Raw genomic sequence first — 121207 nt, 5'->3', positions numbered from 1 at the left:
TAGGAATACATATATAATTCATATATATATATATCGATAGGAACGCAACACTTCTAGATTCCCAGGTGGATTTGAAATAAAATGTTTGCATAAGAACGGTAGTAGTGCTCTTGCACTTGCACATCCTGCTCTGTCCAGTCTTGGACCTCCTGGGGGGAGTCCTGCAATTGAGAGGCAGGATCACAGCTGGTCAGCTCCGTTTCTGTGGCGAGCTGCTCACAGTGTCTGCCCAGTGTCTGCGCTGTCTTGCTCCACGAGACCCACTGCGGGCCAGTGTCCTGACCGGCATGAAACACTCCTCAGAACAGCTGTTGGGGCTCCTGGAGGCCGGAGGGGAGGAAGGAATGAGGTAGACTCACTGCAGGTGACAGGGTCTGTCCCCCGACGATCTGCAGTCTAATCCCAGCAGAGTGAGACATGGCCACCCGACGACTGCTCCTGAGCCTGACAGCCGGTCTCCCTGCCTGCGCTCCCAGAGCAACATCCCATCATCCCCCGCTGACAAACACCGACTCTCCCTCTCGCCAGGGCCGGACTGTGGTGCTCGTCGGCCCTCGGCACTTTCACTCCGAAATGTGCCAGGAGAGGGGTCAACGCCAGTTGAATGACGTCGATTGACATGATGCACTTTAAACTATTGTGAGGACCGGGGGATTCGCACAGAATGGAGCTCACACACCCCTGATGTGCCAACAACAACTCGTTTATTTACCTCCGCCTGTTGGACTTGATAGACAGAGATTAAAACTCCTTGAAGGGGTTACACACACACGCACACTCACTCACTGACACACACACTGACACACACACACGCGCGGTAAGAATTAAGGAGGGGTACTTCAGTTTTCAGTGGGTTACAAGGACAAAGCAGCAAACACTGACAGCTATTTACGATGGCTCCTCATAACCTCTCTACGCTCTTCTCATGCTAAACCAGGCGATTGATGGGGCGAGTCGAGAGACCATCACTTCCACACTTCTAGTTTCTAGAACAGCTGCTCGAGAGCGTGTGATTGTTGATGTGGACCAAGCATGTTGTTTCAGCTCGTCAGTCAGGAGTGTTTCCCTCCTTCGTAGGCCCTAAAAATGTCCTAGGCCCTAGCAGCTGTGCCAGCACGGCCCCATGGGAGATCCGGCACAGCCATTCACCATCTTCATCTTTCCTCCACCCTCCTCCTGCTGGTGGGGTTGCTCACTGGCCAGACATGTTCACACTGTGTGTTACTGAGTGTTAGTGTGTGTTACTGCGAAATTGGTGTGTTAACATGGAAATGGGGGAAAAAAAGTAAGGTTTCATGAACGGTGGGGCGACTGTGTATTATCCACAGCCTAGAGCTGGAGATGTCATGCCTGGCACATCATTCCGAATGAACAGTCTGTGGAAGGACTTGGGGTTACAGGGTGTGCGTATCTTTGTGTCCTTCCTAACTAATTCAGTTTTACAAGAGCTGTTCAGCTTCAAAGACATGGAAATGGATTCCTGGATCCAGCTCCTAGAATGCACAATTCTGACACTCATTTCCATCTTTTTAACAAAGTGCAAAATATCAGACACTGGTTTCTACAAACCTTCCAGACAAAAACATTTCCATAAGCCTTTCTGTCGATAAGAAAAAAAGATATGATCTAATTAAGATGTTGGACCTGTTTAAAAACGCACATTGCATTCCTTCTCCTAAAGCCGTTTGGTTGGACGCGAGGTGTGAAGTAGAATTCTGGATACGGACTGGAGTCTCCCAGACTCATGCTGTCTTCCGACTGACACCGCTAAAGAAACGCGATTAATGTAAGAAGACCCTGGCGCTGCCTCGGAGCGCACGTTCATTCCGGGGTTATCAAGCTCTAAAAGGTGGCACCCCGTGATATCAGGCAGCCCATGCGCCTTTTTAGGGTGCCGAGGCCTAGCGCGCCACTGGCAGCCTATGTGGAAGTGTGACCCGACTTTTTGCTAACACTGTCGCTTTAAGAGCCAGCGGCCACGCCCCTTTCTTGCGCAGTCCCCCGCACCACGTGACCGGGCCGTGCGCCGATTGGTGGGCCCGGCTCCCCCGCACGTGACCCCGCGGCCTCTCATTGGCGGCCAGCTCGCTTTCTTAGTTTTGGCTCTCGCGGGGCTGCTGGAGGAAGATGGCGGCCGAGCTAGTGGAAGCGATGGCAAGTCGAGAGCTGCTTTCTCCCGGGCGGCTGGGCAAGGGGCCGGGGGGCGGCCGGGGCAGCCGAGCGGGGGCTTCGGGCGAGGCTGGGGAGGGCGGGGAGCCCAGCGCGGCGAGGCTGGGGGTGGCAGGGAGATTCACGCCAGGGGGCAGAGCCGTTGTGAAGAGGGGTCGCTGGCATATGGGATAATGAATGATAGATCCATAAATAAAAACATCCGCCAGCGGGGAATCGGAGCGGCTCGGGTTTAATCATTCACTCCCCTCCTGCAAGCTCGGCACCTCGCACCCGGCGTGTGCCTGCAGCTGAAGGGACCCTGCGCGGCGTGAGAGGGGCTTCCGTCTTCACGGGTTGACAGCGACGAGGTGTGTTTTTCCCGGCGAGAGAGAGGCGGACCTGTCCGCTGCCCCCAGGGGGAAGGGAGCTGCAGGGCCGGTGTTCGGGCTCGGCACCTGGCCGGCGCCAGCGTGAGGCGGGGGCGCCGCGGTGACCCCGATGAGCGCACCCTTGTCGGCGTCTGTGGCTGGAGACGCCGAGCAGCGCAGAAGTCCCGACCCGTCGTTGCCGTCACCCGTGCCTGATCCCCAGCCGGCGGAGATGCAAAGCAGCCCCCCTGCGCTGGTGCTCCCCGGCTGAGCAGAGCCAGCAGCGCCCCGGTGTGCAGACGGGCAACAGCCGACGCAGACGGAAGCCCCGCTTCAAAGCTGATCATAACTGTTGTTGCAGTCTGATTTTCGCCGGATGGATTTAGAGAGAACTCCGTGCTGTTTGATTGAGAGAAGTCGTCAGCCCTGTTCGCCTTTAGTCCTCTCGGGCTCCGCTGGCGTGACGTCTTGCGCCCGTGGGTTTCTGTCCGAGCCCCCGGCGGGTGTGTCGGCTGCTCTGTAAGGGTCCGGCCGCGTCTGCGGGCTGCACGCAGGCGGAGCAAAGACGAGTCCGGCTGGCTCGCCCTGGGGTGAAGGGCTTGTGTTGAGAGGCAGCCGGGCGCTGGGAGGGCTTGCCCGGTGTCGCCAGTTTCCACAGCGGTGCCTCTGGTCTCCTGCTTGGGGAGAGGAGTCGATGCTGCGTGCGGATCTTTTGTTTTATATAGCGCCTTTCAAAGCTGCTTCTTAAAGTGCTTTCCAGTAAAGAACAAGGGTTCTGAGTGCGGCCCGCGGTGCGAAGGGCAGACAGATCCAGTTCGGGCAAAGCGCTTCTGAAGAGGAAGGGGTGGAGTCCGGATGTGAAGGCTCTCGGGGAGAGGGGACCCCAATCGCCTGGGAGACAGCCCTCTGGGGCTCTGGGGTGCAGCAGGAGGAGGTCGCCCAGCGCATGTCGACGAGTCTGGGGGGACGGGGAGGGGGTCCAGGGTCCGGAGAGGAGGTGCTCAGCGTCTCTTGTCTTCCTCTCCGCCCCGCAGAACATGGTGAAGAGTTTCCGGGTGTCGGACCTGCAGACGCTGCTGTCCTCCATGGGCCGCAGCAAGAGCGGGCTGAAGCAGGACCTGGTGGGCCGGGCCCTGCGGCTGGTGCAGAGCGAGTGCAGCCCGGAGCTGCTCAAGACCATCCGCCAGCTGTACGAGTCGCGCTTCCCCAAGGCGCCCGGCTGGCTGCCGCAGCGGCCTCGGCCCCCCGAGCTGCTGCAGGCGCCCTACCCGGCCCGCAGCCCCCCGCACCCGGCCCCGGCCCCCCCGCAGGGCGCGGACTACCTCAACGGCCTCGCCGCCACCGCCACCGCCGCCACCCCCCCCACCGACGTCAAGCTGGTGCCCCTGCCCTTCTACAAGACTGTGGACGTGCTGCTGCACCCCACCGAGCTCGGTGAGTCCCCCCCGACCCGTCCGGGAGAGCTGCTGGCCGTGCCCTTTCTCCTGTGTGGTCTCCCCTCTCCCTCCTGTGTTTCCTGCTGTTTGCTTTGTAGTTCGGTTTCTCTTATTCTGCGATTTCCGACCTTCAGTGACCCCTGTGAACAGAAGCTCACTGGAGACAAGATTCTCGGTCTTTTCAGCAGCACCTGGGATGGAGCAGGACTGTCCAACAGGTCCCGGGTTCCGGCTTCCCTGCAAACTGCAGGTTTTTATTGGAGCCAAGGTCTTGATGGCTGAAGATGCTCGTTTGTGGCTTAATTGGACCAATTGAACAGCTTCAACCTGCAGGTGCTGCTGCTTTAAAGAGACCTGGAAAACCTACAGACACTGCCCAGGTCCAGGGGGAGGCCGCTGGGATACAGTCTTTTTTGGCAGAGCTTTCCCGAGTCTGGTCTGTAACTGTCTCTCTGTCTCCCTAGTGCCCCAGAACAGCGAGAAACTCCAGGACAGCCCGTGCACCTTTGAGCTGTCCCAGAGCCAGGTGGAGCAGATCAGGAATTCTCGGTGAGCTCTCTCTCTCTCTGCTCCCAAACCTGCAGGAGCTCAATACCCACCTCTTCTTCATCTGGTTACTATCCGGAGATTTACAGGCTCGTGCTTTAATACCTACATGTCCTACATGCCAAAAAAAAGAGAGAACCGTGTTGAGTGATCGCTCTGTCTCCTGTTCCAGGGAGCTGCGCCTTGGGGTGAAGTCTGTCCAGGTGGTGCTCAGGTGAGTGTGCTCTCTCTGGGGAATCTCGCCTGTCTCCCTCTCTGTCGCAGGAAGATGAGGCTCAATACGGGATCACTGTTCCTGGGAAACACTTGAGTGCAATGCTCAAGGCTCACACCGCTGCTGTGCTTTGAGATATTGAATGTTCACAGAGGTTAAATATCTGTACTGGTTGTACGTTGGTAGCTTTTTGGAAGTGCAGGTCGTGTATCCTCTGATGTGGGGGGAAAACTGGAGCCTGACCCCAGCGTGGTGCCACAGCAGAAAAGCTAGACTGCAGTCTTCAAAGGGGGCACCCAGCCGGATCTTCACATTATCGACCGGGCTCTGATAGAATTCCTCGGGCTGGGCAGCCCCAGTCTCTCCCTCATCCCATCCCTCGCTCCCGTAGCAGAGCGGTCGGCTCAGGGGTTGCTGGAGGGAGGAGGCCGCTGTCCAGTGTTTAATCGCCCCTGGAGCTGCAGGATGTAGCAGTGACCGGTTACGGAGCAGGTGCTCGAGCAGATCAGGGCTCGGGTACTGAACAGCACACGCCAGTCAGTCTCGGTGCCTGACAGTTATCCTGAGGGGAAATAAGGCACAGTGTGGAAAAAGGAAAGTACTGCAGTTGTATTTCCTGAATAGCTACATGGAATACTGTAGTGTAGGAACTGCCTCCAGTGTTAGACATGTTTAAGGGCACCGATCAATGTTGTATGATAAGATAAGATCACGTTATTGGCCCTATACAATTTCTTGCATTAGGAATTTGTCTTTTCACATACCCCAGCTTGCTCTCCATGAGACACACAGACAGGGAGAGAAGCTGGGGGTCAGAGCGCAGGGTCAGCCATTTATACGGCGCCCCTGGAGCAGCTGGGGTGAAGGGCCTTGCTCAGGGGCCCAACGGAGTAGGATTCCTCTGCCGGCCGCGGGATACGAACTACAGACAGAAATCCAGATGCCGGCCCCTTTCTCCTGTAGGTCAGGGGTGTGAATGCCCACAGGGTTAGGCAGCGCAGGCTGGTTCGTGTGAGCAGTTGTGATGTTCGCTGATCAGTGACTCACCGGATCAGCTGCGATTTACTGAACTTTTCCAGGTCGGAAGGATCTCGGCAGCCAAGTTAGTTTCTCATGACACGGGCGCTATAGGGATGTTGTCATCGCTGTAACCCTTCGCAAGTCTTTACTCTTCTGCCGCGCGTCCCTTCCTGGTTTCTGCCGAGTCACTCCAGCTGTGTGCTCCTCTGCAGGATCTGCTACACGGACACCAGCTGCCCACAGGAGGACCAGTATCCCCCCAACATCGCTGTCAAAGTGAACCAGGGCTACTGCCACGTCCCGGTACGCCTCCGCTGGCATGACCCCCTTATCCCTGCTCCTTCCCCTGGCGCCCGGTGGGGTCGAAGGGCAGGGCGGCTGGGGCTCGGCTAGCGTTCCCCCTCGGTGAGCCGAGCCCAGCTGTGGCGGGACCTCCGCGCGGCTCTTTCGACTGTGGGGCCCCGGGGTGAGGGTTGGGAGGGGGGTGGGGGGCAGAGTTAGTGTGCTGACGCTCGGTGGTGGTGGGGGTGGGGCTGGCACTCGGGGGGGGGGGCCGCCACCACCACGCTGACCTCTGCCCTTGTCTGCGGCCGCCAGGGCTACTACCCCTCCAACAAGCCGGGCGTGGAGCCGCGCCGCCCCTGCCGCCCCATCAACATCACGCCCTGGCTGCACCTGTCCACCGCCACCAACCGGGTCACCGTCACCTGGGGCAACTTCGGCAAGGTGAGCCCCCGCCCCCGCCCGCCGCCCCGCCCCGCCCCGCGCGACACCGGCGCCGCGGCCAGCCTGACCCGCTTGTCTCTGTCCGCAGCGGTACTGCGTGGCGCTCTACCTGGTCCAGGTGTTCACGTCGGCGGAGCTCTTCAGCAAGTTGAAGCGCTTCTCGGTGGAGAGTGCGGAACGCTGCAGAGAACTCAGTAGGATCACGGCCGGTGCCTTCTGTGACCTCCAGCTCCTCCTCGCCTTCCCCTCCCCCCCGCTTGTCTAACCCCTGGCCAGAGTGTAGCCCTTCCCCCCTCGTTCTGTTAGTCTGTGCTGCGGGTTCCCTCCGAGCCTGAATTCACATCCCCGATAAAAGGATTTTTTTTCCCCTCTCTCTGAAGCTTCTGTGTCTTTGCTTCTAGTCCAGGACAAGTTGCGGTTCGACCCCGACAGCGAGATCGCGACCACGGGCCTGAGGGTGTCGCTCATCTGTCCGGTGAGTCCGGGGGGCCGCCGGGGCCGGCGTGTCCTCCTGGCGCCTTGACCGCTCCGCTGAGCCCGCTGGACGCCGTGTGTAGAGTCTGCGCGCAGTCTGGGCAGCCGTCCAGCTGCAGAGGGGAGCTGCTGCTCCTCCGGGGGGCCCTGTCTGGGGAGGGTGGGCCGGGCCGTCCCAAGAGCTGCGCTCACCCCCCCCCCCCGCCCCCTCTCGCCCCGCTGCAGCTGGTGAAGATGCGCCTGGGCGTGCCGTGCCGCGTGCTGACCTGCGCCCACCTGCAGTGCTTCGACGCCGTGTTCTTCCTGCAGATGAACGAGAAGAAGCCCACCTGGACCTGCCCCGTGTGCGACAAGCCCGCGCCCTTCGAGCTGCTGATCATCGACGGGTGGGTCCTGCCCGTCCTCTCTCGCCGCGCGGCTTTCGGGCCGCTGCCGGCGATCTAACCCTGACACCCCCCCCCACCCCCACCAGGCTGCTGTCGGAGATCCTGAAGGAGACCGAGGACGTGGAAGAGATTGAGTACCTGGCCGACGGCTCCTGGCGCCCCATCCGGGCGGAGAAGGAGAAGGAGAGGGACAGAGAGAGGGAGCGCAGCAACACGCCAGAGTGCCCCCTGCTGGACATGTGTAAGAACAGAGGGAGGAGGGGGGGAGGGGTTACTAAGCTGAGGAAGGGAAGGGAAAATGTAGAAGGGAAAATGAGAGTATCCCAGCAAGAACAGGGCACCAGTCCCTCACAGGGCAGACATGCGCTCTTTTCCTAGAAGCCCGTTAACCCAGCAGCTAAGAACACGGGGAGAACATGCAAACTCCACCCAGACAGCACCCCAGGTCAGGCACTGAACTCGGGGCCCCAACGCGCCGCTGTGCCACCCCAGAGAGGAGCAGGCTCCGTTAACCCCAGCCTGCCTCTTGCCTCCCCCCGCAGGCTCCCCGGAGGCGAACGGCCACTCCCCGGCCCACAGCAGCACCAGCCTGAGCGGCAAGACAGCAGTGGCCGGAGCTCCGGCCGTGGTGGACCTGACGCTGGACTCCTCCTCGGAGGAGGAGGAGGGAGGTGGGGCGGGGGACAGCGAGGACACAGAGGACAGTCAGGACAGCCCTCCCCCCAAGAGGGGGCGCTACGGCTACGACAAGGACCTGGTCACTGCTTACTGACCGTCGCTGGACGGGAGAGCGCTTGGGGGCGAACTGGGGAGGGAGCGATGGAGCAAATAATTTCCCTCCCCTCCCCCCACAAACACTCTCTCTCCACTGCGGACATGTCCTGGAGGCCAGTCCAACGCCTGGCTTCTTCTGCGCACTACTGTGCAACGGGGCACCCCCAGACCCCCCCCACCTTGCTCCCGGTTCCTGTGTTTCTCCCTGCAGCTCAGAGAGGCACCAGGTTCCCTCCCTCCATCCCCGGAATTCGCCCCTCTTCCTCGGCTCGCAGCTGTGACTCTTCCTCTCTGGGGCTCGGACCGCTCTCTCTCGCGGGAGAGGAGGGGTGCCCGGGGGGGGGGGCGCGTCGTCGTGCTCCTGTAGTAGTTTAATAAAACTCATAGCTTAAAGACGTGCAAAAAAAAAAAAATGATAAGTCTGATTTCAGAGACTTCATCTGAAAGTGGGGTTGTGGGGGTGAGGTAGGGTGCAGGACGCTGACCTGGGACTCGCCGTTGGGATGCGGGATGGATCCCGGCTTTTTCCTCTGCAGCAGAGCTCCGCTGCGGTGCCGCGACCCGGAGGTCCGGTTTCGTTTCGTCTCTCCCCCCGAGAAGATGATCACCTACCTCAGTCTCAGCAAGAGAAATGCAGCAAGCAGCACTTGGGCCTGAACCCTCCAGGGAGCGGAGGACGCGAAGCCAGGAGGGGATTCTCCCTGGATTTTTTGTTGTGGAAACGAACCCCTCACCACGGGACAGAGGGCTGGATGGACAGCAGCTGACTTTTATTTAATTTTAAAACTTGATTTTTTTTTTTTCGTGGAGGGTGGTGAGGGGGGGGGGGCGGGTGGTTTTGGACTTTCTTACCCCTCGTGGGATTCCTCGCGCGGAGTGGAGTTCTTGTCCTAGTGGCGGCGGCAGTGATATTCCGGCAGAGATCCGGGGAAGATGATGTGGAATTGTGCGGCTCTGTTGGCAGTGGGGGTGGAGGGGGGCGGGACCTGAGTGGGGGGTGGGACCTGGAGTGAGGTGGTGGGTGGAGAGAGGGGTGGGGCTTGAGGCAGGAGGCGGTCCGGACAGGGGGTGGGTGGAGTCTGATGCCGGGGAGGGGCGGAGCATGTCTTGAGTTTGCTGCTCAGTGGCAGCCGGTTTCAGGCGTTGGACCGGGAGGCGCTGCCCAGCCTGGGGGGGCACCCGGGTCCGCGGTAGGCCGCCGTGGTTCGCGATCGCGCGGCTGTGTTTCTCTCTGCGCCGCAGAGCCTCACAGTCACGCGAAGCAGTCGGCTCCCTGGGGGAAGATCCGAGCGCGCAGTGGGGGTTGGAGAGATCGCTCTGTTGAATGGGGGTGGTTTAAAAAGTGTGGTGAGAGGAGACCTGCCCCGGTACCACACCTGCTGTAGTGTGTGTGTGTGGGGGGGGGGTGGGGGGCGCGTGGGGGTATTCTGAGATTGAAGTGATGCGGGGTACCCTGCCGTGTGTTGGGGGGAGAGGGGGCACTTGAAGTTCCTGCTTGGTGTTTTTTGGGGGGCTGGCGCAGTGGGACGTTGTCCCTGGCTCTCCATGTTTGCGTCCGGCCCGTTCCAGGCGTGCAGCGTGGGTTCGAGAGGGTGAGGCTCCTCGATTTGATCAGACAGAATCCGGATTCAGCTGCTCTTCTAACGGGAGTTTGTCCTCGGGCACGTCGATAGTGCGGCGTCGCGCTGGAGATGCTTCCAGCGGGCCGGGCCCGGTCTCCTGCTCTCGCCTGTCGCGGCCGTGTGTCTTGTCCCGAGGCGAGATGGGCACGGAGCTGGGCCCGGCCCGGTTCGCGGTCCGGTTTCCCGGCCTGGTGGGGTCGCCAGCCCTCCGCTCTGCTGTGTGTCTCCCCCCCTGCCCCCCACTGCTCCAGGTTTTACTGTCGTCTTTTAAAACTAATCATGCGGTTGATGTGTGCTAGTCTGTCTTGTGCGTAGAGCGAACCCGGACCCCCGTTCCCACAGAAACCGGACCCCCCAGAAGCGATCCTCTGCAGCCGCCCCGCCGTCCCCCCCCCGGCCAGGGGGTCCGGCCGCGTAATCGATCCGAGGGCCCTTCACCCCCTGGTGTCCCGCGGGAACGTTTGGACTTCCCCCAGAGTGCTTTCGGGGCTGGGGCCCGTTCCGGAGCTGCAGGAGCCCCCAGAGGGACGCGTCTCCGAGCGCTGGCCACGCCGAGCGATCCCTACCGGAGCGCCGCGAGGACGGATCTCCAGCTCCGGCCCCGGTCCGGTCCGGTCCGAGCTCTTCTCTTCTCCCGGGTCGCGCTGGGCTCAAGTGGGCGGCGAGCGGCCCAGTCTGCTTGTGTTCCTGCGTCTTGGTGGTGGGGGGATGTTGTCCTCTAGGAAATGGACACCCCCCCCGGCCCCCAGGCTCTCTCGCTCCCCCCTGCGACAGGGCCGGCAGTCCCAGCTCTGTACTGTACCAACACGCTGTCTGTAAGAAATGCTGTAACAAAAGAACGAGAACTTGTGTCCGACTGGCTTGGGGGGAATTCAAAACCACGCAAGTGTTTCCCCAGGTTCCCAGTGTTGAAAGCTAATAAAAGGTGAATTCAGCACCGCTGCAAAATCCAGTAATTCCCACTTTCCCAGTCTTTTCCCCACCGCGCTGGGATGAGCGAGCGAGGGAGGTGGGGGGGTGGGACGGACAGGCCGGCGGGGGCTCGCAGTCCCAGGTGTACATGTTCAATGTTTAAGTGTCTTTTTATATGTTCATATTAAAAAAAAGCCAACAAAAAAATTAATAAATAATATTTTATCAAGCTGTGATTTGTGCCGCTAGCTTTCCGCCTCTCTGCTGCCTTGTGTCCGACCGGCGGGGGGGCTGATGCCTTTTTTTTTTTCTTCAGAAAGTTTTTTTGGGTTTGTTCTAAAAATGTGAATATCGGCCCCCAGAGAAGAGGAAACGTCCTGACCTCATTGCCCAGGTGATCTGTGGAGGGGGCTGGTGGCAGTGCATTGAAAATGGGCGACAGGAGCCACTTCTTTACACAAAGCGTTGTGGGTGTAGGGAACAGGGTACCCAGCTTTTACGTTGAAGCTGATATCCTGGCTGCCGGCAGGACACGGCTCGATGAGATCTTGGATCAAATTGCTCCAAATGGCTCAGCTGGGCTGAAGGGCCTCCCTCCTCTGAGCCAGAACCTTATTCACGATCAGAACCCTGTCTGTAAGATAGACAAGCTCAGGGGCTCTACCCTGTTCATGAGTTCTGTTAAAATGGGTTTTAATGCAAGTTCATCATTAACAAAGTGCTTGAGTCACTTCAGCACTTGTGTGGAAAGACGAGGAGAGGGCAGCGTGGTCCTGATATTTTGGGGGTCTTATTGCAAGGGGGATTTAGGGTTTCCTGTCGCCGGCCTAGACTGTAAAGCAACCCCAGGCTTTTCCTGCTGCGGTCTGCAGCCCTGGAGTCTGTGAACCAAGGAGAATCTGAAGCATGAATCTTTCATCAGCTTCGCTTCAGTTCTCCAGCATGTTAAACCACTGCAGGTGCTGTTTCTGAGCTGTCCTGCAAGGTGGTGCAGTAACCTCAAGCCTCACTCTGTGTGTCCTGGGGCATGAGAGAAGTGGTAAGTGTTGCGGCTTTAAGATTTTACTGCTCCTTCGACAATATTGCTACTGTAGAGAATCCAATATGAATTTCTTTATTTTTCCGGTGTTAAACCCTAAACTGACTTGGGGGAAAAGTAGCAGTGGATGTGCCTGCAGTATTAAGGATGGCCACTGGAGGGCAGTCTTGGGCGTTTCGCTCCGCTCTGTGCTTCTCCGCTGCTGAAAGCAGGATTGGCCACCTCTGCACAGCGGACGGGAGTTGTCTGCAGGAGGAATGCAGCCCCAGTTGGGGAATTTGTTTTTTTTCTGGGGGGGGGTACACGTTTTGGGGTTGTCATTCCTGATGTTTTTTTCCAATTACTTGAGGTGAATTGGGGTCAGTCTTGCGGGGTGTGATGCTGCGGGGGTGTCCAGGGGTTCAAGAGCCTGCTGGCCGGGTCTCCTGGCTGAGGCCCTGCTGTCTGTAGAAACAGGACCAGAGATCTGAAAGACAGAAGTGCTGCTCGTCAAGGCGCTGGGAGGACAGGTCATTAGCTCGGAGCTCGGAAGACATGAACGAGTTTTTAACCCTCGCAGTCCTCTAAAGGCTTTCCTGACGAGAGTAGGCGGCGGCGTGTTCATCGTTAGAAGGACCACATCCGTCAGCTTCCCGGCTCGTCCCGCACCCTCAGGGCAGTGCCTACGCATCGCTTGTCCTGCTCCCCTTCGGCTTCCAGTGAGCTGCTGCTGGACCTCAAGCACAGGGTCTGGTCGTGCTAATAGGGGCGGTGGGGATGCTCTGTGCCTGTGGCTGGAAGGTTGCCGGTTCGAATCCTGCGGCCGGCAGAGGAATCCTACTCCGTTGGGCCCTTGAGCAAGGCCCTTGACCCCAGCTGCTCCAGGGGCGCCGTATAAATGGCTGACCCTGCGCTCTGACCCCCAGCTTCTCTCCCTGTCTGTGTGTCTCATGGAGAGCAAGCTGGGGTCTGTGAAAAGACAAATTCCTGATATAAGAAATTGTCAATGGCCAATCCAGTGACCTGGTCTTCTTAATATGTGAGGCGGAGCTGGGTGTCAGAACAGAGAGACATGTGCAAGAGCCTCGCGTGCCTCCAGCTTCGCGGCAGGGAGGAAGAGCGCCGATCCGCGCCGGGAGGCGAGAGGGAGCCGTGGCCGATACTCCAGGCCTCGCCCTTCCTCGCAGACCCCCGGAACCCAGAGACACATTCGCCTTCGGAAAATCAATACCCCGAGCCGCTTATCCCCCCCCTCGGCCCCAGCAAAAAGTGGTTTAGTGGGATTAGAGCCGGACTGAGCCCCAGCGAAGCAGCTCCGGGTGTCCCAGCAGCAGGCTTGTAAACACCTTCGTCTGCTGAGCCGCACGCGTAATCCCCACTAATTACTGCCGGGGGGGGGGCAGTAATCCCCTCCCTTCCACTGCACAGGGGTAGGAACGGCGCGGCCGGCTGTATTTAAGGTGGGGGTCCCAGCACCCTGCATGCCAGAGGAGTGGGCAGAGGGCACGCCAGGCCGGCCTCCGCCAGCAGCAGGGGGACACCAGCCCGTCCAGCTCCCGCAGAACCAGCGGGGCACTGGGAGTCTCGGTCACAAGGAAGACGCACCCCTGGGGGTCGGGGGGGCCCCGCGGACGGCTGCACCGGAGGGGCTCGAGGCTCAGGATTCTCCTGCTCCGGTCCAGCCCGTCCAAAAGCCGGGCTTTGGCCGGATGCGACTGCCGGAGCTCGGGGCGGGATTCTGCTTTCTGGAGGGGGGGCAGCTCTGCTGGGAACGGGGGGACGGGGGTCCCTCTCGCAGTCTGACGCGGAGGGCGAGCGCTGTGACTGAGGGCCAGCGGGGGGGCCGGATGGCCAGCGGCGGCGGCGGGCGAGACCCTCCGGGGCTGAGCTTCAGCATCGAGAACCTGCTGTTCGACAAGGGCGCCGGGAGGGCAGAGCCCCTCTCGGACGGGGACGCCCCCAGACCGCAGAGCAGGGGGGCCCCCGGGGGAGAGGCGGGCGAGGGTGAAGAGGAAGGGGGCGCAGAGCGGGGAGGAAGCAGCTCGGACGGCCCCCAGGACAAACCCGGCCAGTCCTACATTGCTCTCATCTCCACGGCCATCCTGGCCTCCCGGGACAAGAAGCTGCTGCTCTGCGATATCTACCAGTGGATCATGGACAACTACCCCTACTTCAAGAGCAAGGTACCCCCCCGGGCGGGCCAGTGCTGCAGGTGCACGTACTGGACGCCTTTTAATCCCTTTTAAAGTTCATCTGATAGGCTCTCTTCCCGCTAGGTGTGCTGTAGGATCTGCAGCGCTTTGTTTGCAGCTCAGTTGTGTTTTTTTTGTCTGATTGAATAATTAGATGAATGCTGCAAGCCAGGGTTCGGGGGTACGCTGAAACAGCCCGCATACAGCTCCCCGGGAGAGCGACTCCGGCAGCTCTGAGCTCTCACCTGCCCGCTGTCTGCTACAGCAGCCCAAGGGCCACCTGAGCTCTGCTACATGGCTGGTCTGATGATTTCATTCAGGGCAGAAGTGTTTGTCTTCTTCATGAGTGGCAGTGAAACACAAACCAGAGGTCACAAGGGGAAACGACATGGAAGTGGCTTTAAGTCTGAGAACTTTTTTACTCCAAAAGGTGTGGGAGTGTGGAGCAAGCTGCCTGGCCAGGTGGTCGAAACTGTGGCCCTGGCTTCTTTCAGGTAGAGGCTGGAGGAGCTGCTGGGATCCAGTAAGCTGGTGACGTCCCAGCGGGCTGGATGGGTGTTTTTCAGGTGTAGGTCTTCTATCCCGACTGCAAGCTGTTTTCTAGGTGACTGGCTCTGAACTGAGGCCAGTGGCTTGAGTAATGTACCATAACACTCAACATCCAGATGTCCTGTGTCTCACTAAGAAAGGAATTAGGTTGATGGTCTCATGGACACACTTGGGATGGAACAGGAATTCCTCACACTTCTATAGCGCTTTTCTGGACACTCCACTCAGAGCGCTTTACAGGTAATGGGGTCTCCCCTCCACACCCACCAGTGTGCAGCCCCACCTGGATGATGCGCCAGTCTGCTCCCCACACACCAGCTCTCAGTGGCTGGATCCCAAAAGCACCAGGTCAGAGGGGTCCAGTCTTGGTCCTGGAGGTCCAGCAGTGCTGCAGGGAGGTGGTGGCCCTGTGACGCTCTGAAGTCTGGACTGCGAGAGTGCCTGCAGGTCCTGACATCCTGCTCTGGCGAACACTGATTGCATCATGCTTAGCTCAGCCTGTACGGTATCGTTATACTACGTGCGAGATGTGAAGTACAGCCCCAGACTGCTTCGAACCTGGTGTCATATCAGTATAATACTATGGCTGTGGAGGTAGTGCTTTTGTTAAAAAGAATGGAAAAGTCTCCAACTGCCACTTAGTTTTATCATTAAGTGTCACAGCCTGTGGCAGTGGTGTGTAACTGCAGTGCTCTGACTTGTGAGCTTCACTGCAGGGCTGGTGCTGGTGCTGGTTCTGTCTCAGGCGGATTAAACTGGATCCACAGGTCCGATTGCAGCGCTGTGACAGTGAGCTGATGCTGAGACGCAAAAGAAACATGTTTTAAGGATGCTTCAGTGACAGTGGCTGTGAGATCATCTATTGTATCAAGACGTTTCTGTTGGTGTTGGTCTTGCCGAGACCCAGATGTCATCGCCGGGGGCAGTAGCCGTGGGCTGGGGGCTTTCAGTCCTGCCCCAGTGCTCCCCAGTGCTGGAGCAAGCCTGCTCTCAGCCTTTCCCCTAGCGTGTGATGCGTTTCGATGTCTGCACTGGGACGTGACAGGCTCCCAGTCCCTGCAGTGGAGAGAGGGCTCACCCTGAAGCAGAGCTCAAACATGTAACTCTCAGAGCTGTGTGAGTGCGTGGGTGTGCATGTGAGTGCATGTATGTTATATGTGTGAGTGTTGGATGAAGTGTTTGGTTGTGTGTGTGTGTAGGATTGTGTGTGTTTTGTTGTGTGTGTGTAGGATTGTGTGTGTATATGGTTGTGTGTATGAGTGTAGGATTGTGTGTGTTTGGTTTGTGTGTGTGTGTAGGATTGTTTGTGTTTTGTTGTGTGTGAGTGTAAGATTGTATGTGTTTGGTTGTGTGTAGGACAGAGGGTGTTTGGTTGTGTGTATGGGTGTAGGATTGTATGTGTTTTGTTGTGTGAGTGTAGGATTGAACTTGAACTTGAACTTGAACTTTATTGCCATATGTAACCGGTACTGGTACAATGTAATTCTTACTTACAGAAAGTCTCTCGATTGTAAAACAAGTGTAAAAAACAAAACAAAGTGCAAACAGTGCATCAAGACAATATACAAACAAACAGTAGACAATGTGCAAGTAAACATGTAGACAGTTTGAATGTAAACAATACAGACGTGTAAACAATGACTGGAGATGTGCAATAGATAAGAAATCATAAAGAGGTAGATGGTGATGGTGTAGGTGTGGTCCGAGGGGGATGGCTAAATGTGTTCGCCAGTCTCACTGCTTGTGGATAGAAGCTATTGAAGAATCTAGTGGTACTGTAAGTGTCCGTATGCTCTTATGTGAGCATGTCTTGTGAGAGTGTGTCTTGTGTGAGTGTGTGGCTGTATGTGTGAGTGTAGGATTGTGTGAGTGTGTGGCTGTATGTGTGAGTGTAGGATTGTGTGAGTGTGTGGCTGTGTGTGTGTGGGTGTTGGACTGTGAGTGTGTGGCTGTGTGTGTGGGTGTTGGACTGTGAGTGTGTGGCTGTGTGTGTGGGTGTAGGACTGTGAGTGTGTGGCTGTGTGTGTGAGTGTTGGACTGTGAGAGTGTGGCTGTGTGTGTGGGTGTTGGACTGTGAGTGTGTGGCTGTGTGTGTGTGGGTGTAGGATTGTGAGAGTGTGGCTGTGTGTGTGGGTGTTGGACTGTGAGAGTGTGGCTGTGTGTGTGAGTGTAGGATTGTGAGAGTGTGGCTGTGTGTGTGTGGGTGTTGGACTGTGAGTGTGTGGGTGTAGGATTGTGAGAGTGTGGCTGTGTGTGTGGGTGTTGGACTGTGAGAGTGTGGCTGTGTGTGTGGGTGTTGGACTGTGAGTGTGTGGCTGTGTGTGTGAGTGTAGGATTGTGAGAGTGTGGCTGTGTGTGTGTGGGTGTTGGACTGTGAGTGTGTGGGTGTAGGATTGTGAGAGTGTGGCTGTGTGTGTGGGTGTTGGACTGTGAGTGTGTGGCTGTGTGTGTGGGTGTAGGACTGTGAGTGTGTGGCTGTGTGTGTGAGTGTAGGACTGTGAGAGTGTGGCTGTGTGTGTGAGTGTTGGACTGTGAGTGTGTGGCTGTGTGTGTGAGTGTTGGACTGTGAGAGTTTGGCTGTGTGTGTGGGTGTTGGACTGTGAGTGTGTGGCTGTGTGTGTGAGTGTTGGACTGTGAGAGTGTGGCTGTGTGTGTGAGTGTTGGACTGTGAGTGTGTGGCTGTGTGTGTGAGTGTAGGATTGTGAGTGTGTGGCTGTGTGTGTGGGTGTAGGATTGTGAGTGTGTGGCTGTGTGTGTGGGTGTAGGATTGTGAGTGTGTGGCTGTGTGTGTGAGTGTAGGATTGTGAGTGTGTGGCTGTGTGTGTGTGGGTGTTGGACTGTGAGTGTGTGGCTGTGTGTGTGAGTGTAGGATTGTGAGAGTGTGGCTGTGTGTGTGAGTGTAGGATTGTGAGAGTGTGGCTGTGTGTGTGAGTGTAGGATTGTGAGTGTGTGGCTGTGTGTGTGTGGGTGTTGGACTGTGAGAGTGTGGCTGTGTGTGTGAGTGTAGGATTGTGAGAGTGTGGCTGTGTGTGTGAGTGTAGGATTGTGAGTGTGTGGCTGTGTGTGTGTGGGTGTTGGACTGTGAGAGTGTGGCTGTGTGTGTGGGTGTTGGACTGTGAGTGTGTGGCTGTGTGTGTGAGTGTAGGATTGTGAGAGTGTGGCTGTGTGTGTGGGTGTTGGACTGTGAGTGTGTGGCTGTGTGTGTGGGTGTAGGATTGTGAGTGTGTGGCTGTGTGTGTGGGTGTAGGATTGTGAGTGTGTGGCTGTGTGTGTTTGGGTGTTGGACTGTGAGAGTGTGGCTGTGTGTGTGAGTGTAGGATTGTGAGTGTGTGGCTGTGTGTGTGAGTGTAGGATTGTGAGAGTGTGGCTGTGTGTGTGGGTGTTGGACTGTGAGAGTGTGGCTGTGTGTGTGAGTGTTGGACTGTGAGTGTGTGGCTGTGTGTGTGGGTGTAGGATTGTGAGTGTGTGGCTGTGTGTGTGTGGGTGTTGGACTGTGAGTGTGTGGCTGTGTGTGTGAGTGTAGGATTGTGAGTGTGTGGCTGTGTGTGTGAGTGTAGGATTGTGAGTGTGTGGCTGTGTGTGTGAGTGTAGGATTGTGAGTGTGTGGCTGTGTGTGTGAGTGTTGGACTGTGAGTGTGTGGCTGTGTGTGTGTGGGTGTTGGACTGTGAGTGTGTGGCTGTGTGTGTGGGTGTAGGATTGTGAGTGTGTGGCTGTGTGTGTGTGGGTGTTGGACTGTGAGAGTGTGGCTGTGTGTGTGGGTGTAGGATTGTGAGTGTGTGGCTGTGTGTGTGTGGGTGTTGGACTGTGAGTGTGTGGCTGTGTGTGTGAGTGTAGGATTGTGAGTGTGTGGCTGTGTGTGTGAGTGTAGGATTGTGAGTGTGTGGCTGTGTGTGTGAGTGTTGGACTGTGAGTGTGTGGCTGTGTGTGTGGGTGTTGCACTGTGAGTGTGTGGCTGTGTGTGTGGGTGTAGGATTGTGAGTGTGTGGCTGTGTGTGTGTGGGTGTTGGACTGTGAGAGTGTGGCTGTGTGTGTGAGTGTAGGACTGTGAGAGTGTGGCTGTGTGTGTGGGTGTAGGATTGTGAGTGTGTGGCTGTGTGTGTGTGGGTGTTGGACTGTGAGTGTGTGGCTGTGTGTGTGGGTGTAGGATTGTGAGTGTGTGGCTGTGTGTGTGTGGGTGTTGGACTGTGAGAGTGTGGCTGTGTGTGTGAGTGTAGGACTGTGAGAGTGTGGCTGTGTGTGTGAGTGTAGGATTGTGAGTGTGTGGCTGTGTGTGTGTGGGTGTTGGACTGTGAGAGTGTGGCTGTGTGTGTGAGTGTAGGATTGTGAGAGTGTGGCTGTGTGTGTGGGTGTTGGACTGTGAGTGTGTGGCTGTGTGTGTGAGTGTTGGACTGTGAGTGTGTGGCTGTGTGTGTGGGTGTAGGATTGTGAGTGTGTGGCTGTGTGTGTGTGGGTGTTGGACTGTGAGTGTGTGGCTGTGTGTGTGGGTGTAGGATTGTGAGTGTGTGGCTGTGTGTGTGAGTGTAGGATTGTGAGAGTGTGGCTGTGTGTGTGAGTGTAGGATTGTGAGAGTGTGGCTGTGTGTGTGAGTGTAGGATTGTGAGAGTGTGGCTGTGTGTGTGAGTGTAGGATTGTGAGTGTGTGGCTGTGTGTGTGTGGGTGTTGGACTGTGAGAGTGTGGCTGTGTGTGTGAGTGTAGGATTGTGAGAGTGTGGCTGTGTGTGTGAGTGTAGGATTGTGAGTGTGTGGCTGTGTGTGTGTGGGTGTTGGACTGTGAGAGTGTGGCTGTGTGTGTGAGTGTAGGATTGTGAGAGTGTGGCTGTGTGTGTGAGTGTAGGATTGTGAGTGTGTGGCTGTGTGTGTGAGTGTAGGATTGTGAGAGTGTGGCTGTGTGTGTGAGTGTAGGATTGTGAGTGTGTGGCTGTGTGTGTGAGTGTTGGACTGTGAGAGTGTGGCTGTGTGTGTGGGTGTAGGATTGTGAGTGTGTGGCTGTGTGTGTGTGGGTGTAGGATTGTGAGTGTGTGGCTGTGTGTGTGGGTGTTGGACTGTGAGTGTGTGGCTGTGTGTGTGGGTGTTGGACTGTGAGTGTGTGGCTGTGTGTGTGGGTGTAGGATTGTGAGTGTGTGGCTGTGTGTGTGAGTGTAGGATTGTGAGTGTGTGGCTGTGTGTGTGAGTGTAGGATTGTGAGAGTGTGGCTGTGTGTGTGAGTGTAGGATTGTGAGAGTGTGGCTGTGTGTGTGAGTGTAGGATTGTGAGAGTGTGGCTGTGTGTGTGAGTGTAGGATTGTGAGTGTGTGGCTGTATGTGTGAGTGTAGGATTGTGAGTGTGTGGCTGTGTGTGTGAGTGTTGGACTGTGAGTGTGTGGCTGTGTGTGTGTGAGTGTTGGACTGTGAGTGTGTGGCTGTGTGTGTGGGTGTAGGATTGTGAGTGTGTGGCTGTGTGTGTGGGTGTAGGACTGTGAGTGTGTGGCTGTGTGTGTGGGTGTAGGATTGTGAGTGTGTGGCTGTGTGTGTGTGGGTGTTGGACTGTGAGTGTGTGGCTGTGTGTGTGAGTGTAGGATTGTGAGAGTGTGGCTGTGTGTGTGGGTGTTGGACTGTGAGTGTGTGGCTGTGTGTGTGAGTGTAGGATTGTGAGTGTGTGGCTGTGTGTGTGTGGGTGTTGGACTGTGAGTGTGTGGCTGTGTGTGTGGGTGTAGGATTGTGAGTGTGTGGCTGTGTGTGTGTGGGTGTTGGACTGTGAGTGTGTGGCTGTGTGTGTGGGTGTAGGATTGTGAGTGTGTGGCTGTGTGTGTGTGGGTGTTGGACTGTGAGTGTGTGGCTGTGTGTGTGAGTGTAGGATTGTGAGAGTGTGGCTGTGTGTGTGAGTGTAGGATTGTGAGTGTGTGGCTGTGTGTGTGTGTGGGTGTAGGATTGTGAGTGTGTGGCTGTGTGTGTGTGTGAGTGTAGGATTGTGAGTGTGTGGCTGTGTGTGTGTGTGGGTGTAGGATTGTGAGTGTGTGGCTGTGTGTGTGAGTGTAGGATTGTGAGTGTGTGGCTGTGTGTGTGTGTGAGTGTAGGATTGTGAGTGTGTGGCTGTGTGTGTGTGTGGGTGTAGGATTGTGAGTGTGTGGCTGTGTGTGTGAGTGTAGGATTGTGAGTGTGTGGCTGTGTGTGTGGGTGTTGGACTGTGAGTGTGTGGCTGTGTGTGTGAGTGTAGGATTGTGAGTGTGTGGCTGTGTGTGTGAGTGTAGGATTGTGAGTGTGTGGCTGTGTGTGTGGGTGTTGGACTGTGAGTGTGTGGCTGTGTGTGTGAGTGTAGGATTGTGAGAGTGTGGCTGTGTGTGTGAGTGTAGGATTGTGAGTGTGTGGCTGTGTGTGTGAGTGTAGGATTGTGAGTGTGTGGCTGTGTGTGTGGGTGTTGGACTGTGAGTGTGTGGCTGTGTGTGTGGGTGTTGGACTGTGAGTGTGTGGCTGTGTGTGTGAGTGTAGGATTGTGAGTGTGTGGCTGTGTGTGTGAGTGTAGGATTGTGAGTGTGTGGCTGTGTGTGTGAGTGTAGGATTGTGAGTGTGTGGCTGTGTGTGTGAGTGTAGGATTGTGAGTGTGTGGCTGTGTGTGTGAGTGTAGGATTGTGAGAGTGTGGCTGTGTGTGTGAGTGTAGGATTGTGAGAGTGTGGCTGTGTGTGTGGGTGTAGGATTGTGAGTGTGTGGCTGTGTGTGTGAGTGTAGGATTGTGAGTGTGTGGCTGTGTGTGTGTGTGAGTGTAGGATTGTGAGTGTGTGGCTGTGTGTGTGTGTGGGTGTAGGATTGTGAGTGTGTGGCTGTGTGTGTGGGTGTTGGACTGTGAGTGTGTGGCTGTGTGTGTGGGTGTAGGATTGTGAGTGTGTGGCTGTGTGTGTGAGTGTAGGATTGTGAGTGTGTGGCTGTGTGTGTGAGTGTAGGATTGTGAGTGTGTGGCTGTGTGTGTGTGTGAGTGTAGGATTGTGAGTGTGTGGCTGTGTGTGTGTGTGGGTGTAGGATTGTGAGTGTGTGGCTGTGTGTGTGAGTGTAGGATTGTGAGTGTGTGGCTGTGTGTGTGAGTGTAGGATTGTGAGTGTGTGGCTGTGTGTGTGAGTGTAGGATTGTGAGTGTGTGGCTGTGTGTATTCCAGCTTGTCTGCTGTGTGGAATCCTGGGTGATTCTCCAGTCCTGGGTCCCGAATCTGCGTTCTTTCCTGTGAGGCTGGGACAGTGCAGCAGTGCAGAGCCAGGGATGCTGGGACAGACTGGGAGCGGGGCTGATGCGATTGTGGGATGTGGAGCAGGCCGGTAATCCTGTTGACAGGACGCACACTTGTCCTGGGCGCCCTGAGCTCCTTGCTGAGCACAGAAACTCCGGCTTTAACTGTGGTAACAAGTGCTTGAGCTGAGCGGATTACAGTGCTGTCCCGCCCAGAGCTGCTCCTGGCTCCGATGCTGTAGCCTGAGTCTGTAAGATCGGAGAAGGTGAGACCGTTTTCTCGGGCTCCTCCAAGGCTCGCTGGCAGACATGGCCAGTGGGTGTGGGTGTGGGTTTGGGAGATTGGGGGCCGAGTCTGACCTCTGTGTCCCTCTGTGCCCCACTGTGCCCCTCTGTATCCCATGTGCCCCTCTGTGCCCCTCTGTATCCCATGTGCCCCACTGTGCCCCTCTGTATCCCATGTGCCCCTCTCTGCCCCTCCCGCCCTGGTCTTGCAGGATAAGAACTGGCGGAACAGCGTGCGGCACAACCTGTCCCTGAACGAGTGCTTCGTCAAGGCGGGGCGGAGCGACAGCGGGAAGGGGCACTACTGGGCCATCCACCCCGCCAACTACCAGGACTTCTCCAAGGGCGACTACCACCGGCGCCGCGCCCGGCGACGCATCCGCAGGGTGGCGGGGCAACTGGCCTGCCCCCTCCTGCCCCCTGCCTACCTCCCGCACCGGCCAGGGGCGACCCCCTGCTGGTGCTGCCCGCCCCCCTACCTCCCCTGCCTCCCGGCCAGAGTGTACTGGAGCTGGGCGGCCCTGCCTGCACGCCGGGCCCTGCCCCTGCCCCTGCCCCTGCCCCTGCCCCTGTCCCTGCCCATACAAGTGCCCTCACTCATGTAGAACCAGTCGGCACTGTGCCCCAGTGTACCCACTACAGCCCCCAGTGCAGAGACACTGACACTTGTGGAACAGACACCTCACAGGCCACTCCAGTGTCAGTGGGCTGTGGAACAGACACTGTACAGTACCTCACAGGCCACTCCAGTGTCAGTGGGCTGTGGAACAGACACTGTACAGTACCTCACAGGCCACTCCAGTGTCAGTGGGCTGTGGAACAGACACTGTACAGTACCTCACAGGCCACTCCAGTGTCAGTGGGCTGTGGAACAGACACCTCACAGGCCACTCCAGTGACAGTGGGCTGTGGAACAGACACATCACAGGCCACTCCAGTGACAGTGGGCTGTGGAACAGACACTGTACAGTACCTCACAGGCCACTCCAGTGTCAGTGGGCTGTGGAACAGACACCTCACAGGCCACTCCAGTGTCAGTGGACTGTGGAACAGACACCTCACAGGCCACTCCAGTGACAGTGGGCTGTGGAACAGACACATCACAGGCCACTCCAGTGTCAGTGGGCTGTGGAACAGACACTGTACAGTACCTCACAGGCCACTCCAGTGTCAGTGGGCTGTGGAACAGACACATCACAGGCCACTCCAGTGTCAGTGGGCTGTATAAGACACTGGCTGTCAGTGTAGTGCTTTTTCCTTTATTTCCAAAGCTACATGACAATACTCTCAAGAAAAAAAATCTGTAAATACTGTCTAAGCTTGTGAAGACCTTTTTGAATCAAATAAAATTTACACTTTTGTATACAAAAAATATGTCTCGTGTTTATTATGACACAGGGCGGTGTGGTGGCTTTGTGGCTGGAAGGTTGCCGGTTCGAATCCTGTGGCCGGCAGAGGAATCCTACTCCGTTGGGCCCCTGAGCAAGGCCCTTAACCCCAGCTGCTCCAGGGGTGCTGTATAAATGGCTGACCCTGTGCTCTGACCCCCAGCTTCTCTCCCTGTCTGTGTGTCTCATGGAGAGCAGGCTGGGGTATGTGAAAAGATACATTCCTAATACAAGAAATTGTATAGGGCTACTAAGGTGATCGATAAACTGGATTAATAAAATTAAAGCCAAACTGATCACAGGCGGTCATTCGAATTGTGCAAATATGTTTTCGACTTGTAATAATTTTTTGCTAAGCTTTATCCATCTTGTATTCAGTATATATGGCGATACTGGGTACTGTTTTACTTTTGAAATGTTGTGCACTTTGACCAGCAGTTGACAATGACAGTAGAAGTGTTGAATCAACAGGAATCGCAAACCAAAAGGACTCAGGTGGAAACTACTTGAAAGTGCATTTAAAACAGAATAGGAGGCACTTCTTTACACAAAGGGTGGGAGGAGTCTGCAACAAGACGTTCAGCCAGGCTGTGGCAGCTGATACCCTGGCTTCTCTCACAACCTGGCAGGACATGGTTCTCAGCTCAATTAGCCACTAAAAGCCAGGAGAGCTAAACAAGACAACAGGGAGCCTGTCCGTTAATAATCATCAGACCCTCTAACTCTCCCGGGATGTAGTTCCTTGGAAAGCTGTGGAAATGGGTGCGGGATGTGGCGCCTCGGAGCTGTGGAAAGTGAACCTGTCCGCACAGCTCTGGCCTATTTAGCGCCTAATCAGGCTGTGCTGCTGGGAGCCCAATCCTGGCGCTAAGGAGGCTGAGCGGGTTGTCCAAAGCTGGCTTTGAGGATAAGACCCCCAGATAAGCCAGAAAATCTTCAAGCAGTTTCGAAAAATAGGCAGCTTATCACACAGCATAATCAGCTAACTGCTGCAGCGCTGACACCCGCTGGGAGAGGGAGGGCCAGCGGGCGGGGGGCAAGAGCGAGAGGGGTGGGACAGTTTCTGGAGGAGGGACAGCACACACCTGTTCAGGCTCCAGTAGCCTGGGACACTGATGCAGGACACTGGGTTGCTGGAGCGCTGGGCTGCTGGGATTGCTGGGACCCTGGGTTGCTAATATGATGGTTCACTGAATCGTTGAGGCACTGGGACATTGAATCCCTGGGGAGCTGTGTCACTGAATCACTAGATCCTTCACAGATTGAATCACTGGGGAGCTGTGTCACTGAATCACTAGGTCCTTCACAGATTGAATCGCTGGGGTTCTGGGCTGCAGGGGCACTGAGCCGTTGAATCACAGGGTTGGTGGGTTGCAATATCACTGAGGTGCTGAGACACTAGTTCACAGAGACACGGTCAGTGAGACATTAAATCGCTGGGGTGATGGGCTGCTGGGGTACTGGGACGCTAAGACACTAGTTCACTGAGACACTGGGCCACTGGGCTGCATCACTGGGACCGGCTTGGCAGAGAGGGATCCCAGTGGCTCCTTCAGGGTAACCTGCGAGTTAACCAAAGTAAAAGCACTGGTCAGCGTTGTGCTGGCTGGACAGGGCCGGACTGGGCCGGACCTTTCCAACGGCAGGACCTCAGCATGCCCCTCCACCTGCGGTCCGCTGCACAGCAGGGGAGGGAGAAGAGCGAGGAAGAACAGGGGGAAGAGAAGAACGGAAAGGAAGAGAAAAAAGCCAAATCTGCCCCTCGCACAGACTCAGCACCGCAGGCAGAGAGGCCAGAGCTGCAGAAAGGAAGAGATGCTCTGCACACAGAGGACATCACGAACTGCAGGGGCCAGTGACTCTTAGATATCTCCTGTCCCTAAGACGTGGGAACACCTGCAAGTTATTGATCAATTGACCGACTGATTTCCTCGATAAAGAGAACTCTGGCTCTCACAGGCTGGGTTTTGGTCTCCGACGATCTCTCATTTAACACCTGTTCTTGAACTGGTCCTCAGTCGAGCACCACCTGCTTATCTGCCCGCTGGAGGTTCGGGATGAATCGATTCTGCAAGTCCGATATCCTGTTAACTTGCTCCTTTTTCTTTTGCCTTCAGTTCTGCGGCTCCTGCCTCTCTGCGCTCCGACGATCTCCTTTCCAGCACCACTCCAGCAACTCGACGAGCGTTGGCAGGTTCTTCTCGACAATGTGTGCTTTTCCTTGAATTTTATTTGGATATCGGTGGCTTGATCTGTAGTGTACCCTTTGTATACCGATTTATGTTATTGTTAACCTGCATGTTGACTGCTGCTATTGTATGTGCTGCGACTCCTGATTCTCTGCGCTCCGACGATCTCCAGCAATTTATTCTTGACAATGTGTGCTTTTTGTTACATTTGATTTGACCCGGAGACGGGTCCAGTCCCTGAAGGAGGGCTTGTTCCCTTCCTGGGGTGGCCACCCGCGCCGCCTCTGACACAAGACCCCCCCCGCCTCCCCCCAGCCCATTAGCTAAACCTCCCTACGGTTAAGAACTCATTTGGCACTCTTAATTTGTTTAATTCGTTTGGCAGCACACAAGGCAAATCCTCTGCCAGCAGCTCTTTAATTCCGCTGCATATGTCTGAAGGGAGGGGAGGGGGTCCACAATGTTGAGCACAGCTCTGGGGCCTTGGGCCCGGTTCTGGACCTGGGGTGCTGTCTGTGTGGAGTCTGCATGTTCTCCCCAGTCCCCCGGGGTGCCCTGGGTGGCTGAGGAGCGAGTATCTGTGCGTGTCTGCCCGGCGATGGACTGGCGTACCCCAGCTTGGCACCCGTTGCCTGCTGGGATAGGCTCCTGTTCCCCCGCGACCCCGAATTGACAGAAAGGGGCTGGATGTCCCGGGCCTGTCCCCCCTGCTGACGCCCTGAGGCCAGGGGCTCCAGGTGGGGGGTCTCAGCGGCTGTGCTGATCTGTGAGGTGTGTGCTGAGGGGGGGGGGGGGAGATCTCCCAGGGTTTGTGTTTAATCTCCCTCCTCTAATCGGCTCTCAGGGGGGCCGGGATTACAACCAAGGATTCTCGTCTGATTACCGATCAGAGAGTGAGGTAAGACTCCCAGCCCTCAGATTAGCTCCTTCCTAATTCCCCCACTGCCCTCCGTCCCCAGCCCCGGGATTATTAGCCCCTAAGGCAGCCGGTCCCCACATTCTCTACCCCCCCCGTCCCCGCCCCCGCCGCCACCCCTGGGAGACGAGAACACCTGCCGCGACGCCGCCCCTAGAGGCCGCCCGGAGTATGACCAGCTCGGTCTCCGTTACCCCCTATGGGCCCGAGACAGACAGCAACTCCTTCCCGGCAAGCACCGCAGGACTGACTCAGGGGATGGCTGGAGAGCTGCACCCGCGCAAGCACAACCGCCCAGCACAGTGCGGCAGCGCGATCCTTAAACTACCATTTAACGAAAGGAAAATCTGCCATCCCAGCAGGCGCGTTTGTCCCCGAACCCCGAGGCGTGAGCCAGTGCTGTGGGTGAGAGAGCACAGAGCTGCAGCGCTTTGCTCAGGAACAATAGAGCCCGTCTCTGCTTTAAGGACCCATAATTGCTGATCGATCGGATGCATTGTGCGCGGCGCTTTCCTACACATTACACTTAACAGTAATTTGCCCTCCCAGTACATCGCTCCTCTCCCTCCTTCTTTGCACGCTGTTCCTTTCTTCCTCTGTCTGGGGTCTGTGCAGCGAGCCCCGCGCTTCTGTCCCTCCAGCGGTGATGCGCATGGTGCTGGGAGCGCGCGCGCGCGAGCGGGAACAACCTCCCCCCCCCCGGGTCGCGCGCGGACCTGTTGATTGGCAGCTGCACTCGGGCAGATGGTGGAACGAGGCATCGACCGCGAGCTCCCGGGAGAGCACGTGCATGGTCTCTCTCTCTCTCTTTTTTTTTTGCGGGGGAATAAAGGAGCGAGGAGCCGGAGGAACAGCCAGCCCTGCCGGACCGAGAGCCGCCAGCAGGGGGAGGTAGAGCTCTACTGAACCGACACGACGGCCCACTGAGAGAGGAGGGCGCCAGGGGGCGCTGTCTCCCGCCGCCTGTGAAGAGGCGAGACCCGCGATCCTGATGAAGCGTAATAACGATTTCATTTTCACACTCGTGCCAGATGATTGCAGACATCACATCCAGGAAAGGACCCTCTCTATCGCTGAGCTGCAGCAACAGGGGGGTCTTTACACAGCAGGGCAGGGGAAGGAGAGAGAGAGAGACTGATTGTACCCATCGGTCATGCTAATAAAGCACCTTGAATTGAACTGAACTGAATTGAAACTGCTGCACCTGTTGAAATTTGGGGAACGTAGAGTCAGACCGTGCAAATCCCACAGCAGAGCTCAGCCAGGACTCCGGTGCGAGCACCACTACTCTTCAGAACAGTGCCGTGGTCTTTAAGGACCCTTCCAAAGGGAACTCTTCTGGGGTCCTGCAGGGGGCGCTCCTAACCATTCGGTCTTCAGTCTTGAGGGCATCCAGGGAGGACCAGGAGAGTAAAGGTAGGGTCCAGCCTGCTGCCTCCCAGGACAGAAGAGTTGTCATGGCAACAGCTCTCTGGCCAGGGCAGCTCTGACTCCTCCTGGGTCTCTGGCTCGTGACCCATGACCTGTGGGCCATGGCCAGGGTCACAGGGGTCAGCTGTGGCTGGAGGGCTGAGTGACCATTCTGCTGATTGGGTCCCTGCTGTCCTCACTACCCCCTGAGCCACCAGAAATCACAGCTCCACAGAAACCTGGACAGAGGGGAAGACAAAAACACAGCTCTGTAGTCCACAGCACAGCTCTGTAGTCCACAGCACAGCTCTCTAGACCACAGCACATCTCTCTAGACCACAACACAGCTCTCTAGTCCACAGCACATATCTCTAGACCACAGCACAACTCTCTAGTCCACAGCACATATCTCTAGACCACAGCACATCTCTCTAGACCACAGCACATCTCTCTAGACCACAGCACAGCTCTCTAGACCACAGCACAGCTCTCTAGTCCACAGCACATCTCTCTAGACCACAACACAGCTCTCTAGACCACAGCACAGCTCTCTAGACCACAGCACAGCTCTCTAGTCCACAGCACAGCTCTCTAGACCACAGCACATATCTCTAGACCACAGCACATCTCTCTAGACCACAGCACAACTCTCTAGTCCACAGCACATCTCTCTAGACCACAGCACATATCTCTAGATCACAGCACAGCTCTCTAGACCACAACACAGCTCTCTAGACCACAGCACAGCTCTCTAGACCACAGCACAGCTCTCTAGTCCACAGCACATCTCTCTAGACCACAGCACAACTCTCTAGTCCACAGCACATCTCTGTAGACCACAGCATAGCTCTGTAGTCCACAGCACAGCTCTCTAGACAACAGCATAGCTCTGTAGTCCACAGCACAGCTCTCTAGACAACAGCATAGCTCTGTAGTCCACAGCACAACTCTGTAGACCACAGCATAGCTCTGTAGTCCACAGCACAGCTCTCTAGACAACAGCATAGCTCTGTAGTCCACAGCACAGCTCTCTAGACCACAGCACAGCTCTCTAGACCACAGCACAACTCTCTAGTCCACAGCACAACTCTCTAGACCACAGCACATCTCTCTAGACCACAGCACAGCTCTCTAGACCACAGCACAGCTCTCTAGACCACAGCATAGCTCTGTAGTCCACAGCACAGCTCTCTAGACCACATCACATCTCTCTAGTCCACAGCACATCTCTGTAGACCACTGCATAGCTCTGTAGTCCACAGCACAGCTCTCTAGACCACAGCATAGCTCTGTAGTCCACAGCACAGCTCTCTAGACCACATCACATCTCTCTAGTCCACAGCACATCTCTGTAGTCCACAGCACAGCTCTCTAGACAACAGCATAGCTCTGTAGTCCACAGCACATCTCTCTAGTCCACAGCACAGCTCTCTAGACCACAGCACATCTCTCTAGTCCACAGCACAGCTCTCTAGACCACAGCACAACTCTCTAGTCCACAGCACATCTCTCTAGACCACAGCACAGCTCTCTAGTCCACAGCACATCTCTCTAGACCACAACACAACTCTCTAGTCCACAGCACAGCTCTCTAGACCACAGCACAGCTCTCTAGACCACAGCATTTACTCCTTATCTATACTCTTATTTCATTAACCAATTCTCAATCCAAATTATCAGATGAGAATTACTCTGTTATGTGTAACTTTATCAAAAGCCTTCTCAAAATCTAAGATACCTGATCATATTCCCAGTGTATCTATTTTTGCTGGTGCTGGCTTAAAAGAACTCTATCAAGTTGTTCAGGCAATTTTTATCTACCTTTTCCAAATCCATGTTGTAAATATCTGTACAGCCCTGTGAAGTACAACAGCACAGTTCTGTAGAGTACAGTACAACTCTGTAAAGCACAACAGCACAGTGAAGTACAGTACTCCACTGAAGAGTACAGCAATACAGATCTGTAGACTTCAGCACAGTAGCAGTAGAGTACAACAGCACAGCTCTACAGAGTACAGTACAAGTAATAGGTTTATTCCATGCTGAAAAAGAAGAAAGAAAACACAACGTTTCAGCCGTGGAGCCTTCCTCAGAGTACAGTACAGCTTTGTAGAATTCAGTACTGATCTGTAGAGCACAGCAACAGTAAAACATCATCAACAGATCTTCCACAAAGTAGATGACTATATCAGGTTGAACTGGACACCGAAGTGTGACACAGCACAATACCGTGCCGAGGGGTAGCCGTGCACTGTAGTCCAGTAATGTAGTGCAGAGAAACAGGCCGCTCTGCAGAGGACTGACCACAGCTCAGGGTGTAGTGCAGAGAAACAGGCAGAGTCTCCGAGATGAACTATGCAGCTACTTGACCAGCAGGCCCATCGGCCAGGCCTGCAGGAGCCTTCGGGACTCTGCTGCCCCTCGGGGAGTCCGGACCTGCTGGGGCAGGGGGTCTCCCTGGAAAGGCGGAGGTGGAGGCCTGCCGCAGTGTCCCGGGAAGATGGCGCGAGTGTGAGGGAGAACGAGGAGGAAACCAGGGAAGGGTTCAGGCGGAGGGGAAGGTAGATGCATTGTGGGAACCCCCCCCCCATGCTGCCCCTCCCCCTTACTCCGCGGGAGTAATTATGGAAGCGCGGGTGCTAACAGTCATGTGATGCATGCCTGCTGTTCACGAATAATTTATCCCCTTGGGCTGATAGCTCGTCAATATTAATTTATTAATTTAAACGCGAGCGCTAATAAAGATAGCCGTCCACGCTGGGTTAGAGCCCCGCGCGGGGGGTGGAGCGAGGGAGGAGAAAGGAGGAAGAGAGGAACGACAGCAGAGAGAGGAGAGGAGGGCAGGGAGGCAGTAGGGGAGATGGAGAGGCTGAGTATCGGTGGGTTTAACTGTGAGGCTTCTGCTGGCTCGCGTGACGATCAAGCAAAACAGAAACAGCGCCAAGACAGCTGCCGAGACTCCTCTGTCTCTCTGTGCTCCAGCTGTCATGACCAGCCACTGCTCCAGGAGCTCCCACGTCAGGCCCTGCAGGGGGCATGGGCCCAGACCGTGCTGGGGGGCCTGCTGTGTTTGTGCTTGCTCCGTATTGAGCCTGGTGTTGTTCCGAAGAGGGGTTGATTCATTTTCCTGCCGCTGCTGGTTGAGGAGGGGTTGGCAAGCTTGGAAGAGACAGGAAGACGCTCCTCCTGTTCTCCGGTCAGTTAGGAGTCTTAGGCGCAAATGGCAACGATTTGCAAAGAGACGAGAAAGAAAGACAGAACTTGCTAATTGAATGACTGGGCTTTGCTCTTGCTTCATTCGGCTTCATCTGGTGCTCTCAGGAGAGCTGTATGTCGGGTTTCAGTAACTCATGCATTGTGTTCATCGATGGGCGTTTCTAGAAACAAAAACACCAACGAATAAAATAAACAAATGGCACTGATCCCCTTGACCTTTCCCTGCTGCTTATTTCCAACGGTAATAAAACTGTAATAAAATATTTCTGGTGGCAGCCAGCAGGCACTCAGAATCCCCAACCTCTGGCCATTACATAACAGCCTGAAAACTGAAAGGTGTTTTTATGACAACAGCTCCCCTGAAAACTTTCACCTCTGACCTCTGGCCCTGACCCCTGACCCTCTTACACCAGCAAGTGACGGGACCTTCTGCCCCCCTTCCTACTCCCCCCGCCCTCCCTCCGGGGAGCGAAGAGTTAATTCCATTCACTGCTCACCTCCTGGTCACTCATCCCTCTCCCCCCTCTTCCTCCTCACTTTCTGTCCCTCTCCTCCCCTCTGCTCCGGCTCTGTGCGGAAGCGCTCAGTACCCTCTCTCCTCTCGGGCTTAATCACATTAGGAGAGGCGGTGCCGGCCGTGTGCTGGGGTCAGGAGGTCAGCGGCCTTTGCTGATCCCCCCACCCCCACCCCCCACCTCTCGATCGCTCAGCGCAAAGAACTGACCGCTCCGCGCTGACCAGAAACCCAACACCCAGCTCTCACAGCGCGCAGCAGGGAGGGACACCGAGGAGAGGGCGTCTGAGCGTGCCTGAGTGTCTGAGTGAGAGAGCCCTTGAGTGACTGAGGAGCTGAGAGCCTCTTTACTGCTGCCCTCTACGGCCCGGCCACACTCGAAGGTGGCGAGTGGGCTGGGGGTCGAGAGGGGAGGTCAGGACTGAGCACTACTTCAAGGGCCTTTATGGAGGAGAGAGGCCAGCACTCCTCTGTCCTTCTGCCCTGTCTCACATCTGGAGACAGACACAACGCTGAGCAGTGGGAGTGACCCACGCAGCACTTAGCCCATATTCTAGAAACAAAAGACTACTCTATTTCCTTTGTTGGGGAAGGGACATCTATTACTTTATCAAGACCCAACCCAACACAAATTATTTCAATTGTACTGGATTCCACAAGGGCTAGAAGAGTCTAGATTCCTGTGAATGAGCTGTGTCAGTGTACTGGACTCCACAGGGACCAGAAGAGTCTAGAGCCCTGTGACTGGGCCGTGTCGATGTCCTGGACTCCACAGGGACTAGAAGAGTCCAGAGCCCTGTGACTGGGCTGTGTCAGTGTACTGGACTCCACAGGGACTGGAAGAGTCTAGAGCCCTGTGACTGGACCGTGTCAGTGTGCTGGACTCCACAGGGGCCAGTAGAGTCCAGAGCCCTGTGACTGGGCCGTGTCAGTGTGCTGGACTCCACAGGGACTAGAAGAGTCTAGAGCCCTGTGACTGGGCCGTTTCAGTGTGCTGGACTCCACAGGGACTAGAAGAGTCTAGAGTCCTCTGAGTGGACTTTGCCATCTCACCTCACAAGGACTAGCATCAAGGAACAGCTGTAACTCTCTCATTGCTGGTGTTTCTCTGTGCCAGGGTCAGGAGCAGGAGCAGGGGCACCTCCTCCCTCTCTCACACTCAGACTAGTTAGCTTGGTCAGCAGCAGCGATGACCCCTAATTTGTCACTGACTTGACCCCTGACCCGGCCCCTCCCACACCCGTGCTCGCCATTCTCTGCTCTCCAGCCAGCCACAGGACCACCCTGCCCAGCCTAGAAGTGTCCACTGCCCAGTCCCTGTCTCTGACCCACCCTCCCTCTGCGTGCTGGGCACAGGTCTCCGCCTTCTGCTTGACCCCTGCCAACGGGTCAGGCCAGGGCCAACACTGACACAGACTCCAGTGCTGACTCAGCAGGGAAGCCCCTAAGACACGTTTGGAGCTCTCTCGGAACTCTCCGTTGGTTGAGGGTTACAGACGCTGCACACAGGAAGGACAAGGAACATAACCAATGTTTTAGAAAACAACACAGGTACATTGGCGAAACAGCAACCCAAGAGCCACAGCTTGTTTGCGAAGAGACGCTGGCAGACCCGGGGCGGGAATCAGCACGGTCCAGCGCGCTGCCGCTTCCTGATCCCTTTTATTGGTGCCGCTGCCGTCGGAACGGCGCAATCGGCTCCACTGTAAACAGAGGGAAAGGGCTTAATGAAGAATTTTTGAGCGGGGATGCACAGAGGTCCGGAAACATTAGGGACTTCCAACCGGGTGTCGTAAACATTGATTGAGACAGGGAGCGGGGAGAGAGGCGAGAGAGAGGATGCTGGGATTAGGAAAAGTGCGTTGGCGGTGGCGGGGGGGTGGCGTTATATTATCTTAGGGCTCGGGGGATGTTTATACACATGGCACTTTATCTGTGGCTGCTCTGGGGGAGCCCGGCGATGGGCCCCGGTAGACGTGGGTAACGATTTTTAATGCGTTAATGGCCTCCGTGTGTGACGACAGAGGGCCGCCCGCCTCCCCTTGACATCCTGCGCCACCCTGGGGTGGGGGTGGGTGGGATCGATGGCTGCTGCTCTCCAGCCAGCGTGGCACATTAACGCCAGCGGCGCCCACAGCCGCCCCCCCCCCACCACCCCTCCCCGGCGCTGACAACGCCATCGCTGGCCCACGCCGGCCTGCTCGCGCGCGCGCACGCTCACGCATGCAGGGAGGCCTGCACGGAAGGGGGATTCCTGTCCTGCCCGCTCCGGGCTTCCCGGATGGTGCAGCCGAAGCCGTATTCCCACCCGGCTGTGCGCACAGCGCGGTCCCGGACACGCGAGAAGCAGAAGAGAGGAGGGACAGAAAGAGAAAGGGAGAGGAAGAGAGAAAGAGGGAGAGGAGGGGAGGGCTCTGTTAACCCGGCATTCCTCATCCTGCCCGTCTGAATCCCTGTCGTCTGCCTCTCTCACAAACACGAGGCCCGAATTGTGTTAAGAATTTGCTTACGTTGGTGTTCTTAGTGATTCCTAAAGAGGTGCCAAAGTTCAGGTGATTGGAAGGTTTCGAGGTCAAACGAAACCTCCGGGTTTCGTACCTGAGGCCAATGAAAACAGATCGAATCAGCCAGTTGTAGGTTCGGCGCACCATGAAGGAAGAGCAGGAGACTCTGGCCTCCCAGGAAGCAGTGGTGGGAACTCCCGCCACCAGCTGATGGGTCCGAGGGAATGTAGGGAAACAGGCAAGGCTCCCGGTGCACAGCGGTTTGATCCGTCCCTGGTTTTCATGATCACTGTGCTGGCAACATCCCCCAACTGCACCCAAGAGACCTGTCTGCAGTCAGGAGATCCCCTGCGACTGGCGTCCCTCAGCACAGAAACAGAGGAGTGCTGGGTATGGCCTGGGCCTGTGTGCTATCTGCAGGGCCTGACATAAACAGCTTGCTTTGCAGGGGGCTGATGTCTGCGCTGTAGTGAAACGGGGCGACTGCTGCGCGGGGGAGAGGGGATGTGACGGCGCCGAGCCAGGTGTTACCGTGAGGCTGTGGTGGCCTCAGCGTCTCCGACTGCCCACTCTCCTCCTCCTGCTCATCGCCGACAGGCCCCAGCAGGCAGCAGTGTTTATCATCTTCGGAATAAAGGATTTTTAAAAGTCACCCCACACCCAGCGCTGCCCCCCCGCCCCCCCCTCCTCACACACTCTCCCTCCCTCTCTCAATCCCCTCGACGCTCCCCAGCTTGGATCAATAGCCTATCGATCAGCTCTCCCTATCACTGGCCAACCAGACTAATCACCCCTTGGCCGGGCTGCTCTCTCTCACGGGCTCGCCGAGAGACAGACTGACAGACGTCAGGCTCCGCCGGGCGGCCGTGTGGGGGCGGTTCAGGACCGGTCAGACGGGCCGCGCTGGAGCGGTGTCACGCACACACACACGCGCGCGCGCCGGAACACAGGAATGGGAAAACACTGGGTGGGCAGGTGAAATAAGAGCCTGGAATGGTTTTCTCTTTCCTTTCCTTTGCTCCGTACAATATCTGCAATCTCTGCCCTCCCCTCTCCGTTCCTCCCTCTCTCCTTCTACCGTTCACAGACACTGCTACAGGCAAAATCAATAGCGCCGAGGAAGAGAGCGGCATATTTTTAGCTTCTTATTGTGAAGTGCGCGCTGGCCATGTATCGGGGTGTGGGAGCGAGAGGGGTAGAGAGAAACGGGGGAGGAGGGCGAGGAAGAGGAGGGCAGCAGGAGGAGCGGAGCAGGAGGGAGGAGGAGGAGGAGGAGGGGGAGGAAGGAGAGAAGGATGGGGTCAGGAACAAGACAGGGAGCAAGGGGGTAAGTGGGCGAGCTGTGACACATCAACACTGACAGAACTGCACCAGGGTTACGGGGTGGGGTGATTCAGGGTGTCTCCCTCTCTGTTCCACTGGCCACAGCACACAGCTGGACAGCAGCAGTGCCAACGGGTCAGCAAGGCCCCCGAGCGACCCTCCCCTGTCCCTGAAAAGGCCCTTCCTCTGTCACGCCCCACACTCTCCCTCGCAAACGGCATTACACTCCCAAACTGCTGTTTCACGATCTCATTCCTAATTGAACCCATCACATTCCCACAGGCACCAGATTCCACAAAGTCTCGCTCCCGGACCAATTATCCAACCACATCCCTCTCCCTGCACTATTTAAAGTTCCCTCCCGCACCGACCTACGTTCACTATTGAGGAGCCTCCTGTAGTATTCTCTTGTGTGTGTTTCTAACCTTTTTTGACTGAGCTCCCGGTTCCTAATCTTTGCTCCTGCTTTTTTGACCACACTCTTTGGATTTAGTTTTTTGGATTGTCTTTCTTGGATTTCCCTGGTTACCGGACTCATTGCTTCTCCACTGTACTGTAAAAATTCGCTGTTCTTCGGATGAAACGTAAAACCGAGGTCCTGACTCTCTGTGGTCATTAAAAATCCCAGGGTGTTCTTTGAAAAGAGTAGGGGTGTTACCCTGGTGTCCTGGCCTAATTTCCCCCTGGTCTTTACCCATCATGGCCTCCTAATAACCCCCTCTCTGAACTGGCTTCATCACTCTGCTCTCCTCCCCACTGAGAGCTGGTGTGTGGGAAGCGGACTGGCGCATCATCCAGGTGGGTGTGGAGGGGATCCGCATTGCCTGTGAAGATCTCTGAGTGGAGTGTCCAGAAAAGCGCCATATACTGCAGGTGCAAGGATTTAGAATGACCAGTGTGTCCTGGGAGATTGGCAGGAAACCGGAGTACCATGGGAATGTGCTCACTGAGACCGAGAGAGGTTGGCAGGCTGTTGTCCTGAATGGTGGCGGTGAAGTCAATGTGGGGGACAGTGCAGGAGCTTATTCGCCCCAGGGGAATATTTAGGACGGGAAAACATGAGAATTAAGGAATGCAGCTCTCCTGTGGCCTTTTGAAACTGACGCCTTAAGAAGCAGGAAGTGGCTTGACGAGACTTTTAGGTCGTTAACCTGCCAGCAACCAAACGAGTGGGTTGGCCCAAACCGCCTCCTCTCATTTGTAATCTCTTGTGTGTTTCTTTCAGAACAGACGACCCAGGTCCTGTAAAGCCGTTTCTCCGGCCTGGACATTCTCGCTGCTAACCGAAAGGGAGCAATTAGCCTGCAAGTGCCTTGTTTGGGAAGACCATCCTTTAAATATCCTGCGGGTTCTGTGGGGCCAGGCGCGAGCTCTACACTCCAGAGTGTATTCTGTACTGTGCTGTCTGCTGCTCAGCAATAACTCTCTGGCCAATGGGATTCTGATTGACTCCTGATCCCTGTGACCTGGCACGCCTCCACACGGCCGTCAATCTCCCTCTGATCCGCCTTCCCATTGGCCATCGCCTGCCTGTCGGTCCCTTGATCTGGTCTGTGATTGGGCAGCAGAGCCTGGGGGGGTGGCCCCAGATTGATTTATTGGGAGGGCATTAGAGGATCAATTAATCCCCATTGTGTGTGCCAGCACAGATAGTGCAGTGAGTCTGATAAGCAATGGCTTGTTCCTGCATGGCTGTGATAAGGTGCTCCAAACATTTCTCACATCCCAGGATGAGAGAGGAGTGAAGCACTAGTTCTCTCTCCCAGGATAAGTTAGCATCGAATAGAAAATACAGAGTTTCAGAAGACTATCAGACGAGTCTGTTATTAAAAGATGCTTTTACGATGAAGAGCAGAACAGGAGATTTTTAGCTAGGAAAAAGTGGTGAGATAGTGTACGAGGGAAAAAGACTTACTGTTCTCCTGTTAGAGAAGGAGGAAGATGCAGTCAAGAAGACTTCTGTTTTTTTTTAACAAAACAATTCAGAAACAAGGGACTCTGGGATAGTGGAGGACAGAGTGGGGGTGGGGGGTGGGAGTACAGTCATGTTGCCATAGAGACGAGAATCATATTTTCTCCCTTTCATAAGAAATCATTGCGGGTCTCTCTCCGCTTGGCCATGCGCCAGAGAGGAACTGCTCCTCTCCGCTGGGTGAGGGATACCGAGAGAGAGGAGGATGGGGGGGGTGTTGATTGGCAGACAGTGCACCGATACAGGCGTGTTCACACTGCTAGTCCTGGGGTTTTGGGGGAGAGAGAGAATCAGAGAGTGGGGGTGGTAGACAGAGAGAGAGTGCTAATTCCTACTTTTCAGTTTAAATAAAGATCTGGGCTGGATAAAAGCCATTAAGAGAGAAATAAGGCTGTGGACAGTATGTAGGACAAGAGCCGACTGCAGGGAGGTGAGTGGGCGATCAATACGCGATCAATGAGCTCGACACCAGGCTGAGCACACAGACACGGTGAGGGGGATGGGGGGCAGCCGCGGCACAATTATAAACTATTTAGCAGCGCTGGAGACTGGGAGCGAAGGAGAGAGAGAGGGCGGATAGAGACGGAGGGAAACGGGCTGAGCCGGACACACAGGCCTCCAGACACAGCCCTGCGCTGCTCGGCCCGGGAGAGACCGTCTCGTCCCACCGACAGGCCAGGGGAGAGATTCCCATCACTCTTCCAAGTGGAAGCAGCACATCCACCCTGTAACGCTATCACCCCAGGCCCAGCGAGAGGAGCAGTCTTCTTATTTCACTCTCTGTCTCTGCCCTACGTCCCTGCCTCACTCTCTGGGTCACTATCACCCTTCCTCTCTCTCTCAGTCCCACTATCACCCTTCCTCTGCATCACCCTCACTCTCCCTCCTTCTCACACTCTCTCTTCGTCTTCTCTCTCTCTCACTCTGGGGGTCCCTCTCCCTCTCTCTTTCTCTCTCACTTCCACCCTCTCTCTCGGGGTCACTCTCTCTCTCTCTCTCTCACTTCCGAATTGATCCACTCAGCTTTCCCAATCCATCTCTCTCCGTGTCGCCTAGCAACCAGCACTCTGTTGGGTAAGGAGGCCAGCAAAGTTTTGGGGAGGGGGTTTGAGTGTGGCAATGGCGGGGGGGGCAGGGGGTAGCCATGTGTGCGCTCGAGCCTCTGCGCCTGTGCCAGTGTGAACAGGCAGCTCGGGATGCTCGATTCGTCCAGCACAACAGGGAGGCGATCCAGTCGGGAAAGGCACTATATGAATATTTCTCCCATGAAGATTCTTTGTTGTGCAACTTCCCTGCTTTGGAGCAGAATGCAGTCCGAAGCCTTTCAGAATAAAACTGATATCACAAGTGATTTGTGTGCTGTGTAGCAGTGTCTTCTTGAGTCCTGCGTTGCAGGGTACTGTACTGAAATGTATGTTGCATGTAGTGTATTGACCTCTAATGTACTACACGTGTATGTATTTTGTGAACTATGATCTAACACATTCTAACAGCCTGAGAGTTCGCTTGTTTTCATTCCTTGCCGGATCACACTGTGAAAAGCTTCAGGATTCTAGAATCACAGCAGGAATAAAAAGTCTAATATAGATGAAAACCAGCTACCGGTTTCAGCTACCTGACCCATCCCACTCACAGGGCTCTAGACTCTTCTAGTCCCTTGGGAGTCCAGGACACTGACACGGTCCAGTCACATGGCTCTAGACTCTTCTAGTCCCTGTGGAGTCCAGTACATTGACACAGCCCTGTCACAGGGCTCTGGGCTCTTCTGGTCCCTGTGGAGTCCAGTACACTGACACGGCCCAGTCACAGGGCTCTGGACTCTTCTGGTCCCTGTGGAGTCCAGGACACTGACACACGGCCCAGTCACAGGGCTCTGGACTCTTCTGGTCCCTGTGGAGTCCAGGACACTGACACGGCCCAGTTACTGTAGTTGATTGTCACTTATTTACACTTTGCCAGCTGTAGATAGAGAATATATGATGCTGACAAATAAAAAAGAGTGCCGTGCCCTCTTCAAATGCTTTAATGCTTGAGAACAGGTATAAACAGGAAATATTGACATTTGACCTCAAACAGAAAGTGCTGTCCACAGGGCAGGAGAAGAGGAGTGCTGAATGTGTTGGCGCTGGGGGAGATTCGGGAAGAGAGAACAGAGAGATATGGAGTCCGAGCAGGAGGGAGGGAAGGAAAGAAACAGAGAGAGGAAGAGGCGAGAGATCGGCTCTTGTTCGATGAGCCCGAGTGTGACAGCGTGTCGCTGGCTCTTGAGAAACCCTCCCTGCCTTACCCAGCACAAAGTGCCCAGGGCCCCAGTGAGCCTCACAGACAGCCAGGGCTGGGGGACACCAGACCAGGGAGCAAGGGGTGCTGACCAGCCTGGCCTGGGCTCCTGAAGGATTGGTCACTCGGGTGCCCCTGCGCTGTGGTGCTGGGACCCTGACAGCCGGGCCACTGCGGTGACCTGCTGGCCAGCGCTGCCCCAGGCTCGGGGGGCAGGAGCTGCTGCTCTGTCCTCAGCTGGAGCGCACTGTCCACTCTGATGGAGGGATGTGAAGGCAGGATGAATGATCACCAATTAAAGGGAGAAATCAAGGTGGGGGTTTAAGGTGCTTCTTCACCGTGGAGAGGCCCTTGAGGCGCCAGGAGGCCGGCGCCAGCCGCCCCGCCACCCGCCGCTGTCCCCCGTGCAGGCGAGGCGGCTCCGGCGGGCGGGGGGGAGCGTGCGGGTGCGAGATAAATGAGACAACGATTCTCAATACCAGCCCTGGCATTGATCCCCCCTCCTCCTCCTTCTTTCTTCCCTGTTCTCCTCTCGCCCTCCTTCCTTCCTTTTTTTTGATGCAACAGCAGGAAGGACAGTGGTGCTCCTTCGGCGCGAGAGTCCGGGGAGCAGAGAGAGGGGAGCAGAGAGAGGGGAGCAGAGAGAGGGGAGCAGAGAGAGGGGAGCAGAGAGAGGGGTCGAGAGAGGGGGAGCAGAGAGAGGGGAGCAGAGAGAGGGGAGCAGAGAGAGGGGAGCAGAGAGAGGGGGAGCAGAGAGAGGGGAGCAGAGGGAGGGGAGCAGAGAGAGGGGTCGAGAGAGGGGAGCAGAGAGAGGGGGAGCAGAGAGAGGGGAGCAGAGAGAGGGGAGCAGAGAGAGGGGAGCAGAGAGAGGGGTCGAGGGAGGGGGAACAGAGAGAGGGGAGCAGAGAGAGGGGAGCAGAGAGAGGGGGAGCAGAGAGAGGGGAGCAGAGAGAGGGGTCGAGGGAGGGGGAACAGAGAGAGGGGTCGAGGGAGGGGAGCAGAGAGAGGGGAGCAGAGAGAGGGGTCGAGGGAGGGGAGCAGAGAGAGGGGAGCAGAGAGAGGGGAGCAGAGAGAGGGGAGCAGAGAGAGGGGTCGAGGGAGGGGAGCAGAGAGAGGGGAGCAGAGAGAGGGGAGCAGAGAGAGGGGTCGAGGGAGGGGGAACAGAGAGAGGGGAGCAGAGAGAGGGGTCGAGGGAGGGGAGCAGAGAGAGGGGTCGAGGGAGGGGAGCAGAGAGAGGGGTCGAGGGAGGGGGAGCAGAGAGAGGGGAGCAGAGAGAGGGGAGCAGAGAGAGGGGGAGCAGAGAGAGGGGAGCAGAGAGAGGGGAGCAGAGAGAGGGGTCGAGGGAGGGGGAGCAGAGAGAGGGGAGCAGAGAGAGGGGAGCAGAGAGAGGGGTCGAGAGAGGGGGAGCAGAGAGAGGGGAGCAGAGAGAGGGGGAGCAGAGAGAGGGGAGCAGAGAGAGGGGAGCAGAGAGAGGGGAGCAGAGAGAGGGGTCGAGGGAGGGGGAGCAGAGAGAGGGGAGCAGAGAGAGGGGAGCAGAGGGAGGGGAGCAGAGAGAGGGGTCGAGGGAGGGGGAGCAGAGAGAGGGGAGCAGAGAGAGGGGAGCAGAGAGAGGGGTCGAGGGAGGGGGAGCAGAGAGAGGGGAGCAGCGTGCAGCCCGCAGATGAAAGAGACCCCCTCCCAGGAAAGCTCCGTTCTCCCGCCGCGCCTCTCCTTCGCCTTTCATCCGCCTTAAGAAGCGCCTCCGCTTTGATAAAGTGTTTGTTGCTCCGCTGTTTTGACCCAGAACCCACCGCTAACAGTTTCCCACGACGTCAAGGTTCGCGGCTCTGTCTGTGTTGCCCAGGGAAGACCTGGAGCTTTAATATTCCTCGGCCTGTTCCAGCCGAAGTTCCGGTCTGCTCGTCTCCGCGCTGCCCTGAATCTCGGCTCCGCTCGGAACACGTGCGCTCGAGCTGGAAACAGGTGCGAGCTGCCGCACCGCGCGAGGACGGGAGGTGTTGCGTGACGATCCACGCGGCGCTCGGCTCGACCAATCAGAGCGCGCCCCCAGGTCCGGGCATTTTCGGAGGGTGGGGGGGGGGGGTGGTATCGATTGCCCGGAAGTTGTGCAACAAGAAAACAACATTTCAAAGTTCTGCAGTGCCGGAGAGTCTTGAGCCGAGGGATCGATCCGCAGAAATTGCTTATCGCACGTTTCCACCCCCTCTTCTTCTTCTTCCGCTAAAGATCCCGTTTATAAACAAAACACAAAACAATTTCTAAAATAAATAAAAATCCATATGGAAATGCAGCGAGTGGGGATCAGTTATAATCACGTAAAAAGCTAATTACTGTAAAAGCCCCGGGGAACAGAAAAATACGATTTCCAAGCTGCGGACGAGCAAGATTACATCTGTGGATCAAATCCACAGAATCAAGTCTTTTCTGTGCGCTTCGCTGCCACTTACATCTGAAATGAAGTTCCGCTGAGCTCGGTTTCGGCACTTCTGTACTGTGCAGCTGGTTCTCCTGCGTCTACCGCCTGGCTCTGTCCACAGTTTCCCCGTCTTTTTAACTGGCAGAATGACAGACCTCAGTCGACAGAATAACAGAATAACGTTCCCCCTGCTACTGTTGGCGACGGGATTATTAATAAATAATGACACCAGGCTCACTTGTGACAATATTGTTGTCTACTTTTTAATAACAAGACCAAGCCAGAAACGACAGGCTGTTTTTTTTTGTTTTGCTGTATCATTTTATAGTTTGTTTTGTTAGGGTGTGTAATACTGTCAGAAAAGAGGCACAGGGGTTGTTGTAGTTTTCGTGCTGTCCTAGTCCAGAGGATCAAGTCGGTATGTCATTTAACAGGCTATAATGGCGTCAAACTCAGTCTCCCGGTTGGGGTGACGCGCTGCTAATCTGCGGGTAACTGCGGATTTTGTGGGTGACCCTCCCCGCCTGGGCTCCCCACGCTGCCCCGGCGCCGGAAGGGTGGGCCTGCAGGGTCGCCAGACGCCAAAGACCGCCGACCCCCGCCTTCCCGGCCCGGTCCAGCCCGCACCCCGGACCGGCAGAAGCGAAGAGGCTCGATCATCAGGCCTGCCTGGCTCCGCACAGAGCGTGGGTCCCGACAGAACGGGACGGTGCCACACCTGCAGCGACCCAACGCCATAGGCTTTAATAATGTGCGTTTAATTTATTTTCCTTTGTAGGGTTATAGCACGCTGAAATGACCCCCATATTGTCTTTAAATAATGCTTTCCAACACGTCCAGTGAGAAACAGCGAGGTCAGGGAGGCGCTTTGTAACCGGAAACAATCCGGTTGTCAACTCTGGACTGAGATCTGCAGCACACAGCGCTACAGAACCGGGCCCGACACACAAAGAACAACCCGACAGGACAACTCGCCTGTCTGTATAAACCGCATTAGCCCCTGAAGCCCGACAAGACAGTGTTTCACAGGTGACTAGAAACACGATTCAGTACGCTCAGGAACTCCGACAACCGCGCACGAACCGGCGCTCCCGGAACTCCTGAAACTAACTGTACGACCGGTAGCTTTACATTATTATTATTATTATTATTATTATTATTATTATTATTATTATTATTATTATTATTATTGTTGTTGTTGTTGTTGTTGTTGTTGTTGTTGTTGTTGTTGATGATGATATTGTTAAATGACAAAAAATGTGGTTCTTTTAAAATTAAAACACTTGAATATTTTATTGCAATTAATACATCATTTAATTGCAGCAACAACAACAATGATAATAATAATGCTATTCTCTGTGTCTCTCTACGGCAGCCCGGGCTCCGGCGACAGTTTTGTGTCTCTTCCCCGAAACCATCGCACTGTTGCTCTCGGGGGGTGACGGGGCTCGTGGCGGCCCCCCGCCGAGGCGCGAGACGCGGTCTCGAGGCCGGTTCTCCTCGGCCTGTGCGGCCGCTCTCGCGCGTCTCTGGAAGCCGGAGAAACTCCCTCTTCATCGCTCATTTAAACCCTGTTCACTTGAAGCAGGACCCACTTTACATCAAATTAATAATAGCAGGTGACAATTTTTCAATGGCAAGTTGTTTAGCTGTAGCCTATACATTTAATAGCAATCGCCCAACGTTTTGCTCATAAAAAATAGTTTCATGACGGAAAGCGTTTGTTTCACAGACATTTAATACCGAAATATTCTAAATAAATTCGAGAGGATTCAAATAATTTCAGACTTTCATTCTGTCATTATTTTACGGGGTTTGTATTATGAAGCGAAACGCATCGATTCCCAGTTTGTCGCTCGGCACAGTTCTAAGAAAGATTAGTGCAACTGGTCCGGACGCACTGACCAATTCGACTGGTGCAGATTCTCGGTAGATGAGCTCGGCTGTGCAGATTTTGATATCGCGTGCGAGTGTGTAACAGTGACTTACAAACGAGTGAAAACAGTTCTACTCAAATCTGAGAAATGGATGGGCACAGAACCTGTTTAAAATTACGGCTCACTTCTCCTCTGCGGTGGAGAAAAGGGGGTTACAGTATAAATTATTTACCTATTTAATTAATAACGATGCAGATTTGCAGTAGCTCGCAGTATAGAATATCAATACGTCTTATTGACGCCATGGATATATTTCTGTCTTTTAAGACCAAGTTTGTTAAAAAAAAATTGCGACGCCCGGATTTCTGATTCTTTGCTTCTCGAATTATATTTTCATATTTTCCGACACTTCATCTCTACAAGCGTATTACATATTCGATATTATATTTACCCGAATACCATTGCTAATCAACTATGTGCTATAGCGATTTTTAAAAAAGCAAAGAGCTTTAACACAGTCACAATGATAATTACACAAACTAAAATTAAAATAAAAGGCAGATACAAATTATTTAAACACCTTAAAAACCCTTATGAAAGTTTTTTTAGGCAAGAGATTATATTTTCTGCGATTCCTAAGCTTGTGTTTATCCGCTTCTTACAAGCTTTATTAGATAATAGTCTTTATACTGCAGCATTACAATACATTACGTGGAAAACGATTTCATGTTTTTGACATTGTTTTCAGACTCCTCGGAGAAGCGAACGAATACTTTGATAATGTCGACCTACAGAAAGGCTAAAGGCGCCGTTAAACTAGTTACCCCTTTTGCCTAATCTCGTGAAACAAAAAACACACAAATTAAAAATCAATAAAATATAGATAAAACTCTGTTTATCACTCAATAGAAATTTAAGATTTTAGTTGTATCCAAGAATCCCTTTTATTAACAAACGTACACAAAGACGAGACTTCCGAACTGGTAGTATTATATCCAATCCAGTTAATTTGATCATATTATATCAATTTATTTTGCATGAACAGTTGTGTGAAAGTTAACAGTCCTCTTTCGTAACAAGTCGAAAACGTTGTACATATTTGACCGGCGCTCTTGCTCTGTCGCCACTGCTTTGAAATGGTTGTACTGCTGATAATCCTAAAATCTGCAGCCTCATAAACACATTTTATATAGATACAATGGAATAAAAATAAACTGCGTCTTTAGCTGATATTAATATATCAATGAACAGTCTCATCCACGGCGCTTTGAACTTTTAAACGACTAATAATGCTAAGTTAAAGCGAAGGTTTCATCCAGATAAATAGTCAAATTCATGTGATGATTTTAATTTTTTTTTAAATCAGAGCGTTTTCTACTGCGCTGACAACAAATGTTATACAGCCAGGGGCCCTGGGTATTTCGTGAAGCATGAACCCGTGCAAATATGAATAACACACAAAGTGCTGTTCAAAAGTAATATTGTAAAATGAAGAAATTAAATAGCAGTAATTAAACCCGAGCAGACAGAATGATAGCCGGTAACTAACTGCGTTTCGCTGTGATCGTGCACGCGGCCATTCACTTAATCAATCGATCAGCTTGCGGATAAATCGATCGCCGAAAAGCTGCATAGATCACAGCGGTTCCCCATTGCACAGCACGTCCAAAACTAACAGTCCGGAAATTATTTACACACACGCCGAGATAAAATACCGGCCAGTGCGCGGATATCAGACGGAAATCCTTCGAACTTCGTTTGTCCGAGGGCGTCTGGCGCGACCGGCCGTCCCGACACGGACAGCGCAAGCCGAGACCACATTCACGGAAGAACTGCTGCGCGTTGAGTTTAACATGAAGACGCGACACCCTTGTTTCGACGCCGAGCAGCGTTTTGACTTCGGAATTCGTATTTATCAACGTGAAGGCTAAAGAAAAGGTTAAACGTGTCTCACGTCGAGGCCGCCTACAGCACAACCACCCGAGGACGAAGGAACGGAGCGAGAGACGAGGACAGAAGCTGTCTCACCGCGGAGACATGATCTCACCTTACCTGTTACGTAAAGGGCGAGATTTCAATGTGTTTGTCTACTGTCATCGAAAAATAAAGTCAAATTAACTTAATTGCAGTTGTGTCACAACGGCCTCGCGCGCAGGTGAGCTCCCCCACCTTCCCGCCAAATGGGCCGTTTCAGTCCAGGCCGCGCGGAACGTGCCGCTACCCCCCTCCCGTAATAATAATAATAATAATAATAATAATAATAATAATAATAATAATAATAATAAAGACCTCGGGGCCGGGGGACTGTGGAGACAGAAGGATGTTTTAAAATGTAGGAGCCTGAGTTCTCTGTTTCAGCGGCCCCACTGACAGGAAGAGCGCCCGTCTCTCTCTCCCTCCCTCTTTCCTGATCTTTTTTGCCGGCCAGAAAAGCGGCTTGTTTAAGCGGTATCTTCAAGGCAGGCGGATGCGTGCGCCGAGGCGTCCGAGTGGCTCCGACTTCGTTTTCATCTCAGGGAACCCAGAGAAAAACGGGGCGCTGTGACGTCACGGGCCCAGTGCGCGCCCCCGGTCGCCGAGTGCGCCCGAGCTCCATCAGCGCCGAGCGTGCCCGGGCGCACCGCTCGCGCCTCCTGGCTAATGATATTTCATCGATTCCCCGCGAATCACTGAGGTGGCACAGAGAGGAAACACGCGCAGCTCCCGCAATTACATCGAACTAATTGCAGGCTTTTAATTTTAAAGGAAAAACAGCGGTTACACCCCAGCACCCATTAATACTTACCCCCCGGATATGACCGAGATCATGTGCGAGGAAGAACAGAACGAATTCGAGACATAATTACTGATAGTCTTGTGTGTGTGTGTGCGTGCGTGTTGTTTACATTTTTTTTCAAGGTGTTGCTTCTGAAAGAAAAGAATAAATTAAATCTCGCCTCAGAGAAAAAATGGAAAGGAACAGAAGCAGCAGGCTCTACTCATCGCGCCGCCCGGTGATTGATTGCAGGCTATCAGGCCCTGAAATTCTGACGTTTATTGAAATGGAAGACACGCAAGAATAAATCGTGCGTGACGACACGGAGTTTGGTTAATGTCCCCCTCCACGGGAAGCCCTGGCCGGCTCACGGCGGCAGCGGCACTCTGCCGCGGACACGGACACGGACACGGAGTCCAGGCCTTTAACACGCCCGGAACGCGCCAGGACCTCTGAACACGGGCGCGCAGGTCACGGGGCCTGACGGCGGGTAGGAGCAGAACAGCGCTTCGCGCCCGCTTGTTTAGCTGACCGCGGGGTCACCCAGTCGCTGGGGGGGCGCAGCCCGCATCTTCTGGGGGTACCGAGAAGACACACGGGGAGCCCTGGCCCCGGCTGCTCTTCCGGCGGCCGCAGTTCTGCCAGCGATGTGATGCCATGTGATGTCCCCTCGGCCCCTGCCTATCGATAAAAAAATATTTTATACGTCTCTCGCTTATTGTGGATCGGGAAATATCCGATTTAAATACAAGTACCAATACATAAAACACTAATCATCGAACTAAAACACGCGACACCACAGCTTTCCGAAGCCTGTCGAACCGCAGGATTCTTGCGGCTTGAACTTGTCCAGGCGGTTAGAACGACTGGCTTGTCCCCAGTGGACATCCCGGCTCCAGGAGATACACCACCTGCACCTGTATACGACCTCGTTTCTGCTCACTCGGAAACACAACACAATAAAACATCCTAAAACACAAAAAAGTGTGATACCACACAGCCGGACACGAGTGTTTGGGAATCTCCTACTAATACTTTTGAGGCGGACAATAGGTGCTGTGTCCAGATATTTTCTCCAGCTATTCCCTGTGCAGCAGGTGCACGAGGAAGGGCAGAACGCCGTTTGCTAGACCGGAAATTGGAGGCGAACGGAGCGCGTGGCCTACACTTTACCGGAAGAGAACGATTGCTCGATTGCAGGATTTGTGTGGAATTGGATACAATGAGAGAATTAGAAACTGAATAACAACGATTTAATATCTGATCTGAGTTTTTTTTTTTGGGGGGGGGTTTAAAACCCTGTACGTAAGGGACACGCAAACGCCTCATCGCTGACGAGGAGCAACTATAATTTATGGGACGGCTCCTTAAAATCCGGGGCGACGAAATTAATAATTCATGCATCACAATGTCTGCTTATAGCACAGGATAGTAAATATCTCACGACTTCACTGTTCTTAAAAAGTGTCGTGCTTCAAATATTTTGTTACCCATTTCTATGGTATTATTAATAAACCATTAGTGGTATGAATTTTAAAAGTGTTATCTATAACTGTTTCTAAATCAAAGTTAAGTTATTTTTTAAAAAAAGCTTGATTTCTAAAACAGATCGAACCAAGATGCTGCGATTTCTTTTTCATAATTTAGCCAATGCCTTTCTCCTACATGTAGGTGGTCTTGCAAAAAAAAAAAAGCTTGGCTTAGCGGACTTCAAAGATTTTGCTGAAGAAATTCAATAATGCAAACACGCAGTACACCCGGCCTGGCGGAACTGGCGCTCCTTGACCCTCCTCGCGCCGCTCGCTCGTTCTGCTGAATCTTGCATGAGCTCGCGAGCCACGGGCGCCCGCGCCGCGGCAAGTTTCAGGCACGAGGACACGGGCTGATGTCCGAGTCAGTAAAACCGACGCGCCGGACAAGAGGACAACTGAACCGCTTCTGGATGCCGGAGACACACACACACACAAAGACACAAAGCCAGGGGGTAGACAATGAGAGGCCCTTGCGGAGAAATCGATCGGCAAAGAAAAATCGGAGAAGAGGCTTGAAGAGGGAGAGGAAAGGGGAATTGGGATCCTAGGAGGAAGGGAAGGCGAGTCAGCGCCGGCGTCAGTTAGCAGGCTGCGAGCTGTTAATAGTGGGAGACAGCGGCTCTTCTCACGCACGCCGCCCTGCTGACACCGTGCTTGGTCACCAAACACCAACAAATTAAAATAGATTTTCATTCACCTTTTATGAGAGAGGCCGAAGTGAACATAACGGACCTGTCGTCACACGCGGAGCGTCCAGGCCGATTCGAGCCTGGAGACCCTGAAAGTACGGAGCGCTGTGGAGAGAAGATGGATCGCCAGGGCATATACTGTACACGCGCGAAGCAGCAGAACCCCCACACTGTGGTGTGGTACAGTTTATACAGGATAGTACCAAGAACAGTGACGTCACTGTCATAGAAACACAGCGGCCCGCACCTGTTGAGCGCGCGAGCTCGTCCTCCCGCAGCCACAGGCCGGGTCTCGCGCCTCGGCGTCCGCGCGGTCTGACCGCACACATGTAACGACCAAAGGCGAGGCGGTCAGCCCCCCCCCCCCCAGCTGATAGCGCTTGAGCAACCTGCAGACGTCGGAAACTGTATTAACCCTACTTTTAAGGGGGAAAATGCAAAGACTAAGCGGAGAAAAACACCCGGATGAAAACGTGCTTTTCTGTTTTATTCGGCAGTGCGAGAGCTGGACGGTCCGCTTCCCAGCCTGTCCCTCTGTCTGCCCCCCCCGCGAAACTTCACCAAGTCAGCTGGCGATCTGGGAAGGGGTGAAAACCGCACGAACTGGCGGAGAGGGGCTGAAAGTTAACATCCATCACTCCGGCGTCCGAGAAGCCGAGAGCGAGGCCGACCCGGCCCCGCCTGCTGAAGGGGTCGCTCCTGGCTCGTGAAATTCATTTCCTATAGCCGCGCCCGGCGGATCGATAGCGGGGCATTAACCCGGATTGACCGCGCTGCTGTCGCCCGCACACCCCGCTGAGCGCCGCTCATACCTCTCTTCTTTTCCCTCTTTAAAAAACAAAAAAAAACTATTGGGATAAGACTGCATATTTTGTTTTAAAAGCTCGAAAACAAGAAATGTTCTTAAGTTAGAAAAAATGTAATTAAAATGGATATCTCCGTGAGGTTTCTCCAAAGTTGTCGATGTACATTCGAAACATGTAGACAGTGTCTGAAGACAAAACTGAGCAGATCCCGAAAGATTCAACATCCTTATGAATATATTAAAAAAACAACACTAGATAAAGCGATGATCTGAGGAGTGTGTGTATGTAAGGGCTCTGTGCAGGACACTCTGAGGCGTGTGTGTGTGTGAGAGAGGTCTGTGCAGGACACTCTGAGGCGTGTGTGTGTAAAGGCTCTGTGCAGGACTCTGAGGAGTATGTGTGTGAGAGATCTGTGCAGGACACTCTGAGGAGTATGTGTGTGAGAGATCTGTGCAGGACACTCTCAGGAGTGTGTGTGTGTAAGGGCTCTGTGCAGGACACTCTCAGGAGTGTGTGTGTGTAAGGGCTCTGTGCAGGACACTCTGAGAAGTGTGTGTGTAAGAGCTCTGTGCAGGACACTCTGAGGTGAGGAGTGTGTGTGTGTGAGAGAGGTCTGTGCAGGACACCCTGAGGAGTGTGTATGTGTGTACGGGCTCTGTGCAGGACACTGAGGAGTGTGTGTGTGTAAAGGCTCTGTGCAGGACACTGAGGAGTGTGTGTGTGTGTAAAGGCTCTGTGCAGGACACTGAGGAGTGTGTGTGTGTGTAAGGGCTCTGTGCAGGACACTCTGAGAAGTGTGTGTGTAAGGGCTCTGTGCAGGACACTGAGGAGTGTGTGTGTGTAAGGGCTCTGTGCAGGACACTCTGAGAAGTGTGTGTGTAAGGGCTCTGTGCAGGACACTCTGAGGAGTGTGTGTGTAAGGGGTCATGCTGAGTCTCCCTACAGACACAGAAAGCTCAGCAGCACGGAAGGATGACAACATGTTCCGACAACATGCTATCATCTTATGGGGATTATTCAGATGTGTAAAACTTACCTTGGCCCGGCAAAACTCACGCCAGTGGGCTGGGTGTTGATAAACCGATTAGCCTCCGGCTCAGGTTGTCTTCCAGTCTGAAGTCACTGTGCAAACGGCCCAGAAGACGGCTTCCCTTCGCCGAGCCCACTCACCTCACCCACGAATCAGGAAATCCCGGACCGTTCCATTCTCATCTTTTACTCTGAAGCCAAACTGATTACGCGGAAAAAGGAATTAAAAACGGAAAAAGTGGAACAAACGCACAATAAACCTTCGGGATCACACTGTGTTTTCAATTATTCGATTACGAAAGGAATTATAAGATGCAAGGATTTGTTCAGTACTATATTACATTAATTCCACGAAAACAGCCAGGGTGTAATTGCATCACGATTTATTTCATTAAAAATACTATTGTGATCAGACTTCGTACTACTGAAAGAGTTCGAGGACAGGAAATGTTCCAAAATTCGAAAGAAATGTAATTAAAATCAATATTTTCGTACCTTTTCTCTTTCGCTTTCGTTGCACATTCGAAACCTGAAGACAGTATTATAAGAAACTCTATAGGTCCCCGATTACCTTGTGGAAAATATGAATAAAACTAGAGGAACCGGTAACAGGACCCAGAACGGTCTGTCAAGCGTCAAGTATGAGCGAGCGCGCGGACGAGCGCCAGCAGCGACGTCACAGACTGGACTCTCGGAGCACCGCAGGATTTAGACACCAGAGAAACGAAATCTTGGTCCATAAACGACACCGGAACCATTTCTGGAGCCTGGATTGTCCAAACGCAAGGATGGGTGTGATTCCTTTATTTGGGGGTAGGGGGATCAGATTGGTCGACCCTCCTGAATTAAGAATATCTGCTCTGTGTTACTGTTGCGTCGTTATTGCCACTGTTTCTATAAAACATCGGGAAACTTTACCGGCCGCTGTCATATAGTTACCTGCGGGGGCAAGGGCGCTCACGCCTGGCGGTTTGCCTTTCCTTTGGACAGTCAAGCGTGCCAATAACGATAATCAATCGTTTCTGTTTTCGATAAGAACTCAGTCCAGCTACCTCGGCTGTCAGCCGTCACCCTGGACGTTTTTTTTTTTGTTTTGTTATTCCAAAATTAAAAAATAAAGATATAGGACTAGGACGATAATTCTTCGGAAGTGTGGAACGTAGCTAGGTGGGATTGGAATGGGTGAGAAATTCGATAGACAGATGTAGCAATGTCTGTCGTTTAAACAGTTAAATAAAATCAAGTTCACCCGGGCCGCAATATGTTCTGTAATTATCGACACCCGAGTTTCTGGAGAGGAGAGCGTTCGGGAGAACAAGGGTAGCGGCTAAACCCTGCAATTTGTGAGGGCCGCCTCCTCGCGCAGGTCTCGGCGTTAAAGTCATTTTGAAACGCTGTATTTCTGCACGCGCGCCACAACATCCGCCACCTTGCTCGCACGCCAGCGCATGCGCCGCGGGCCCAGTCAGGTGTGCTCGTTAAGACCCGCTGCCCCCTGACGTCACCCAGGTCAAGAAAGTTAATTCGTCAGTGTCAATCGATGCATCGATCGGGCGATCAATCGATAACCGTGGGGTTAAATGTGCAAGAGCCTCAAAACGGCAACCATTTGCGCTCTCTAAACCCGCTGTGGGCAGGTTCTGAAGTGGGCACGTCTGAAGCGCCTGGATGGGTCAGACGAAGCATGAATTTGTTATTACAATATGTGTACGCGTGGTAATAAATTTTGAACGGAATTCTTCTCTCTAACAGGGTGGTTGGTGTGTGTGTGTCAGGAATAGGACCCCAGACATCCCGGCGGGTGCCCGTGAGCTCTCCCGAGTGGTGATGTGGATCGCTGGACTCGGACGGGTCCGGCTGAACCAGGAGAGGAGAGAGAGGAGTCGGGTCGGCGAACAGCGGGGAACTGGGCCATGAGCTGCAGGCACGCAGATAACCGGTCCGCCGCGCTAGGCCGCGAGTCCAGGCAGAGCGCAGCCACTGCAGATACAGTGGCAATTATTCGAACAGCCGGATAGTTGAAATAGGTGTGGCAGTAACTGTTTCACCTGCCATTGTAAACCGAATCAAATCTATAGGTAAACATAACAAAATATAAATATAAAAATCCTATAAGTCAGGCCAGTGGAGCAGCAGCAGAGCTCGTACGCGATGCATGAGCAAAGCTGCAGTGCCTCCTGTACTCTCGCAATACTGGAAACACAAACACTGGGATTTCAAAAGCGGGCGGCTGTGTGTCCCGCCGCTGTAAGACTGAAATAGCTAGAGAACAAACCTTCCCTGATCTGAGCGACGCTTTTATCCATGCTACTGGGGGTCCCCATCTGAGAGCCCCAACAGGCAGCAACCCACTCGTGATTTAAGAGCACGAATTTCCAGCTCGCCGGCTAAAGCCCCTGATCACTCTTGATCGCTCCTGATCACTCCTGATCACTCCTGATCACTCCTCCACACAGCTGCGCGCCCCAGAATCGAAGGGTGACCGTGTGGCTCTGTGTTCACCTGCGCAACCTGAGACGGGTCAAGATGCTACAATTATTCTTTAAGTTAAAAGACTTTCATGGGTGGCCTCCGCGTTATGCTCGGGAAATGAAAATCGTTTCTTAACGCGTGGACCCACGCGCTCACCGCGGCCGCCTTCTGCACCGAAACCCACATCCACGGAGGAACGGGGAGCGAGGGGAGGTTACCGTAGCAAACGGATGGGGGTATTCGTTCATTATTTTAAGAGTAACCCTAACCCTAACCGGAAATCAAATCCAAATATATTGTAATATAAATGAATACGTGGATTTTCTATTACGATGAGAACAGAACGTCTACAGCCTTTCCCAGCCTAAGCGCTGATACACGTGGATCAAGATCTTGATCTTGTGGATCAAGAGGGCGGGTTGTTTGACTAACGGCCGCTGTTGATGCATTTGAAAATGTGAAATATGATCGTTCGGTCCGGCCATTTGAGATGGGGTCGTATCGGCTGATCTAAACCTGCGACATAGGCGTCAAACTGGGGTCGGTGAAAATCCGACCAGCCCCCATCAGGAGAGACGGCACGTGTGATCGACACTGTGAAGTCAGGTGCGCGGATTTAAGCTGGCGAGGGAATTGGAGCCCCTTAGAAAAGATTAGAAAGCTGTAACTTTCAGTCTCCCTCGCTCTTCCCTTACCGAAAGCAAACACAGCCCAGCCTTCCCGCTGGCAGGTAGCAAAACAGGCGTCTGCTCTCGCCGTGGCTGCGCGCTGAACGCCGTCTTCCGTTTCAAAGCTCGCGCGCCGCGCAGGCCGTCCGGCCGCACTGGCGATAAGGGCATTGATGAGCCGAGCTCGCGGTGACGTCAGAGGTCTGAGAGGCGCAGCCTGACTGGCCCCCCCCCCTCCACCCTGGTTCAGCAGAACACAGGGCACGCACACACACTCATAACACACATACAGACACGGAGCCAAGCTTCGGCACATCACAGAGCAGCGCCATCCTACAGCGCAGAGCGCCCGCGCACACACACCGAGAGCCACACGGGGAGACGCGGCTCCGGCGCACACACACCGAGCACACTGCGCGCTGCGAGCACGGGAGAGCCGGCTGTCTTCGCGGCGGACTGAAGCCACCCCGTCAAAATCATGCTGGATTGACTGCAGAGGGGCTGCGAGAATCAATGGCTGAGCTTTGAAATCGTTTGAAATTTATCTGTCGGAGGAGAGGGGGAGAGAGAGAGAGAGGAGAGAGAGAGGAGGAGAGAGAGGGAGGGAGGTGGAAAAAAAAAAGATTCTTTCAGCTATGGAACTTACAATGGAAAACATTGGGAACCTGCACGGCGTGTCTCACTCTCAGACAGGCGACTTGATGAGCGCTCCGCACGGGCGGCAGTCTTCGGCGGCGCACCGGAACCTGGTGTCGCACGGCCGGCCGGCGATGGTGTCCAGCATGGCCTCCATCCTGGAGGGGGCCGGGGACTACCGGACGGACCACGCGCTGTCCGGCCCCCTGCACCCGGCCATGACGATGTCGTGCGACTCCCCCTCCGGCATGAGCCTGAGCAGCACCTACACCACCCTGACCCCGCTGCAGCACCTGCCCCCGATCTCCACGGTCTCGGACAAGTTCCACCCGCACGCGCACCCGCACCACCACCCCGCCCACCAGCGCCTGGCCGCCGGCAACGTGAGCGGCAGCTTCACCCTCATGCGCGACGACCGCAGCCTGGCCTCCATGGGCAACCTGTACGGCCACTACCCGAAGGACATGTCCGGCATGGGCCAGCCGCTGTCCCCCCTGTCCAACGGCCTGGGCTCCCTGCACGGCTCGCAGCAGAGCCTGCCCGCCTACCCGGGCGCGCACCTGCCCAGCGAGAAGATGCTGTCGCCGGGCGGCTTCGAGTCGCACGCCGCCCTGCTGTCCCGCAGCGAGGAGCACCTGGCCCGGGGGCTGGGGGGGCCCGGCGCCGGGATGATGCCGGGGCTCAACGGCATGCACCCCCACGCCCACCCGCACTCGCAGGCCAACGGCTCGCTGCTGTCCGAGCGGGACAGGCAGGCGGCGGGGGCCGGCCAGGGCGCCGGGGGCGGCCAGGTGGAGGAGATCAACACGAAGGAGGTGGCGCAGCGGATCACGGCGGAGCTGAAGCGCTACAGCATCCCTCAGGCCATCTTCGCGCAGAGGATCTTGTGCCGCTCGCAGGGCACCCTGTCGGACCTACTGCGGAACCCCAAGCCCTGGAGTAAACTCAAGTCGGGCCGGGAGACCTTCCGCAGGATGTGGAAGTGGCTTCAGGAGCCGGAGTTTCAGAGGATGTCGGCGCTGAGGCTGGCCGGTGAGTGCGGGCGGGCAGTCCTGGTGGGGGGGCTGGGGGGGGGGCAGGGGGTGCCCTCGGTGAGAGCGGGGAAGCTCAGCTTGCCTGCCAGCCGCACAGAGTTTGTGCATGTCGGCGGGGTGGCGGAGTTTGTGGGACGGGAGCGGCGGGCGCTCGTTCCCGGCTGGCTCTCGGGGCGACAGGTGCGAGGTCACCGCGTGCGGCGGGGAGAAGGCCTTTAGTCGCGCGACAGTTCCGCGGTGCAAGGACTCGGCGCGCGGCGGCAGGCAGTGCTCAGACAAAAGGGCAGGCGCGAGCCGGCGTGCTGCTCCGAGAGACCGAGACACACACACACACAGACCGCGGCACACCACAGAAAAACAAAACAATTACAAAACGCTAACGTGCAATGGAGCTCCGAGAGAAAAAAAGACCCTTCGTTACAGTCCGGCGCTGGAGAAGCGATCACGCATTCGCGAACGATTTTCTGTCAGATCCACGCGGTATAGACCCGGCAGTCTCACGCCGGCGAGTGGGAATCTCAGCCTGCCTGTTTCGCAAAACCTCGTTCTAAAGGTCATATTTGTGCCTCCAGCCCCCACCCCCGCCCCGGTCTCTCCAGGCCCCGGCGGGACTCCTGTCTCCCAGCGAGGTGCAAACAAGCCGCAGCCCGGCTCAGGGGCCCCAGTCAGGGGGTCAGGGGTGCGTGACCTCCCGCGGATCGATACCGCAGTTCCCAGCGTTCCTTTTAAAGCTGCGTGCCGATCGATGATCGATTCGCATCCGAAAGACAGCTAAGCCGCACAGCCCCGGCTGCCTGTCGCGCTCCTGCCCTTTGTTACTCCTCTGCAAGCGCGCGGCTGTCTTGATTCCTCCTCTTCGGGGGAAAAAAAAGCAGAAGAATTTATTTTTCTGGTAGTTAGCGCACTTCCGCCTTTCGCCGTTAGTTAATTTTCGGGGGGTGGGAAAATGCCAAAGCTCTCGGGCGAAATTAAAGCGGCGACAGACATTTAAAAAAAGGTGGAAAAAGCGAAAAATCTGGGATCCGCGTTCTGTCTCAGAAACGCGGCTTCATCTAAACGCGCAGACATAACGCCGAACGTGTGTTGTGTAAACCTGCGGAGATTCTATAGCTCTACCCAAACAGTATAAAAACACATTTTATATTATTGAAAAGGTAGGGGCTGGATCTGCAAGCGCCGAGGAAATCAGACAAAATCAGAAAGCAGAAATGCGTTTTGTTCCGATTGCATTTCAATATGAAAATTCGCCGTGAAAGACGCGGGTGTTAGAATAAAATATTTTATTTACGCAAACGGTGTTAACGAAACAAACAAGGGAAAACTGAATTCGGCGCATACAGGGCAGTCGTTTCCCAGTTTAATCTCAGTCGCACCAGTAGGAGTTTATTAAGAGCGCTTAAAACAGCAAGTGGTTTCTGTACTCCTGTACCTGCATCGAACAACATTAGTTAAACACATTTGGAAGCAATTGTACAAGGCGTCCTAAAATAAAAATATCAACAGGCAGAAATTGATATAAAAGAGTAATTTTATATAATCCGTTTTATATTGTGATGTAAACACGCATGAAACTGATGAGAAAATCAGTGCATTTATATTCACTTACCAATAGTATTAATCAATGAAGTAGAACTGCTAGTGTATGTAGCTATAATTTGATCTCTCTGTACATGTATATAGACCAAAGACTATTGTGTAACAAAAACATACCGTGGCCATACTAGACTGTGATGAGGAGGCATTAATTATGTAGCAGTCTTTTTCAGAAAATATTTTGAAAGATTAATACGAGACGTGGTTAAACGATTAATCAATTTCTTTGGCGTTACGGTGTGATTGTATTCGTGGGTGTGTGTGGTATTAGTTCCCGATGCAGGCGGCTAGGGCAGAGTCACGGTATCTTATATAACCTGCCGGCGCCGTGTTGTTCACCTGACAGTGAGAGGCAGAGGACGGCCGTCCTGCGCCACCAAAGACATCAAAACTACAATGACAAATGAACCAAAACAAAGAGATTTCCAAATGAACAGCGACTCGTACAACCCTCATCAAACATTCACGACGCCCCGTGCTTCTCAAACCAGGGTTCCAGGCCAGAGCCCGTCACCCGCTCCCTGGACTCGAAACGGAGCCGTGCGCGGTCCCGCGCGGCCTGGACACAGACTGGTCCCCGTGTCTTGGCCGAACGGGGCAGCCGTCTCGCACTAGACACGCCAAGATCGGCTGTAAACGCAGTATTTCAGCGGCTGCTTCAATTAGCCCTGTGCAGCGGCATATTTTAGTTCCAGTCAATGCTCTATTGAAAAGCACTTAATGGGATGTAAATTGTTCCTGCGCGTTTACAGGGGTTCTGGTAAATAAAGATTTAAACACTCTCACAATTGGCTCTTTAAGTACCGCAGCTGTTAAACCTAATTGGGCAGGGCCGCTTTCACACTCCCATCAGCCGCACGAGGCGAGCGCGAGGGCGCTCTAGCGCAGGCCGCGGGCCCGTCCACCCGCTGGCCCGTGCTGCCCTGCGCGCCGCCGCCCTAAAACCCCTTTCTGGCACGGGAGCGAGTCGGCAGCGGATCACCTCGCCGCAGATGCGCTTCTCCGCCATTGCTTTTGTCGTCGTGAACTAACAGCAGAAAAAAAACAAACAAACTAAAATAATCTACGTTGATACAAATTCGAGTTTGCAATGTTCCACAAAATATAATATTCCACTCCCTGTATCGGTACATAAAGTCATAAACAGGCTATCACCATTTTATAAACCGATTATATAGTATTGTAGGTATTTTTATTGCTAGAAGATGTATTTTTGCCCCAACACTAATAATGGTTTTGTTCACTTAAACTTACTTTTCCTGAGTGTTTATAAATGCAAACCCGTCACCAGTGCTCACACTCTTGCTGTAAAGGGCACCCCCTCTGGCCCCCAGCGGGCTGCAACTGGACTCGCTGAAGGGGTTCTGACGCCTCGGTGCCCCGGTATTTTAGGCCACAGGTTTCGGGGCTCATGACGCACAAACTCGGGGTTCCAGGTGCCAGCCTGGTCTAGGCCACGCTCCACGGCGCGGGTGCTGTCCGTGCTCTGCAGAGAACAGACGCGACACAGCCACACCGGGAGCAACAGGGCGCCTGGCGCCCCGGAAACGTGCCGGCGACACTATCGCTCCGCGTTCGAGGCTCGGGAGCCGTTCCCGCGTGAGGGGGCGGCGCACAGCTCGCGCTCGGGCACGCGTGACTGTAGCTCCCGGTCTCTCCGTTGGCTGGTCGTCCGTCCGACTCACGTGCGTGGAGGAGAGAAGATGACTGTGGACATATCTGGTTTCGGCGACACTCCGCTGCCCCGTCAGGCCTTGCTGGTGCTTCCAGAGTGTTACCTTCCGGCTGCCTCGCGGACTCTGGCCCTGTGCGCCTGTGTCAGCGAGGCAGCCCGTCCGTCCACCTGCTATTCCGAACCGGGTCAGCAAGCGCTTGGTACCCCCCTCCCCGCAGGGCAAGTGTGTTAGTGAGGACGGGGCGTCATCTGCCCCAGGGCAAAACGGACTCCGACAAAGTGACAAATACAGTATGCAGATTGGCGGGGCTATATTTCACTTATTACCTTTAAATCTGCTATTACCAGCCGCGCGCACGAGGGCCGGGCAGGGGGCGGGGGTGGAAGGGGGCGTGTGCGCGCGCGGGGGGGCTGCATTCGCTCGGCTACCGAAATCGATAAATTCGAATTACTATTCCGAATTCATCACAGTCACAGAAATCAATTTCTTTGCCTTTCTTCTGATAATTTATAAATTACAACACCGGGATATCGCGCCGAAACATGCTCGTCTGCACAGACTGGCCGCCCGCAATACATATAGAACTCAGTGTGGAACCCGCGCGACCCGGGGCATCTCCACGCCGGACAGACACACGCAGGGACACGCGCTTTCATCACGGCGCAGAAGGAACTCGTTAGATCTGCAGCTCCCAGGCAGGGGGGGGCGCCGTGCGATTTCTCCCGCGGAGAGTTCAGTGTTGAATTCCGTGACAGCCGTGGAAACAGGAATTTAAGAGGCTTCCGGGCCGGACCGAGCGCCTCGCGGGCAGCTCAATGTCTCTGTTAATAACATCAACACGTGGAAAGGCTGATCTCAGTCCCGCAGTCTCAGCTCAAGGAGCGTTGTAGACCGACAATCGGGCCAGTTTGCGGTTTCACGAACCAGTACACTAACCGGAAACTCAGGGCTGCTGTCTGTGGGCAGGTAACAGGGCAAGAACTGAAAAAAAAACAACAACTGTGCTTCGGTTTGTGCTGTGCAGACTGCTACTCAACCAGGCTCTCTGATCTCTTGGAATAATGACAGGAATCCAACATCAACCAAAAACAACCACACAACCAGTTAGGGTTATAGTCGCCAGTCGCCAGTCAATAAAACACCCCCTCCCTCCCAGAGCCCTCTGCGGGGGCCCTGAGACGCCCAGGGGTCCGCACCTGGTCCCGGCCTGCCACACCCGCGAGGGGACAGGACGGAGCTTGCGGATCTGACGCTGAGGGGGGCCGCTGAGAGCCAGGCTCCGTCTTGGGCTTGAGGAAACGTTGCCACACTGGAGCAACGAAACGGGCCTTCTCCAAGCCCACCTGTCTATCGCCAAGCACCATCGTTATGGCAAAATTGATCAATAACATTTTATTCTCCGCACGCACAAGCTGGGGGGGAGAGGGGGGTCTAAGACTTTTAACACGGTTGTGGTGAGCAATCACAGAAATGAATAAAAATCACATGATCTGACTGGCGGATCGTTTTGCCCTTGCACCAACACGCATCTCGCACGCGTCTCGCACGCGTCTCGCACGCCTGGAAGTGCAGGCCGTTACAGGCGGCGAGGCCTGGGCGTGTGGACAGCGCCTCGCCCCTCTGAGAGGAACGACTGGGGCGCAGACAAGACACAGCCCGGGCGCTCGGGCAGGAAGGCGGTGGCGCAGCACCGAGAGAGAGGGAGAGACAGAGAGAGAGGGAGGGAGAGAGAGAGAGAGAGAGTGCCATTTAAAGATTGCATTAAACCTGAAAATCCATTCGTCTCTGCATTTGTGTTGAATTCAACACTCCATCTCAATGTATTTGGTCGGGTCACTAAAGAAGTGATCGATAAGGATAGCCATTGAATCTATCAATTATTCCAGCTCAGCGCTCTCCCGCAGGAGCCTCTCCGCTCTCTCTCTCTCTCCTCTCTGGAAAGAAGGGGGGAGGAGGGAGAGGAGCCGGACGGGAAGCAGCGTGTGCCGGAGGGAGTGAAGGAGAGTCCGCGGTCGGCCGAGAGAGAGGGAGAGAGGGAGAGAGAGAGAGGGCGGAAGCGAAGGGCGCAGACAGGAGACACGGGGGTCCCGCGGTAATACTAGAACCTCCTGTTTCTGTGTCCATACCCCTCCGCCATACAGCACCCCTCCAGACACATGTGTGGGAAGGAATAGGCAGGCCAGCGGCGGGAAGGCGCGCAACGCGTGGGAAATGGTGATGCCGCCTGGGGACGGAACACAGGAGCCCACAAGCGCCCGTGCGCCCCTACAGCAGCCCCCCCGAGTCTGCAGGAACGGTCCCAGCCCACCTGAGGCCAAAGAGGGGAGGATCTCCTTACAGACACGGCCCGGACGCCGATTCATCTTTACCGCTGCCTGGGTCACGTCCCAGTGTCCATGAAAATCAACCCCGACCACAAACGTGTCAGACCCCACGTGACACACACAGCCAGGCCCCTGCCAGACGGCCCGGTCAGCACTGGAACGTCGCTTCATCGCTCCTGGAAGGGGGCACAGAAAAGACTCCTTCAAGACTCGTCGCAGACCCCCCGCTGCGGTGCGACGGGTTGAATTTGTGAAACTCCCTCTACGCTGCAAACACTCTGCTGGACCCTGTCGGGGCCCTGCTGGAACGGGCAGCATGAAGAGGGGAAACGCGCTGCGTGCGCTGGGCACCAGCTACCAGCCGGCACTGACACAGCAACAGTCCGTCTTTTTAACCTCCCCATCTCCCTCCTTCCCCGCTCTGCCCGACTTGAGTTACAGCAACATCTGGCTTTATACTGGGGCTGCAGGCAAGCAGACGCGGCTCTCTCTCCTTCCTTGTCTGATTCCAGTCGAGCTGGGACTCGTCCACCGGCAGCAATATCCCACACACGCCCACAAACCCCCTCCTCCTCCTCCTCCTCCTCCGCGCGCCCTCCCCTGAACTCCCCCCCTCCCCAACCGAATTCCCCTCCAGCCCGCAGCCCTGCTGCGCCAGTCCGGGTTTGTGAACAGGAGATCGATAAGCAGGCCGGGCCTCGGCGCCAGCTCCCCTCGTCTTCCCAGCAGCGCCACCCCCGGGCCTCCCCGCCTGCGTCCCTCCGACCAGGCCCTAGGAGAGAGCGTCGAGGGCGCCACCCTCTCACACAGACCGCCCCGCTCCGGGGACGGAGAGGAGCTCCAGGATCTCGCCCGCTGGGTGCGCCGCGGGAGCAGGCGGGAGAAAGGGGGCGTCGAGCGGCGTGGGGCCGCGGTACTGCGACCGCGGGAGAGAAAAACAAACAGCTGCTGCTCCCTTTTGGGAATGGTATTTCGGGAGCAAGACGCTAGTTTGGGTTTCAGGGTCCCTGCAGGAAACGGATCATCCGGATGGGGGAACGGCGGAGCCGGACAGACCCACACCGCCGTCCAGGACCTCGTGCTGGCGGACGTCCGTCGTCTCTCTAGGCTGCTGCTTCACCCTCACAGGAGCCAGCTCTACCGGGGGGGGGCCACCACTGTACATCTGGCCTCTTGCCCGCCCTGGGGCGGACCTGGCGTTCGACGTCGCCACTAAAACCTTTCACTCCCCGACTGCCGACTTCACAAGCTGCGGCTCAACGCAAAAACGCCGAAGCCACCCGCCGTGGTGCTGGACAGCCGCTCCTGGCGGGAATCACACAAGCGACACGCACCCGTTGGGTCAGGCAGGACGCGGCACGGCGCACAGACCCGCCTGGGCACGGCCCTGCTTCAGTGAAGCGCGCGCCAGAACGTCAGCTCGTCACAGGGGCACAGGGAGTGGGCCGTGGGCTGAGCCCACTGGTGGCACTCGCGCCCCGAGAGGGCGGCCATCAGAAAGGGACACCGGGCCCACTGGTGCGCCGACACTCGGGGATCTCCGTTCGGATACGACGCCAGGCCCTTCTCCGTCTGGACTGTCAGGTCTGGTGCTCCTAACGGGCTGCAGCACTGAGCTCTTCCGGAATAACGCCCACCCTCTGTTCCTAAACAAGCCTTCCCTCCCGATCCCGCCCTCGGATCAGGACACGCCAGCACCGGGACAAGACCAACAGTCCCCTCTCGCCCGCAGCCTGTCGTGTTTAAGTTTAGCTACTTCCTGTGAGTAAGCGCGCTGTTGGCGACAGACTGACTCGTTTCGAAGCTGTTTCCCTGAGGAGCTGGGGATGTGTGCGAACACGCACCGGGCATCTCATCGCAAGGATGCTGATGCGACAGTTGCCGGGAACGAGGAACACCAGGATCAGATCCGCTGATTACAGTCCGAGACAAATCGGTGTGCCGCCCGTAAGACTAGTGAACGATCAGAAACAGCTGTGTAATTTGCCGTGCGTCGGAGGCATCTGTAAGTTGGCGGTCTGGCTCATTCACTCGTCTGTCCAAACTCCCGTCGCTGCATGTCTCACAAAACAACACTGAATTTAAACTCGGAGGCCACAGAGATCGCCACGCACACTGCTCGGGCGCTTAGCTGTGTGCCGCAAACTGGGGTCCCGTTGTTACAATGCACTGTGTTTACAAGCGCAAGGAGCGGTTTGTTGACTCCGCCGAGAGGGGGCGCCGTGCTCATTCTGCCGGGTGTCTGCGTGCGCCCCCTGGCGGCCTGTCGCCTCTAACAGATTGTTTCGTTTTTCAGACAAAAAGCGCAAAGCGAGAAGTTAGAAAACAAAATACAGAGAGGACGAGGCGGGGGAGGAGGGACGCGCTGACGACCCTGCAACGGCGGCAATTAAAACAAAAAGACAAAAACACGAACTGAAAACACAAAACACAGACCAAGACTCCCGCTGTAGGGTGGGGGGAGGGGTTATGAGGACTTTGGAAAAAAAACGTTTCGTTTCATTTTTTCCCCCTGCGCTTCTTTTTCAACACGAGGAAATGGTTGTGGATCGAACTGTGGATTCTACCGAACTCGGCCTTGACTCCCTGTTTCCGGCGGGACCAGACTCTCGGGCCCGAGAGCGGCGCGGGCAGCGCGTGGGCTCTTCCTCTCTCTCTGACGTCACTTCCGCTCTGCTTGGGGACGCGAGTGCGATGGTCTTCACGCTGTGCGCGTGGGGGGGGCAGGGTGACCCCTGTCAGCCACGAGCTGGCCTGCCGGGTGTTCCGGCTCAGCTGCGGTTCAGACGGTACACGTCTCCAGTAAGCAGGGACAGACCTGTTACTGATGGATCCAGCGGTCAGAAAGTTAAAAAAGCTGCTCAGAGTCTTTGTCTGCGAGCCCATGAACAAGCACTTCTAGACCAGGCAGGCTGTGCGCGCTTTGTCCTGCCTCTCAAGCCCAATTCACCTCAAGAGCTCCCTGTTTCCCACTGTTTCTGTGGAAAAGCCAACCGGGAGAGACAACAGGTGAGGTTCTGTCTGATTTTCCAGGTTGGCTGGGTAGGACCAAGCTTGCTTGAACGACAGCACACACGGTCTGAGAAACTGGGACCGAGATTGAGGTGTCCCGGTGGTTGTAGCTCAGCTGTGTGAAGAAACGGCTGATCCTTGAGCACAAATGCTGATCCTTTTATTTTTAGAGCGCAGCACTGAAACCGCTGCTCACATTGACCCGGTTCTGCTGCAGGAGGACGGACAGGCAGTCGGTCCGGCCGCCAGACAGACAGACAGACAGAGGCACAGCGGGATTGATCCGGGATTAGGGAAAATGGAGGTTTTCTGGGGAGGCAGGTACAGTCGGGCTGGCTGATCGATACTCACTTTAATAATTGATAAGCGCGGGGAGGTGGGGTAGGGGGTGTTGTAGCTGCGGTAACTGAACAGCAGCGCTGTGAACACAGCAAAGTGTGCGGTAAATACCGAGACCCCCGGCGCCATCGTCAAGAACCACAACGGCGAGGACGACTGCAGGCCGCCGAGAGCCAGGGCGGCCAGCGCCCCCGAGTTAGAGAACACAGCTGAGGGCAAGACGTTTCGATCCTGAATACCTGCGCTCTATTGTTCTCGCTGGTGTCTGGTCTGCTGGGGGGTCTGTGTGCTACACATCGCGAGCGCTGATCTGACTGTCTCGCGCTGAATCTTTATCGATCTCCATTCCCTCGGCTTCTCCTTCCACTGTAGTAACCCCCCCTCTCCAGCACACACGAATACACACACACACACCCCACGAGTGACTAACAAACACACATCCTCGCATGCAGACACGGGCCCGGCTAGCGCGGTGCCGCCCAGGGAGAAACCCCACCAGCGCCATCGAACAGCGCCCGCAGCCCCGCGGTCTCCGGGCTGCGTTTTCCGAGTGTCTCCTGCGTGTAATCGCTCTCCTCTGCCCTCTGCAGCGGGGAACAGTCCGCTTCCAACGGGCAGGAAATACAGTTTTATTATTAATGACCGAATATTCCCTCGATCTCACGGGCAGCGCAAGGTCGGAGGCAATACTGCATCCGCCTCCATGTACTGTGTATCACAAACCCCCCCCAGATCTCTGTCCCCCGGAACCCCGTCTTGCACAGCGAGCCCGAAACATTCTCAGGTGGCCACGGACGGGGAAATCCGCACGGGCGCGTGGATACTAAAATATATTTCCGATACCTTCTGCTATGAAAAACGAAAATGTGTGTGAGTCTTTCGCCGCGTGTGCGATCCGTTGCTCCAGCCCGTTTGGGGCTGTGGAGCGGCCGGCTCCCCCCGCGGTGTTTCAGCAGCGGCTGCCTCAGGAACTCTTGGAACCGGACCGGGGGGTCGCTGGTGCCGATGCACGTCATCCCGGCCGCTGCTTTCCTTTCCCCGTGACCCGAGGTGTAAAGAGCACGCAGGGTCCAGCCCACGGGCTGGCGCGTGCCTTCACGTTTCCCGTTCGCTCACTTCGGTTTCTATTTGAAATATGGTCCCGGTTTCCCGCCGCCGGTAGCTTCTGTGTTCCTGCTCCGGTACACGGCCTCCCCTCAGTTGATCAGCGGATCGATACGGAGGACCCTCGTGCAGCGGGGTGGGAGAGGAGAGCAGTAACGCGCCGCCGCAGAGAGAGACCCAGTCCGGCCCGTCCCACAGGGACTCGGCCCTCCAGCCACATTTTCAAAGCAGATCAATTAGCGGCCCAGACCAGTGCCTCGCCCTGTGCATTCGTCTGCATGTATAATTATACCAGTAGCCCACACGAGCACTAAAGTCACTCTGCTGGGCGCATTTAAAAACATGAGCCCGCTCAGTGGCGCGGCCCCGTGGCAGGCAGCGGCAGCACACGCCCGAGAGGGGGTCAGTACCCCCCGCCGTGCCCCCTGCGGCGAGGCGTCCGTCCGAAAACGCGGAGAGACCGCCCTGGGCCCGGCGCGAGGGGCCGGGGGTCCGCGGCCCGGGGTGTCACGTGGCGCGGGGTTCCGGGAAGCAGGGACTGGACCTTGACACCAGGGCCTGACGAAGACCGTGGCTGGGGAAACCGCAGGCAGGCCCGCACCGGGAGAGGCGCTTAGAAAATGGACGGATAGTCTAGTTGAAGCAGGAAAACAAAATACAGCGTCCTCTCATCTTTTAAGCCTGCTAACCCGTGTGTCTGGACAGGCCTGCTCTGATCCAGACACGATCGACAGCCTGGAGCTCGCACCATATTCATAAAGAAACAGAAATAGCAGCGCACTCCCGACCCGGGCAGGCCCCCGCGGCCCCCCTGCTATTCCTGCGGGAACCGACTGCTGTAAATCTCCGGCCGGGGCCTCGGCGCGCCCCTCTCCGTCGCTGCGCTTATCTGACACGCTGACAGCACATCGCTTATAAAAGGGCCGATAATGGCCTGTTTAATGGGCTGTGTGGGCCGACTGCACCGGCGCGACTCGGTTTCAAGCCAAAAGCACGTGGTTTAGCAAAAGGCAGCAACACGGCCGTTGTGGGGAAGCGCGGGCCGCGTCAATCCGGCCGGGTACCGGCGGCCCGCCGGGACCGCTGTGATCCACAGAGGAGACTCAGCTCTCAGTCAGGCCAGCTCATCCCGACGAGTCGCTGTAAACGCGGGGACAGGGCGTGGAGCGGCCGGGCCTTATATCGAGCGTGTTTCGAGATCGGTTCGGCCCAGCAGGACCGACGCTCTTCTGCGGGAAACAGAAGCGGTCAAGGCCGTGAAAGGCCGTTTTACCCGGGGTGGCAATCGAGCCGGAGGGGTATCTTTCCGGTTCTGCCTCGATCGATTTCGGTCTCTAACCCATCGGACCTGCTGCCCGAGCGGAGCTGTAGAAAGGCGGTCAAACTGTGGTTTTACAGCACCTGGGTTCGAAACCTTGCGGCGATAGGAGAACAGTTTCTTCATGCATATAGCGCCCTTCACGGACCCCAAAACACTGAACGGCAAAAAGATTCCGTTCGTTCTGGTGTCGTTTACCGGGCAAATGGAAACTTTTAACGCCAAGGGCTCTATTTCTCAACGAGCGATTTTGTAGTCTTGTTTTTAACTTCCAGTCCCGTACGCAAAATTAAGTTAAAATGTAAACGATAGTTCTCTCCAAAACACAAGTTCCCCCCAGAAAAGCGACGAATCGCCCGTGGCTATTAAGTCTCAATGCAAAAGGAAGGGAAACTGCAGCAGGAGGAAAAGGCGGTTCATTAACACAGAGGTTTGAGGGTGCGGAGAGGAGCGTGTCGCGATCTGCAAGCACGGGCGGCGCCGTGCACTCGTGTCCGAGAAACCGCTGTGATTTTAGTGTTGTGGACAGCACAGAACAATCAGAACAATCGTTTGTTTTTTTCAACCCGATAGCTGGGTTCAAGCGCTGTTTGTCGCCCCGATATCAGTGCGTGAACACCAGTCGAAAAATCGTCAGTCAGATTTTAACAGTAGAGATCCACAAGGCGGCAAACCGTTGGTCAGGTATCTAGAAAAGTACTGTACGGCATACAAAATATAGGAACAAGTTAAGGTTTATTCCGCGCTGAAAAGAGAAGAAACACAGCGTTCCGACTGTGGAGCCTTCTTCGGCGCCATTTATGTCCAGTAAAAACCAGCAGCCCAGTAACTCTGCTGCAGACACTGGGCTCATTGATTCTAACATCGGTCCTGAGCTCCGACACGATGATCAGTTATTTATTCTTTAAAATCGATCGACCATCAATACACGCACACATATTCCATCTGGTCCTTAAAGATCATGCCCGTGACTGTAGAATGGTATATTCTAAACCTGTTTATTCGTAGATGTGTAATATTACGGAAATAACATCCGACATAGATGCCATTTAACCGTATCAAAATTAGTTTTAAATCGAATGCTTACAAATGATTTTTAAACCAGAGAAGATATATTTTTATATTAACAGAAATAGCCTGATAACGCGATTGATAACACAAATAAACATATAAGGACAGGGAATTGGAAAGCCAAAGATAAAATACATTTTCATCTCATTTTGAAATACGGAGTTTTTCTTTCGTGAACGAACAATAACAATTTTAACGAAACGGGACATTTTCAGAATCTGCTGCGGTACTTCGTGAAGGTTCGGAAAAAATGTAATAGTTCGGCGAAATTTCAAGAGCAGCAAATTTCCATTATTGTGCGATCTGTGTCATTGTAAAAAAACAGGACAAAATTGCCTAAAACGGAGAAAAAAATGAATTATAATAATATTTTATTTTAAGATGTTAGCAAACTCGATTATCTTATTTTGTGGCCGTATTTTGATTATCTTTGTAGTAACGTACGAACGACTGCGTACACGATTGTCTAAAATGTCATATTAAAGCCTTGATCATATGTATCTAAAACAAAATGTGACGGAGCAATTTTAAGCGATTGAAATAATTTCTAACTTCATCTCGTATTGACAATCTAATCGCATCGGGTTTTTTTCCATATAAAAAAAAAGTCTCGCATCTCATGAATTTCGATTTTAAAAAAACACATTCTAAGCCGCAATTTAAAGACAATGAAAAATGCAATTAAATCCCCGTTGACTAACAGAGTGAGGCATCGCCTCACACCAGCCTAGCCCAGGGCTCCTCGGCGGCTCGGATTGCAGTGGTCCCGGCCTGTAGCCGAACGGAACCGCGGAGTCCGCAGGCCGGGTCTTCAGGCGCGCCGTGCTGAGGGGCGCGTTCGTACGAACAAATACCAGCAAGGAACCGTAGGTCCAAAAGCCAGGTTTGTGTCAGAAACCGCCAGCGTTAATACAAGAATGAGCCGAAATGGAAAATAAAATTTTGAAGCTCACAGACGTATAACACTGCGGACATTTGAGAAGACAGTTTAACGACCTTAAGGTTATGAATTAAGCGGCATCAGAAGAATGATGTTTAAATCTAATCCCTACTATCAACGACACTCAATAGTTTGATAACACAGAAACATCTTAGAGACGCTTAGAATTTAACGATTTTCACAAGACATTCATACATATAATAATACACAAACATGAAAACAAAATACTAGTTCTAATTATAGATAATTATCCGATTCAGACTCTTGTAATGTTATATATCCTAGAATATTATGAAGTAATTTGTTTATAAATATTTTCTGTAAAGCAAAATGATATAATGGCGAAAGATATTAACTAAATGCAGAGATATGCAGGTCAACCTTAAATGCAGCGCGAACAGAATTCTCTCAAATTCTAGAGATCATCTCTCCTGGCTCAGAACCTCGATAATCACGTCGCAAAATCCGATGCAGAAATGTAGGACTTGTTTTCAAATTCCTTTCGCTTAGCGCCCGTTTGCGATTGACAGCGATTTACTTAATAAACTCATTTAGACAGCAAGTCAGTTAGAAAAACCACCTGGGGGACTTCTCCCAGAGTCTTTTATTTCTGTCCGTGGATCGGGCTCTCAATGGGCCATCGGCAAAAATCGGGGACGAGATCGCGGCGGAAATAATCGTTTTCTGCAGATTGTGGGATCGGCCCGAAAGGATGCTGGGCCCCTCACAGCGCTGTAACTACTGTAGATTCAGGAGGAGCAGAACGACGTCAGCTCTCAGCCCGCTCAGTTTGGACTTCTGACTGTACATGTATTTTCTGTCTTACTACAGATCTGTGAAATGGACCGTGCGTTAAGTGTATCGTGTAAAGTGTGATGGCTCTTAAATATTCTGTGTTATGTCCTTTACCTGTCGCATTTCCAGTCTGGGACGATAAAGCCAGTAACTGAGCGCAGTCGGGCGCTTGACTGAGGCGGGAATCAGGAATGAAAAGCTGGGAGCCTTTCTGAGCTCTTTCTGCCCCTCCTTCATTCCAGACCAGGTCGCACAACCCCTCCCGCCTCACTCACACACACACGACCACACTCACAACACGGCGACACAGACACACAACCACACTCACAACACGGCGACACAGACACACAACCACACTCACAACACGGCACACAGACACACGACCACACTCAGAACACGGCGACACAGACACACAACCACACTCACAACACGGCGACACAGACACACGACCACACTCACAACACGGCGACACAGACACACGACCACACTCACAACACGGCGACACAGACACACGACCACACTCACAACACGGCGACACAGACACACAGACACACACACGCGTGTCCCCGCCGCGCCGGTGGGCGCCGTATCTCTGTTAATAATGAACCGACTCGGGCCCCTGTTATAATCACAGATTAGAAACATTTTGTTTTGCAGCTTCAGTAGAAAGTCACTGATTTAACCGCCCCGAACCACCACACTACTCCGAGGACCAGGGGCGGATGAACTGCACTGTCATGAGCAAAACTGTTAATTCCTCGTCACTGGCCCCTTCTGCGCTTTGGGTTCTCGGTATATATAGATATATTTTTACATCTCGGCTGGTCTTCCGATGGGCGCGACGGCGATAAATAATTAAACCGCGCGAGGGCAACTTTGCAGTCGGGTCATCTAAAAGAAATTAGACGGTTATTATTAGTGCTGGAGCAATAAAGTCCTGGAAAAGCTGACTGCACTGAACTGCCATGTTTTGTTGTCGCCAAGACTGGTTGTTTCGTCACACTTTTCAATTTGATTGCACGTCTGAATTTCTAGAATAATAATAATAATAGTAATAATAATAATAATAATAATAATAATAATAATAATAATTATTATTATTAATATTATTATCGGCTCTCCACCGCGCCGCACCCTGGAAACTGCTTAGTTGCCCTCCTCCCAGCGACCTTTGTGACGATTAGGAGACGCTGTTTAACTGATAAAAAGTTTCTCTTGGCCTCATAAATCTCGCCCGATGAAAAGAGAGAAATCAATTCGTAAAACAACAGGAGCGAGCCGGGCTCCCATTAAAGCGAACACGGCTGCGTTTAAGAGCGTGTTTGCGTGTCGGCAGCTCCGGGGCCGAGCGAGATTAGAGAGAATTATCACCGCGGCCGTGACGAGCGCACTCTTATCGGGAACGGGGCTCTGGGAGAGCGCGGAGCTGTGGGGCTGCGTGCACTGCTCGCACACTGGCCGCCCTGCTCCCGGGAATCGACAGAAGTCGGAGACAGACTTGTGCACTCAGCAGACGGCGAGTCTGGGTCTCTTCTCCTGTGTTACCAGAAAGCAAAATCAATTCCTCTCTCGCGCACGACCGCAGTCTGGAGCTCGCTCGAAGCCAGCGCCCCCTGCCCCCCCCCACAGGGTCTGTCTGGAGAGCTTCCCAGGTGAAGAACCGGACATCTCACGGCTTCCCTCCGACAGCCACAGCGAACCCAGAGAGGCTCCGATCTCACACCGGGGTGTTCGGAACCGGGGCCGTTGCGGCAGGGAATACCCCCCCCCCCCCACACACACACACACCCACCACCCCCACACACCCAAAGCGCTTCCCCCACAACTGCACCAGGGCCAAACTAACAGAGCTCCCCTACAGCAGGCGGCTGGTCACGCCCCGGCCCTCCTGTTCAGGCCTCCGTGGCGCCTGAGCGACCCCCTTCGGACGGTGCGACTTTTTCATGCGGTGCCCGGTGCCAGCAGGATCAGCCAAGCCCGCCGGGCAGACCAGCTCGTAACTAGCTGATCCGGGGGTCTCTCCCAGCCGGATTCTCCTGTTCGGACACAGGGGCACCTCGCTCACAAACAGCTCCCCCTTCCGTCTCTAAAACAACTCAATTCCCTGCAGACTCCCTACAACATTCATATCCGTCTCATCGTCGAAGTGTGTTATGCACAAAGATCATTTCTCTCTTTTTTACCACGCGTGGATTTTGAATCCGACAAAACGCGCGATTTGTTTTTAAAGACTGAACTAAATCACAAAGACTGCTCTCATACTGTAAGCATTTTCACATTAACAGATATTTCCATCTCATTCAGTTCAGAGTGCAGACGTTATGGCGGTGAGGTGGGAGTGTTTGCCGGTGAGCCAGGATGTGCACAGAATGCATATCCACATTGCAGGGCGGAATCCGAAAGCTGCAATTTCAAACACTGAATACATCATAAAACAGCAAAAAAAAAAAAATCTCTATCGATTCTCCATCGATCGCAGCCTATAAATGGGAACACAATTATCCGCTTTGCAATTCGTCAGGATTCTGTCTCTTTCCAGAATGTGCTGTCTCGTGCGCGCTTGCGTGGGTTAACCAGCCGGAGACTCGCGGGGACGGAGCCGGACACGCGCACAGTGAAAGTTTGCGGGACTGGTCTCTCTGGTCTCTCCCGGCTTCCCGATTTCAGACCCGGAGGCCAGATTCCCGGCTTGTCCCAGGTCAACTGCCCGGTGTCAACATCGCAAGAGCAGTTCCTCGTTTCTGCTCCGCACGCGGTCCGATTCGCTAGCAATGCTGGGGCGATTTCAAGATTGTAACGCAGAACAGTTCAATTGGCCTGGAGCTGGCTTTGCAGTGGGCTGGGCGTGGCGTAGCCGCAGTGGCCGAGCGCCGCTGGGCAGCAGAAAGAGCCGCATTTTTCCAGGCGCAAACTGCCCGGTGCAAACACATCCGCACTCGGCGCTCGGACCCTCCACTTCGAATTGCCCTTAAACTGCACTTTGAACTTGTGCTCGACACCAGCTTCAGGGTCAAGATCAGCACGCACGACAGGGGGCGCTCTCAGAATCCTGGGCCGCACGCGACCCGAATTACACCACCCGACAAAAGCAGGCAAAAACGATGCACCCACTTCAAAGAGTACATGTCTGGAGACGAATACACTGCCACAATAATTACAGTTATTACAAACAAATCCATCCCCCATCACATCCAATCGCTGCTGCTTAAGACATCATCTTGCGGTGATATTGACGTACAATTCCCTGCACCAGCAACTCTCGGCTACCCCACACAGAAGGCAAACAGGACATTTCTCCTGCAGTCATCTGGCACCCGGGCACTGGCCCTGGCACGAGGCTCCGAGTGCCCAAGTGGGTGGGTGTGTGTGTGGGGGGGGGTGTTGACCCCAGCTCGTGCAAAAGGTGGGGGATTGCGCGTGTGCGCGTTTCAGAGTGGAGGAGAGATCAGGGAGCTTGTCCTAATACACTGCAACTGCGAAACTGCATTCAGATGCGTCTTCTGGCCCCGGCCCCGCTCCGACCGCCTGTTTACTCAATCGATCCGTTAAAAGGTGATTATATATCCTCACAACACACTGATTCAAGCAGACACCATGCCAAACAGATGCAACCAGAAATAGAGGTTTGTTATCAATAAAGCTATTTTAATGCTCGTCGGTTCACGCAGGCCCACACCTTACCGCCCGGGCTGTAGCTGTCGCCGAGAGAAGCCTTTGAAGGCAGTCGGGCAGATGTAAAAGCAGAACCGTCCTCGTGTTGCATATAAAAGGTTATGTATTTTAATGTCTCTCATTTACCATTGTGATCCCCGTTTTATATAACTGTGCAGATATAATTATATCTTTCCACACCTTCAGAATAACTAAGAGTCGGTGTTGTACCAAACTAATGAGGATTGAGAAAATTGCACAGAACACAAGACTATTAGGATGTAAAATCAACAGAATCCACTTTATATAATATATATACTCCCTCCTTGGCAAGCGGTCGTCTTAAGCGCATATTTAATAATTAACTATGTGAACTATAATTACTTTGATAATACTAAAAATATTAAAGGGTAACTTGCAAAAGCCGTTTAAAAAGAAACAAAAAAGATAGCTAGGCATGAAAGCCCCGGCTACCGCGCGCTATCTCTCCCTGCCATCTCGACAACAGCCTGGCGCAGCCAGAGCCGGGAACATAAACACAGATCCAGCCGCCAGCTGCCGCTCGCGTTTCAGGCGGAGAGGCGATCGGGGATGTGTCGGCGATAAACCGTAACCCCCGCTGTTTACGAGTCAAGAGCAGATCCGGCTCGTCCGATTCCCAGAACACTTCTTCGTGCACCACGCAGTTTACAAAGCAGACCGACATGTTTTATTCTAAAAACAAGTGGGATCGACACCAGAGTGGGTTTATAACCGTTCTGGGGGAGCTAAACGTAGAATTAAATGCTACAAATTGTACCTTAAATTAATAGAGACGGCCGGTACTAAATACGAAATTCATTAAGCACGTCACATAATTATCAACACACAAAAACTGGGAAAAACCACGAACAAATCCTGCGACAGACAGAAAGACAGCTTACAAGATCTCTTCTAATTTTTCCCATCAATGTTTAAAGTTCCGAAAAGGTGGAAACAAAGCGTTTTAGCCACAGGCCCCGGACTGACGTTAGGCCAATGCGCAGAACAGCAGGACTCAACGCAGAATTAACAGAAGCGTTGAGTTTTCAAACTCGGACGCCGCGTTCAAGCCGTGTAAAATCAACCGCATGTATTTGCTGTTCGGTGTAAAAATGACCTCTTGGGCGCTGGTGCCCGTTTACCGGGGACCGGGGTTCGCCGGACCCAGTTCCTACAGGTAACGCCACGGGCCGCCTTCTCAATAACGTGTAGCGTTAATATCTTTAATGACATTAATAATGTGCGGGGTTACTGGGGTTACAATCGCTAATGACGCAGAATTGTTATTGCAGTAGTGAAACTGCAGTAGTGGTTCCTTCGGATTAAACACTCAGAGCAATGAACTCCCGGCTATACGACATGTACTAAACCGAACTCCCTCGGCAATCAGATGTATCTGTCAGCCCGGAGAAAGGAAACTTCTGTCAGGAGTGAATACTGTCTCAGTCCCTGCTTGTCCGCGGTCTTACACAGGACCGGCGTGTGTGACCCGGGGCCGGCCAGGGGATTCATCGAGTAATACCCACTGGACGGAGCGAGGTCTCTGGTGGGTGTCTTGTCCCGGGTGCGCCGGCAGGGGCTCCCAGCTCGGGACCAAGCAGCTCGGCGGTGATGGATGGGTGAAGCGCACGTGTTATTGCACTGGTAGCCTGTAGACAGCCTCCGAGGAGGAGCCGCTGCAGGAAAACAGACTTTATGCATTAAATTATCAGTATATTAGCACCAATTCCCCCTCATTACATTAAGGAGCATTGAGTTGGTTTGGGGGGGGGGGGGGGGTAGTTACAGCAGTTACGAGCTGCCAGGCGCTGCAGAACGAGAGGAATAAATGTTCCGAGGAATGGTTTTAAGAGCGGGCCAATCGATATCGGAATGATCAATCTATAAGCACATTAAAGCAACTGGAAACAACAGCACCATCAGGAAGAGACGAGAGTCCGGCGGTACCGCTGCTCTCCGGCTCACTGGGTCGGTTCCTCGGTATTGGAAACGAGAGCAGTCAGTCCTGCAAATTACAGTGCAATAATGTACACAAATTACCCATAATACATTATAGCTCCCAGTACAGCACTCCACAGCTATACCAGTCCACTGCAGCACTGCCGTACTAAAGCACACAGTACACTGCAGCTACAGCACACTTCACTCAACCATACAATACTATATAGCGCCATACCGCTCACTCAGTACAGAAGGCCTCTAAGCACATTACTATACCTTACTATACACAGTACAGTACTGTACACTGAGTACAGTACACTGCATAATACACTACAAGTCAGCTACAGCACACGTTACCCTACTGTACAGTGCCTTCCTGAACACAGTACAATACAACTACAGCACACATTACCCTACTGTACAGTGCCTTCCTGAACACAGTACATTCAGTACAATACAACTACAGCACACATTACCCTACTGTACAGTGCCTTCCTGAACACAGTACATTCAGTACAATACAACTACAGCACACATTACCCTACTGTACAGTACCTTCCTGAACACAGTACATTCAGTACAATACAACTACAGCACACTTTACCCTACTGTACAGTACCTTCCTGAACACAGTACATTCAGTACAATACAACTACAGCACACTTTACCCTACTGTACAGTGCCTTCCTGAACACAGTACATTCAGTACAATACAACTACAGCACACATTACCCTACTGTACAGTGCCTTCCTGAACACAGTACATTCAGTACAATACAACTACAGCACACATTACCCTACTGTACAGTACCTTCCTGAACACAGTACATTCAGTACAATACAACTACAGCACACTTTACCCTACTGTACAGTGCCTTCCTGAACACAGTACATTCAGTACAATACAACTACAGCACACTTTACCCTACTGTACAGTACCTTCCTGAATACAGTACATTCAGTACAATAAAGCAGAAATAAAAAAAATAATAATTTTAATTCCTCGAATCTGATTACTTACCGCGTCTTCTGGTTTGCTCAGACAAGTTTGACTTCAATCCTAAGAATCTGACCTCGCTTGACCCCTGCAGTCCTCTTCGACTGACTCTGTGATTGGTCATCTGAGGACGCTCGCCTGTCCAGGACCTGTCTTTCCCAGGCGCGTTCTGGAGAACATGGCGCGCGTTCACGTTGCTGGTGGATGTTTTTCTTGGGGGCCGGGACGTCACTCCCACGCAGCATATGTAATAATAATAATAATAATAATAATAATAATAATAATAATAATAATAATAATAATAATAATATATAACATATTCTCATCGATTAAAGAAAGCAGTGATGAGATTTCACTTGCATATTTGACACCTAGAGTCTAAAAAGGAACTTAATTCAAGTATGTCTTGTAAGACGACGTGTGGATTTGTTAAGACACGTGCACCAGCTGACTCTGCCGGAGCGAATGTGGCGGAAATATTTCGGGACCAGAGGAGCGCAGATCCACGGGACTTTCACGCAGGTTTGGTTGTCTTGTGACGCGCCTCTGAGTTTGCGGTCAGGCCGCCCCGTGTGGCCTGCGTGTTCTGGCGTTGTAATCCGGCCTCGGCTCTGCTAATCCCCTCCTCACGGTGTCGGTCACACCTCCCCCCTCCCCACTCTCTCCCCACCCGCGGGGACACGGGGAACTGCGCGCGGGCTCGCCAGAAATATTTGAACTGCAATCACTAAGTTTCAGACACGGATTATTCACGATTCGATCGATCAGCATTGATTATTGAGCGCTGCTCTCGCGCGCCGAGCTCGAGAACACCCGCCCCCAGCTCGGCCCCCTCAGCGCCATCAGTCTCCTTCATGTCCTTCATCTCCTTCACCCTCCTCCATCCCCCTCGTCTCCTTCAGCGACCCGCTCTCCCGGAACAGCACGGAGCGGAACGTGCCCGGAGACACCACTGTTTTCCAAAGTAACATTTGTCGTGTTTCAAGCGACTGCCGCTCCCTCTCGGGCCCCGAGGTCTCTGTGTGTGGAGTCTGCATGTTCTCTCCGTGTTCTTGTGAGCTTTCATCGCGTGCGCCGCCTGCCCGTTCTCTTGTTTGGCCCCTAGCAGGAGAAAGCGGATTCATGTTAATGGTGGAGATAAATCACAGTGATTATAAGAAAATAGCGGTTAGAAAGGAGAGGACGCAATTCGGGGCACACTCTGCACTCGTCCGGTATCTCGTTGATCTGGGGATCTGGGCAGCTCGTGACTGAAACCCCCTTTCACTGGGAGGGTGACCTGTTCCAAATTCTTGCTCCTTTGACACGGTGTGACTTCCCACGTTTAAACGAGCCTCCAAAGTCACGGGGCAGCGGGTGTCCTGTCTAGGAACCCATTTCCATAAAAAAAAAAACATTGGAAAGGGAGTCTTATCCCGTCGCTCCCGGGACGCTGAAGAGAATACAGGAGCGGCCTCGTGCTCCGGGGCCAGCGGTGACGTTCGTCAACAGCACGCGGGAGGGAATTCTCCGCGCGCGCAGGGACACGGGAACCACAAGTTTCAGGGGCAGGAAATTCATTTTCTGTGTCATGGGCACATAGTTCCGGTTATTATGCGATAGTTCAAGTTGTAAAACATGGACGCAGACTCATGTGAAGGCTGAGCAGCGATGGTCTAATAATAATAATAATAATAATAATAATAATAATAATAATAATAATAATAATAATAACAACGTACACGCGATTGTCTTGGCTCTGACGTGAACGATCCTATCGGGAGGAAGGATGCGGTTGCCATGGAAACCACCAAATCTCAGCCTCATCCCACGCAGGTTTGACCGAAACTAGACTCCGGCCGCTGAGAGGGAGAGAGGGGGGGGGTGAGGCGGTGAGGGGGGTGTGCGGCTCTGCCGGCGCGTGTGTCTGTGAGAGACGGTGCTTTCCAGGCTTTCCTGTCGAGACGCGAGCGCTTCCTTCTCGCGCCGAGCCGGCGTGTTGACGTGACCTTTCAGCTCGTGCTCTGGGGCGCGCGCGAATTCTTTGGGAGGCTCTACGTTTTGTGAGTGTGTGTGTGTGATTGTGTATTTGTGCTGTGCATATGCGCTGTACTGTAGCTGTAAAAGCTGCAATGATCGATTTTCCTTTCTTTCTGCAGCGCAGTTGGTTCAGTAATCAGGCCCCCATCCCCGCTGATCGATCGGTATTGATCTATAAGCCTAGCGCCTGTAGCAAAGCAGCCTGGTCTAGCTCTCCCGCTCTCACAGCGCTGGTCCCGGGCGCCACCCAGCGGTGGAGAGGAGAACGGCAAGCTGTCATCCCAGGCGCAAAGAAGGAAAAGAATCAAACCATTAATACCGGAGACCCATGGGGGTCAGAGAACATCTGAAACTTTTAAAAAACACTGACGCACCCCCCCCCCGAAACTGTCTGCTCCGTGTGACAGCTCTCAGCCTGACCCGGAGCCAGCCAGAAGGGGCTGTAGGGATCAGGCTCTGGTCTGGCCACTGGAAGGCTGTGGGTTCGAGCCCCAGGTCAGTCGCTGCTGTTGACGCCCCTGGGCGGGACACCTCACCCAGACAGCCGCAGAGGAATATACACTTCGCAGCCACGCGCAAGGGTGCAGATACGAGCCTCGCGGAGTACCTGGAGAGGCAGCAGCAGCAGCTGGGGCAGCTGGAACCATAGTGTCTGCTGCCTGCTCGGGGTTTGTTGGCACAGAGGGGCAGAGGGGGGTAGAGAGGGGCAGAGAGGGGTAAAGGGTTAGAGAGGAGGGCAGAGAGGGGGCAGATAGGTGCAGAGAGGGGTAAAGAGGGAGGAAGAGAGTGGCAGAAAGAGGTAGAGGGGGGCAGAGAGGGGCAGAGAGGGTTAGAGGGGGGTAGAGGGGGAGGTAGAGAGGGGGGTAGAGGGGGAGGTAGAGAGGGGGGTAGAGGGGGAGGTAGAGAGGGAGGTAGAGAGGGGTAGAGAGGGGGTAGAGGGGGGGGTAGAGAGGGGTAGAGGGGGAGGTAGAGAGGGGGTAGAGGGAGGTAGAGAGGGGGGTAGAGAGGGGGCAGAGAGGGGGTAGAGGGGCAGAGAGGGGGTAGAGGGGGGGGTAGAGGGGGTAGAGGGGGAGGTAGAGAGGGGGTAGAGGGAGGTAGAGAGGGGGGTAGAGAGGGAGGTAGAGAGGGGTAGAGAGGGGGTAGAGGGGGGGGTAGAGAGGGGTAGAGAGGGGGGTAGAGAGGGGCAGGTGCTGCGCTGTGGCCGCGCGGCGGGCAGGAGGGTGTGGAGTGGCTGCAGGCTGCAGCCGTGCTGTAAAATATGAAAATGATGGAGGCGCGCGGGGGGCTTAGACAGCAGCGGTAAACAGATTTGACGGAGAGTGAGATCGATCGTCTTCCCTCACTGTAATTAGACAGAGAGAGGGACAGGAGAGGGGCCGCTACTTCAGCACAATTATACACTGGGGGGGAGGAGGAGTGGGCTGGGCTGCGGCGCTGTGGCTGAGCTTGGCTCAGGGGCAGAGGTGTGCAGCAAGAGGAGCTGTTGAGGAGTGGTGTAGCATCTCCACTAACCCCCCCCACACACACACACACTCGCACACAGCTACACAGTCTCTCAGCCACTGCCTGCAGTGACCTCCTGTTGCCTGGTTATTTCATTTGGAGTTTTTGAGGGGGGAAGCTGGAATTCCTCGGAGCCCCAGTAAAGATGTGGTTATTAAAAACCCCAGGAAAGCCCACGAGCTCCCCCTGCCCCCCAGTCCTGAACAAGTGGGGCTCCGTCTGTCTGTCTGTCTCGCACACAGGAGGGGAAACACAGCAGACTGGGCAGCATTAATATGGACAGCACACATGCACAGACAGATACACACATACATATGCACACACAGATACGCAAAGATACACACACATACATACAGACACATGCACACGGATACATAGAGACACACAGATACACAGAACTATACACACATAGATACAGACACACAGACATATGCACTCACACTCACACAGACAGATACATATACACACAGATACAGGCACATTGACACAAACATATGCACACACACGCACACACAGATACACACATACACACAGACACATACATATGCACTCACACTCACACACAGACACACACATAGATACACAGACACATGCGCACACACACATACACACACGGATATGTATACACACACATATACACACACAGACACATACATATGCACTCACTTGCACACATAGATACACACATACTGTATACACACACACATACTGTACATATGCACTCACACACACACACACACACACACACACACACACACACACACACACACATACATACGCACTCACACGCACACATGCACACCCCCAGAGTGTCCCGCCCTGCCTGCCGCTGTTCCTCCCAGAAGCCCTCACTCCGCTGTCCTGTCTGCTCCTCCCCCCAGCCTGCAAGCGCAAGGAGCAGGAGCAGCACAAGGACCGCAGCATGGCGCCCAAGAAGCAGCGGCTGGTGTTCACCGACCTGCAGCGCCGCACGCTGATCGCCATCTTCAAGGAGAACAAGCGCCCCTCCAAGGAGATGCAGATCACCATTTCGCAGCAGCTGGGGCTGGAGCTCAACACCGTCAGCAACTTCTTCATGAACGCCCGGCGCCGCTGCGTGGACCGCTGGCACGACGAGCACGGCGCCAGCCCTGGCCAGCCGGGGACCTCCGCCACCACCTTCTCCAAGGCCTGAGTCGCCGACACAGACACAGAGAGCGCCGAGCCGGTCTCACTTTGTCTGCCTGTCCATCCGACCGCTCCCCACCCCATCTCACCTCTGCCCACTGGCCGATGTAGTTTGGTCCTCCGTCCACGTGGGGGCGATCTAATTTCCTTATTTTCTTGCTATTTGTTTCTAGCTCAAGACTTCCCTTTTAATCACTGCTGGCTCTTCAGGACACAATCTGCTGACCTCTCCAGCCTGTCTGGCTTTTGCAGATGCCTTTGGTAAAGTTCATCACTGTAGAGTGAAGCCAGAGAGGGTCTCCATCACATTTCATTGGTTATAAAGGAAGAACATTAAAGAAAGGGGATAAATCTCGCAGCACACAGCCTTATCACTTGAATTTCCTCTTTGAAGAGCACAGGCACCTGAAGATCAGCAGCAAACATCCAATACGCCTCACTCTTCCCCCCCTCCGTGAGCTCTCTCACTGCAGGATGAAAGTACTCTGAAGGTAAGGCTTTGAAAAAAAAAGTATGAATTACAGGTGTCAACTTTCTTTTTTACAAATAGACCTTTTTTAATTGCATCACCCAACCTGACACACCAATTACCGAGCAGAAGAAGGAAATTCCATGGCCCCTCCTTCCTTAAAAAAAACCAGACCTGGGACCCAGAGGACAAAAAGCAAGCAGGCTCCCAGTTTTGCACAGATTTCCAAGCCTTGTGAAGACCGGGTTCCTCTGGGACCGGATTGAGTCACAGCTGCTTTCCTCCATTTGGACCACTAGGGGGAGACGTTCTTCCCAAAGGTCCTGTCCGCCTATAGCCCGTGTGGTCTCTCTCTCTTGGAGCTCTAAAGTATATAGGATGGGCTCAGTACAGGAGCTCTTTTTATGCTAAAAAGAGAAAGAAAACAGAAAATGAAAGAAAGTCTGGCTGAACATGAAAGAAAACGTCACACACTGGCGCCACCTGCTGGCCCGATGGAGGACGGCAGCCAGCACCCCCCCTGCACGCACTGACAAAGTGAAGCCCGACAGACCGGCGCCGCCCAGGTGATCCAGAAACTGCAGCCACTCCAAAAGGGCGAATAGAATTCCTGAAAAAAACGGCAGGAAAACCTGGGAGGCTCTTCCGGCTGTCTGCTGGGGTTTGGTGAGGTCAGACGGGACGTGAAGCCACAGCCCAGAATCAGCACTCGCCATCCTCCCAGACTGCCCTGCTGCTCCGCCAGGAAGCGGATCGGAGAGGCTCGTCCGTGATTCCGGTCCTGGCTGGGCTGATCCCCGGACCCAGTATCCCTGTCAGGAGTCACGGACCCGGACACCTACACCCGCGGTCGGCCCTGGGGTTGTTGTCGTCTGAAATGGGTGGATGGGCAGTGCTGGATTTTCTGATGGATTGAAATGAAAACTTTTACAAGCCTCATCTCTCTGTTACCAAAGAAAAAAGAAGAAAGCATCAAGAACCAAACAAAGATTTAAGAGGAAACGTCGAGGGGAGGAAACACAAAAGTGGAAATGGAGCAAAGACTTTAAGCCTCCGCTGAGACAGGGGGCGCTGCGCTCAGCGGCCACACTCTGAGAAAATATTACAATATAGTGCCAATGACAACTGCCTTAATGATAATCAGTGAAGAGGGTACTGCTTTCACTCAGCTACAGCGCTCCCTAGAGGGCGACCTGTGCCATAACAACCACAATCGATTTTTTGATTCATGCAAGACGTCTTTATTTTTAAAAAAAGGGGAAAAAAAATCAAACGAAAAAAACATTTTAAATCAAAACCTCAAGAGGACAACAGCAACAAAAGACTGGCGATTTTAAGAAAACTAAAGCTCTTTCTTTCTCTCTCTTTCTCTTTCATCTCTTCCAATCTCCTTTGTCTGTCTCTCTCTTTCTTCTATCTACATACTGATGCGGGTAAATAGTACCATAGACACAGAGTTTCTGTTTCTTGTTACTTCTTTTGTGCTCTGTTGTGCAGAAACTATGCGTGAGGCACCTTGTTGACTAAACCAAAAAAAAAAAAGAACAGACTTGATAAAAGGAAAAGGGATGTAAACCGAAGAGGGACTTCGAACTTTTTGCATTATTTGTGAATACTCGTATGGTTGACCAGAGGCAATTATTGATTTCAAAATGGGGTGAGAAAAAGACACACACAAAAAACTGACAGATGGAAATAAAACCACAGAGGCAGGAGCAGGAACACGGCATGTTGGGAATGACCTCTGGCCTTTCACCTGGAGCCTGAACCCATCCCAGCATCCTCTGTGCTATGCTCCAGGGTGATGTCTTGTGTCGAAGGTGTAAAAATCTCCATTCTTCATTTACCCTCGTTAGTGTTTAGGGTGGGGGGAGGGGGGTGGGATAGCCTCATGAGAACATTGCTACGGTTCTGAAATATCACGGTCTGCCTCCGCGTCTTTAAGCTAGATAATCAGTCCCGAGCGTGGTATTTCTGAACTGCAGCAAGGGCGTGGGGAGAGGCGTTCTGAGGTATGGGGGAGCTTCTCTCTAACCGAAGAGAGAGATGGGAAATTAAGAGGCATTTTTTTTCCAGACGAGGATATATAAATATATATATATGATTTTAAAAATAACCTTGTTTCTAGTGAGAACCAGTGTGGCTACCTCACTGAGCTGTGTGGTTTGTGAAACCGCCACTGATACCAAAGATTTTTCCAGCCTGTCTGATCTGACGCAGCCGAGGGGGGGACACTGCCCTGGACTGACCCCACCCGCCTTGCGCTCACTGCTCCTGGCCTGTCCCCAACACTGCGGGCACACACTCTCTCACACTCAGGCTCACTCACACACACTCACATACTCACACACACACACACTCTCTCACACTCAGGCTCACTCACACACACTCACACGCTCACTCACACACACACTCTCTCACACTCAGGCTCACTCACACACACTCACACACACACTCTCTCACACACAGGCTCACTCTCACACACTCACATACACACACACTCTCTCACACTCAGGCTCACTCACACACACTCACACACACACTCACTCACACTCAGGCTCACTCACACACACTCACATACACACACACTCTCTCACACTCTCACACACACACTCTCTCACACTCAGGCTCACTCACACACACTCACATACTCACACACACACTCTCTCACGCGCACACACTTACTCACTCACACACACAGACTTACTCACACTCCCACACTCATATACACACACACTCGCACACACTTGCACACACACACACACACACTCACATACTCACACACACACTCTCTCACACGCACACACTTACTCACACACACAGACTTACTCACACTCGCACACTCATATACACACACACTCGCACACTTACTCACACACTCAGGCACGTGATATGAAACAGTGGGGAGGCACAGGAGGGACCTGCAATGGGGTCAGACAGGTCCGTTACCACAACACGAGGAAAAAGCACTTTACTGGGTGTGAAGTCTACTTATTTATTTTATTCTCATATTTATTTGACAGACCTGTTACTAGCAGAAGATAAATGTGTTACTGGAATTAGGTGCGATCTTCCCTGGGTCACACTGAAACCCCCCTTTATGAGCTGTATATATTTCTTTATAAGGGTATGAATTCAGTGACCTTACTGTAGAAATGGACCTGGTACACTCAGTCATGTTGGCCCTCCACCTAGAGCTATTTTTTGTAATATATAGAGAGAGTGGATGCAATGTGACTGCTGTGAATGGGTTGTGTCCATATCGGCAGCCAGTCTTGATGCCAAGTGTCACTGGTCCCCGCCCACTACTACCGTTCCTCAACACGATAGGCTGCTGCTCAGCAGAAAGCCAGAGACCCCGCCCCCTTCCCCGGACCGAGGCCCCTCCCCCCCCGCGGCTGGTGGTCAGATCTGGTTGGCACGTGTTGACAATTTATTCTGAAATACCTCAAACATTTCATGTAAAGTTTATGTGATTTAAATAATAACGATATGAATACTATTAATACTATTAATGATAACAATAATAATTATAGTTAGTTTTTGGAACTTGTGACTTGAAGCTTTATACTGTTAAAATGATCTTTTTTTTTTTTGCAAGGTCTGGCCCGGCTTTCTGTGCTGGAGGAGAAGCAGGAAAGAGGCTGTTACTGTAGGCGACAGAGGTGGTAGAGAGGCAGGTCAAAGAGAGGCTGAAAAAGCACCTTTTTGCATTTTCAGAAATAAGGCCAAAAAAAAAGATTCTGATTTCCGGTCAAGTAACCTCCTCTAAAACAGAGGGAGAGAAATCTCAGTTTTCTCCTGTTTGGTTTTTGTCGTTTTCTCCTCTCTGGATGCCTTGGGATCCAGCATCTTTCCTACTTTGTGCCGTTGTTTCTATGTGTTCAAGTGTTGGAACTGTAACTTTAGGATAAAAAAAGGAAAAAAAAAAGAGCAAAACCCCCAAAAAAGCAGCAGATCCGGTGTTGGGGAGGGTTGGAATTTTTGGATTTTTTTTTCCCGCATGGATACTGTGTAACTCTGTACAGAACTATGGGATTGGCTCGTGGTCGTGTGGTGGGAGGAGTCGGCCAGGTCGGTGGGGGTCGTGGGGCTCTGATTGGCTGAGGGAGAGGGGGGTGATGGGAAGGCCTGGACCGGGGTGCGGGTGGGGGGGGTGGGGGGGGCAGGGTTCGCTATTTATTTGTTATTTATTCTGACTGGTGTGCATGAGTCCCTTCAATTCCCTCCCACTCGAGGTCTTTGCATTTAATTTCTGTTTCTTGTCTCGTGTGTATGTGTATCATCCTGACAGTAGGGGGCAGCACCCCGGGTTGGCCTGCGCTCTCACTCTCCGTCGCTCTCACGGGCCGGCCTACAGCTTCCCAATATTCCTCCTTGATCCTTTCTTATCCCAGACTGTGACAGCGGGAGGGCTGGGGTTTACGGACCAGTGACAGAGCAGACAGGTTATGGGCGGCTGGAGTTTCCCCTCGCGGCCGTCTTGACATGCTGGAGCGTTCACTAGTTCCAGGGAGCGACTGTGCTCCGGTGTACCAGGCCGCCAGCCGGGGGCAGCTGGGCAGTGCCCCAGCCCTGGAGGGCTCTCGCAGTGCCGCGCGGCGCTCTGAATCTCAGGGAAGGGATCCGTCAGACTGAAGTGGGCCGGGATGCGGAGAGGGAGAGGGGGGACACCCGCGGGGTGTCTGCTCCCACTTCTATCACGTGCGTTTCTGTGGGAATCAAGTGTCTTTGTGGTGATGGAAGACAATCAATCTCTGGGGCAGAAGAGAGAGAACGAGAGAGGGAGAGAGGAGAGTCAAGTCAACCTCCTTCCGCCACACACACACACCCCTCAAACCTAAACTTTGACCTCTGACCTTCCCCCCGAGAACCCCCACCCCCAATACCCACCCACCCATGTCCAGCACCGAAGTGGGAGTCTACCCCACTGACAGAGCCCCTCTGAGCCTTAAATGATCCTGCGACACAAGCTGTCTCCTTAGAGGGGCGTTTCAGGGCCAAAGTGAAGACGAGCACAGAAAGCTCTGTCTGTACCCCCTGCGCTGGCACAACCCAGTCCTGCGCCGGCATCAGTGGAGCGGTACCGGTCCAGCACCCTTTGAGAAACTGGCGTTCGTGCACACGGACAGACCCCCGAATCCACCAGGCATACGTTTCCATTGAAGTGCTAGGGCACTGGGACAGACAGCAGGAGACTGGAGAGCTCCCCCTAGTGCGTGGGTGGTGGTACTGCAGTGTTATTCGCCTCCCTTCCAGGACTTTATCCCACTATATATCCCACTCTATTCCAGGATCTAGTCCACTGCCCCCGTCAGTCTCTTGTTAATGAAGCTGGTTGGCACGAAGGCCAGTTGGGCATTTTTTTGCACAGAAAGCTATGCAAACACCTGACCCCCCCAATCCTAATCGTTGCTGCTGGGTCAGCGTGTACAATCAACCCCCCCCACCCGCCCCCCAGTCCAGTTTGCAGTACCGGGCTCTTTGGGTATATCGCAGTGTCTGGAAATGCAGTGTAGCACAGAGGCCGTAAGTGTGTATATAAGTGTCTTGTTATTGTATCGCCTGTATTGCTGATCATTGTCCTTCCTGATTGGTTTCGTTTCTCAATGAACCGGGCACTTTAAATCCGAAGTTGAAAAAAAAAATCAGTCCCCGCCCATAGCTCGCTGCGCCCCCTGGTGTCCTCGCTGTGAAACAACACCCGTGCCCCTGCGCGCTGCCGGGTCGGTTTCCGGCGCTGGCTGCCAGCACGCTAATCCCGCGGTGCCGCCCGTCAGAATCGCCGCAGGCCGAGAGGGAGACTGCTAGTTAGGCCTGATGAACGGCTGCGCGCAGCTGGCTTAGCGGTTGTTTCCAAGAGCCACCCGAGCGCAGGGTCGCACCGGAATGAGATGAATGACAATGCCGAGTCAGAGCTCATCGCAGACGGCCGAGGAGTGCCCGCTCTGAAACCAAAGACTATATACCAGGTACGACAATCCAGCGCTCAGAAACCAAGACAATTTCTAACCCCCTCCGCGGGCACTCGGCAGGCCTGTCTCGACCCACACACCCCTCCCCAAAACTCCCCGCAAGCACGGCGGAGGAATGCACAATCAACACACAACACACAACACGACAGCGTGCGGCACTGACCCTCCGCTCCCTCCTCCTCTCTCCGGGAGAGACCCGAGCTCTGTTTGTGTGTTTGTGTGTGTGTGTGTGGACCTGGCGTGGAGAAAATCTGCTGAGAATTTCTGTTACAGAAAGTAAGGACCTTATGTGTTTAAAAAAAATAAACAAACCGAAATAAAACAATCAATTCCTGTATTTTTTTTTCAGGGAAACAATCGCAGGAACCTTATGTCTGATGCCAAAAAAATGTTTAAAACAGAACGATAACAAAATTGTCACCTATTGCGAAGGCTTTAACCAAACAGGACACGTGTAAGAAATTCTAATTATTATTATTATTATTATTATTATTATTATTATTATTATTATTGTTGAGGAGTCATTTAGTACATGAACATTAATTAATTGATTAAATGAGTGTCTGATTACTTTAAGAAACGTGATCTGTCTTTTTAAATGTGGAGCAATAGGAATCTCATGTCGCGTGACTTTCTCGAGCTGGACCGTGATCTGGTCGCGATCGGTTGCGCGAGGTGCCGTTTTGAGTAAACAAAGCCAGAAAAGCGCGTGTCAACACACGACACAGCACATCTGGTTCGAACGCGGATACCTTAAGCTGTGCCGGATTTCCCATTAGGCGCTGTAATAATAATAATAATAATAATAATAATAATAATAATAATAATAATTGCTTATACTTATATAGCGCTTTTCTGGACACTCCACTCAAAGCGCTTTACAGGTAATGGGGATCCCCTCCACCACCACCAGTGTGCAGCACCCACCTGTAGGCAGTGCAGGCACAGCACCTAGGGCCTGTGAAACTGTTAGGGCCTACGAAGGAGGGAAACACTAGTGACTCACGAAAAACGAGCTGAAACAACACGCTGGCGATCGACTCTCGGTGCTCCAAATCTACAATCACGCGCTCTCTAGCGGCTGTTCGAGAAACTAGAAGTGTGGAAGTGATGGTCTCTCGACTCGCCCCATCAATCGCCTGGTTTAGCATGAGAATAGTTTAAAGTGGATCTTGTCAATCGACGTCATTCAACCGGCGTTGACACCCCTCACCTGTCACATTTCGGAGTGAAAGTGCCGAGGGCCGACGAGCACCACAATCCGGCTTAAACTGTCTTTTTTCCCCCTTTTTGCAAGAGAGATTTTTCCTCAAAGCGGCCCACCCCTGAGTCAGCCGGCCGCTGGGCTGCTATTCCGTGTCTCGCCAGAGAGAGGAGCTGTTCCCGAATCAAGCCCGCTCAGACGGCAGACACCTGACTCTTCCTGTGGGTCTGACACACGGCCTGATTTTCACCACAGCGCAGCTCCTCATTTCCCCATTGAGGTGCCCATTTGCTTAATTGACCCTCTTGACCTCAACAGCTTCCCTGTGGCTGCTGTGACCTGACTCTGCCTCAGACCTGTAGCTTCCTGTTTCAGCTCCACAGGTGGGTCCCCAGTTAACTCAATAAAAGGAATAATTTCAGCCCCTTAAATTGTTTCCAGCTCTTTTTGGACATTTTGGTGATTCAGTTTTAACTGTTCTAGAAGTAATAATAATAATAATAATAATAATAATAATTATAATAATAATAATATTTGCTTACACTTATATAGCGCTTTTCTGGACACTCCACTCAAAGCGCTGTACAGGTAATGGGGATCCCCTCCACCCCCACCAGTGTGCAGCCCCACCTGGATGATGCGCCACACACCAGCTCTCAGTGGGGAGGAGAGCAGAGTGATGAAGCCAGTTCAGAGATGGGGATTATTAGGAGGCCATGATGGGTAAAGTCCAGGGGGAAAATTTGGCAGGACACGCCTACTCTTTTCGAGAAACGCCCTGGGATTTTTAATGACCACAGAGAGTCAGGACCTTGGTTTTACGTCTCATCCGAAGGACGGTGCCTGTTTACAGTGTAGTGTCCCCGTCACTATACTGGGGCATTAGGACCCACTCAGACTGCAGGGTGAGCGCCCCCTGCTGGTCCCACCAACACCTCTTCCAGCAGCAGCCTCAGCTTTCCCAGGAGTCTCCCCTCCAGGTACTGGCCAGGCTCACACCTGCTGGGCTCCAGTGGGCTGCCACCTGGGAGCTGCAGAGTGATATGGCTGCTGGCTGAAGTACTTCAGATCTTCAAATGGAAAAGAAAAACTCGTTAAATTGATTAAGGATTTGATGAAGTAAAGAAAAGAGCCCAGCTGAAGCAGATATTAGCAGTTGTGGGGCCCCCAGGAATGGACTGGGGACCCCTGGATTAGGGGTATTAACAGCATCTTTAATTTTAGGATTAACAAAATGAATCAACAGTTCGCACTCTCACCTTCACACAGGGGTGAGTGCTGGGTCCACAATCAGAGTTCTACGGGCCTGGAGGTTTTACAGAAACCTTTCAATCAGCACTTGATCAAGACCTGGAAAACACTGCCTGGCCTGCCACTGAGCTCAATTAAGACATAATGTCTGAGATGGAATAAAAGCCAGAATCAGATTCTGAACTCCGGGTCCAGAGCTGGTCAGCCCCTGCTCCGCTGTCCCTAGAATTGACACATCCATAAAGAGCCCTGCCACACAACACCAAACACAAAACTGAGGAGACACGAACACAGCGAGGTCCAACACAGATGATTGCAAAGAAGCCTGATAATACACATGTGCTGAATAGCATTTATACTTGAATGTCATTAACTCCCTGCGCCAGAACTTGCGTCCAGCTGATGGCTGGGCCCTTAATCACCAGGTCCAATTGCTGACTAATTAATCCGCTTGCTTGTTTTTATTTCAACTACACTCAGTCCTTAGTTTGAGAAAGGACCAGTACACAGGTTCTTAATTCTGGAGCTGGCAAAGCCCTGTGTCTGTTGTCTACTGAATCCTTTTTTGATATGTGCTCTCGGCTATTAAAACAGACAAATTGATTTGGACGAACCCTGTGCCAACAGGAGGGTTTAGGGACGGCCCTCCTGCAGGTGTGAGCTGAAATGTAACCAACTGGACTTGTGGAGAAGGACAAACACACCTTTACCTGTGTCTGATCATCATGAACTGATCACCTTCAGACCCGTTTGCCCAGAAATCAGGCAGATTCTTATTTAGCAAGTTGAAGATAAGTGGCAGAAAAACCTGTGCGCTGGAGTTGTGGGAATCCTCTGAGCTGGGTATCCTTGAAACAGGAAAAAAAAACTCTAAAGCAGGAGAAACTCTAAGCCAGCCAGCAGATGGATCGCTGGCAACAATGAGCACCGATTGTTAAGGGCCCAGTTAGGACAACAGTCAGTGGAGAAACAATGGACTCCCAGGACCAGGGCTGAGAGCACTGCCCTCTGCTGGTTGCAAATGGAAAAGGTTCACTTCCTGCAGGATGGAGCACGTTCCCCAGGGCAGGAATACCCTTCTGTTCCTGGGGGATACCTGCTAGCTTTCATCAGAGCTGAGGTCCTCACTGCAATGAGTCCCTACCTGAACTACCAGGTTACCTGGTTGCAAGTTTTACTACTCAAAGGCAGGGGGGTTAAGTTACTTAAAAGACTCAGTGGTTAAAAAGCAACCTCCTACATGTTAAGGAACTGGAAGCAGTTTAAGAGTTCAGATTAAACCACTAGGACGACTGAGGGTTCAGGTAGTTCATGGGGCGCTCAGCTGGAACAAGAGCCAGGAGGTGTGGGGGGTCTCGGGGGACCAGGACTGGGAGCCCCTGTTCCAGGGAGGGGGTGCAGGTGTGTCTTTTACCATGCCCCCCTGGGAGCAGCTCATCAGACTCTGCCCTGGGCAGGCCTGTGTCTGACGTATACCACCACCCTGGGCCCACTGTATAAGACCCTGCTGGGACATACTGCTGTCCCAGTGAGCGAGGAGTCACAGCAGGTCAACATAGAGTCTGGGAGGACATGATCCTGGGGGATGAGCTACAGGTGGTTGTCTGAGGGGGGACAGTGGGGGCCCAGATTTCTCTCTAGGGGCGTCTTGAAGCTGATTGTCTGTTTCTCTTATCTGGACAACCTTCTTCCTGGAACCTCTCTACGAAAGGCAACGACAATTATTTTAAAACAAAAGTTTTAAAAAAAGCAGCTTTTGAGAAAAGATACATGTCCATCGCTTTATTTCTGGTTATTACTTGTGCTGTAAGTTCTGTTAATAAATTATTTTCTAATCATTCAGAATGTTCCAGTGTCTGATGTTGGTTTTATTGGGGCCAAAACTGTTCGCGTGTGTGTTTAAGAGCAGAATTTGCTTATATGTCTCACAGAAGTGTGTGGATTTGAACTCCACAAAATTAAATATGACAATCCAAACTATTGTATAATTCAAGAAATCCAGATAATTTAATAAAATCCCAATAGGAAATCTTTTTTTCCTTTTTTAGAAATCTACTGGGTGTTCCACATTGTACCTGCAGTAGGAGTGCAGTACACAGCACTTCAGCCAATCACAGCATAGTTAACAGTGGAGCAGCCAATCAAACCACTGTACACAAGTGAGGCTGTCAATTACATCACAATAAACAATCCAGCAGCCAACCCAAACACAGTACGTGTATGTACAGCGACAGCCTATCACAGCACAGTACACAGCGGCAGTCAAAGGCCTCCCAGCCAGGGACAAGTTTCAGCTGCTGCCAAGGTTTTCAGTAATGTCAGTTTTCAGAGGGACTTATCCTTGGTCATTTAACCATTGTGTTGCCGTAAAATGCACTGTGAAATGTAATACAAAAATAATATTTATAAAGAATATAAAAACACCTTCCTCGTCTCTACTGCTCAATCAAGAGAGTCTGAGCTATTTATCCTCTGGCTTCTCCAATTTCTCCATTTCCTTCGATGTCGTCACGCCTGCAGTTCCCCTCCCATCCTGCTGGGGTGCTGTGTTGTGCACCCTGGCCCCTGAGGTGAGGAGCTGTCCAAAGCCCCGCCCCTGAGACACGGCGTAGGAAGATCGCCGGTGAGAGTCGCCCCTGCGGAAAGCGGCCCGCAGCTCCACAGGTCCTTCTGAGCTGTGCACCTGAGGCAGATCACAGAGAGATCACAGAGAGATTGCAGAGATCACAGGGATCACAAACGATCACAGATAGATCACAAAGAGGTAACAGAGATCACAAACAGATCACAGAAAGATTTCAGAGATCACAGACAGATCACAGAGCGATATCTGGGCTTTTGCAGACTATGACATTATTTATCTTTAGCAATGCCTGTTCCATTTGTAACAAAGATTTATTAAAGTTTCTGTTAATAGACTTGAGCAATAAATAGAATGAGAAAAAACTAGAAGGTGTAACACAGGATAGGAAAACTTCCCCTGGCACAGCTCTTAACAGACACAGAGCACCAGGGGCAGAGAGACTGACACAGTGCCACACTGACAGCTGCTCCTGTCGTTTATCGAGGTCTGGAGGTGGCGTAGTCGGACACTTCACCCACCAAGTACAGATGTGCTACTGGTTTAAACCAGAGCTGGGAACTGAGCGCGTGGGGCTTCATGGTCATGCAGCTCACAGTTTGAGATAAACTCTGGTCAGTTCGACAATTAAGTCGAGCTACTTTCTTTCCAGTCAAACACAGACCAATCACGCTCACACGCGCAGTCACGCGCGCACCAGCCTAGGCGTACCCTGTGCATGCTGGGGGAGCTCAGGACAAGCCTCAGCGCTCTGGCGGTGAAAGAGGGCAGCAGGGCGGTGACAGACGTCAGCAGGATGGTCAGCCAAACCAGAGGATTGGACAGGGCATTAATAGACACACCTGTGGACAGAGACAGAGGTATACTGTACCTGAGCGACAGTGATGCAGGAGCAGGACAGGACAGGGGACAGGACAGGGGACACCAGGGGAGTGGGGGGGGGGGGCAGAGGGGCAGTACCTGAGCAAAATTGATGCAGGAGGACAGGGCATCAGTAGACACACCGGGGGACAGAGACAGGGGGGGGGGGATAGAGGAGCAGTACCTGAGCGACAGGGAGAGGACAGAGGATAGGGGACAGCAGCGTACCTGGGAAGTAGTAGTCATTGGGAGCGGCCTGGTGGAGCCGGGGGCTGTGCAGGAAGAAGGTAATGGCAAAATACAGAGCCAAGCTGAGCACCACCGTCCCAACGTTGTACTTCGTCCAGAACCCTGTCTGCAGCACTATCTGTGGAAGAGAGAGTGAGACAGGGAGAGAGAGTGACAGGGAGAGTGCAGTGTGTTGTGTACCATGTGTTGTATACAGTGTACAGTGTGTTGTGTGCTGTATGGTGTGTACAGTGTGCTGTATGGTGTGTGCTGTATATACACCGGGCTGTACTGTAAGCCACTGTACTTTGCCACACTGACCTCACCTGTGTGTACAGTGTGATGTGTGCTGTATGGTGTGTACAGTGTACTGTGCGCTGTATGGCAAGTGTTGTGCACACAGCACACTGTACACAACACACACCATACAGCACACTGTACACAACACACTGTACATACCATATAGTACAGTGTGCTGTATGGTGTGTGTTGTGTACAGTGTGCTGTGTGCTGTATGGCGTGTGCTGTGTTGTGTACAGTGTGCTGTATGGCGAGTGTTGTGTACAGTGTGCTGTGTGCTGTATGGCGTGTGCTGTGTTGTGTACAGTGTGCTGTGTGCTGTATGGCGTGTGCTGTGTTGTGTACAGTGTGCTGTGTGCTGTATGGCGTGTGCTGTGTTGTGTACAGTGTGCGGTGCGCTGTATGGCGTGTGCTGTGTTGTGTACAGTGTGCTCTGTGTTGTGTGCTGTACTGTAAGCTGCTGTACTCTGCCACACAGACCTCGCCTGTGGAGGTGAAGATGGCTGAGGTTGCCACGGTGATGGCGAAGGTCTGGTAGTCGAGGGCGGAGCTGTAGAACACGCCGAGAGGGATGAAGAAGAGGACGAGGGAGGCGAAGAGGGAGTGGAGGAGTGTGGCCCCAAGCAGCCAGGGGCTGAGGAGCTGTTGCCTCTGTCCAACATGGTACAGCTCCGGGCAGCGCAGACTGACCTCCGCACTGACGTCCTGACACGAGAGGGACAGAGGAGGAAGAAGACAGAGGGGGAGGGCATGTCAGAGCAAAGGGAACAGTGAGCTAAGCTGTGAAGAATGAAGAGAGCTCCAATAAATAGTGAGACCTGGTGTGACACACAGACACACAGGCACACAGACACGCAGTGAGACCTGCTGTGACACGCAGACACGCAGTGAGACCTGGTGTGACACGCAGACACACAGACACACAGACACACAGACACGCAGTGAGACCTGCTGTGACACGCAGACACGCAGACACGCAGTGAGACCTGGTGTGACATGCAGACACGCAGACACACAGACACGCAGTGAGACCTGGTGTGACACGCAGACATGCAGTGAGACCTGGTGTGACATGCAGACACGCAGACACACAGACACGCAGTGAGACCTGCTGTGACACGCAGACACGCAGACAGGCAGTGAGACCTGGTGTGACACTCAGACACGCAGTGAGACCTGGTGTGACATGCAGACACGCAGACACACAGACACGCAGTGAGACCTGGTGTGACACGCAGACACGCAGTGAGACCTGGTGTGACATGCAGACACTCAGGCACACAGACACGCAGTGAGACCTGGTGTGACACGCAGACACGCAGTGAGACCTGGTGTGACACGCAGACACGCAGACACACAGACACACAGACATGCAGTGAGACCTGCTTGACACGCAGACACGCAGTGAGACCTGGTGTGACACGCAGACACGCAGACACGCAGACACGCAGTGAGACCTGGTGTGACATGCAGACACGCAGACACACAGACACGCAGTGAGACCTGGTGTGACACGCAGACACGCAGTGAGACCTGGTGTGACATGCAGACACGCAGACACACAGACACGCAGTGAGACCTGGTGTGACACGCAGACACGCAGTGAGACCTGGTGTGACACGCAGACACGCAGACACGCAGACACGCAGTGAGACCTGGTGTGACATGCAGACACGCAGACACACAGACACGCAGTGAGACCTGGTGTGACACGCAGACACGCAGTGAGACCTGGTGTGACACGCAGACACGCAGACACACAGACACGCAGTGAGACCTGGTGTGACACGCAGACACGCAGTGAGACCTGGTGTGACATGCAGACACACAGACACACAGACACGCAGTGAGACCTGGTGTGACACGCAGACACGCAGTGAGACCTGGTGTGACATGCAGACACACAGACACACAGACACGCAGTGAGACCTGGTGTGACACGCAGACACGCAGTGAGACCTGGTGTGACACGCAGACACGCAGACACACAGACACGCAGTGAGACCTGGTGTGACACGCAGACACGCAGTGAGACCTGGTGTGACATGCAGACACGCAGACACACAGACACGCAGTGAGACCTGGTGTGACACGCAGACACGCAGACACACAGTGAGACCTGGCGTGACACGCAGACACGCAGACACACAGACACACAGACACACAGACACACAGACACACAGACACACAGACACGCAGTGAGACCTGGTGTGACATGCAGACACGCAGTGAGACCTGGTGTGACATGCAGACACGCAGACACACAGACACGCAGTGAGACCTGGTGTGACACGCAGACACGCAGACACACAGTGAGACCTGGCGTGACACGCAGACACGCAGACACACAGACAGGCAGTGAGACGTGAGTGTGGGGTCGACAGTGTCTCCCAGCCATGCACTCAGCTCCTCTTCAGTTCTTACCTGCTCCAGCACGGCCAGGCACAAAATGGGGAAGATCGTGTACAGCACCGTGTACAGCGTGATGAACCAGTTCTCATAGACCGGCTGCACGGGAGAGAGAAAGAGAGAGGGACTGCTTACACTTGTGTAACCCTCTGATTCCCCGCCATCCTCCTCCTCCCTTCCCACAACTGTCTCCCCTCCCTCTCTCCTCCCTCTCTCCCCTCCCTCTCCTCTCTCTCTCGTCCTTTCTCCTCTGTCTCACTCTCTCCTCCTCCTCTCTCTCTGTTCCCTGTCTCCTACCTCACTCTCCTCCGCTCTCCTCCCTCTTTCACCCCCCTCTCCTCCCTCTCTCTCTCCTCCCTCCCCTCCCTCTCTCTCTCTCCCCTCTCTCCTCCTTCTCTCTCTCCCCTCTCCTCCCTCTCACTCTCCTCCCTCCCCTCCCTCTCTCTCTCCCCTCTCTCCTCCTTCTCTCTCTCCCCTCTCCTCCCTCCCCTCCCCCTCTCTCTCTCCTCCCCTCCCCCTCCCTCCCTCCCCTCTCCTCCCTCTCACTCTCCTCCCTCTCCTCCCTCTCTCTCTCCCCTCTCTCCTCCTTCTCTCTCTCCCCTCTCCTCCCTCTCACTCTCCTCCCTCCCCTCCCTCCCCTCTCCTCCCTCTCTCTCTCCTCTCTCCCTCCCTCCCCTCCCCCTCTCTCTCTCCTCCCTCCCCTCCCCCTCCCTCCCTCCCCTCCCCTCCCTCTCTCTCTCCCCTCTCTCCTCCTTCTCTCTCTCCCCTCTCCTCCCTCTCACTCTCCTCCCTCCCTCCCCTCTCCTCCCTCTCTCTCCCCTCTCTCCCTCCCTCCCCTCTCCTCCCTCTCTCTCACCTGTCCGCTGAACCCGTTGTAGAAAGCGAACCAGGCGTGGACGATGGCGAAGGAGCTGGTCTTAAACAGGAAGTAGTGGAGGAAGGCACAGATGCGGCGGTAGGACCAGCGGCCGTGGACCAGCAGGAGGCGCTGCAGGAAGCAGAATCTGGCGAGAGAGAAGTCGGCACACTGGACCGCCTGGCAGCCCTCCACACCGCTCAGCCCCACTCCGATATGGGCCGCTGCACCGGGGGGGGAGAGGGAGGGCCAGAACATACAAAAAGGAAAATCAACAGCCATGGCAAGAAACCCCAGCTCTTTCAGCCCTCTCTGTCCCTCTCACTCACAGCGCCAGGCTCTGCCCTGTCCCCCAGCTTCATTCCACTCCCCGCCCTGCCTCTTTACCCCTGCCCCCCCTCGCCTTCTCTCCCTGCCCCTCGCCCCCCTGCCCTCCCTCTTTACCCCTCGCCCCCATGCCCTCTCTCCCTGCCCTCTCTCCCTGCCCTCTCTCCCTGCCCCTCTCTCCCTGCCCCTCTCCCCCCTCCTCTCCTCCTGCCCCTCGCCCCCTGCCCTCTCTCCCTGCCCCTCTCCCCCCTCCTCTCCTCCTGCCCCTCTCCCCCCTCCTCTCCTCCTGCCCCTCTCCCCCCTCCTCTCCTCCTGCCCCTCGCCCCCATGCCCTCTCTCCCTGCCCCTCTCCCCCTCCTCTCCTCCTGCCCCTCGCCCCCATGCCCTCTCTCCCTGCCCCTCGCCCCCCTGCCCTCCCTCTTTACCCCTCGCCCCCATGCCCTCTCTCCCTGCCCCTCTCCCCCCTCCTCTCCTCCTGCCCCTCGCCCCCATGCCCTCTCTCCCTGCCCCTCTCCCCCTCCTCTCCTCCTGCCCCTCGCCCCCATGCCCTCTCTCCCTGCCCCTCTCCCCCCTCCTCTCCTCCTGCCCCTCGCCCCCATGCCCTCTCTCCCTGCCCCTCTCCCCCTCCTCTCCTCCTGCCCCTCGCCCCCATGCCCTCTCTCCCTGCCCCTCTCCCCCTCCTCTCCTCCTGCCCCTCGCCCCCATGCCCTCTCTCCCTGCCCCTCTCCCCCTCCTCTCCTCCTGCCCCTCGCCCCCATGCCCTCTCTCCCTGCCCCTCTCCCCCCTCCTCTCCTCCTGCCCCTCTCCCCCTCCTCTCCTCCTGCCCCTCGCCCCCTGCCCTCTCTCCCTGCCCCTCGCCCCCCCACCCTCTCTCCCTGCCCCTCGCCCCCATGCCCTCTCTCCCTGCCCCTCTCCCCCTCCTCTCCTCCTGCCCCTCGCCCCCATGCCCTCTCTCCCTGCCCCTCTCCCCCCTCCTCTCCTCCTGCCCCTCGCCCCCATGCCCTCTCTCCCTGCCCCTCTCCCCCTCCTCTCCTCCTGCCCCTCGCCCCCATGCCCTCTCTCCCTGCCCCTCTCCCCCCTCCTCTCCTCCTGCCCCTCGCCCCCCCACCCTCTCTCCCTGCCCCTCTACACCCTCCTCTCCTCCTGCCCCTCGCCCCCATGCCCTCTCTCCCTGCCCCTCTCCCTGCCCCTCTCCCTGCCCCTCTCCCCCCTCCTCTCCTCCTGCCCCTCGCCCCCATGCCCTCTCTCCCTGCCCTCTCTCCCTGCCCCTCTTCCCCCTGCCCTCTCTCCCTGCCCCTCTCCCCCTCCTCTCCCCCTGCCCTCTCTCCCTGCCCCTCTCCCCCTCCTCTCCCCCTGCCCTCTCTCCCTGCCCCTCTCCCCCTCCTCTCCTCCTGCCCTCTCTCCCTGCCCCTGCCTATGCTCTCCCCCTCCAATCCCACCCTCCCTGCCCCCTTCCCCCCCCCCTCACTCTTGATCATGTTGACGTCGTTGGCCCCATCTCCTATCGCCATGGTGACCGCTCCCGTGTGCTTCCTGACCAGCCGGACCACTTCGGCCTTCTGCCCCGGCGTCACCCGGCAGCACAGCACGGACTGGCAGCGCTGCGCCAGCGCCACGAGCCGGGCGCCCCAGGCCTCCTCTGCGCCCAGCTGCGCCTGGAGACAGGGAGAGGACAGGCTGTGCTCCCACTGCCAGCGGGGAGAAACAGACACAGAGGAGCACTTCCTACTGCACTGGGACAGATCCTCTGGGATTAGAGAAACAGTCTTCCCCAATTTTACAACTCTAATCCCAGAATTCCCACACTTGCCAGATTCACAACGGGTCCCAATCCTACTGGGAGGGGGAGGAGGGAACTCAGTTGAACTGGCAGCCCAGTATGTGATCTCCTGTCACAGCCTGAGGAACAGTGAGCCTGTCTCCCAGTAATGCTCCATCTGTTTATATGTAAATATCTTATGATGTGTCTTTATTGTAAATGACTGTAGATATTTTGGCAACACTGATTTTGCTCATTGGTCATGCCAACAAAGCTTTCGGAGTTTGAAAGAATTGGGAGGGTGAGGAGGAGGAGGACGAATGGGAGAGGAAGACCTTCAGATGCTCTGAAAGAGAGAGGGAGACAGTCCGCCCCACAGAGCTCATCGTGCTCACCAGCTCAGCCCCGGTGATGACCAGCGCAGTGCGGACGGCCCCCGGACCCCCCCTCTGCGTTGCCCACCAGCTCAAGTCATTGTCCCCCTTGTCCAGGGGACGGTCAGTCTCGGGGCCCGAGGGAGATAGGAGTTCCCTGCAGGACAGGCGCACGTTAGCACACGCTTGCCGAAACAGGGCTCCCTGCCTCCTTCGGGTAACATTTCAGGAAAGCAGAACACACTGATCCTGTCAGCCTGTCCACCGGCCTGTCAGTCTGCGTGTCCATCTGTCAGTCTGTCCATCCCCTGTCAGTCTGCGTGTCCATCTGTCAGCCTGTCCACCGGCCTGTCAGTCTGCGTGTCCATCTGTCAGCCTGTCCACCGGCCTGTCAGTCTACGTGTCCATCTGTCAGCCTGTCCACCGGCCTGTCAGTCTGCGTGTCCATCTGTCAGCCTGTCCAACGGCCTGTCAGTCTGCGTGTCCATCTGTCAGCCTGTCCACCGGCCTGTCAGTCTGCGTGTCCATCTGTCAGCCTGTCCACCGGCCTGTCAGTCTACGTGTCCATCTGTCAGCCTGTCCACCGGCCTGTCAGTCTGCGTGTCCATCTGTCAGCCTGTCCAACGGCCTGTCAGTCTGCGTGTCCATCTGTCAGCCTGTCCACCGGCCTGTCACTCTGTGTGTCCATCTGTCAGCCTGTCCACCGGCCTGTCAGTCTGTGTGTCCATCTGTCAGCCTGTCCACCGGCCTGTCAGTCTGTGTGTCCATCTGTCAGTCTGTCCATTGGCCTGTCAGTCTGTCCATCGGCCTGTCAGTCTGTGTGTCCATCTGTCAGTCTAACCATCGGCCTGTCAGTCTGTCCATCGGCCTGTCAGTATGTATTCGTCTGCCAGTCTCTGTATCTGGCTGTGTGTCCATCTGTCAATCTGTCCATCAGTCTGGCCAGCTGACCATCTGGCTGTTTGTCCATCAGTCTGTCAGGCTGCGTCCATCTGTCCCTCTGACTGCGTCCATCTGTCTGTCAGTCTGTGTGTCCGTCTGTCCATGTGGTCACGTGTCCATCAGTCTGCCTCACCTCAGCTCCTCTCCCTGCAGTACTCTGGTGTCAGCGTCCAGCAGCCTGCAGGCGTAGCCGATGTTCACAGCTGTTTCTGTGTGGGACAGAGGCGGTGAATGTCCAGCAGTCCGTGAAGACTGTGTCATGCTTTCTGTGTGGATGAACATCTCTATAGAAGAGTGTCTGGATCTTACTGCTGTATCATTCATTTAGCTTGTTTCTCAGTGGTCTCCCGCTGATATCTACACATGTAGAGATACGTGGGGTTTTGGGGGTACCTCTCTTGTCTCCTGTCAGCACCCAGACTTTGATGCCACCCTGGCGCAGCTTGGCAATGGTTTCCGGTACCCCATCCTGAAGCCGGTCCTCGATCGCTGTCACCCCTACCAGCTGGGAGAGAGTGAGAGGGGAGGAGTGAGACAGCGGGAAAGGGGGAGAGAGAGGGGGAGAGATTTTATAATACGTCTTTGTTGTCTGTCATATGTCCGTAGATTTTATTTTACTTTTATTTGTTGTTTTGTTCCATGTGAATTTCATTATTTCTATTTGCTTTGGCAACACTGATTGTACCCATCGGTCATGCTAATAAAGCACCTTGAACTGAATTGAGAAGGGAGGGATGAACAGAGCAAAGTGAGGAGTGAGAGAGTGTGAAAGAGTGAGAGCACAGACAGCACCCTGCAGAGCAGTGCTTTACAGATTCCTGCAGGGGGCAGTACACGTCTGTGTTGGGGGGTCTGTGTCAGCATCTGTGCTGGGGGGTCTGTGTCAGGGTCTGTGCTGGGGGTCTGTGCTGGGGGATCTGTGTCGGGGGGTCTGTGCTGGGGGGTCTGTGCTGGGGGGTTCTGTGCTGAGGGATCTGTTCTGGGGGGTCTGTGTCAGGGTCTGTGCTGGGGGTCTGTGCTGGGGGGTCTGTGTCGGGGGGTCTGTGCTGGGGGGTCTGTGCTGGGGGGTTCTGTGCTCAGGGATCTGTTCTGGGGGGTCTGTGTCAGGGTCTGTGCTGGGGGGTCTGTGCTGAGGGATCTGTTCTGGGGGGTCTGTGTCAGGGTCTGTGCCGGGGGGTCTGTGCTGGGGGGGGTCTGTGCTGGGGGGTCTGTGCTGAGGGTTCTGTGTCAGGTTCTGTGCTGGGGGGTCTGTGCTGGGGGGGGTCTGTGCTGGGGGCTCTGTGCCAGCGTCGTACCGTCAGCTCTCTCTCCATGAGGTCGTACACTTCCTCCAGCAGCTCGTCACCCTGCCGCTTGGCCCTGGTGGCCTGGTGCAGCGCGCGGCTCCACTGCGCCCACGATTCCTCAGTCACCGAGCGCACCGCCATGCACAGCGTCCGCAGACAGCCCTCGGAGAAGAGCTGGGCAGCGACAGCGAGGGGGGAGAGGGGGGTGGGGTGAGGAGATCGGAGAGAAGGTGCAGCGTGACAGGTTTGGCAGACTGCAGGGGCCGTGCCCCCCCCGGGTCTCACCTCCAGCGCTCTCTCGGTGGCCTCGCGGTGAGGACAGTCCTCTCTCAGACGCCCCAGGATGACCGTGTCCGCCCCCTTGCAGTAAAGCTTCAGCCCTCCCTCCGGCTCCCGCACTGCACAACAACAGCCCGTGGGGCGCAGCACAATTACACAACAATTCAAAGATATTTGTCTACTCTGCAAAAAAAAAAGGTCCAACGACTGGCTCAAAATATAGATTATATAATTAAAAAAATAAAAACTAATTTTCTGCTTTTAAATCAAATGGTCTGTTGAATTACACAGCACAACCTGCTCTTAAAACTTCAACATTTCAAAAATTTCAAAAATTGAAACTTTATTACGAGCTAGTGAATAATTATTATATATGAACAACGAACATTTGCTTTATTTAAATGAAACTCAGTTCCCTGGGGTCCCCAGGCGGGCCCCGCGGAGGACTGGTGTGTCCTGGGATAGGCCCCAGGTTGGCGTGAAGGTGGAGTGATGATCACACGAGCGCACTGACCCAGCACAGACATGCGCCTCCTGTGGCTGCTGAAGTCCAAGATGGCCAGCAGCTGGTACAGTCTTGGTCGGCCCAGCTCGTTCAGGCTCAGGGAGTCCCGGGTTCGAGACAGGAACTCCCAGCCCAGCCCACGCGCGGCTCCCACCAGCGCGCCCTCGTCCGGGGAGGCCGCCTGGTACACTAGGTCCCCTGGGGGCCACACACAGCATCAGGGCCAGACCTGGCGGTGCTGGCGCACAGCATCCTCCTGCTCTTCCTCCCTCCTCTCCTCCCCCTTCCCTCTGCCACTTCACTCTCTCCTCCATCCCTCTCTCTCCCTCCTCCTCTCCGCATCCCTCTGTTCTCCCTCCCTCCTCCTCCTCTCCTCTCTCCCTCCTCCTCCTCTTCCCCTCCCTCTCTCTCCTTTCTCCTCCCTTCCTCCATCCTCCCTCCCTTCTCTCCCCTCCCTTTCTCTCTCCTCTTCTTCCCCTTTCTCCTCCCCCCCACTCCTCCCTCTCTCTCCTCCTTTGCCCCATCCCTCTACCCCTCACTCCTCCTCTCCCCCATCCCCCTCTCTCCTCCTCTCTCCCCCCCTCTCCTCCTCTACCCCCATCCCTCTCTCCTCTCCCCCCTCACTCCTCCTCTACCCCCATCCCTCTCTCCTCTCCCCCCTCACTCCTCCTCTACCCCCATCCCTCTCTCCTCTCCCCCCTCACTCCTCCTCTCCCTCCATCCCTCTCTCCTCTCTCCCCCCCTCTCCTCCTCTCCCCCCATCCCTCTCTCCTCTCCCCCATCCCTCTCCCTCCCCTGACCCCAGTGCTGCCCCTCTCTCCTCTCACCCTCCTTCCAGTCCACCATGACGGTGTGGCACAGCGCCAGCACCCTGAAGAACTCCCAGACCTCTGGGCACTGCTGGCTCCGGAGACGCTCCAGCAGCCGCGGGTCCGAGAACCGGGCCGGGCTGTGTGACCCGGGCCCGGCGGGCTGGGGGAGGGAGACAGGGGCAGAGAGAGGGACAGGAGTCAGACAGAGAGAGGAGACGCCACACAGCAACAGGCAGGACAGCGGCCTGCTGGGAAAGTCCTACCTCTGGCTGAGTCGCTGAGTCGGGAAGATTTCCTGAAAAGCAGCAGTTGAAAGACGGTTTAAAACTTCCAAAACAGGAAAACAGGGTACAGTTATAATGATGATGATGATGATGATTATTATTACTGCTGTTGTAATGAGGATGACGATGATGACATGCTCATGCGATGATGATGATGACGGTGACATTATTATTAATGCTCATGCGATGATTATAATGGTGATGAGGATGATGATGATGATAATGACACGATCATTAATAATAATGCAATGATGATGATGATGATGAAGACAATGATAATGACATTATCTTTCATGCTCATGCAACGATGATGAAGATGACGACGAAGACGTTGCGGCTGTAGGGCGTCGCCGTCCTCCGGGGGAGGCGGGCAGTACCAGCGGGCACACAGCGTGGCGCCGCACCGTAGACGCGCCCGGCGATGCAGCACTGCCGGAACAGCAGGCGGTTCTCCGTCAGCGTGCCTGTCTTGTCGGTCAACAGGACCTGCACCTGGCCCAGCTCCTCGTTCAGGGTGGTGGTGCGGGCGTGCGCGGGGGTGTCGGACCGCTCGTCGTACAGCCCCAGGTCCCAGCCCACCAGGAGGCTGTGGAGCACGTGGATCACCTCGAACCTGCGCACGCAGAGCGGGGCGGAGGGGAGAGAGGGGACAGGGGTTAGAGGGCAAAAGGGAAACTCCGATTTCATCGAGACGAACCAGCTGATAGTCACGGCCCAGCTTAAGGGTCTCCAACACCATGAGCTCCTCATCTGAAGGACAGCGCCTCCTACTGCCCAGGGCTCCCTGCCGCCACACTGGGGCTCTGGTCTGGAAACTGGTCCAGAGGGAAGAGTGCCACCTACTGGTCACCCACTGCAACAGACACTCACGTGATGTACAGCGCCATGGGCAGGACAGGTGCCAGGAGGATGATGTAGCCCCAGAATATGAGGAAGGCTCGGTACACTGGGCCCACGCCCCCTCCTACCGCAGTCAGGACTTCGCTGGCACGGGACACCTCTGCCTCGAACACGCCTGCACCCACCGCCAGGAGCAGAGCAGTGGCCAGGAGGAACACCACAATCTGGAGACAGAAAGACCCCACTGTTCAGGTGTCCTAACTGGCCCCCCGCCTCAGGTGTCCTAACAGAACCCCCCCCCCCCCAGGGGGCCCTAACAGGTCTCCCTGGCTCAGGTGTCCCAACTGCCCGCTCCGCCTCAGGTATCCTAACAAGTCTCCCCTGCCTCAGGTGTCCTAACAGGTGCTCCCTGCCAAAGGTGTCCTGACAGGTCCCCCCTGCCGCAGGTGTCCTAACTGGCCCCCCGCCTCAGGTGTCCTAACAGGTGCCCCCTGCCACAGGTGTCCTGACAGGTCCCCCCTGCCGCAGGTGTCCTAACTGGCCCCCCGCCTCAGGTGTCCTAACAGGTGCCCCCTGCCACAGGTGTCCTGACAGGTCCCCCCTGCCGCAGGTGTCCTAACTGGCCCCCCGCCTCAGGTGTCCTAACAGAACCCCCCCCCCGGGGGCCCTAACAGGTCTTCCTGGCTCAGGTGTCCCAACTGCCGCTCCGCCTCAGGTATCCTAAGAAGTCCCCCCTGCCTCAGGTGTTCTAACAGGTCCCCCCTGCCGCAGGTGTCCTGACAGGTCCCCCACCTCACTCTCTCCCCTGTGTACCTCCCCTTTGCTCCTCCTCCCTCCCCCCCTCGCCCCAGCCTGTCTGCCCCAGGCCTCTCTCTCACCCCAATAACCACCCTGTTGAGGATGAGTTCCACCTGCGTCTTCTTCTCAGAGAAGCGGCCAGCGTTCTGCAGGATCTTACTGTCCGAGCCTGCAGGCAGGAGGTCAGACGGAGCAACAGGACAGGTCACAGGGAGTCAAACAGGCGTCTCAAACTCTGGTGCAGGGGAGCCCCAGGCCTGCAGGTCTCATAGGCCCCCATGGAACCCTCAGTTTCTAAAGACTTGGAACACTTTCGTTGTGATCAATGAAGCATTAATTCAAACACAAATTAAGATTTGTTAAATTAAGTAATTTTGTACAGTAAATTCTGAGCATATTTCACCCCAGGAGAGCCAGAATTGGACAGACTGATCAATAATTCCCAAGGCTGTACAAACAGTTGAGCTGCAAGACAGACAAGACCAGGGCTCTTTAGAATCAGGGATCTCCAGAACCAGAACCGGGACTCTCCAGGACCAGGGTTGGAGACTTCTGTCATCAGTGTGTATTGCAATGTGTGTGCAGTCGTGTGGATGTACATGTATAACAGTACATGTGTTCTAATGTGTGTATTGTGTACTTATAGGGTATAAATGTTTATTGCAGTGTGAGTGTAACAGTGCATAAACTTTGCTGAATGACAATGACAGTCTGTGTACTGTCAGTACCAGTGTACAGCCCCAGTCTGTAGTGTGTTCAGCGTGTCAGTACCAGTGTGCACCACCAGTCTGTAGTGTGTTCAGCGTGTCAGTACCAGTGTGCAGCGCCAGTCTGTACTGTGTTCAGCGTGTCAGTACCAGTGTGCAGCGCCAGTCTGTACTGTGTTCAGCGTGTCAGTACCAGTGTACAGCGCCAATCTGTAGTGTGTTCAGTGTGTCAGTACCAGTGTACAGTGCCAGTCTGTAGTGTGTTCAGTGTGTCAGTACCAGTGTGCAGCACCAGTCTGTAGTGTGTTCAGTGTGTCAGTACCAGTGTACAGTGCCAGTCTGTAGTGTGTTCAGTGTGTCAGTACCAGTGTGCAGCACCAGTCTGTAGTGTGTTCATTGTCGGTACCAGTGTACAGTGCCAGTCTGTAGTGTGTTCAGTGTGTCGGTACCAGTGTACAGTGCCAGTCCGTAGGCTATGCTGGTGTTGCGCAGTACACAGCCACGCAGCAGGATGTGCTGAGCGTCCAGCAGGTGGCGCTCTTCTTTCCAACGCAGCTCTCCGAAGAAGGAATGTAGGCGTCTGTTGGGCTCCTCACAGAGCACACAGCCTGAGAGAGAGAGAGACAGGCCCACTGTCACAGAGCACACAGCCTGAGAGAGAGACAGACAGGCCCACTGTCACAGAGCACACAGCCTGAGAGAGAGACAGACAGGCCCACTGTCACAGAGCACACAGCCTGAGACAGAGAGACAGACAGGCCCACTGTCACAGAGCACACAGCCTGAGAGAGAGACAGACAGGCCCACTGTCACAGAGCACACAGCCTGAGAGAGAGAGAGAGACAGGCCCACTGTCACAGAGCACACAGCCTGAGAGAGAGACAGACAGGCCCACTGTCACAGAGCACACAGCCTGAGAGAGAGACAGACAGGCCCACTGTCACAGAGCACACAGTCTGAGAGAGAGACAGACAGGCCCACTGTCACAGAGCACACAGCCTGAGACAGAGAGACAGACAGGCCCACTGTCACAGAGCACACAGCCTGAGAGAGAGACAGACAGGCCCACAGTCACAGAGCACACAGCCTGAGACAGAGAGACAGACAGGCCCACTGTCACAGAGCACACAGCCTGAGAGAGAGACAGACAGGCCCACTGTCACAGAGCACACAGCCTGAGAGAGAGACAGGCCCACTGTCACAGAGCACACAGCCTGAGAGAGAGACAGACAGGCCCACTGTCACAGAGCACACAGCCTGAGAGAGAGAGACAGACAGGCCCACTGTCACAGAGCACACAGCGTGAGAGAGAGACAGACAGGCCCACTGTCACAGAGCACACAGCCTGAGAGAGAGACACAGGCCCACTGTCACAGAGCACACAGCCTGAGAGAGAGACAGACAGGCCCACTGTCACAGAGCACACAGCCTGAGAGAGAGACACAGGCCCACTGTCACAGAGCACACAGCCTGAAAGAGAGACAGACAGGCCCACTGTCACAGAGCACACAGCCTGAGAGAGAGACAGACAGGCCCACTGTCACAGAGCACACAGCCTGAGAGAGAGACAGACAGGCCCACTGTCACAGAGCACACAGCCTGAGAGAGAGACAGACAGGCCCACTGTCACAGAGCACACAGCCTGAGACAGAGAGACAGACAGGCCCACTGTCACAGAGCACACAGCCTGAGAGAGAGACAGACAGGCCCACTGTCACAGAGCACACAGCCTGAGAGAGAGACAGGCCCACAGTCACAGAGCACACAGCCTGCGAGAGAGAGGGGGAGACAGGCAGCCAGCACTCACCCTGGAAGGCAGCCAGACTGGGCTCTGTCCTGAGCTCCTGGTGGGTGGCAGGTAGGGCCTGGCGGAACTTCAGGTTGGTCTCTCTGGCAATGACAAACACAGAGCTCTAACAATCACAGCACGATCACATGACCAGCTGACCCCTGACCCCTGACACTGGCTATGCACGCTCTCTCCCAGTGCAGCTCTCCCTGCCCCTGTCTGTCAGTCTCTTACACCATCTAGATCTGCTCCGCTGCAGGTACAGTTTCTGTAGCGCCTTACCCATCAATGTCAGCTGTTTCCACGTAGCACAGGCTGTGGGGCTCTGAGCTGCTGAGCAGCAGGAGGTCCGCCTGTCCGAGAGAGACAGGGAAGAAAGAGGGAGGGAGGGGGGAACGGCACAGAGGAGAGACGTGCTGTGTGACCCACAAGATGATACTTGAACAGGATGCACAAAGGGTGAGATGGCCTCCGTGCGGCCTCTCTCCTCCAGCTTCTTCCCTGTTGTTACACACCGGCACTTTGGGAATCAGAGCCCCAGAGGCCCAGTGGCACCTCTTGGTCTGCGTCCCCACGGCTCCCCCCTGTGGAACTCACCGGTATGACCTCATCCTTGTGGAGCCGCACGATGTCCCCAACGCAGATGTCCTTCCACTGGGCGGTGCTGAAACTGGGAGAGACAGAGACTGTGGGTGGTGTCCCTTAGTCACCCATGGGCGAGACTTCATATCTCCTCTCTCAGTGCTCTGGGCATTGTCTTGCTCAGGGGACTGTGTGAGGAGACCGACTGCAGTGACAGCCCACACCAGGATGCCCAGGAGGAGCCCCCCAGACAAGGCAGCAGCATGAAGGAGTGGGCAGGGCTTGTAACAGGAAGGTTGCAGGTTCGAATCCAGGGTGTCGGGCACCCTTGCTGTGCCCTTGAGAAAAATACATCCCTCTTGGAGCTCCAGTTACTGCCCTAGTGTAAAAGCGGGATCTTTGGAGAAGTGTTTACCCTCTAAATTAATAAAAAGAAGGTACAGAATTTTGTAATTCATAAAATAAAGCTGTGAAAGGTGGGTATTCTACTGACACAAAATCAGAAGTTTCTAATTCCAGTCAGGTCAAATGGGTTGAAGGGCTTCAGAATCCTGCACTGATCATGCAGGAGATGAATAATCCTGGCTGCAGTATCCGATATAACCAGAGAGTTACCCTCTCTGGAATAATAGGAATAATCACTATTCCTTACTTGCCTTATATAGCACTTTTCTGGACACTCCACTGTGAGCGCCTTACAGGTAATGGGGATCCCCTCCACACCCACCAGTGTGCAGCCCCACCTGGGTGATGCGCCAGTCCGCTCCCCACACACCAGCTATCAGTGTGGAGGAGAGCAGAGGGATGAAGCCAGTTCAGAGATGGGGATTATTAGGAGGCCATGACTGGTAAAGGCCAGGGGGATATTTGGCCAGGACACCGGGGTAACACCCCTACTCTTTTCAAGAAACGCCCTGGGATTTCTAATGACGACAGAGAGTCAGGACCTCAGTTTTACATCTCATCCGAAGGACGGTATGTTTTTACAGTACAGTCTCCCCGTCGCTATACTGGGGCATTAGGACCCACACAGACCGCAGGGTGAGCGCCCCCTGCTGGCCTCACTAACACCTCTTCCAGCAGCAGCCTCAGCTTTCCCAGGAGTCTCCCCTCCAGGTACTGGCCAGGCTCACACCTGCTGGGCTCCAGTGGGCGGCCAGCTGGGAGCTGCAGGGTGACAGAGCTGCTGGCTGCTTACCCTGTGGTGCTCTAACCTGTACACTAAGATCTGAAAGAACCAGAGCAGTGTGGAGTTTTGTCTCCGTCAGGCCTCAACAGATGCTGAGCCAGGCTGAGGAGTCGGGGGTCCTAACCTACAGCTCCACACTGCCCTGTGAGACCCTGCTGCTTCAGGTCAGTCCCGATTTTCCCTCAGGCTGCTAGACAGCAGCCACCAGCAATTACCCAAAGACCACTGATAAATAGTCAGTCCACTTGAAACTGAGAAGGTGCACCCCCGTCTTTCCTGATACTTCTCCTTCTTAGGATATAAATGACAGTTCTAAATACCTCCTTGCCCTACCTCAGGATCTGTGCCTGTGGCTGGAAGGTTGCCGGTTCAAGCCGGCAGAGGAATCCTACTCCGTTGGGCCACTGAGAAAGGCCCTTAACCCCAACTGCTCCAGGGGCGCTGTATAAATGGCTGACCCTGCGCTCTGACCCCCAGCTTCTCTCCCTGTCTGTGTGTCTCATGGAGAGCAAGCTGGGGTCTGCGAAAAGACAAATTCCTAATCCAAGAAATTGTTAAGGGTTAATAAAGTGATGTTATATCTCTTTGTGCTATTAATTACGTAAATCTTGTAAATTGGAATTTATCGTATTCTACTCTGTAACCTCAATTCCATCAGGTTCTGTCCTCTCTCTCCTTGGCGAGCTTGGTAGGCTGTATTGTTGTGCATTGATAAACCTTGGCTGGTTGGTTGATTGATTGGGTCCAGCCCTGACCCCAGGAGCACGAGACACAGGAGCTGGGCTCACCTGTCCCCCAGCAGCACATCGCAGGGTCTGGAGTTAATCTCTCTGTCGCTGTGGTGCCGAGCCTGCCAACACAGCAGCAGCACGATCAGTACCAGTACCAGTACCAGCGCCAGAGCGTACGGTGGTGAAGAGGAGGATGATGAAGGTGGTTAAGGTGCCTCACCAGGTCAGCAGCCAGGTCTTTGACAGCACGTACCCCCAGGACCATCAGCAGAGGCAACATGGTGATGTACCAGGGCAGGGTGGAGATGGCTGGGACTAACTGCAACAGAGCACAGAGCACTAAAGCAGAACACACTGCAACACAACAGCACTCACAACACATGAAAACACCGGAACACACTACAGAGCACAATAACTCAAGAGGAACACACTGTGACACAACAGAGCAGTGCAGCACTACAGCACACAGTAACACCCCGTGGTTCACAGTGCAGCACAACAGGCCTTGAGAGAACACGCCGCACTGGCACAGGTGGTACCATGCAGTAGGGCCCTGACCTGCAGGGTCACCAGCACCAGGAAGTAGAGGTTGGCCACACGCTGGAACTGCTCAAACAGGTTGAGGGGCAGGAAGGAGAGGGGGGAGTACTTGCAGCTGCGCACCGCGTTGTCCTGACAACACACAGGGGCAAACAGTCAGCACAGCACAGACACAGGAGAGGCGTGGGCCACACACCTGCACAGGCTCAAGGGCATTTTATTCTTGTGTTGTGTAGTGTAGGGGTTGTGCAGTGTGGCTCCTAGTGGCAGCGTGTTGTGTAGTGTAGGGTTGTGTAGTGTAGGGTTGTGCAGTGTAGGGTTGTGCAGTGTAGTGTTGTGCAGTGTGGCTCCTAGTGGCAGTGTGTTGTGTAGTGTAGGGTTGTGCAGTGTGTTGTGTAGTGTAGGGTTGTGTAGTGTAGGGTTGTGCAGCGTGTTGTGTAGTGTAGTGCTGTGCAGTGTGGCTCCTAGTGGTTGTGTGTTGTGTAGTGTAGGGTGCAGTGTGGCTCCTAGTGGCAGCGTGTTGTGTAGTGTAGGGTTGTGCAGTGTGTTGTGTAGTGTAGGGTTGTGCAGCGTGTTGTATAGTGTAGGGTTGTGCAGTGTGGCTCCTAGTGGCAGTGTGTTGTGTAGTGTAGGGTTTTGTAGTGTGTTGTGTAGTGCAGCGTGTTGTGTAGTGCAGGGTTGTGCAGCATGTTGTGTAGTGCAGGGTTGTGCAGTGTGGCTCCTAGTGGCAGTGTGTTGTGTACTGTAGGGTTTTGTAGTGTGTTGTGTAGTGCAGCGTGTTGTGTAGTGCAGGGTTGTGCAGCGTGTTGTGTAGTGCAGGGTTGTGCAGCGTGTTGTGCTGTAGTGTCTCTCTCACTCACTGCGTATTTCCCCCTGTGGAAACACAGGAAGGAGCTCTTCTGCTGCTGCCTGTGGAAACTCCTGCCATTGGCTCGCACCTCCCATGGGAAATCTGGCACACACAGACAGGCCGGCCCGGCCCGGTCACTCACAGGACGGGACACACCGGCCCGGTTCAGCACAGGACAGGACACACCGGCCCGGTTCAGCACAGGACAACACAGCACGGCAGAGGACGACAGGACAGGACAGGACAGGACAGAGCAGTACACCACAGCACAGAGCAACATAGGACAGCATGAAAGAGCAAAGCACGCAAACTATTCCAGCAAAAATAGCTTTTCAACAGGAAGGCGGACCGGCGGACCTGAGGCCTCGGGGCTGCGGGGCTCTCCCGACGACATCCTGCACAGGGCAGAAGGAGCGGTCAGCGCGAGGCAGAGCTGGGGAGGCAGGGGGCAGAGTCGCCGCCGCCTGAGCCGTCTTCATGAACCTTCAACAACAGGAGCCTCCAGACGGAGCGACAGAGGCACAGCTCCCCCGAGAGGCACACTGAGCAGCACGGAGTCACTCCTGGAGCATGCCACTCCCCGTCTCCCTCCCTCTGCCCCCGTCTCCCTCATCGCTCTCTCACAGTCAAACTGTGCTCAACAACCATTTCCTGGCCCAGAGCTATCCTGGTCTGCACACAGCAGGAACACAGGTGCTGTTTCCTATACATGCCTGCAGAGAGGAGATCAGGAGCTGATCACTACAGCACCTGAAAACGGCCGCTTGGATGAATGAGTGCGCAGCAGAATAAGAGCAGATAGCACTGCCAGCCAGTGAGGTTTAAGACATGTTCATTCACACACCTACAGCACAGCCAGGGAGCTGCCAGAGGACAGTCTGCAGTCTGGAGCCTACTGGCAAGCACAAGGGAACTGCCCTCCCCTCTCTGCCACACTGCCCCTGCCTACCTTAGCTCTCTCCTGCAGAGGACTGGGCTGCCCTCTCCTCGCCCCTCTGCTGCGCCCAGCCCCGACACGCCACACACTGGCCTCCTGCCTGCGAGATACAGGAGGGAGGGAGAGGAGGGAGACAGGGAGAGGAGGGAAACACAGGAGGGAGGGAGGAGAGAGACAGGGAGAGGAGGGAGACACAGGAGGGAGGGAGGAGAGAGGAGTTAGACAGGGAGGAGACAGGGAGATGAGGGAGGGGGCAGGGAGAGGAGAGAGACAGGGAGAGGAGGGAGACACAGGAGGGAGGGGGCAGGGAGAGGAGAGAGACTGGGAGAGGAGGGAGACACAGGAGGGAGGGGGCAGGGAGAGGAGAGAGACTGGGAGAGGAGGGAGACACAGGAGGGAGGGGGCAGGAAGAGGAGAGAGACAGGGAGAGGAGGGAGACACAGGAGGGAGGGGGCAAGGAGAGGTGAGAGACTGGGAGAGGAGGGAGACACAGGAGGGAGGGAGGAGAGAGGAGTTAGACAGGGAGGAGACAGGGAGAGGAGGGAGGGGGCTGGGAGAGGAGAGAGACAGGGAGAGGAGGGAGACACAGGAGGGAGGGGACAGGCACAGGGAGGGGACAAGGAGAGGAGAGAGACGGGGATTGGAGGGAGTGGGAGAGGAGTCCCTGGCCAGCCTGGAGTGCAGGGAGCTCAGCAGAGAGGGAGACGCACACACGCCTTCGCAGACCTGCCTTTACCCCTCTCTCCTGCCATCCTCGTCCTCTCCTGCTCTCCCTCCTAGTCCCTCTCTCCCCTCCTCTCCCAGCGTCTCAGAAAGACTCTGTTCTCCTCTGGGAGCCGCGAGGTCTAGGAACCGTCTCCCAATCCTGCTAATGAGTCTGCGAACTGCCTGTTAGCATGTTAACGAGCAGTTTTAATTAGAGACAGGAAGGCCAGCCCATCCTCGCCTGGGAGTCCTGTACAGCGTCTATCTCTGTCAGCTCCGGTGCGCGCTGGCCCCTGGCACACAGCAGCTCGTGGTGTTTACCAGGAAGGCACAGCAGCGCGTCAGCAGGGACAGACAGTCAGGAGGCCTCTTCCCTGCGTCTCCCCTGCCGTCGTGTTTGAAAAACATGGCTCTCGACAATCTTAACAACTTTCGCCCCATCTCCAACTTACCCTTTCTCTAGAACGTGCTGTCACACTTCAGTTACATAACCACCTCATGACAAACAACCTTTTCGAACCCCTCCAATCTGGCTTCCGCCAACTTCACAGCACAGAAACTGCCCTGGTCAAAGTCACCAATGATCTTCTAATAGCTTCTGATTCTGGTTCTCTTTCTATACTCATCCTTCTTGATCTCAGTGCTGCCTTTGACCCTGTTGACCATAACATCTTACTTTCTCGTCTCGAGACTGTGCCATTGAGTTTCTGACTCTGCCCTCAAATGGTTTAAGTCTTACCTCACTGATCGCTGTCACTTTGTCTCTCTTAATGGGTACAGGTCTGAAATTGGTCTTGTCAAGTCTGGTGTCCCCCAGGGCTCAATACTGGGTCCCTTGCTCTTCAGTATTTACATGTTCCCACTTGGTCAGCTTTTAAGATCACATGGCCTCAGCTTTCATTTTTATGCTGACGATACTCAAATATACATCCATACCAAACCCGACACTGATGTGGCTGTCTCTATTCTATCTAATTGCATCTCTGACATAAAAATTTGGATGACTCAAAACTTCCTTCATCTTAACTGTGACAAGACTGAAGTCATGCTTATTGGTACCCCCCATCAACTTCGCAAAGCCAGTCCTGTAACCCTGTCTGTAGATGGCTCTGTACTTGAGCTTCAATCAAAATTGAAAAACCTTGGGGTTATATTCGATTCTGGCTTAACATTCGACCCACATGTACAGCATACTGTCAAAACATCTTTTTTTCACCTTAGAAATATCGCAAGACTACGCCCTATGCTATCATTAACTGTGGCTGAAAAGCTGATCAACATATTTGTATTCTCTCGAATTGACTACTGCAATGCTCTACTCCCTGGGGTATCTAAATCTACTCTGAACAAGCTGCAGTATGTCCAAAATTCAGCAGCCAGAATCCTGACCAGGTCTAGTGCAAGTGTTCACATTACTCCTATCCTGGAGTCCTTGCACTGGCTTCCGGTCAAATTCCGCGTAGACTTTAAAATCCTCATGCTAACCTATAAGGCTCTGCATGGCTTGGCACCTCAATACCTGTCTGAACTTTTATCGCCCTACTCCCCACCTCGCAACCTTCGCTCTTCTAATTCTGCTCTCGTTACTGCCCCCCAAGCCCGTCTACATTGTATGGGCGACAGGGCCTTCTCCTGCTATGCCCACAAGCTCTGGAACTCTCTGCCCAAGGAGATCAGAGATTCACCTTCTCTAAACTCCTTCAAATCCAGACTCAAAACCTTCTTCTTCAGAAAAGCCTTTACTGAACTGGTTCCATTCTTCACCCCTCTGCTCTTCTTAATACTACCTTCCACGGTCTCCTCTATTGTTATTGTTGTATTGCTGTAATTATAATTGTGTCCTATCTTGTGAAATCTTCTTAATTATTGTTGTAGTCTTCTTATTTATTGTTATTGTCCATCCTGTAAAGCGCTTTGAGAAGTCACCTTTAAAGGCGCTATATAAAATAAAGTTTATTATTATTATTATTATTATTATTATTATTTGCCGTCTGACCCGGGGCGGGACCTGGCGCTGGCCGAGCCTTTCTTCTGCGACACTGCCATCTGGTGGCGGCGGAGCGTCACTGCAGGGGAACGCAGAGGCCTCCTGCATGGGTGCAGCCTCTTCCAGCTCTGGAGCCTCTCCCTGCCCATCGCTGCTCTGCTTCCTCGCTGCCTTTCCATCACCCCCCGTCTCCCCCAGCCTCTGTCAGGCCAAACTATTAGTCTACGTGTGTGCGTGCGCGTGTGTGTGTGTGCGTGCACGTGCAACGCGTGCGTGTGTGTCCAGGTCTAACTGTGTGTCTATTTTTATCAGTGTGCCTCGGGCAGAGTGGTTTCTGAGCCTCGGAGAGCGGAGTGCCTGTGGCAATGGGCGCTGGCCATGGCAGCTGTGTCGCTATGACCACTGGACTCAGCCGTTTTCCACTACAGTTAAACTGCTGCCCAGTCAGCCCCCCCTGTCCAGGCCTACAGAGACACAGAAGCACACCCTCACACCCTGGGCAGTGTCTCCAGGCCTGCAGAGACACAGAAGCACACCCTCACACCCTGGGCAGTGTCTGCAGGCCTGCAGTCAGGAGCACAGCCTCACCCCCTGGGCAGTGTCTCCAGGCCTGCAGAGACACAGAAGGACACCCTCACACCCTGGGCAGTGTCTCCAGGCCTGCAGTCAGGAGCACAGCCTCACCCCCTGGGCAGTGTCTCCAGGCCTGCAGTCAGGGACACAGGAGCACAGCCTCACCCCCTGGGCAGTGTCTCTGGGCCTGCAGTCAGGAGCACAGCCTCACCCCCTGGGCAGTGTCTCTGGGACAGCACACAGGAGCACAGAAGCACAGCCTCACCCCCTGGGCAGTGTCTCCAGGCCTGCAGTCAGGAGCACAGCCTCACCCCATGGGCAGTGTCTCTGGGCCTGCAGTCAGGGACACAGGAGCACAGCCTCACACCCTGGGCAGTGTCTCCGGGCCTGCAGTCAGGGACACAGGAGCACAGCCTCACACCCTGGGCAGTGTCTCCGGGCCTGCAGTCAGGGACACAGGAGCACAGCCTCACCCCCTGGTCAGTGTCTCTGGGCCTGCACACAGGAGCACAGCCTCACACTCTGGGCAGTGTCTCTGGGCCGTGGGGCAGTGGGCCCGGCTCCTGCTGCATTTCTCAAAAAGTCAGGAACTTTCCAAGCTCTGCCATTTTAGAGGTGAGGATTTTCTATACTGTGACATACAGAAGAGTGAGACAGACAGGTGTCACTGCTACACAAGAGTGAGACACACAGCAGTCAGGGTCACAGAAGAGTGAGACACACTGTAGCTGCTAGTGCAGAAGCACTGCGCCGAGGAGCTTGCTGGGGCTCAGAGAGTTGGGGGTGAAGCAGATCAGCACTCCGATCAAGGCCAGTCGGACCCTCCCCGCCACTGCAGTCACGAAAACACCCATCTTCCCTTCCTCCGCCGACGCCCAGAGAGCCACGCAGCACCCCGGCGCCAGGGGCACAGCGCCTGCAGGGTGAGCCCTCAGTCAGGGCGCAGACAGGCAGCAGCAGACCCGACCCCCCCACGCCCGTGCACAGTGACACCCGGGGGAGGCAGTCGGGTGCAGGAACTGATACTTGAGGAGGACGCTCTCCGAGAGAGGGAGAGGCTGGGCCTGTCCGTCGTCTGGGAGACCCGGAGAGAAAGGGAGAGAGAGCTGAGGACGGAGGGCTTCAGTGCAGAAGCTGCGAGCTCTCATCAGGTTTGTGAACACTAAGTGGAAATGTTCCAGCCCACAAGTGAAGCCTCCCTCCCCTGTGTGTCAGACCCGTGTGGCTGCAGGCTGCTTTTAGCAGGGGCTGGGGCTGATGGAAGGGGGGCAGTGGGCTGGAAATACGAGGGGCTGAGGGCCTGGCTCTGTGGTGGACAGGTTTCTAATCTGGGCCACGTGGAGCTGGTGTCATTATAACAGGAGCGCGAGATGGAGCGAGAGATAGAGGGGGGGGTGGTTGGAGGCTGCAGTTGATGCTGCTCAGAAATAGCCTGTGCTCTGCCGGTGTTCGGTACAGAAGGAAACCATATTGTAGTGAAAAAGAGGAACTGCAGTGTTCACACAGAGCGAGCTTGCTGAGAGGCTCCTGCTGAGACACGGCCATGTGGTCAGCCAGCGCTGGTACCTGACCGCAGCTCAGCTGCACTTCGCCTCTGATGGGCCTTAAACCTGCAGAGCAAGGCGGAGGTCACTGTCCCTTCGGCCTGTTTGTTACAGCCCTATGCCCCCAGCCTCTCCTGCGTAGAAGAACTGTAGACCCTAACTCTACTGAACCCTCCTGAACACCAGTCCCAATCTCTACTGAACCAGAGCTTAACCCTCCTGAACACCAGACCCAATCTCTACTGAACACCGGACCCTAACCCTACTGACCACCAGTCCCAATCTCTACTGAACCAGAGCTTAACCCTCCTGAACACCAGACCCAATCTATACTGAACCAGACCTTAACCCTATTGAACACCAGTCCCAATCTCTACTGAACACCGGACCCTAACCCTACTGACCACCAGTCCCAATCTCTACTGACCACGATACCCTAACTCTACTGAACCAGACCCTAACCCTACTGAACACCAGTCCCAATCTCTACTGACCCCGACACCCTAACCCTACTGAACACCAGTCCCAATCTCTACTGACCATGATACCCTAACTCTACTGACCACCAGACTTTAAACCAACTCCACAGAGCCCAACTAGAAGGACACACAGGGCTTTATTTCTGATGTGGCTCGTGCCAGCCCTGTAAGAGTGCCGTAGTGAGATGAGCTCTTTCAAATGTTGTCATAGTCACCTTTTAAAGGCAATACTTGAAAAGAGACAGAACATTAGGTTCAGGGTACAGAAATGGTTCTGATTCTCTGTTTTGATCGTTGCAATACTGCAGAGAGTGATGGTCAGCGAGCTGCCCAGCGCGCATGTCCGCTCCTTGCCAGGGGCCCAGCAGGCAGGAGACAGGCAGGGGGTGTGTGGAGGTCAAGCGCCATTTCTTCAGCCTGCAGCCCTGGATGGTGGCGCTATATACTGTAACCTTCTAAGCTCTGCAAGAGGAACAGGGCAGCCTTGATTTCTGGGGGGGTTGGATGGGGCTCAACAATATTGAGAGATCTGTTCAAGCTGAAGAACTGCACTGAAACGTACAAAATCCCTTCTGTTTCTTGCATCACTGCGTGCCTTTTTAACGAGTACTTCCCGCTTTCGAAAGCGCCAAGTGAAGCACCAGATGACACTTGGTTCTCAACTCTCAAGCACTTCCTGTGAAAAGCCATCGGCAGTAACAAGGCCTGGTTGGGGGGTGGGCACTGAGACGAGCTCAGAATAGCCCCAGGTGCGAGCCAGTGGTCAGGCAACAGAGCTGCACCAGAATCTGCTCCTGCCATCTGTAGGCCCAGCTCACTGTGGTGTACATGGGGCAGTATTGCCCTGGAGTAGCTCACTGTGCTGTACGTGGGGCAGTATTGCCCTGGAGTAGCTCACTGTGCTGTACGTGGGGCAGTATTGCCCTGGAGTAGCTCGCTGTGCTGTACGTGGGGCAGTACTGCCCTGGAGTAGCTCGCTGTGCTGTACGTGGGGCAGTATTGCCCTGGAGTAGCTCGCTGTGCTGTACGTGGGGCAGTACTGCCCTGGAGTAGCTCGCTGTGCTGTACGTGGGGCAGTACTGCCCTGGAGTAGCTCGCTGTGCTGTACGTGGGGCAGTATTGCCCTGGAGCAGCTCACTGTGCTGTACGTGGGGCAGTATTGCCCTGGAGTAGCTCACTGTGCTGTACGTGGGGCAGTATTGCCCTGGAGTAGCTCACTGTGCTGTACGTGGGGCAGTATTGCCCTGGAGTAGCTCGCTGTGCTGTACGTGGGGCAGTACTGCCCTGGAGTAGCTCGCTGTGCTGTACGTGGGGCAGTACTGCCCTGGAGTAGCTCGCTGTGCTGTACGTGGGGCAGTATTGCCCTGGAGCAGCTCACTGTGCTGTACGTGGGGCAGTATTGCCCTGGAGTAGCTCACTGTGCTGTACGTGGGGCAGTATTGCCCTGGAGTAGCTCACTGTGCTGTACGTGGGGCAGTATTGCCCTGGAGTAGCTCACTGTGCTGTACGTGGGGCAGTATTGCCCTGGAGTAGCTCACTGTGCTGTACGTGGGGCAGTATTGCCCTGGAGTAGCTCGCTGTGCTGTACGTGGGGCAGTATTGCCCTGGAGCAGCTCACTGTGCTGTACGTGGGGCAGTATTGCCCTGGAGTAGCTCACTGTGCTGTACGTGGGGCAGTATTGCCCTGGAGTAGCTCGCTGTGCTGTACGTGGGGCAGTATTGCCCTGGAGCAGCTCACTGTGCTGTACGTGGGGCAGTATTGCCCTGGAGCAGCTCACTGTGCTGTACGTGGGGCAGTATTGCCCTGGAGCAGCTCACTGTGCTGTACGTGGGACAGTATTGCCCTGGAGTAGCTCACTGTGCTGTACGTGGGGCAGTATTGCCCTGGAGTAGCTCACTGTGCTGTACGTGGGGCAGTATTGCCCTGGACCAGCTCACTGTGCTGTACGTGGGGCAGTATTGCCCTGGACCAGCTCACTGTGCTGTATGTGGGGCAGTGACCTAGTCCAAGGCAGTACTGCACCACGTACAGCTTCCATAAGAAGAAAATAAAACAGCTACAAAAAAAGTATCCCTGTTAGCCCTTCTAGCCCATTTGGTAGGTAGTAGTGATCCTAGAATCTAAGACAGCCATTTCTTGAAATATGCCAGGCTTCAATAACATGGCAACAGCTTGTTTCACACTCCCACCAACCTTTGTGTAAAAAAGAGCCTCATGTTCATGTTTCGCTGTTGCTGTGAGGGCAGCATGCTGTGTCCTGGACTCTCTGTGTAATGGAGTGACCTGGGAGTCAGCTCCAGGCAGTGCTGGATTGGATGGGAAAACACACATTCCCAATCAGAACAGGAACAATGAAGTTTTGTGCACAGGTCAGTTATTCAGAAGAAGACTGGGCTCATGAGGTGGACATGTGTGTTTGTGCATGTTTGTGCATATGTGTGCATGTGTGCCTGCATGAACAAGTGTGTATGAGCCTGTTTGTGCGTGTGTTTGCCTGTCTGTTCATGTATGTGTGTGTAAGCTTGTGTGCGTACGTGTGAATGCATGTCTGTGCATGTGTGTGCATGTCTGTGCATGTCTGTGCATGTCTGTGCATGTCTGTGCATGTCTGTGCATGTCTGTGCATGTGTGTGCGTGCTGGACTATGTTAACACACCCAATTGATCAGAAACTTACTGGAGCCTCTGTCTGACTCTGAACTCCAAGCAAAGGCTGAAGTTATGTAAGTGTTAACGAAGTGTCAAGTTAACAGGATCTTTAAAAGCAGAAATTAGAACTGACGCTTCAGAATCAAACTCGGCAGCTGCTGCTGATGACGTTTCGGGGGTCCGAGCCAGTACTCTGAGGTGTTCTATAGGTCAGGGGTCCCCAAACCTGGTCCTGCAGGCCCACACACTTCAGCCCACCTTACTTTTTGGGCCCCTAATTGAACTAACTGGCTGCCTTATTGGAAGATTACCAAGTTTTACTTTCTACTGAGATGTCTGGAATGTGATGTTACTTATGAAATGCGGTCATTAAAAGTCAAAGGCCAGCATGTGGAAGAGCTGAAAACTGTCTGTTGCAGGACACACAGTCTCACCAGGGTCAGTTTTCCCAGAAGCCACTCAAACTCCCACTATGATTTGGGACTGTAGGAGGAAACCAGAGCACCCAGAGGAAACCCATGCAAACACAGGGAGAACATGCAAACTCCACACGGACAGCTTGAACCCGTTGCCTCTGCACTGCAAGGCAACTATGCTTCACCACTGCAAGGCCAAGACTTAATTCTCTGTCTGTCGCACCAAG

General features: G+C 54.4%; 5 protein-coding genes across 7 annotated transcripts; 4 read left to right on the top strand and 1 right to left on the bottom strand.

Moving 5' to 3' along the window:
- The first annotated feature begins 2055 nt into the window (after positions 1–2055).
- Positions 2056–10858, top strand: pias4a (protein inhibitor of activated STAT, 4a). 2 transcript variants are annotated; one of them, XM_088622555.1, is made up of 11 exons: positions 2056–2154; positions 3554–3953; positions 4420–4504; positions 4674–4715; positions 5948–6038; positions 6333–6461; positions 6550–6655; positions 6863–6936; positions 7161–7321; positions 7408–7562; positions 7864–10858. In XM_088622555.1, exons 1-11 carry the CDS (start codon positions 2128–2130, stop codon positions 8091–8093), a joined length of 1500 nt encoding a protein of 499 aa, XP_088478681.1. In that variant the 5' UTR covers positions 2056–2127; the 3' UTR covers positions 8094–10858. The 2 variants fall into 2 exon arrangements, with proteins under 2 accessions (XP_088478681.1, XP_088478682.1); XM_088622556.1 differs by lacking the exon at positions 2056–2154 and adding an exon at positions 2202–2519.
- Positions 10859–12979: 2121 nt separating this feature from the next.
- foxq2 (forkhead box Q2) lies at positions 12980–23237 on the top strand. The gene is made up of 2 exons (XM_088622193.1): positions 12980–13830; positions 22078–23237. The coding sequence occupies exons 1-2, from the start codon at positions 13129–13131 to the stop codon at positions 22468–22470; spliced, it is 1095 nt and encodes a 364-aa protein (XP_088478319.1). The 5' UTR covers positions 12980–13128; the 3' UTR covers positions 22471–23237.
- A 30721-nt stretch (positions 23238–53958) lies between these two features.
- Positions 53959–80986, top strand: onecut3a (one cut homeobox 3a). The gene is made up of 2 exons (XM_088621875.1): positions 53959–55489; positions 80677–80986. The coding sequence occupies exons 1-2, from the start codon at positions 54457–54459 to the stop codon at positions 80967–80969; spliced, it is 1326 nt and encodes a 441-aa protein (XP_088478001.1). The 5' UTR covers positions 53959–54456; the 3' UTR covers positions 80970–80986.
- A 2535-nt stretch (positions 80987–83521) lies between these two features.
- Positions 83522–89104, top strand: LOC148639278 (uncharacterized). Its single transcript, XM_088621877.1, has 2 exons — positions 83522–87403; positions 87756–89104. Exon 1 carries the CDS (start codon positions 83532–83534, stop codon positions 84474–84476), a length of 945 nt encoding a protein of 314 aa, XP_088478003.1. The 5' UTR covers positions 83522–83531; the 3' UTR covers positions 84477–87403; positions 87756–89104.
- Positions 89105–91628: 2524 nt separating this feature from the next.
- On the bottom strand, positions 91629–112014 carry atp8b3 (ATPase phospholipid transporting 8B3). 2 transcript variants are annotated; one of them, XM_088621874.1, is made up of 26 exons: positions 111701–112014; positions 110859–110972; positions 110521–110619; positions 110358–110419; positions 108396–108468; positions 108081–108151; positions 107817–107899; positions 106459–106617; positions 105383–105471; positions 104535–104728; positions 104069–104277; positions 103644–103675; positions 103396–103540; positions 102578–102766; positions 102070–102182; positions 101794–101958; positions 100892–101003; positions 100632–100707; positions 99578–99713; positions 98892–99078; positions 97097–97320; positions 96256–96339; positions 94312–94536; positions 93532–93670; positions 93154–93284; positions 91629–92544 (listed from the first exon to the last, which is right to left on the bottom strand). In XM_088621874.1, the coding sequence occupies exons 1-26, from the start codon at positions 111968–111970 to the stop codon at positions 92323–92325; spliced, it is 3603 nt and encodes a 1200-aa protein (XP_088478000.1). In that variant the 5' UTR covers positions 111971–112014; the 3' UTR covers positions 91629–92322. The 2 variants fall into 2 exon arrangements, with proteins under 2 accessions (XP_088478000.1, XP_088477999.1); XM_088621873.1 differs by having other exon boundaries at positions 101794–102182.
- Between the last annotated feature and the right edge of the window lie 9193 nt (positions 112015–121207).

The sequence above is a fragment of the Lepisosteus platostomus genome, chromosome 27, assembly GCF_059453375.1.
Source record: "Lepisosteus platostomus isolate fLepPlt1 chromosome 27, fLepPlt1.hap1, whole genome shotgun sequence".
Classification (NCBI taxonomy): domain Eukaryota; kingdom Metazoa; phylum Chordata; class Actinopteri; order Semionotiformes; family Lepisosteidae; genus Lepisosteus; species Lepisosteus platostomus.
The sequence above is the reverse complement of the archived record's forward strand: the minus strand, read 5'-3'. Positions and strand labels throughout refer to the sequence as shown.

Bases quoted from the DNA above. Each gene is read 5' to 3' on its own strand.
- onecut3a (XM_088621875.1), top strand. From the start codon at position 54,457: ATGGAACTTACAATGGAAAACATTGGGAACCTGCACGGCGTGTCTCAC. The intron at 55,490-80,676 runs GTGAGTGCGGGC...TCCTCCCCCCAG, and splicing joins GTCGGCGCTGAGGCTGGCCG to CCTGCAAGCGCAAGGAGCAG.
- LOC148639278 (XM_088621877.1), top strand. From the start codon at position 83,532: ATGATTTTAAAAATAACCTTGTTTCTAGTGAGAACCAGTGTGGCTACC.
- pias4a (XM_088622555.1), top strand. From the start codon at position 2,128: ATGGCGGCCGAGCTAGTGGAAGCGATG. The intron at 4,505-4,673 runs GTGAGCTCTCTC...CTCCTGTTCCAG, and splicing joins GAGCAGATCAGGAATTCTCG to GGAGCTGCGCCTTGGGGTGA. The intron at 7,563-7,863 runs GTAAGAACAGAG...CTCCCCCCGCAG, and splicing joins GTGCCCCCTGCTGGACATGT to GCTCCCCGGAGGCGAACGGC.
- atp8b3 (XM_088621873.1), bottom strand. From the start codon at position 111,970: ATGTTGCTCTGTGCTGTGGTGTACTGCTCTGTCCTGTCCTGTCCTGTC. The intron at 103,676-104,068 runs GTGCGGCGCCAC...GCTGCTTTTCAG, and splicing joins CATCGCCGGGCGCGTCTACG to GAAATCTTCCCGACTCAGCG. The intron at 94,537-96,255 runs GTAAGAACTGAA...CTCTCGTGTCAG, and splicing joins GCCTGGCCGTGCTGGAGCAG to GACGTCAGTGCGGAGGTCAG.
- foxq2 (XM_088622193.1), top strand. From the start codon at position 13,129: ATGCCAGAGGAGTGGGCAGAGGGCACGCCAGGCCGGCCTCCGCCAGCA. The intron at 13,831-22,077 runs GTACCCCCCCGG...CTGGTCTTGCAG, and splicing joins ACCCCTACTTCAAGAGCAAG to GATAAGAACTGGCGGAACAG.